General features: G+C 34.6%; 3 protein-coding genes across 7 annotated transcripts; 2 read left to right on the top strand and 1 right to left on the bottom strand.

Annotated features, from left to right (window-relative positions):
* Positions 1 to 5,695: 5,695 nt before the first annotated feature.
* PRKG1_2 (cGMP-dependent protein kinase 1) lies at positions 5,696 to 79,753 on the top strand. 4 transcript variants are annotated; one of them, XM_051217022.1, is made up of 16 exons: positions 14,215 to 14,572; positions 14,822 to 15,222; positions 24,085 to 24,251; positions 30,977 to 31,090; positions 37,716 to 37,821; positions 43,289 to 43,546; positions 43,963 to 44,034; positions 45,116 to 45,190; positions 48,059 to 48,155; positions 49,144 to 49,283; positions 54,020 to 54,109; positions 60,163 to 60,304; positions 61,116 to 61,279; positions 63,881 to 64,003; positions 65,104 to 65,233; positions 67,318 to 67,654. In XM_051217022.1, exons 2-16 carry the CDS (start codon positions 14,849 to 14,851, stop codon positions 67,411 to 67,413), a joined length of 2,148 nt encoding a protein of 715 aa, XP_051065651.1. In that variant the 5' UTR covers positions 14,215 to 14,572; positions 14,822 to 14,848; the 3' UTR covers positions 67,414 to 67,654. The 4 variants fall into 4 exon arrangements, with proteins under 4 accessions (XP_051065650.1, XP_051065651.1, XP_051065652.1 ...); XM_051217021.1 differs by lacking the exons at positions 14,215 to 14,572; positions 49,144 to 49,283; positions 54,020 to 54,109; ... (3 more) ...; positions 65,104 to 65,233; positions 67,318 to 67,654 and adding exons at positions 5,696 to 5,764; positions 8,391 to 8,463; positions 13,923 to 14,015 and having other exon boundaries at positions 43,289 to 43,496; positions 48,059 to 49,000; XM_051217023.1 differs by lacking the exons at positions 14,215 to 14,572; positions 14,822 to 15,222; positions 24,085 to 24,251; ... (8 more) ...; positions 60,163 to 60,304; positions 61,116 to 61,279 and adding an exon at positions 61,501 to 61,779.
* Positions 79,754 to 80,301: 548 nt separating this feature from the next.
* MS3_00008686 (uncharacterized protein) lies at positions 80,302 to 92,020 on the bottom strand (the record flags this gene model as incomplete). Its single annotated transcript, XM_012937608.3, has 4 exons — positions 91,948 to 92,020; positions 90,083 to 90,683; positions 87,575 to 87,742; positions 80,302 to 81,378 (listed from the first exon to the last, which is right to left on the bottom strand). The coding sequence occupies exons 2-4, from the start codon at positions 90,662 to 90,664 to the stop codon at positions 80,302 to 80,304; spliced, it is 1,827 nt and encodes a 608-aa protein (XP_012793062.1). The 5' UTR covers positions 90,665 to 90,683; positions 91,948 to 92,020.
* Positions 92,021 to 112,699: 20,679 nt separating this feature from the next.
* GFM2_3 (G elongation factor, mitochondrial 2) lies at positions 112,700 to 129,837 on the top strand. Of its 2 annotated transcripts, XM_051217024.1 has the most exons (5): positions 112,700 to 113,067; positions 116,967 to 117,121; positions 123,113 to 123,431; positions 127,788 to 127,953; positions 129,651 to 129,837. In XM_051217024.1, the coding sequence occupies exons 2-5, from the start codon at positions 116,975 to 116,977 to the stop codon at positions 129,739 to 129,741; spliced, it is 723 nt and encodes a 240-aa protein (XP_051065654.1). In that variant the 5' UTR covers positions 112,700 to 113,067; positions 116,967 to 116,974; the 3' UTR covers positions 129,742 to 129,837. The 2 variants fall into 2 exon arrangements, with proteins under 2 accessions (XP_051065654.1, XP_051065655.1); XM_051217025.1 differs by lacking the exons at positions 112,700 to 113,067; positions 116,967 to 117,121 and having other exon boundaries at positions 120,341 to 126,067.
* Positions 129,838 to 136,311: the final 6,474 nt, after the last annotated feature.

Genomic DNA, 136,311 nt, shown 5'->3' on the forward strand with positions numbered 1-136,311 from the left:
ACAAGAGAGACGTTTTCTGGAACCATGCTGTTAATATGAAAAAAGGTTTATCGATAGTACTACCACGATTCGATCTGTGCACAATCAATCCTCACGGAGTCCAGCCCGTCGATCTCGAAATTGGACGTTTACCAAATCATTCATCCAATTCAGCAACATCATTGAAAACCTTTAATTGTGCCGATGGTAGTGTGATGCTTCTATAGTTCTCACACTCGCTCAAATCTCCTTTCTTTGGTATCTTGATGAGGTGTCCTTCTTTCCAGGCCATTGTCACCCATTCTTCCTCCCAATCTTCCTGAATAGTGTGTAAATCATGTTTGCAGTTACTTCCATATCTGACTTTAGTGCTTCAGCTGGTATATTGTCAGGTCTTGCTGATTTCTCACTCTTGGTTTGTCTGATGACCATACTGATTCCAAGAGTTCTTCGAAGTAATCTACCTATCTCTTCCTCTCTTTATGAATCTCGGTGATTGTCTTGCCTTTCTTGTTTTGTCTGGTGTCTCTGGTTTACTGTATTTCCTTGGCAGTTTCTTCTTTGTGTCATTTAGCTGTCTCATATTCCCTTCTTTTGCAGACTTTTCCACTGTCGTTGCTAGGTCCTCCACATATTTCTACTTGTCATCTCTAATACTCTTCTTCACTTGCTATTTTGCTTCTGCATGCTCAGCTTGTGCCCAGACTTTCTCTGTACTTGTTCGGCTATTGTTGACTGGTTTCTTCTTGTTCTTCCATTCTTTAATCTTGTGAAGAGTTTCGATAGAGATGCATTCCTTATGATGGTGCTTCTTGTGATCCAGCAGCTCGTGAGACGTTGAACTTAGTGCCTCTTTGGCCCTTTACCAGTCGTCCTCCATAGTAGTTTCTTCTTCTTTAAGTAGATCCTGGAACTCTTGGAACCTGATGTTGTGAGCTATCTTGAATTTGTTTATTTTGTTAGTATCTTGAAGGAAGGCTGTATTGAACCTTTGTGCTGTTGTTTCTCCAGTTGTTTAGTCCTTATTTCTTGGCTTCGGTTTCATCTTAGCGAACACCAGGTGGTGATCTAATCATTTTTCTTCCGTTCTCACAGTCCACGTCGTCCCATGATATCTTCATAACCCTTGTTGTTCATTCCGGCTTTGGCGTTTAGGTCTCCTATCAGGATGGTCAGGTCTTTTCCCAATCACTTCACTATGATTGACTGCAGCCTCTCGCAAAACTGATCTTCATCCTCATCATTTCTGTCATTGGTTGGTGTATAACACTGGATACAATTCATTGCCATTTCCTCCAAATTTGTCTTGAATAGTACTCTAATGATCCTAGATTTATGATATTCGCATCCTATAAGAGCATTTCGTGATTCTTTGGGCAGCATCAGAGCAAGTCCCTAAGTGTGTGGAGCATGTTCGTCTTCGTGACTGGATTACAGCAGCATTTCTGACGTATCTGGCCTCTGCTATCCAGTTTGGGTTCAATGGGTTTCACTGATTCCGAGCACCGTTTGGTTGTATCTCCTCATTTTCATAGCTACTTGACTGGTTCTCCCGGTCTCCTACATTGTCCGAAAATTCCGCGTACGTACATTAATTGTTTCACTGGTTGTTATGGAGGGCATCCGCCTCGTTACTTCTGAATGATCTTGGCTTTCACCATGAAGCGTCATAATTCTTTTTTCAACTCGGAGGGCAGAGTTTAAGTGTTTCAATATGTTTATTCTGGTTAGCGTTTTTTTAGCAAAGTTGTTTTCTACGGGACGGGGTTGTTGACCCCATGCCCAACCCTCCTCCTTTACCTGGGTTCGGGACCTTTAGTAACCCTAGAAGTGCTACAGGCGAAGTTAGTTATAAAATAGTTATTTCTAAATTAAACATGATTTTTATTTTGGATTTATATGACTTAAAGAACCGATGAAGCTAAAGAGATCTATTCACTTGTTTCATTCTTGTTTGAGATACTCACCATCATACAGTCATTAGGTCATACAAGATCAGGATAACTAAAGGTTTCTTGGAAACCATGGTGACTACTAAAGGCTTGCCGATTTTTGGCAATTTATATGTTCAGTTACAATCATAATTTCCTAATCCTAGTTGATTGTTAGTGCTAAAATCTCCATTAAAGTACTTAACTTGGTAAAACGTTTGGTTTCAAATCATGTGGATAGTACGATCTGCATGATGTCTTTGAGTTTGTAGCTGTTTGTATCATAAGATAAACCCTCAGAAAGTCTCATTTTGGTTACTGTTTTTGTAAACAACCACAATATTTTTAGGTTTAATAAACAATCTAAAGGAAGTCTTATTGTTGCCAGTAATCAACTTACTTAACAGACTGTTTTCATAAAGGATCAACGTAATTTGGATGATCGTTGTGAACCAGAAAAGATCGGAGAACTGTTTTTTTCCTAGTCTGGGACTGCGTGAGTTTTCCAAATGATACTAGACTGTGATTATCCAATTGAGCTAATTATCACGAATCAAATGTTTAGACTTTGAATTCAAGTTGTTCAAATTGAAGACGGTGTCCTTTGAAAGCTTAAATCAACTAAAAACCGTTGGAAGAATCGAAACAATCAGCAGTTATTATGTCGTCTGAAATACCTCATCAATAGGTGGGCACTAACCTAGGCATATCCAGGATTACCAACTCTCCGAGCGAGCATGAAAACAAGAAAGCACTGAGAAAAATTCTAATATCTCACGTTAACAACTTGCTAAACGAGCTGACGATTATCTGTTTGACTATAAACTACATTCAGTAATTTAAACTTAATAATATCTTTTACTAAAAACGATATAATAACTCAGTTCAGAAAGAGAACTGATTGTTGTATGAGGCTTCAACAGATCATGTGAATAATTATGATCAATAATTTTTAAAGACACAGATTAGTAAACCAAGTTATAAAAAATCTACTAAACTGATAGTTTCTACTTGAAGTTATTAATCCAGTCAAGGGAACAACGTAATATCATTTAACCTATGGTGAAGCTAAAATCTCTCATCACTTTTGTATGATAGTTACTATAAAACACAGTTATATTCGTACTAAGTTATATTTTAAATACCCTTACTAGCAAACCTAGTAAAAACAATCAACAGGAAAATGGCCTTTCTATGAAATAAAGAAATTTATAACTTAAATATTTAATCTATAAACTTCATTTCAGCTCAACAGACACACAAAATTTACAGACCATTGGTGACAGATTGTTAAAAAATTGATGGTTAGGTACAAAAAATCTAATGTACGTCAGGATGAGTCTAAGCTAAAGCCTGAAAAAATCCATTGCTGATAAATACTAACTGAATAAGATGAAATATGTTTCTTATAATAAGACAGAAGTAAAAACGAGAATTTTCATGATTTATTGTTTACTCGTCAATAGAACTACGAAAGCCATATATTCGTTTTTCTGTTCAGTTCCACACATTCTTTTATTTTGTTTGAAAGCAAATAAAAACTTGCCAAATAAGATTTTGACAGTTTTCCATGTTATAAATGCACAACAATGTCGCTTTCTAGTTAACATACTATTTATTCACCTATTTAAATTTTGTTTGGTTGTAGTTATCGAGATAATACTTAAAAATGTCACAATCGTACGATTTGTCCATAACTTCTTAGTAAAAAAGTGATGACTAGAATAAATACAAATAAACAATAAAAGATTCGGGCTTTGTAATATGATAGTTTTGATCTCCAAAAGTCGATATAGAGCGGTTCCTAAGACGTCAGCCCCCTATTACTTGCTATCAACAAGATAGGAGTAAATTCCAGCCGTTGAAAGGTTGGATTGGGTGTTTGTCGTTTTTATTTATGCTGTTAAAGTTAATGGTAGGTGGCAACAGAATTTAAGATAGGTTCTCCAAATTTCTAGTGAATGACTATGGTCGATGGAGTTAACTCAGTGGCCTTTAGTACCTATCACATAAAAAATGCCTGGGAAATAAATACTAAAGTAAGAAGTCTTGCAAGTTTTCATATGTAGTCGATATGACCAAATAGATTGATATGATTATAAGAATGAAAAATATAAAACAGTGCAAATCTGTAACAAATTCTACTGTTCTTCTCACAGAGTTCATTATAATTACTTAGGACAAAACCTGGCTTATTGTTGTAACAATTTGAGAAATAATTAACGAAATCTTAGTATTTATGTAAATTTTATTATTTTCTGACTAATTTTTGACAAATCCCAAAATCTTACATGCAGTCAATAAAACCATGAAGATCAAAGCTTCTAATTATAATGATCATTCTTCCACATATTACTTACTTTCCTACTTACGCCTGTTACTTCCAATGGAGCATAGGCCGCCATAGACCAGCATTCTCAAATCCACTCTGTCTTGAGCCTCCCTTTCTAGTTCTATCCAATTTTTGTTCATTTTTCTCATGTCTATTTCCATTTCTCAACCTAATGTGTTCTTTGGTCTTCCTCTTTTCCTCTGGCCTTGAGAATTCTATGTGAGGGCTTGTCTTGTGATGCAGTTGGATGCTTTCCTCAATGTGTGTCCTATCCACTTCCAGCGCTTCTTCCTGACCTCTTCCTCCGATAGGATCTGGTTCGTTCTCTCCCACAGTAGGTTGTTGCTGATAGTGTCTGACCAACGGATCTGAAGTATTTTACGTAGACAACTGTTAATAAACACTTGTATCTTCTCGATGATGGCTTTCGTAGTTCTCCAGGTTTCCGCCCCATACAGTAGAACTGTTTTGACATTTGTATTGAAAATTCTGACCTTGGTGTTGGTTGACAATTGTTTTGAGTTCCAGATGTCCTTCAGTTGTAAATATGCTGCTCTTGCTTTGCCGATCCGCGCCTTCACATCTGCATTATATCCACCGTGTTCATTAATGATGCTGCCCAAATATGTAAAGGTTTTTACATCTTCCAAATCTTCTCCGTCAAGTGTGATTCGGTTGTTGTATGATGTACTGTTTCGGCGAATCTTGCTTTTCCCTTTGTGTATGTTGAATTGTTCCCACATATTGTCAGTTGATTTAACATGACCAATTTCACTTATGATCTTTGAAATAAAACATGCCAAAAAAATTTAGAAAATAAAACTTTTTACGAATTTAATAAATGAGAAAAAAATCAATATAAAGATCTCATTTTTTGTCTTCTCCAGAAAATCCTACTTAATGATTATTAAACATGTTGAATATGTTGAATAATAGACTAATTGTAAAATCATTATAATTCTGCCTGGAGACCCTCTGGAGATACTGCCGGTCCCAAGCCCGGATAAAGGAAGAGGGTTGGGCATGAGGTTAACGACCCCATCCTGCAGAAAACTAACTCGGTGAAAAAAACGCTAACCAGAAAAAATTATTCAAACCATTTAAAAATCATTGTATAAACTGTTACATACTAATATTTGGTAAACTATCCTATCAACAATACCAACAATAAATGTTAAAGGAAAAAACATCCTGATAAACAAAGAAAAAAAGATTTATTAGATCACATGAATGTACATTAATAAACATAGAAATTATTAAATGTTTTTTTTCTCTTTTTGATATTATCTTTACACAACTTTATTGAATATTTTCTTTTAATTGATTGGTTATTTTAATCACCTAGTAGGAGGGTTATTATCATTAAATAACCTTGAATATGAGTAAAGAAATACTGATCACATTTATATTAAATAAATTTATAATACTTATGTTTTATACAAATTCTTATAGTACACATTGGTAAACTATTGCATTTTTGGTTATATCATAATAGAAAGCTGAAATCACTGAGATAATTGAGGTAATTTTTGTTCGTCAATGTTACTTAACTTTCATTTGACTGTTTACTTATTTGTTTGTTTTTTCTGATGTCGTAAGACTCAGTTGTTAATTTTATTTCAACTTAATGTATAGGCATAGAAACTAATTTTAAAAAATCGCCTCAATTTTTAAGTTAAATTGTTTTCAATAAAACGAGAATAATTATTATAACGGATTAATATGAATGCGGCTTATTTCTCGTATTGACTTCAACTGTTTACAAATTGTTCATTAATTGATTATATGGATATTAGATAAAACAAAACCGAAAAGTATATGAGAGAACATTTTTCAGGAATTAAAAATCACTGTCATTAGTCACTTATCGACAATAATGAACGGATTGATCAGTGTGGCAAGAATAATAACGTATTAAACAAATTAAAAATAGAGAACATGGAGTAGGATATTAAGTTGCTAATTACTGAAAAAAAATATGGTGACTAGGGAAATGAAAAATTGACAATAGAATCTCAGTGAATTTCTACATCTCGTTTTATGTTTAGGCAGTAATAGTAGATCCTCCGAAGATCAACAGGTATGAACTCATACACTTAGTGATTATTATGGAGGATTCTCAGGTTTTAATGTTGTATCTACCGTCAAGATATAGGCTGAATATTTTTCTAGAACCTTTTGGCTTTCGTGTACACATTGAAATGTCCACGCTGGTAAGGAAAATATAATGAAATCATGAAATCCTACATAATTTTTCAACGACCTGTGCTGTCAGTTTACTCAGCATAAATAAATTTATTTTAAAATACACAAAACTCTCATGAAAATCAGGCTAGACGTTAAGCATTGTTTGCAATAAAGTCATCAAGTTTTTAAAGTAAATTTGACCAACTTTGGCAAGTCGTGATCGAAGGAGTAAATAAATGCTAAGTGTATGTTAGTAAATGATCAGCGATATCAGATTATATTCATTTGAAGTCAGATTGCTCAAAAAAATCGGCTGCCAATTCAGTTTTATGAAAGATTCAACGTTCATCACGAGGTCTGTAGGTTCTGCAGTAGAAAGTGTGCAACGTAATGAATATACATTACTTATGAGGACCTGAAGTAAGAGGACCTAGAGTAAATGACTCGTCGGTTAATTCATGGTTTTCAGCATTTCCTTAACTAATTTTATTTCCCACTACGAGGTTTGAAACCACTGTGAATAATCTGTCATATCATTCATCTATTTTGTACTGATCATCCAACTCACATCAACTCATGAACACAACTATATTGGAACGTATAACAATTTGACTCACAGTCATTTACAAAAAAGTTCATCGGTATTCCATCGAATAGTATTACATACAACAAATGTCACATGACTTCACTAAACATAAAATAATTGTCTGAATATGAATGAACAACGTTTAAGTGTAGTTTTTGAAACCCTATGTTTTCCTTAACAATTCTGATATTAACTATTTTCCTGAAGAAGTACGAATCAGAGAACACGACAAAAAAGACTGATTTTAAACGTTCACAGCAAAGTTTATGAAATACAGTCTTTATTAAACTGAGGGTCGTGACATTTGATGGACTACTACATCTATTCAACGTAGTAACGTTTAATTTGACCAGACGATAACAATGTACCAGTTCTAAAGTGTGCTATCCTTTCAATTTTTGACCAAAATGCACTAACGCATCTTCCGTTCACTACATCTTTAGTCAGGGCGGTTTTATTAATATGAATAAACAAAAATCATCAAACAGTTACAGCCCTAAAACCTTATCACATATTGCCTTTTTTTAAACGATACTTAAGCGTTTCACTATTGTTTATCTGATTATTAATTAGGCTTTCTTTGTTACATCCTGAATTCAAGTACAAATTTTCAATGAATGAATACTGTAGACAAGTCCTTAATTAATCCGTTGTTTATTTAGAATAGTAACAAATTTTAATTGACAAGCGGATCTACATGATTTAAAAAAAAATCTATTGTTTTGGAACACAAACATTAATTTCAATATATTCTCACATGATTTATGGAATGATATGGTTTAGAGAAACATTCACACAGTTTTATTTTAAAAAAAGAGAAATGGTGAGACGACAATTTATGAACGACCTTCGAGTGACCATAAAGTGACCTTCAGAATATCCACCTAATAACTAGGATCAAATAAGGGTGAGAAACCAGTGTGGGAATTAAAATTATGATTTTCAGTTGATGATTAAGGTTAGGCATTAGATTTAGAGTTTTCATTACGAACTGACATGAGCTATAATGCCAAAGTTCTATTTAACCAAAGTGATGAATGAATTTCGCGCCAAAATCTGAGACCTGTTATCCTATACCTGATTGGTTCATCCATTAATTATAGTCTCGCCAGAGAAATATTTTTAACGGTAATTTTACGTTGGTGTTCATTCTCTTTCTAGTTGAATTAGTCATTATAGTGAGAGTATACTGGTATCTGAATCAGAGTATTCATCTTTAGCAGAATTTATCATCACAATTTGACTAGATGCGTGTTTCATATGACACTTGTAAGTACAGTGAAAAAATAAATGAAACATTTTGCATAAACGTTGTAATATGTTCTATTCATAAGTTTTATAGTGCTTGAATATTGGGCTTTATTTTTCATTTCAGAAATTAAACTATAATATTTATATGAATGAAACATTGGTGACAACCCAGTCTATTCATCTAACTATGGTCTAAAGTAAAATATGTCCTATTTCTAAAGAAAGTAGAAATGAATTTTCCAACTGAATACAGTCTGATAATATGAACACAACAAGATCTTTTTCAAATGAGTCCGGTTATTCAACAGTGAACAAATCAGATTTTGAGTTGTTTAACTGAGTAGTTAATTAGTCCATATAAGGGATAGATTTATAAGAAACTTAGAATTGAATAATATGAAATTAATAAAGGATTCAGTTAAATAGGTTTCTTAAAGCTTATATTCACTTTTCAGATAATTTTCACCATGGACGGAAAATCAATAAAGTTCAAGCATCATTGAGCAGCTATTTTATCTTTATTTAGAACTTATTACAAGTGCACTACTGTGTTCCAAGAAGGAATCGAACCCACAATATCAGAGATGCGTAATGAGAATGATATTGTAAAATTGTTAAGTACGATTGTCACCATTGTCATTAGTGAGTTACTGTATCATTTCGGACATGCGTGACTCCATAAATCATGATTTTGAAAAAACTAGCTTGTAAAAGTGGAATGACGTTTATTATTCAGATGTGGTGCTAACGGATACTTGATGAGTTTGAATATGGATTTACACTAAGCTCGAAGTCATTTGGAGAGTCATTCACATATGAACTATATAATTTGAAATTGGTTCCTAGATAGCATTTTGCAGTAGTAATTCTTTAGGTTCCTGGGTTAAACTTCTTGAAGCAAGTATGTTGGGGTAAATAAACTAGGACGAAACATATGTCCAGTTCTTGCGTGTTTACAGAAGTTCTTTCGTCAGGATTTGATGTAGGTAATTTAATCAACATAAACGGTGTTCATTGTCTTCAGTCTCTACTAACCGATGTTTTCTAAGTTTATTATAATAAATAAAAATTTACATTCCTTGGTAATATGACTAAATCCATCTCACGCAGAAAATGTATTGTTAATTAAGTGGAATCCTCGAATATTGATCACCATTAAACATGTAAATTAATCAGTTTTCCTTGACATAATAAAAATGATGTAAAAGTATTACGTTTACAGTATGTACTATTCAAACAAGCAACAACTACCTGTTCAGACCCTAACTTTATACAAACACTGACAGTCTTATCTTAATAAATATCCACAAAAGACAAGTACATTAAAATATATGGATTTCTCATGTACTTTAAAAGTTTTGTTATCAAATTCATCTCAATATTTCACTAACAAACAATATATAATAAGAACTTGGAAATATATTTCTACATTTGCTACACACTCAATTGAAATAATAGAGGTTTCAGGTCAAATGATTATGTGGATGTTGTGTTCTCTAAAATTCATGGTTGAATTGTCGGTTCTGAGCAACATCAAATAAGATTTCAAAAATATAAGTATTAATGTAAAGGTCAGACTTGATAATTCTAGATAAATTAAGTATTAGATAGAATGAAAGTAAAAAAAGTGATATATTTGTGATCTTCCAATGGGTAGAAATCAGAATTTCTGACGTTTCGTGACTAACTCTAAGCCAGTTCTTCAGAGTAAATAAATAACTAAATCATTATGTGTTGATTTAGTTGGATTATTTATTTACTTACTCTGAATAGGTGGTATATGCTTAGTCACGAAAGTTCATACGTTCCCATTTCTACTCATTAATTTATCATAAATATATCATTATTTTATTTGCTAAAATATGTTAGAAAAACGTTGAGTCAATCCATTTTGATGACCTAGTTTTTGATGGATTGCATTCGAAAACTTTGCTGTCTTCAAGTATCTTTCCATTCTGATTGACTGTTTTGTTGGTTTAATCACTGATCATGTTAATAAATAAAAGTTTCCTTATACACCGATAAAATGAATCTTTGTCGATAGGCTTACTGACTGAAGACTAACCTGAATATTGTATGAGATCAAAGTTTTGGGTATGCAGTATTATTTAATAACAAATCTCAAAAATCTCTTCAATGTTTAATCAGTCCATGTCAGTTTGATTTACAGATAATAGTCAAATAACTATCCGTAACAAATAAATTCGGGAGTTTTGTTTGCCTAAATTTCCATACTTAGAAACTTCGCATGATGAACGTTTGCAATAATGTAGTGTTTTAAAAATATGGTAAAACTGATTTCTTAATTCCTTGAGTACTTATTTCCTGTATCGACAAATTAACCTGGAGATCCCCTACTAAAAGTTCTATGTAATGAGTATTAGAAGTAATAGGAAGCTTTTGGTAAAGTTTTTGTTCCTCTGATACACGTCAGAATAACACGTTTGCAACTTTGAAGACATTCAAGAGCATCTATTTTAGCATCAATATAAGCCCATCAAAACAAGGAAAATGCGTAGCGTTGTTAGTTGCATTACAATTAGTATTTGATTCGACACGGAAACAACAACTAAGTTAGTAAATATTATTTTTTGAAATAATAATCCTTGAGATGAATTTTTGTAAGTTGTAGTCAAAATTCAATAAATTCGAAGTTAACCCCGTAGAAAGTAAGATTGCAATTCATTAGTAATACTGATTAAAGATCACACTATTTTATACATAGCCTAAATTTAAAAATGTAAATCACTGGATCTTTAATGAATGACCAAGTAGTATTGTGTTAGCTTCAGGATCTGTAAATCCTAAACACAATCTATTATGAGCTACTACCATGATATTACAATCAACCTGGAAATAAATATAAAAAGCTATCTGTTGTTCAGCATTGATGTAAACTAGCGATTGTTTGTATAACAAACCCTTAAAAAATATTTTTTCAAAAATATATTGTGCTGACGTTAGACATGAACACCGTTAGATGCCGGCTCAGTGGTCTAAAGGTTAAGTGTTCGCTCGCGGAGCGGGATCGTAGATCCGCACTGCTGAGGTGTCCCATACTAGGATGAAATGTCCGTTCAGTACTCCCAGGTTTTCCGTAGTGGTCTAGCTCCAATTGACTCACGATATCAATTATTGAAGTACTAAACATCTCAATGACTTTTTAACACAGGTACATAAATTTTACATGAATAAGTTTTATTTTAACAATCACATGTAAAAATACACTGTATACTCCTCAAGTATCATCAGTGAAATGATGACGTGTAAACAACTTTACTTAATATAGAATTACTGAAAAATTAACATTAAACTGAATTTATTATGTTTAAAACCTCTTAAGTAGATTAGTGTTAAATTAGGTTAATTTATAATATCACTAAACATTAGGTGAGTCAAATGTAAATTAAAGAAAAATTAAAATTTTTGGTGAATAATATATATCAGAAGGGGTTTTGTGGATATTATAGTAATTTCATTAGTTGAGATCATGAGCCAATTGAAGCTAGACCACCACGGAAAACCTGGAAGCACTGGACAGCCGTTTCATCCTAGTATGGGATTCCTCAGCAGCACACATCCACCCCGCGGGGTTTGAACCCAGGAAAAAACAATATGAGTCTTTCATATGTAGTTACATGAATTCATTATATTTCACTTGTTACATTCTGATAATGATAATTTCCATCTTTCCCGAATTAATAGCAATTGGAGAAATATTACCAATGAAACAAATGGATAACAGTTATACATTCTTAATGTGCAACAATATGAAGGACTGACTATTGACTTTGTAATGCTTTTTCTATGGTTTATTATCAAAGATTACGTTTGTCTTCATAAAGCTGTGAATTTAAGAGATTTAGTTTTTATGAAATTCCTATAAATAGTCGCATAATGCATGTACAATTTTTGTTTAAAACTGTCATATTTAAAATGTCATAGAAATAGTTAATCATCTTTCTGTCATAGTCACAAGTGAACAATGATGAACACTGTATGTACGTGTTGAATGGTAAATATATGACCAGTGAATTAACTTGAAATCACCATGAAATGTGATTATTGTACTCTAAATAGTTTGAAAAAAGAGATTTTAAGTGTTAACTGTAAAAGCTGAAGCCTAACGATAGATTCATTAATAAAATGTATACTGATAGTTATTTTCTTCTTGGAATCATCATCTTAGAATTTCATTTATTGTTATTGATAATGCTGCAGTTGTTGTCATTGCCAGTATAATGATATCTAAATTGAATATATTAGAATCTGATGTATGGTAACCAATTCTATACTAATAACTTTTCATAGTAATCAACCGTGATGTTGACCTCTTGCATTAGTTCTTTTTGTTTCTGTCATGTCAGTACTTTTACTATCAGAAGGTTACTATTGACTGAAACTACGTTAACTCTAGGTCATCTTCAGTCGATAGCGAGTAAGTTAGTTAGGTAGGTTAAAAGAAGAGTTATTTCATGATCTTTCAATCATGGATCTCGAAACCTGTATTGTTCAAGAAACTCTGGAAGATGTAGAATCCTTCACATACCTGGGAAGCATCGTCGATGAACAAGGAGGATCAGTTGCATACGTAAAGGCGAGGATTGACAAAGCAACGACAGCATTCCTACAATTGAAGAACATATGGAACTCAAAACAACTCTCAACCAATATCAAAGTGAGTATCTTCAATACTAACATCAAGGCAGTTCTACTGTACGGAGCTGAAACTTGGAAAACTACTACAACCACCATCATGAAGGTACAAGTATTTATAAATAGTTGTCTAAGCAAGATACTCGACATCCATTGGCCGGATACCATCAGCAACAGCCTTCTGTGGAGAGAACAAACCCGCTTCCAGCTGAAGAAATTAGGAAGACTATGGAAATGGATAGGACATACATTACGCAAACCATCAAACTGCATCACGAGGCAAGCCCTAACTTGGAATCCTGAAGGGAAGCGGAAAAGAGGAAGGCCGAAGAACACATTACGTCGGGAAATAGAATCAGATATGAAAAGAATGAATAAAAACTGGAAAGAGCTGGAAAGGATTACCTATGATAGGGTTGGATGGCGAGTGCTGGTGGGCGGCCTACGCTCCTCCACGAGCAGTAAGCGTAAGTAAGTAAGCTATAGGCTAAACCATCAGTCATTTAGTGAGATTTTGAAATAAAATGAAAAGCCATTTTCTTGTAACTCTTGATATTCTTCCTTCATTTAAAATCATGTATAATTCAATGTGATAAATTTGTTTTTGACCCATAACATGACTGTGATTTATGTGACAAATTTTTTCTTATTGGTTGATACAATCTAATTCCCAACACGATCTGTCTATTCACTGATTGTACTGTAATAGAAATGTGCCAATCATACTGTTACAATAAAAGTATGTGGTAAATAATTAGTATTGTGGCTTTAGACAAAAAAGAATCCATGGAAAAGAAAACACACAAGTATTTACGTACATACATAGATATATATTATGTAAATATAACTTTTATTTATTCATTTATTCGTACATATGAATATCTGTACAACAGAAGGTTAAGTGAAGTCCAATCATAGAATGATTGAAATTAAAGCCACGAGTAATTATCAATTCTGTTGTCAGTTTTATTTTTACTTTTTTTTATTTTTTTTACCATAGTGACATCAGGAAAATAATCGGCAAACGTTAGAGGATTTTTATGAAAACATTTTTCTACAAATTGTGCTACAGAATATAAGAATGTGCTCGTACGTACGTGAAAACAATCTATCTATAATATTTATGAATTAATAATGATAGTAATAACAGTAATCATTTAGTGTGATATATAAACGATATTCATTATATAATATTTTCATTCACCTTACTTGATGTAACAAACACCCAATAAACAACGTCTTCATTATATGTTTATGCATATATATATATTTATATGTACATCAACTTGGATAATGAATAATGGAATATTTCACTATTTCATGATTATACAATTACCATGCATTATACCTTTAACTGAAACGAATTCATTCATACATGCGCAAATGCACACATGCATGTACATGAGAGAAACTATTGTTTAACCAATAGTATAATACACTGTGCGTAGAATGATAACTTGTATGGTACATAATTAACAAAGTATATATATATATATATATATATATATATATATATATATATATCCGTGAGAGAGAGAAAACACTAATAATATAATAAAATTACTACCTGTTATTCATACATATAAATTCATCATTGTAATCATCATACAGTCTCTTAAATTGATCTCCGAAAAAATATCTCACCTTGATGTAAGTTACATAATCGTTTTTATTATAGTACAGTACCTAAATGTAAAATGATTGTGTTTACTGAATTTTGTTTTATTTTCTGTTTCTTATTTGTTATTCTTATCCATACGTGAAATGATCTCGGCCCCATTTCGATCTTCTTCATCATTTATTATAAAAAAATTAAATTGTCCATAACTCGTTCAAATCAACACAAACATAAACACACACACACACACGCAAACACATTCACATCACATTGCGTCATAGATTTTAAAGTACTGTGATTGTTTTAAAATGCATACAAAATGTCAAAATGAGATTCAACAACAACAAGCTTTAATAATTCAACTTCAAGAAGATTTAGTTGATAAGAATAAAAGAATATCAGAATTATCAGGTTTATTGGATAAATATCAAAGTGTATTTAATCAGTCACCATCTTTATCGACACCAGTAACAGTGATTAAAGGTCAAATACAACCACAACAATCAAGAGAACGACAATTGGGCTTGAATGATGTTGTGTTTGGATTTGGTGGCAATGATCAATCACATGTACATGATCCAACTGTACAAACGAGAAAACGTGGTATCGGTATATCAGCTGAACCTCAAAATGAAGATGAAATTCAATCGAAAGAACTTAAATCATATCCCAAGTCAGAGGAGTAAGTTTAAAAACTAAATATACAATGTATTTTTTGCAAAACAGTATCCATGTTAGTGATTTGTTTTAGATCAATTTAATTTACTATTAAGCAGTTTGGTATGGATTTTTAACTTGATATGACATAATTTCTTTTTTGATCTTTGGAATGCTTACTGGGACGAAATCTAAAACTAGAGCCAAATGTTCATCTGATAGTTTACAGATAATCTAATATTATGATGACAATTTAATCAGAATATAACTACTTTTATTATCCTATACACACATGCCTATCTACCTCCTATTCTAAAACTAAAAAGTCATACAAGAGTAGACGTAATTTACTGATGTTCCAAATAGAAACGATAACATTTAAAATATTAGAGAAAAATGGACAAATTCAGCTCTTTTATTTTAACAAGCAATTTACCTGGAAATTATGCTGAAAAGATTCAAATAATTTGTTTTCTATTTTGAGGCCATAATAGCACGTTAGTATTACTGACGTAAATTTGTTGATTCATGTCAATTATTATGCAATAATGAAGACGCTAATTAACAGACGAAATTTTACTGTTTAATGGAAGTTGTGTTATTTCAAGAAGGTACATTTGTGGACTGTATGAATGATAGTAATTATACTGTTGAACCTTCAAAGTTCATTCTAATCAAGTCGAATAATCATAAATAATGTTAAACAGGCTTTTACATAACAACCTAATAAATAAAAGTTGAAAATACTGGTCTTATCCTCTTCTAGTTTAAAATACACTACTTTAACAAGGACATGTGAAAAAGTAGAAGTTTAGTTGAAAAATAATCCTATAGAATTAGCCAGATTGAAACATTTATTTTATCGGGAGATTCTTGGTGTTTAGTTGCAAACGATTAACCGGCACAATCTACACACCGTTTCCAACTAGATGGCATTGATGAATATATTTTAGCAGTCTGATAAATACACTTTCATTAAGTTGATAAGAACAAAAGAACACTTTAACCACTGATCAACAACTACCTATCTGAATTACCATCATCAGAAAAACAAACATTGGAAATAGTCACGATGAATTGCCAACTTTTATCAAACACTTTGTGATCCGAATAAATTCCGAAACGTAAGATATTTTTCTAATACATACATTTCAGTAAGAATATCAGTAATCTAACTTAGCAAAGAAATAAACAAATTTTGATGAAAGAGTTTTATTTACGTTACAGTAAACTCATTATCTTTCTTGAGAAATTAGTTGGTAGATACACAAAATTTCTTAGAACTCATTCTGCTATCCTACTGGCAGAGTGAATGTATAGAATACAATAGTTACCGGGCACTTTGATCTATCAAAACAATTTACCTTTACATTCAAATTTTCAATTGATTTCACATTATTTAACGAAGTAGCTTGTTTGAGTTTTCCATTCAAAAAAGAGCTAAAGTAATGCATTTGTTTGAGCAAAAGTTTAATCTTCCAACTAGCTGACTAAGAGGTTTATGATATTACAGATATGATTTTATCATAGACTAATATTTAATGGAGAATATTGAAGGAAATCTACATCAAGAACTGATGTAAGCTAGAAAATCATTCATGGTAATGGATTATAAATAAAAGTTTAAACCTGTGTATGGAGCTCATCAGTAGTTGTAGGCCAAGGCCTTTTCACAAAGAGTCGTCAGGACCTACATATTTTCATACCACTAATCTAACACTCAGTGGTTCACATTTCCGATTTCAGTAGAGTAACGAATGTGTAGAAACGCCATTCGTTACTAGCCATCACAACCGAAAATAGTTTTGTTTGACCTTGATTCGGCTAGCATTGGAGTCGAGGGTGTGCGCGTGATACTATTTAGGAATCGTCAGATGGTTGCTTGTGACTTGATGGCAATATAGAGACAGTCCACTCAGGATGCATATAAGCCAATAAGATATTAATCAATTGCAGTGATAAACACCAGTGAGAAGATTTAAACAACCAGCACAAATTAATCAAACTTCACCTCAGTGAACAAGCTGGTGGCTGTTTGAACTAAGCAACTAAATGAATAACATGATGGCGTTTGAAGCGAATAGTTGTGGGTTAGATTGTCGTAGTGAATATCAAATATGAGATGCAGACAGATCCATCTGACAACTTCTGAATCGGAAGAAACACGCGTCCTGGATTCCACTACCGATTGCCATGCAATTCTGCTTGTAACACATTTTTTAAGATGTATTAAAATGGTCTATTTGTATGAACTGATTCAAATTTTATCTAGTTAGAATTAATTTAGAAAATAGATTCGTTTATCTAACCACTCATTCTTTATATTACCAAAAGATGTGTGTTACGGGCGTTGATAAGATTCTGTGTATTAAGTGTTATCAAGTTACTGAGACGGATGCTTTAAGATAATAACACGTATTGAATTGCCATTTCTTCCATTTGTGAATAAAAACTATCAGACCTTTAGCATCGTTAACACTGTGTTATTATAAAATATCAGAAATAATTGGAAACGCAAAGTAACATATCAGACATTTTTCAATCAGACTGAGGTCATATTGGGTCCAAAAGATCAATATGATTGACATGTCTATATGTGCCATTTATCATAAATGAAAATAAGGTATCAGCTGACTATTGTTAGATTGTAAGATACATTCAAATGAATATCACCATTATCACAAATATGAATACACCATGTAAATGGTTATGTAACAAGAAATAAGGACTAGTTTTATATTTTATTTACTTATCACGTGAATCATTATTCGTAAAGCAATAGAAAAAGTCAATGTTACTAATAATAAATAAACAATATTTTAATTTGACACAATAAATTGACTACCATTCTGATTTGAATGGCTTGTTTATTTATTTATTTATTTGTTTGTTTATTTATTTCTCTCTCTCTCTCTCTCAAAAAAGAGAGAAATTTCAAATAACAGTCAAAACTTAATCGTTAATAGTTTCATTTTAGTTTTAATAAACTTTTGTACACAATCTATAATCAATAAGTAATAAATCACTAAATTATTATTATTATTATTTTGTTGCAAAAACATTAATGATTTCATGAAAACATACACCATTTGTCCAATTTATTGATTTATAATAAAAATAAAATTATAAATAATAATATGAATTAATTTCATTGGTTAATTATTGAAGTTGATTTTTATTATATTTTCATATGGAATAAACTATTAAATTATTAGTATCAGAAAGGGTTTCGTAAAGTCCCATTTTTTAGGATGAAACAGTTGTCCAGTGCTTTCAGGTTTTCTATGGTGATCTAACTTTAATTAACTCATGATCTTAACAATTAAATCATTGAAAATTATGGAATAATAAATAGATGCTCCTTTTTTATGTACTACAAGACTTTTCAGTATATGCACACTTATTATTATAACAAAAATCTATTTACAGATTATATGGCTAGTATGTTAGTTTTAGTTTACATTTTCAAATTTAGTCGATTTATATCATTATTAGTACGATATTAACCAATTTTGTTGTTGAATAATTACGCTACAAAATTAAGCTGAAATAAACTCGAATTTTAACTGAAACTGATAAAAATTATCTCATATATTGTTATTACTAAACACGGGATCATCGTTTGATTGAAAGATTTATGGAATGAACATCAACTCTGAGATGCAGGTGTATCTATCTGACGAGTCTTAAATAGGACGAAACGCGCATCCTGGATTTAATTGCTAGTCACTATTCATGATTGCTTATAATGCTTGTGAATTAAGGTAATATTGAGGCAATACGCGCAGTATGCACATATGCCAATAAGAGACTGACGAATTGCAGTCCTAAAGATCAATGGGAAGATTCAAGTAAACAATACGAGGTGAATTTATGGGGAATAGTTCATATTAAAGTTGGCTTTTATCACAAATTGATAACAATTGAAAATATGGATCATTCTATTTCAACTAGCCTGCTTAAAATTAATCGGCACACTTGCGTTCTATGCTTGATTTATGTAGGTAGTGTGGGTACGAATAGTCTTTTTCTAGTTCAACATGGGTGTTTAATCCACTTAGTTTGTTGGCTGGTGCTAATTTGTAACGAAATAAAATTTTAAAAAATAAATAGTAACTAAGAAATATTACTCTGCTTATCAAGAGTTTATTACAATAACCGCCAATTCACTCAATACAGAGTTCAGTACTTACAGCAAGTCAGTAGTTGGATTTTAAAACTTTTATTCACATGAACGAATGTACAATGAATTGCATGCTAGAAAAATATTAGAAGGTATTAGTAAATGAAATCAATTGGTATTAAAATGCACTCTGATAACTGATAGTCTTCGTGATTAGGGTTCGCAAAACAATAGTAATCTATGATGGAATACTTTAAAAGGAATGGATAGACCTCAATGGTACTGACAAATACTGCTTATTTTTAAAATTTTTAACCATATTGTTTCGTAGTACTCATTTTCCAAGCCTATTCGTTTGAACTGGTCGTATTCCTTCCTACGATTTAATTTTCTATCTTCTACAGGATAATCTTCACCTGTCGTTCATTTATTTTGTTAATTAATGCCACCTAAAGCGATATGAATACGAACAGGTATATAATGTCCCACTTCCAAGATTGTTTATGCCACTTTTTCCAATATAAATATATTCATCATCGAGTGAAACACATTCCACTTCGAAATCATAAGTACATATGTATGATGTATGAGTTAATAAGTGTAAGGTTGAACCACCAAACACAAGAAACTGATTACCGATTGTCGTATATTATTGTCTTTCGTCCTGGTGAAATTCGTTTAATCACCTCAACAACGTGACCATAATAAGATATCTAAGTTTGTGTTGACATTTGCGTGCTGGTAATTAACAGGCAACCCTTATGCATCTGTTTCAGATCATTAGCTGCTGACAGTTCCGATGGTATTAATGAGCCTTCTGAGATTTAGGTCCACACTGCTTAGCACCACAAATGATTAAGCTGCCAGTTGACTTACTTAATCTGAGGTTACATGAATGTTAATTGTTGTTAATTGGTTATATGTGTCAGTTCAATTTACAAAGTGAATGAATTTCTTTATTATTTGGTATCTATCTAAGCTGTTAAAGTCTTTGGACTAATCACCGTGGTAACAAAATTCAGGATGAAAGCACTTTCATCAAAGTTTGCAGTGTGTTCATTTAAACAAAATATGGTATATATATAAATTTTGATGATATCACATACACACGGATTACATATTCAATTTCGATGAAAATGAGACCATTTACTAGTTTTACAATACACACCACATGTTATTTTAATTTACTTAATTATTTGTATCTAACGATATGTATTAATAATATCAGATTACATAACTAAATATTACTCAATAATCAATACTATGAACAATGAACAAAAGATGTCACATTAAATAAGAAAAGAATGTAAAACGTGAATACACATATCTATAAACTTGTTTAATTATCATATGTTTATTGTCTTATGCTGAAAAAAAGAAAGATAAAACAATACACAAATTCTGTCATATTCATCATAATAGTATAAAATATTCAGTTACAAAACATAGGACATAACACTTTTTTATATTCATTAAGGTTTAATATAATGCATACACAGCTATATAAGGGTTTATTCGAGTTGCAGATATCATCTAGAGAATCTATAGTAAGTCAGTGAGTACTTTATGTCCTGGATTTCTTAGATTTTCCATCTAATATCAGTTAACGTTGAAAAACATATACAGTGAAATAAAACATTCATGTATCCTAAATCAAAGGTTTATTTTCGTACTCGTGCTTTTGAATCGAATTTAATGAATAATATCAAAATGTCCCCTAAATTCATTACACTAGTAATAAGCCCTTTTCTTAATACATCGAACCCATACTTGATATTTGCATTGATGTTTGAGGTTTGTGATGCCAGCAACTTAATAAAGTAGTTTGATATTCACAAATAATCCCCTGACAGAATATAATGGTTTAGCTTTTATACCACCATTTAATGTGTGTATTAATCGAAGCAAACAAACAATATGTCACTAGCTATTTGAAAGTGTAATTAATCATGTGATAAATCAAAACGACTATATTGATCAAGAGGTATACATCCCATAGTAAATAATCTTTTGTCATCAAAATTGTCAAGTGATTTTTTTTATTGAGATAAACACAAAGATTTCTGTTTGTAAAGAGGGAAGTATCGATAAACATTTACTTAAATTTAGAAATGTTTTAAGTAACTGCTTTTTCTGATAATAAGAGGTAATTTATTCTCTTCAAAAACTTATAAATATTAGTGTTATAGAAGTTGTGAAATGCTATTCAACAGTGTCATTTAATCAAAGATGGATAGTGGCTAGCAGTGAAATCCAGGACGCGCGTTCCGTCTGCTGGATGTACCTGCATATTAGAGTTGGCGTTCACCCTGGGACTTGAACCTAGTACTGTTCGCTTCAAACACCATCGTGTTATCTATTTGGCTACTTAATCCTAATAGCCACTTGCTTGTCTAATGGAGTGAAGCTTAAATTCACTTAGTATTGTTTACCTGAATCCTCTCACTGATGTTAAATCGTAAGCATCAATGGGAAGATTCAAAGGAACAATACTAAATGAATCCAATTTCATTTAATGTCTGACGCAGCCGACAACAATTTCAATGAACACTCAGTTATTTAACGGATATTTATAGAGAGGTAATTAATATACTTATTGATCGATTTACACAACATTGTTAATTGGATAATATAATTATTGTAATAAAGACTAACATTACTTTTCGAGGATGTTTAAGTAGTAGATTCATTTAACTTGTAAGTATGGGGAGAAATAAAAAACAGATGAGAATATAAGTGAAAATTAATACTTAGATTACATAAAATATGTCCAACCCAATTTACTAAGACAAATTATTTGGTATGCACATCACTAACAGTAGAATAATTTGTACAGTTTTGACCATACAGTTATACAGTTGCTTAAAAGAGCTTTTAACGGCACTATTTTGGTCATGGCGAGATAATTTTTATACTTATTACAAGTGGTTGAAAACAATCCATAAGATACCTTTAGATTCCTGTCAATGGAAATTCTTCAGCGAACTCATACATCCTAACAAATTCAAATTAGTGTGAGTTATCTTCATGGCCAGAGGTGTTTTCAGTCATCTCAATCTTCTTCATAGTTCCTTTGTTGTCTGTTCAAAAATTATAAGATAATCGTTAGTAAACAAAATGTTAAAACTGTTCTTATAACATCTCAGTTCAGATCAAAAGTTTACAATTATCAACAAAGGAATTAGGTTTAGCTTAATCGGTTAGATTATGTAATGAATAAATGTGAAGCATTCAGTTTTCCGTAATTTTCTTCTCCTAAATATACTTGCTTAATTTACCACAATGGAAAAACAAACAATGAGCAGATGATTTTTCTCATTTTTTGTGACTTCATCATATTACATGAAATAGGACCACAAACCTTCAGAACGCAAGGCATTCGCAATACTTTTAGACTAATGAATGGAAACTCAATTGTTCATGCCCTCTACTTTGAGCAATTAGTGATTTAGTATAATCATTATCTGATCACCTTAGTGAAAACTATTTCACTTTTGACATAATTAAACCCTTATTTCTCTGATAAAGGGATACTCATCGTAAAACAACTTCATATTTTGGGTTTTCAGTTGTAAGTATTCAGTTTCATCTATTTATATTTATTTTTCATTAAGATGGTGTACATATCTAGTCTCCTTCATTCATAATAACAACTTGAAACTACTGAAGTAGTTTAAGCTGAACAAGATTATAGTTGTTACCATTCGTAATTAGATAAACCTTACTCTGGTAATGATTAAGTTCAGATCTGAATTGTTAAATTTTTGTAGTCATTAATACCAACATTCTTTAAGTTGTAGATAATTCGACATATATTCACAAAGTCAAATTAAATAATCCTTATACGTTGGGGGAATGACTTATGTTGACGATAATTTAGCACTTGATTTGTCCCAATTCTGAACACCTAACAACACACAAATTGCCCTATTCTGAATTTTTGTAGTGTCATTTCTAAATGAAATATTGATTCAACTTCCATAAGCTACATGAAATTGTAATGAGTATGGACAATTTTTAATTGAAAGTAACCGAAATATTTCGACTTAAATTCAAAAAGGTGAGGCTGAGACCATTTTGATTAACAATAACACTTCAAACTGCAACAAGTCGTGATAGATTCTGAACCATTTTCAATGATCTACATCCCATCACTAACTTTTGTTGTCTCAGAGATCTTAGTCGTGACCTCTACATCCTCATATACACTTTAACATAGTTATTTATGGACCCATATCCTGAAATCTTGCCTTAATATGGGTTCGTTGAGTATTAAATAGGCACAACCGCAATCCATTCAATACTTTGTTTCGGCTAGACTAACGTTAGTTACGGTTTGTCCAAATGTAACCACATTCAGATTAGGTTTCCTAATCTCAACGGTTTTTTTTATCTACACTACTCGAAAATTCTCACTTCTACATTCCACATAAAAAGATTTTCCTTAAAACCCGAAATTCTTGAACTTTGGATATTATGGCTAATTTTGTAAGCACCATCAAAGCTGATAATTATTTTTCGAGTTGATTATTCTTTAAAATACGTTTTTTTGATAATCGGTCTTTATGAAAAAAGAAGCTAACCAGTGTTTTGTAGTTTTCAGTTGTTCTACAACGAATGTCAGTCTGTAACGAAAACTGTCTTCATATTAAATCAATCTGAAAACCGACTTCAATAAGTGAATTAAATATGTTTGTTGAATTTTTAACAACCGGAGTTAAAATAGTTGTATTGTTTGTTTTAAATTCGTTTGTTTTTCTACAGTGTTCGTAAATTAATAAAAGGTGCTATTCTGGAAAATGACTTCATGAATCATATCGCATCAAGTCAATTGAGTCAGTTAGTCGATTGCATGTACAGCATAGAGTTTACTGCGGGTGAAATGATCATTACTGAAGGCGATTATGGCTCGTTAGTGTATGTATTAGGTGGTATGTTAAACGTCTTTTTATGTAATGTACTTGTAATTTGTATAATAATGTTATATTTGCTATATATATTAAGCAGTATATTGTTATGCTGTTCAGTGAAAATTAACCTCTATAGATATTGCGGGTTAAGTTGTAAACAATACGAATGACTATGGTGTCAACAGCTTTTTATTTCGTTGACCTGTATTTCAATGGGCATTTACTTTAAAGACAGATCAATTAAATACAATACTTAAGATTTGACCTACTCATATAGCTAATAGCTTAGAACAAATATAATGATTCACTCAATATGAGAGCTTCATTAAAAATGGTCATTTATCCGTCAGTATGGTATAACATACAATTTATTGGTATTCTAAATAAAATGAGCACCTATATGGCTGTCGATAATCTAGAAAACAATATTCTGAAAAAAGAGAAGTTAAACATTGTGATACTTTCATTAAATCAATTTTAATAAGATAGTTTTTATACATTGGCTTAACAACGAACATATATGTCTTTCCTCTTCCTTCTTTCTAAATTTTATTGCTAAGCAATTTCACTGTCATTAGTTTGCTAAACAATAGATTCACAGTAAATAAAAAAGTATATTTATAATAACCCAGTGAGTAGAAAAAAATTCTTTTTAGATATTCTGACGTTTCTGACGTTTTAAACTCGGAATATTTTTGATTTGGTTATTTATTCTCTGAAGAAGTGACTTACATTGAGTCACGAAACGTTGGAAAATCTAGTTTTCTATTCATTTGGATATTACAAATATTTTATTTTTATTTATAAAAATCTACTCAATGCTGAATTTATTCGAAATTATCAAGTCAAACCTTGGTACGGATACATAGAAGTAGATTTACAGTATTATACTATCTCAGGAAAGAACTATTTGTGAGGTTATATAAATACATAATAATTGTAAATTAGTGAGCAATAGAAATCTGTTTGGACTTTGTTTAGAAATCATCAGAAGTGCGCATCTTTTAATTCCAATGTGATCAAAACACAGGCTATCACAATACCTTTGAATCACGAAGTTGAATTCATGTTTCTCCATCAAATTGAGAACGGACAATGTGTCTCAAATTAAAGTGAAACAACATCCCTGTGTATCGAAGTATCTCATGAGTCTTTAGATGATGTAATTTTAGAATGAATAAAGAGTAGAAATGAAAATTTACTACTTAAATAACTACTTATTTCACCTAGACATTTAAATAAAAAACATTATTCCCTAATTAGTGGAAAAAGATAGATACTTGAAGAAACACTATCTGTCGGTAACATGAATAAACTATTTGGATTTTTATAAAACTTTAGTTCAGATTTAAATAACTTTTGCAGAAATGAATGGGTCCGCGTACTAATGATATTCGATATAAATTGTATTTGTTGAAATCTATGAGTGATATTAAGTGGTTCAAATAATTTCCTTGTCATTTCCTTTCGAAATGCGTCAGGGAAATAAAATTAAAATTTGGCACTCATTATAGATGGTTTATATTTGAAGAAACAAATTAACCCATAATTATATACACACAATCCGTGGTGAATGATTCAATTTATCCTGTCAACATTAACATACTTGTTTCTAATATTTTTCAACAGGTTATTTGGAAAATAATCACCAGTTAATTAATTAAACAAGTTTTTACAAAACTTTAGATTACTATTTTAAGAATTATTCGATACAGTCATGGATTTCATCCATATCAATAATATTTCATATGATTCGACTGATTTTTTTCTGGTTAGCGTTTTTTAGCGAGTTTGTTTTCTACGGGATAGGGACGCTAACCCCATGCCCAACCCTCCTCCTTTATCCGGGCTTCGGACCGGCAGCAGCCCTCGGAGGGACTCCAGGCGGAGTAAGTAAGTAAGTAAGTATGATTCGAATACTGTCAAGTAGTTAGGATAAAACATCATAATATAATTAATCTAATATATGTAGTTTAAGTGAAGATCTACTTATTTCGAAGTTGGTTTTTTTTACATATTGTTATCCTACGGTTAGCTCTGAAACTGCCAATAATTATTATTGTCCTATTTTAAGACCTGACATAAGAAGACAACATGGACCGTTAAGTCTCATAATTCTTAAAATGCCTATAATCCACTAATTCAGATAAATTATGATATAGATCAATTCATACATAATTTATTCTTCAATGAATGTATTGACTGTATAGTTTACAGCCTCATCCGAAATCTATTGTAAAGATGATTACTAGTGAATGCAAAGATATAATCAAGTTAAATGGTTTTACTATCATTATAACAAAATGTTAAATCTGAACAAAAATATTTATTCTTATTGTACATTATTTATCTATTTTTTGTATTATATACATTTCCATAATTATAAAACACATGACTATTCAATGAATTACATAAATGAAATCTATATCTAAAGTTCATCTAAGAATAAATAGCCTTTAAACAACACCAACAACAACAAAATCATTTGTAATTTATATTAAAGCAACATATTTTACATGTTAAAATTTTTTGTGTTTTATTTTCTTCATCATTTTCTAATAACCCAAATGAGAATACACTAGGAAGAGAAAGTTGTTTAATAGAAAAACATCAGTTTAATCTTTATTCTTTTTTATTATTTATAAATAGATTACTTAGAAACTATAAATCAATATTCTAACTGAATTAAGGAATCTTTAAAACCATTAAAATTTTATTAGGATTTTAAAAGAGGGGAGGGTTTCCTTTAATTTTAACTATAAGGTGAACAGATATGATTTAATTGAATGCAAGAATGTTCATTCGATAATCTATAACATTGCACATAACTATTTTTATTGAAAAGAGATAAATGTAAAAGACTAATGAATTCACAGTATATTTGATGAAGTTTTTCTATCTTGTAAACTTTCACTGATCAATGGCATCACTCGTAATCAAATAATATGCATCCATTTATTTTGAACAATCTCTTCAGTTGATTATATTCCTTCCCATTCAAAAAAGTAAAATAATTCATTTATAAGTTCAGGTTTGGATTAAACCTTTAGGTCAAAGGCTCGAAGTGTGGCCCCCTAAGAAAACCACCTACTTTGATTTAAGCACGTAGGCAGTATCCCAGCCCTCATACAAATTAAATGATTTATGTGGAACAGTTTATTTTGTAGATGATGTTCGGTTTTCCTTTTTTTGTCATTGTATCGATTGCTAAAAACACTACATCGGACAAAGCGGATACCCTCTGCATCTTCGCATGCATGAACACTGAGTACCGGTGAAACGCCATGAATTACTTACATCAGTGCATGTGGACAACTGTGAACACACATTCGACTGGAAAAATTTATAGATCTTGGATAGAGGCGATTCTAAAAACACCAGAGAATTTTTAGAATATTGGCACTCAGGTCAATCGGCAATCATCGAGCACATTGAAATCAACCCAATTTATCAACCAATCAGAAAAAAACATGGACAAACATAGGACCAAAAATCAAACCAATGGGAGATACAGCCAACATAAAGAAGTAGACAATGGCAGGTTTAAGGTCGACAAGAACCAATCAACATCGAAGTCTACAGGACAAGCTGTGAGCCATATGTGCAGAAATTCGAATACGTCACTTCTACCTGAAGTTTATGTGGATGTCGTTCAGATGAACGATGAAAGCTCCACGACCAAACCATCCATCTCAGAGAACAAAACTCCATCAAACTAATCCACCTGAGCTACAAATTTTCTCTACCATCACAAAAAACTGACTTCTAATTGAGAGTATGAAATAAAACGTTCTACAAGTAACTGTTGAAAGCTGTGGTCTACAGGGAGACACAAGACAGACAAATGTTTTGATATTAACTACATTAGAAAATGCGATCGGTTTATAAATCTTTTCCCATTGATTGTTGTGAAGTATTTTGAAGTAGCGGCATCCTACCAGCTACAATGGTTAAGACCCACGATCAGGGTATCAAAAATACTCCACTTTTCATTTCGTAAATGTAAATAGAAACCTTTCAAAGAAGGACATTTCATTAATTTGATAGAGTTCCCAAGGTTGTCTCGTTGGGTATAATCTTGGTAGATATCTTTATCATATACAGAAATCAGGTTCACAGGTTTTAGTGGATTTTACGGTTTTGCTTTCCATTTAAAAGCCGATGACGTTCCTGAACTTTACGTCCACTATTCTCCAAGTTTTAATAATGAATTTCATACTGCTTGATCGTCACTATTAAGACAATAAAAGGAGAACATGTACTCGTTGTCAGATTCGAACTATCGTCAAAGACCTTTTAAATGAGCTTTGCAAGGTGCGATCAGTATTTTGTATAAATGATTTATTTGCACACAATTTGATCATTAGGTTGTAGTAATTACTTTGCTAACTATTCATTCTCTTGTTAATATTACTGTATGGTGAACATAAAATACTCCAAACCATTTATAATTGCAATCAAACTATTAAAGGTGTTCATCTCGATAAAAATTAATTCACCATGTACATTGAAATACTAGTAAAACCTTATGACTTTCTCGTTTCCGTAACCAAAAGCTCTGAAGATCTAGTCATGAACTTCACTGGTCGATAACATCATCTTGAAAGTAATGGAATACAATGATAGCCGAAAACGGTAGTATATTACTTAATTAGGCTTTTATCAATGACTAGATTTCTCTAAACATATTTTACACAAAAACTTAATGTTACAGCAGTACTTTACAGCTTTTTAGTCAGACAAAAGTGTTTATTGGTAAGACATATATGTTCTCTCGTCTTTCAATCGATTTCAGTTTATGAAAGATAGACGCATGTATATAGAAAATAAGATTCATATAAAGGATTAGTAGTATTGTGTTTGATCGACTGATGTTTATTATAAGAAAAGTATACTAATCTTTTATTTCATGACCTGAAGAAAATTTTATATTACACTTTAATCTGGTTGTTCCTCTTCACTTTTTATAAACATGAAGTATTCTGTTATTATGCTGTTAAACTACGTAATACATACAGAGATATTTTAATAGGGTTTAGTAATTTACATTTAATATCAAAGTGTTCTTTCCTTATTTGCCCTTAAGACTAAATATGGAATAATCAGTGAATAGAGGTATATTCAAAAGGTCACTATTAATAATTGAATGAAATCAAACTATATATTGTATATAAAATATCTTGTTTCGTATAGAAGTATAGTTTTGTTGTATAGAAATGAACAACAGTTTGAAAAAAATAAATGAATACTGTATGCTATTTAATACTAGTTTAATTTACTTCAGGAAGCTGACAAATGTTCAGATTGAAGAACTAGATTAATTCTTATCTATTGGATACCTTTTGTATTTGGCCAATTATCATTTAGTGCAATTGACTTACCAGTGATCTGTCATTCACAACAAAGTTGACATACAACATAAGATTGACTAAATTGGAAATGTAGATCGCTGGATTTTTGTCCAATGAACGAATTCATACTTCTTAAGTTTTAATATCTTACTTTCAATTTTGTTATAAGTCTTGGTGATGTGATGGATTAGTTAGTATATCTCTTTTAATGTTTCTTAGGATCAATAATTTTTATACATAACTTGTTTTCTAATAAAAATGGAAAAAGATGTCAACCGATTTTAGTTCTAATCTCTGGCTGATTAATACTCTTCAACTTATCTTACATCAACAAGAGATGCCAATTTATATGGTGCATCTTCCTTTTACAAAGAATCGTGCCATAGTAGTTTTAAGACAGTTGTCGATGGTATAACTCTTTGTAATTAAAAAATATAAGATACTTTCATAAATACTATGATGCAATCAAAATGATATTATAGCCAGATATGCATAGAAATCATTTATATATTGAAGCAATATAACCAATTTATAGCTATCGATATAGCTTTTCTCAGGAAGACTGATTTATAAGTAAAGATGGATAGTGGTTAGCAGTGGAGTCCAGGACGCACGTTTGGTCCTATTTGGGACTCGTCGGTTGGATGTACCTTCATCACACAATTGATGTTCACTCTGGGACAGGAACATGTTTCATTAGTTGTTACATCTCCTTTAATGTTTCTTAGGATCAATAGTTTTATTCAATAAATGAACAGATAAATTTATGGAGGTACCTTTACGTGTATTTTCTTAAAAAATTAAGCATTAGAAAAGCCAAAAACCGTGAATTACGATAGACCACTCATGGAAGTTTTGAACAGTGTGAGAATAAATCTGAAGAGAAACTGACAATAACTAAAGAACTTAACAAGAAGCATAAAGTGTGCCGTCTTATTTAGAATTCGTCGCTTGTGAAATTCAATGACTACACATATCTTAAGTTAAACACAACGTAATTCAACTACTGTTATAAACGATCAATAATTATCATTTCAAACAACTCGAGTCATAGACCGACATAACTACATTTTGTGTATAAATGATTGCCCTGATCTCAATGGTTACGAAATGATTTGAAACCACTGTCTGATTTCCAATGATCCTCCATTTGGTCTCATTTCTTGGTGAAAAGTGTTTTCATCAAAGCCTTAAGGTCTAGATGCATTTTGTTACCACGGCTATAAGTTTTAAAAAAACTGATTATATATTTGAAGACACAAATAAACTTTGTCATTGAGTACTTTAACATTTTTTGTTCACTGAACGTGATCTTATTTGAAAATTGTGTCACAAGCATATTTAGTGTTCATTTACTAGTCATTTTGTTGTATATTTTTCATTTTAAATTCTTAGAGGGACAACTAGAAATTTCCAAAGATGGTCGAAAATTAAGAGTGCTAGATCGTCCGACAGTACTAGGGGAATTAGCTGTTTTATATAATTGCACTCGAACTGCCAGTGTTAAGGGTAAGTATGTTGTTTTAATTTTAGTGGAGATGTCGAAAAGATATTAACCTTACCCATAATTTTATCATATTTACATTTTTCGAAGAATCTTAAACATTCTTGTTTTACTGTTGAATGAATAAATTTACTTTACAAGAAAACTTTTTGTGATGGACTAACTGCATCTGTTTGATCAATAAAAACTAGAAATGAGTGGAGCGCTGTTACACCCTACGTTAAAACAACTCAGTTATGTGCACCATATTGAGTTCACAAGTAAATAAGATCAGCGTTCGCGCGAGAGACCGAAGGCCCTGGGTTCGAATCCCGCGAGCGGGATCGTGGATGCGCACTGCTGAGGAGTCCCACGATAGGACGAAACGGCCGTCCAGTCCTTGCAGGTTTCCAAAGGTGGTCTAACATCAATCGGTCCATGATCTCAATCAAAAAAGGAATCCTACTCGTTGAACCAAAGATATTCACACTTAAATAACGATCTGGGAGTCATTTTTGACTGTTATATAACTCAAATCTTAAATAATTTACGAATAACTTGTGCTCTAATAGCTTTAAAATAGTGACAAAGATTCTCTATCTGGAGGATGATAATGGTGAGCTTCCTTTCTCTGGACTAATGGGTCAATTGTGCATCTCTCATCAACTTTCAGGATTACACCATCAACATCTAGGAGATTCAGATTGGCACTGACAAACACTGCGGCTTTATGTGTCTCAGCTAAATGAAAATTTGTGAAAGACACCATATCCTCTCTTCTGATAAAGATATCTCAAGCTTCAATGTTATATTTTAATTTTAACTCATGAAGTAGTGCTGAACAAAATCCTCCTAACTAAATAAAATATATCAACGATTGACGGATACCCTAATATGATCTGTCATATTCGAAAGAATTATTCAAAAAATAAGTTCTGGTCCTGAAATTAGACGAGAAAACATTTTGAACCCTCTAAGTCAGTGATATATTTTTGAGTACTAAAGAAATTAGCCCAAAAACTGACTACGATTTTAATTAGCAACGTCATTGATGTTGCAGAATTAACATCAGAACAAGTTACCTTGCCTTTATGCACTAGTCATCAAAATCAATACAGGATAAACAGTAAAACTGGATTTAGCATAAGCTAGTACTGTAATACATCTAACACACGGATAGATAAAGAAAAATACATTGTAATCATTATATAGAAGGATGTTTAATCAAGCAACTTTATCAAAATGTGTTTATCAGACTCAAAACTAAGCAAATACTCAAATACAGAATTCATAAACAGATTATTCTACAATGTATCAATGACCTAAGAAATTACAACCAGATTTCTTAAATCAACAAGGTTTATGTAGTTTACAAACCAGAAATTGACTATTACTCTTGTAAAGTTTCTAGATGTTTCTTCTTATTTGATATATTATTCTTAAGAGGAAAAACAAAACAATTATGGATCAGGAAGTGTTTTACAACTTATTGATTATTTTTTTAGTTTTGTTATAACTTGTGGCCTGTGTGCCTTGTTAATGTATAAAGCAGTGATACCTCCAATTAGAGAGCAGTGAATTATCGATTGGACCAATGACGCATAAAAACCGTGCGAGCAGTCTAGAGTACTTATCGGTCCTGCTCCCTGCTTAACTCAGCCTGTAAAGTCCAGGACACCAATCTCAGCCTCTGTGATACGAATCACTTATTTCAAACACGCTGGGTTTATATAGCAACTAGGCAGACCACATCATACTATAAAATAGGAAACAACATTTGTACAAGATTAAGCCAAAAGTGGCTGTGAGTGTGGGAGGTAGTAATTAATAGACAGGGCATAATTCAAGAATGGTAAATCGTACAATAATAGTTCACAAGTTAAAATAAAGCTTATAATAAGAGGTACATGTATATGAACAGTTTAGTTATTTAACAATTATATACGATAAATATATACACATAGTATTGGTCCATAAATGGATCCCAAAAATTACCATTCACTATTCTTATCGGGACATAACAAGTCTATTCATTGAAACATGTCATTTTTTTATTATTTTCAATTTCATCTTTAATTTTTTAAAAGAAAACAACATTATACATCCTTCATTTACGTAATAAAGTGTAGCCGAACTAAATAAAAGTTACGTTCAATGATGCATTCCTTAATCCTTAGTTTCATGAATGTAATTTAACTTGCCTTAAATCCCATTTTATTATTTATTATAAGATTGAATTAAATATGTTGCCCTTGATATTACAGTACTTGTCATCATTTATTGTATTTAAATGTGTATAAAATATGTAACTCTTATTGTTCTATTTGTGTATATGTGTATGCATATATAAATATACATGACATGTTTTCCCAATATGGCAATCCAGTTTTATATTCATACTACAAATAAATTGCAATTATAATATTATATATATAGTAACATATAGTATCATGTATATTCAATGTGCCTAAAAGTGATATTTCCATTTATATGATAATCAAATTTATTCTGTCTATACTCAAACGTATTCAGACATAACTTCAACATGCGTTAATAGAAACGAGTGACTCTCGTCTGTAAATTGTCCATATGAATGAAATTGGTGTTAATTAATTATAATAACAGGATTATTTGTTATGCATCAAACGAATATGATAATAAATCGATAGATTAACATTTGATAGAAGAATATTCTTTTTGATAAATTCTCTTCAGGTTCTACAATTCATATATCCAAATTAATAATCCGAAAAATGGCCAGGTTAAGGGCAAAGTACATCAAGGCTAATTAATCAATCGTAATCTTAACTATTGAATAACCTAGTTTGACTATGACCTTTCGTAGTCAATTGTCTCTGTTATCTTTATTCATAAATCTTTCGATTATTATTATTATTATTATTATTATTATTATTACTATTGGTTAAACATCCTTATTAATCTCCCCTAAACATGATTCATTCACTTCGCATTCATCCCTCCGTATTATGTCTAACTTATTTGATCGAATTGTAATCGCACTATTATTTCTCTCTCACCCAATATCACCCATATTTATTCTGATCATGGATCTTAAAATTTCACTTCACATAGACGCAGATTCAAGTTAACATTCTATATGAGTCATATCAACATTAACAATTTTATTGTATTTTGTTTATCACAATCCTAAATTCACATGCTTTGAACGATGTACTTTGCCCTTAACCTGGCCATTTTTCGGATTATTAATTTGGATATATGAATTGTAGAACCTGAAGAGAATCTATCGAAAAGAATATTCTTCGTTCAAATATTAGTCTTTTAATATGACGGGGATCTTTAAAACATTAACATTTTATTATTATTATTATTATTATTATTAGATAAATGTACATTAACTTTTATTTTGACCGGAACAATAAAATAATTATAAACAGAGAGGGGTTTTGTAGATATTATAGTAGTTTTAATAGTTGATGTCATGAATTAATTGAAACTAGATCATCATGGAAAACCTGGAAGCATTGGATGGCCGTTTCGTCTCAGTATGGGACTATACTATACTATAACACACTATACTATATTAATAAAGTATGATGGACTCAATAATAAAGACATTTTCTTCAACAGGATAAATTCACTAAAATGACATGTATATTAATCTTTAATCACATAATGAAAATAAAAATCCTTTTTATTTAATTGTAGCCTTTGATCAGTTATCTGAATGATAATAATTTGAATTATGTGTGTTAGTATTGAGTTATTATTTTATGAGATACTCCTGTAAATCAATATAGTACCCTTTTAGGTTTCATTTATTACTTGTTAGGTACATACTTAATTAGTAGTAACGTTAATATCTGAACAATAGCTGTGACTGACACTACGTAAATATATCAAAAGTTCCCAAATACATTTACTGATATCAATCCATGGTTTTTCTTATATGCTGAAACATTGAAAAATAAGTAACCTCAGGAAATCTAGGCAGTTTTCTCATATAAACTCTAACCTATATGCTAATAATAGAAATGATAAAACCCTTAAAGGTTAGAAATCAGATTCTGTGGAAAACTAATCAAAATAGATAATGATCAGTGACGAAACATGTATTGATGACGACCAGTCGAATTCTTTATCAACGAAACAAACTTAGTTGTCTTTGGAGAAATTCTCATACCCTGCTTCTTTCTGAAATTTGGAAAGATATTATTACTTACAAAGAAAGTAAACATATAACCATCAAAATTCCTGTTGCAATCATGGTATTATTGATTGTAATGTCGGCTTTGGAACAAGCACAGACTATAATAAAATGGAAATTTAGCAAGAAAATGCATTCTTTCATTTACATTTTAGTGATTCTACATTAATATATAGGTTTTAAAATTATATTATAATAAAACCTGCATTACTCAGTTGACGAAGAGATGTTTCACACTATTAACCACGGTTAAGAAAAGCATCATTGCAACCGATTGAGATTTATACAATCACTAAGTTGATAGGCATGGAATATTAAGTGTGCATGGATAAAGCATTTTCAAGTTATCTGTCATATTTAGTCTGCTTTACAGCATAGTTGAACGATGGTTTATTAGCTAGTTTCAAGATTTCAACCACTGGGCCAAACCTTTGAATCCCGTCCCATTTAATTTAACAAGGCCATAGTGATAATCCTTACGCAAAATACATGACTCAAAGATGAGTATTAAAACTGTACTTGATAGAGTGGTTAAATTAAAATAAATCTTGTTTGACACGTGGTTTTCGTATACGTTTACTCCATATTTCATCTCCAGATATCTTACTGAACAGAATCATTATTTTCACAAGAAAACCTCTATCACTTATCTCATCCTCATTCGAAACTATAGTGAATCTATGAAAATGACTGAGGAATGGTCTATTATTCTTCTGTTTCGAATTTTACTCGTCTTTCTTTGTACATAACTACTGTCAGTACAAGATCATATACCATGATTTCTTAATTCTTCCACTAAGTATTATGTAATCTGTCAACCCATCCACTAAGTAAAACTGTTTTTTTCTTTAAACGATGTCATTAGTCATTTATTATTCTAACAAACAATTTGAAATTTCAAAATAACATTCGATAACTCACCGCTAATCACATTAATATTTTTTGTACTATGATTTATGTGTAGCTAACGCTACTGGGTTCGAGTCCCAGAGTGAATATCAACTCTGAGATGTATGTAAATCTAACTGACGAGTCCCGAACAGGATGAAACCCGAGTCCTGGATTCTACTGCTAACCGCTATCTATCTTTGCCTATATTTACCAACTTTGTTTGAAGTTTTCAATGTTATTTCGACTGATTATTTCTTAATAGGAAAAGACGTAATATAGAGTTATAAATTTACTATTCAAATTGTTTTTCGTTTTTACAAAACAACATTTTAAATATCCATGAAAGCTTCTTTTTGATCTTACTTTTAATAAAAGTAGTATTAATTGGTTGTTGTAAAATTTCCATACATCACTTTATTTAGTCTCAATGAACATGAACATGGTAAACCAAAACCCTATCACTTTGAATATTACTCAATAAATATTGCGAACTATGAGGAAAGTAACCAGTAGATATGTATATATTCTGACTGTTAGAAGAACAGATCTTACCAAAAACTGTTAATCATAAGTTCAAATAGAAGAATTTAGATACCGTGGCAACACACAATTTTTGTGTATAAAGCATAACCTCAGTATATATGCATGCAATAAAGCATTTCGAGTGCATAGTTTCATTTAATCACTTCTCCGTTACTTATTTATTTATTTTTCGTTTCATTCTAATGAACTGTTTCCTAGAAAAGTCAATAACCTAGACCCATTTTATATTTATTAATATTACTAATGATAATATTAAGGAATAATTTTTTCAGTATGATTATGCAGAATTACGGAATAATTCTTTGTATTTAAAAAATATAAGATACTTTCATGAATACTATGATGCAATCAAAATGATATTATAGCCAGATATGCATAGAAATCATTTATATATTGAAGCAATATAACCAATTTATAGCTATCGATATAGCTTTTCTCAGGAAGACTGATTTATAAGTAAAGATGGATAGTGGTTAGCAGTGGAGTCCAGGACGCACGTTTGGTCCTATTTGGGACTCGTCGGCTGGATGTACCTTCATCACACAATTGATGTTCACTCTGGGACTCGAACCCAGTACCGTTCGCCTCAAACACCATTGCGTTATTCACTTAGCTACTGAGTACTGACAGCCACGTGTTTGTCAATCAGAGACTGATCAATTGCAGTCCTAAACATCATTAGGTAGATTCAAGTAAACCATGCCAAGTGGATTTAGAATGTCCTATAGTTCTGAAATTTCATAATACGTTGTTATTTTGTCTTGAAAAATAAGGAACTTCTTTCGTTATCAAGTTCATGATTTACTAATAATTGACTATTATCCAAAATGTTTTATAAAGAGATCGGCTATTCGGAAACATAATTTTTTAGTATCAAATAAAACATTGAACAATACAACTGTAAAATATTATATTTCAATGATAATAAACACTACATAGAATTGAAAGGAAAACAATCACTATTATACTTCTAAACTATCAGTTATCTAGAACTTACAATTTAAAAAAATGTCTATTATTATTTCCAGCTTTAACAAATGGAACACTTTGGGCAATTGACAGAACATCATTTCAAACTATATTAATGAGAGATCATTTACAAAAACACAATGATTACATAACATTCCTTAAAAGGTTAGTGATTAGTATGTAATTGTTTTGTATTAAGCATATATAAAAAATTGGAATAATAACATTAGTCCTATTAGAAATTGACAACTCCAATAAACTTTGACTGTTGATTTAGGAGATTTCATTAGAAAATTAATTATAGATGAGCATGTATGGTGTATAAATAGATCAACATTCAAATAGAATCATTAACACTGATGATTAGTACCAGTGGACAGATTACTTTAGAAAACCGACTTTCATTTGTCAAACAATGTAAAACGTGTCGAGTATTTTTATTCATAGAAATACCAGTAATATACACCATTCATTACACCACTGTAAAAATGGGATCTTAAAACTATGAAAAATACACTTTGGAAAGCAGAAATATTTATCAAGAGAGGTATGTGGAATATAAAAAATCTATAGACTAACAAACGGTGGTTTTCACATAACTAACCAACGTTTGAATTCCATAGAGGCCTATTTGTTGGTGTTTACACAAGGCCATTAGTAACGTAGCTCATATTAAGTAAATAAACTAGCATAAGATTTTCATTTGTGTCTATGTCTTATAAACAACTTGAAGAAGGGTTAACTAAGTTACCTAAAAGGATAGCTTAAAGTTACTCGACTATAGTTAGCAAATGTAAGATTAGATTCTGACCCGATTGTTGAATTAAGCCAGGAATTTTGTGGTAACTGATTCTGTACAGATTAGGAAATGAGTTGTATTTAATAGTCTTGTACTAGAACGAAACATTTGTCCAACGCTTTCTGGACTAAGCGGTTTTATATCGGTTATAAGCTCAAAATGAAAGCCTACTTAATGTTTTATGTGTGATTCTAGAACGGCTATTGATATTTGAACATTCAATCCAATTACACTGAAACAACGTTTCTACCTGAAGTTTGGGCTGATGATGTCGTTCAGAAGAACGATAAAAGCCTCATGATCAAACCATCCAACTCACAGAACAAAACTCTATCAAAATCATCCACCTGAGCTACAAATCTTCCTCATTATCTCAAAAGTGTGTCTTATTTTTTTCTCCGTAAATTAATTATTTATTTAAATTATTAAGGACAAATCTTTTACAAAACGTTTTTTACTAAGAAGTCGTTCCAGTTGTAATCAACTAATCCAAATAAAACCATATTAACTCTATTTTGCTAATTTGTTAGTAACACTTTAATACTGAAAGTATCATTAAACATGTTTAAGTGCATCAATGATTTATTCACTAATTGACCTAAATTGTGAAGTATTCTGTTTGTTTTAAAAAGAAAGAAAACAGTATTCAATCATATAAGACATCATACATCCATACTCATTTACTTAGCGAATGATGATAAATTAATTTTAAGGAATATGACGTAGATTTATAGTCATTAATTAATTTACTGGTGTATTCAAATGTGATCTACCACTCAGATAGTAAATATACTGTCTTAGTCTATGAGAACAATCTGCGTTTCAACATATGTTACTTATACTTACTTAATCCTGTTATTTCCAATGGAGCATAGGCCGTCATAGACCAGCATTCTCAAATCCACTCTGTCCTGAGCCTCCCTTTCTAGTTCTATCCAATTTTTATTTATTCTTTTCATGTCTGTCTCCATTTCTCGGTCTAATGTGTTCTTTGGTCTTCCTCTTTTCTTTTGGCCTTGAGAATTCTATGTGAGGGCTTGTCTTGTGATGCAGTTGGATGCTTTCCTCAATGTGTGTCCTATCCACTTCCAGCGCTTCTCCCTGATTTCTTCCTCTGCTTAGATGGAAACTAATTCAACATATGTTAGGGATTCAGAGTTGTATGGTCAGATAGGAATATAAGTATGATCTCTTAATAATCAAAATGAATTTTTTATATTTGATACGGGACTAGTAGTTTAAGTCAAGGGCTTGCATTATCTTAATTTAATAGAAGACACTATCAAAAGAATAAGTTAGATATTTTGATTATGGTTTAGAACCTATTATCTATATGAAAAAATTTGATCCTTTTTATGGGAGCAAGAAAAGCTTTGTTTCCCCTCAAAACGTTTAGTAACAACAGTTTAAGTTCAAAGAGTTATCATGATCATCTTCAAATCGTCTATAGAATGTTTTGTTTTTTAAGATTTCTACTCTGAAATACAAAATAAAGGTTTATTATTCTAGGTGTTGTATGGAACATTCATAAGTCATGTTCCAGAAAGATCAAAGATTTTTGTCTGAATTTATACTATTATCATCCTCAGTTATAAACTTCTTTAGTAGATAATCAAAATTACTTTTGTTTTATTACTGTGTTGTGCTCAGCATATTGTTAATAAGATATAAAGTCCAAGATTTCATAATTTACTGTTCTCGTCAATATATGAACATAATGCTTATCCGATTTTCTATCTGTTGATGAGCATACAGTAGAAACTACCAATGTTACAACAAATGTTTTGGATTTTTTGATTAGCTACTTATAAGTAGGTTATGTTTATCTTGAAACTGTCATGTGAGATTAGATAATTCATCCTCAGGTTATACGGTAACCAGAAGAATATACCTTAATCCTGTTGTATTTAAAAAGGAGAAAATTACTATATGATTATGAATTTCAGCACTCATAATAAAAAGCCGATACTATGGTATGAACAACCCATCAGTATTCAAAAGGCTGGTCAAACTTTTCCAGTTTGGAGAAATCGAATTTCATTCTGTGTCGAGTTGCAGGCTCCATTTTTATCAGCAATGTACTACATCTAAAACTAAGATTAGAATTAACATTAAAGACTATTTTCAGCCAATTTAATGAAAAGTATATATATTAATTTACCAAATTATATTGTACGTTTTGCCAGCTCACACCCTGTTATCCTTAAAACAGAAGTATATTTACTCAACATGTGATACAGTCATACAGTACTGACAACAAAACGGTACTTAATGTGTTCGATGTATGATCACTTGATCCTTTCCATAATATAGTGAAATTTTTTTAACAAAGTATTATGGGATATTTTTAACATATGATGAGTATATCTCCGAATATACTTACGTCTGTTACCCCTCATGGAGGAGCATAGGCCGTTGAACAGCACTCTCTATCCAACTCAGTCCTGGGAAATCCTTTCCCATTCTTTCCATTTGCTATTCACTCTATTCATGTCTGCTTCCGATTCCCGGTGCAGTGAGTTCTTTGGTCTTCCGGTCTTACTTTTCCCTTCAGGATCCCAAGCTAGCGTTTGCCTCATGATGCAGTTTGGTGATTTCCGCAACGTATATCCTATCCACCTCCAACGTCTTTTCCTTATTTCCGCTTCAGTTGGAAGCTGGTCCGTTCTCTCCCACAGTAGGCTGTTGCTGGTCGTATCTGGTCAACGGATATTGAGCATCTTGCATAGATAACTGTTTATAAATACTTGTATCTTTTTGATGATTGTTGTAGTAGTTCTCCACGTTTCAGATCCATACAGTAGGACTGTCTTGACGTTCGTATTAAAGATTGTGACTTTGATGTTGATTGACAGTTGTTCTGAGTTCCATATGTTCTCCAACTGCAGGAATGCTGTCGTTGCTTTGCCAATCCTCACCTTTACGTCTGAATCAGATCTCCACGTTCATTGATGATGTTACTCAGATACGCGAATGTTTGCGCATTTTCCAGAGGTTCTCCACCAAGAGTGATTGGGTTACTATTCTTTGTGTTGTATTTGGGAATCATGGTTTTTCCTTTGTGTATGTTGAAGCCTACTGCCGCTACACTAGCTGTCTTTACATGCATTTGCTCGTGTTATGGGATAGAAGGGCCAGGTCATCTGCGAAGTCGAAATCATCTAGCCACATACAGCCTGTCAATTGTATTCTGTGCTTCCCCTCATATGTCGAGGCTTTCATAATTCAGTCAACCACTAAAAGAAAGAAAAAGTATGAGAGTAGACAGCCTTGTCTGATTCCGGTCCTTACATGGAATGCGTCTGTCAGATGTCTTCCATGAACGACTTTGCAGTGTAATCCGTCGTATGAATTCCGTATGAAATTGGCGATCTTCTCAGGTACATTATAGAGTCGAAGAAGGCTCCACATTGTCAAATGCTTTCTCATAATCAAGGAAGTTGATGTATAATGAAGAGTTTCATTCAAGTGATTGTTCAACGACGATCCGTAGTGTCGCGATTCGGTCTGTGTACGACCGAGTTAAGTCGATAATATTCTACGAGGATTGACGATATGTATATTATCAATAACAATCATTCATGCGATATTACTGAAGTCAGATCCAAGGCCACTAAAGTATCTTGATGAGGTATCATTTTTTCCAGGCCATCGGCACTTGTTCTTCCTCGCAAATCCTCCTGAATAGAGTGTGAAGCATGTTCGCAGTTACTTCTCTGTCTGACTTCATTACATCAGCTGAAATATTGTTAGGTCCTGTTGCCATCCCACTTTTGATTTTTCTGATGGTCATCCTGATTTCTTCGATTATTGGTGGAGTGACATCAATATGGAGGTCTGTAGGTGTTGCTTCGATGTCCAGTGGGTTCAGTTGGGTTGGTCTATTCAAAAGTTCCTCGAAGTATTCTACCCATCTGTTCCTCCGTTCTTGAATCTCTGTGATTGGCTTTCCTCCTTTGCCATGACCGGTCTCTCCGGAGCATTGTCCTATTCGTAACCAGAGTTTATAAGTATCCATTCGAATCTAACTTTTTCTATCCAGCTTGGGTTCAATGAGTTTCACTGGTTCCAAGAACCACCAAGTAGTATCTCCTCATTTCCTCAACTATTTGATTGGTCCTCCCGGTTTCCTACATTTTCCGAACATTCCATCTACCTATATTAACGGTTTCTCTGGTTGTTAGAAGAGGCAACCCCTTCATGACTTTCGAAGAATCTCGGCTTACATCATGAGGTATCATAATTTTTCCTTCAACCTCCAGGTCAAAGTTTACATGGATTAGTATGTTTATTCTTGTTAGCGCATTTTAGCAAGGTTATTTTCTACAGGATGGGGTTGCCTACTTCATGTCCAACCCTCCTCCTTTTACCTGGACTTGGGACCGTTAGTAGCCCGAATATATGTCTTTCGAAAACCATATATTTCAAATGAGAAAAGTGTAATGTATCTATGTAGAATTTTGGTTTTATTTTTTATTACATTTTCATTCATTCAGTTTCGAAATAGTTCATGATTTTTATATTTGAAGTTTATCGATAAAATTTCTAGCACGAATTACATTCTTTGCTATAACTATGGAAATAATACTAAATTTATTCAATGTTGTTATAATGCGGAAACAAATGCTTTTTCTTTAGTTATAAATGTACTTTTGAGTTTTCTTTGATATAAGATACTTGATATTTTTAATGTGAATACATTTTAATAGTAAATTATTCTCCCACTTTTGGAATAGGTCGTATTACTTATAAACTATTTAAGTTCCAGTTTTCCACTACGAAATCAATTTCATTAAATTGACCTTCATTTCTTAACTTTTTCTTTTGTTTTAGTGTACCAACATTTAGTAATTTACCAGATAGTACAATATCCAAATTAGCAGATCAACTGAATGAAGTTACTTATCGTCCAAATGAATATATAATACGTCAAGGTGCAAGAGGTGACAATTTCTACATAATTGCTGATGGTCATGTGAAGGTGACCATTTATCCAACAACAGAGAATGGAGTAATTGATCGTACAAAAGAGCCTCAGTTTGTACGTACACTAGGTAGAGGAGATTGGTTTGGTGAAAAAGCATTAACTGGGTAATTTCATGTTCATGAAGGCAGTGACTAACTTTTTTTCTCTCACAATGAATCGGTTGCTAACTATTACTAATTTGATAAATTGAATATTACCGTTACTGTATACATAGCTACCATTGGTTTGTAGCACAAAAAGCACTGAGTAAAACGAATTCTTTAACATGATAACTCTAGATCATTGTATGTAAGTTTTGTTGATATGAATATAGGTTCCGTTACATTCTCTGAGCTACACGGCTTAAATGTGAACCATTCATTGTTTTCCTGCACAACATTTCGAACAGAAGTTGGTCTCTCATACAATATTCCAACTGAAAACCACACAATACTTCAATATGAAATACTCCTAGTGTTCATTAATTAGCATTTAACTTAATCCATAAAATGATTACTTCCATTTTTATTCTTTAATTTAGTGACAACTTACGAACGGCCAATATTATTGCAACTGGAGATGAAGGGGTAACATGTTTAGCTTTGGATTTAGAGTAAGTCTCATACATTAAATTTTCAAGATAAAATTTGTTCAAACTCTATGTTTAGATTAATATCCATTATATTGAATAACAAATCAGTGGTTTGTCTGTTAAGATAAATTTCTCAGGGTGACTAATTTCTCTATTCGGCAAGTGAACAAATAGATGAGATTTTGAATACTATGAAAAATATAGAATTATTAGAATAAACAATTTTTTAAATGGTTCAGTATACCGTTGTCGTACTCAACACAAAATTTGAGGGTCTTAGGTCCAGTCTTGTGTAGAATCATAGTCGCACGATTCTGAATGGTCAGGAAGAAATGACGAGAAACACATATATAGTGCTATTTGGTTTTAGACAACTCAAAATTCTTTGAAACCTTTTATTTTTAACAGCACTCTTTGTAATTCATCGGTTGTGTCAAAGATTAATTTCTAATAAGAAAAGCTATTCCAAAATGCTTATAAATTACGCTCTTTTCTTTGAAATAGTAATCACTAAGTACTATTCACAACCAGCCAACATCGATTTCAGCAGAGTAGGTGAATTGAAAAAAACTAGGTACAGTCATCTTTTTGATGTTCACAAAAAATTGCGGTTTATTTATTATGAAAATGATTTAACATCTCATGATCTCTGTCGTTGAATCAGAAAGTTAACTTAAATTGTTTACATTAACTCAGTTTGACTAGCTCATTTGTTTTATACAATACAACTACTATGAAGTTTGGAGAAATGGTTTAGTGAAAACAAATAACTCACGAGCGAGACTCATTCTTCTGGTTGCCCCTCTGGCCCACTCTCAGCACTGAATGGTAGAGAAACTTAATAAACACTGAAGAATATATAATATGTTGCTCTTAGACGTCAGTTACAGATTCACATCTCCCAAGGTGCTGAGCTTGAGTTATTGTAGACTGAAAATTCTAAAATAGCAACTAAAATCATTTTCTTCAGCCGACTGTGGTTAACGCTTCGTGAAGAAATGCATTTTGATAGTGAAATATTTGACTACTTTCCATTTTACTGAATAGTATTTTTCTCAAAGTCAATAAAATTAATTGTTTATCAATTCCTTTTTATTCTTAGGTCATATAGCCTTTTGATTGCTGATTTGGCTGCATTAAAAAGGCGATATTCACAAGAAAAACCGCAAGAAACTACGTACGTTTTCTCATAGCTTATGAAATTTTAAACAAAGTTTTAATCATAAAGTTCACAGGATAATAAATGAATTGACTTTTGACAGTTTCTCAGCAACTTAATTAAAGAGATGATATTGTAGAAAGATGTTGAAGCAACACATATGTGTTATACTTGTAATACTGGTTAATGATCTCAGAGCGGTAGTTATTTTACCACATACAACAATATATTTGTAATATATAACATCAACATACATAAATTCACTTGGTATTGTTTACTTGAATCTTATTATTATTATTATTATAAGCTTTATTCAATATTATATTTTCGGTACAATATAGAATTCTCAGCACAAAGTATTTCAACAAGTTTCCGTTTCTTTCTTCTTGGTCGATCCTGACGATAAATATTGAGTGATAGCCAGTTAGATGTTAGAAGTCCAGTAAATAAACATCTGAATAATGTATATTCTTTTCTCTGCATATTGCCAGCGACCACATTATCTCTTACTGAGCTTTTAGTAACTTTGACAACGAAAGGTTGTAAACTTTTCAGAAATGCACTAGGATGGGTTATGCGATTAATATACATAATGATATATTAAAACAAACAAAAATAGATAACTTGTTGAAATATTTAGATGACAGGAACAGGTAGCCCAGATGCTCAAGCAGACCGCCCTATTGGTGTTTAGCACTGCAATTGATCAAACTCTTATTGGCATATGTGCATTTTTGCTTATCAATATACATAGTTCCTTATTGCGAATTTATTTACAAAATACGTACAGTGATTTAGAATAATTTTAAGTTCATTGCATCTATTATTATTCATTAATTAAACGTTTTGTGTTGTTCACAATAATGGTTACGACGAATACTTCTTTTATTTTTCCTGATTTACAGTCAGAATTGAAGAAAACGGTCAGGCTCTAAATTAAATTTTAATTTATAGATAGATTTTATTTATGGGTTGACATAATCTAAAGCACAGAACTGATACTTCTTCTAAGTTAAGGACAACCCAAGAATTCTCACAGGTGTTTGGGTTTCAGAATACTTCCAAGTTCTAATGACAAGTCATGACTAGTTGGAGTTTGAACGAAACAGGTAGAGAACAGTCTCCCACAGATCCAATCGAATTTTAGTCGCTCAATATCGTGACTTGAATAAAGTTACTGGTACAAATGTAGCGAGCTGGCTAAGAGATTTAATATTCTGAGCCCTATTACATATTGGATCATGTCTACGAGCTGTCGAACATTTCCACACTAAGATGAAGTATCTGTTTAGTCCTCAGTGCTTTCCAATAATTCTCTAACTGATATCAGTTGGTTAAGAAAATTATCTGCAATATAGACTAGTCTACATCATCCTCTTACGTTTTAAGGACGAAAACAATTTGATTGCTATAATATTCATAACTAAATATAGGTGACAGGCACTTTAAAATGTTTTCCTTCGTTCAGTTATTAATTTCATTAAATACAACTCTCTTCATACATGTCAATTTATTTTACTCTGTCTAGTGGCTTTTACATATGGTTATAAATTCTTGTACAATCCACTTCAACTTAGTAACCAAGTTCATCTTCGTGCACTTTACCTTAAGCCAGACTTCATTAGAAGAAAGGCAATTATGAAATCCTGTAAGTTAAGTGGAAATAAGCGGATATGGATCCAGACCTACAACTCAGTGGCTGAATGTTTAGTAATCCAACTCACGTAATTCCTCTCTTCTTCCTATCCTTCAGATATGTTTGTAAAAAAACTCTCAAGTTGTGAAGTAACCACGATATACCAGATGTACAAATCAAATCAAGGAATCGTCCTTAATTATTCATGCCGTATACACTGGTAACAAGCTCAAGATATATGTAAGAGGCGGAACAGTTATCAAGACTTGTCCACAAATTGAGGACAGTGATTAGGTTGCCATCAGGCAACATCATAACCAGTTCATTTAAAACAAAAATTTTCCAGTAGTTTTGGCAGTTCGTTTTGATATTAGTAATAAATATATGTATATAACGTACTGGTGAAACAGTTTTCTGAATATATATACTGTTAAATTCACCAACCAACTCAAAACTTTACTCTCATATATCAAATAAATTATATCCCTGTATTGTAATATTTAATCTACTATAACTGCTGTTGAACAATAAGTGAACCTTATAAAATATTCATATTCAAGCTACAAGACTGGAATATTTCAGTATCATTCAGTAGTTTTTCAGAAGGTCGTTGAGTATTTGCGCACATATTACTTGAACATAACAAACTAATAGAGATCATTCGGTTTATATTAAGTAGAGTAGTGAACTTTATGTTAATATCTAAATCCAAATAAAACACAATCTCATCATTATCAAATAGTTAAACTAAACAATTTAAGATAATTTCAATAAGATAACAAACAGTCGATAAGATCGGTTTTCTTCGTATTACAATTAGATACCATTGGCATTCTTAAATGTGATAATTAAGAAAAAATGGTAAATTTCGAAGCAAATCAATTAATACAATCCACTTTTAACTCTTAACTCTCAATCGTTCACAATCTACACGAATTAGTCTCTGTATACTGACCTATACTATCTAATCTAGTTCTTAGTTCGTGCAAAAATCTACCAATTATATTCGATTGCCAGTTCTCCCTGAACAACGTCAATACTTTCCCAACCAATGTCAATTATCATAAAATCTATATCCATAATCGCCAACATAATACTGCCATCAACCCTGAACTCCCAGTTTGTGTTGATGAATCTAAAGATTTAAATAATCATAAATTCCGGTTAATTGTTATTATTATTATTATTATTATTATTATTCAGAGTGAATGAAGGCACTGTCTATTGTGTTGTTTTAACACTTCTTTCAGAATTGAAGAATATAAGCCAGAATTTCAAAACTTACAATTTCAAGATCTAAAAATTATGTCTACTTTGGGTTCTGGAGGTTTTGGTCGTGTTGAGCTCGTAAGTAATATGAAATGTATTTAGAGGATTTATGCAAACTTAATAGACCACTTTTTTATTTGACGTTTTATTTCACATATTTTCCAGTTGCATGTGATTTCTTTCTAATTTAATAGAAATTTGTTTTGATTTAAATAACTCATAAGCGGTTGAACATAATTAGCACAAAGTTCAAGTCCGAAATTGCCTTATAGTTGATACGTTTCAGCAAGATGTATTTACAATCATGGGGAAACTAATAATTGCTTTGTGGTCTGTACCTATTTCAGTCAATATCATAATCAGACATGTTACCACTGAGATATTTGGGTTGTGTCCAGCCTGATGTATAGCTGAGATCCATAAAATCATCATTCTCAGAATACGAACAAATTTTGTCCAAATCTTAAGGTACAATACAGCCATTAGTTAAGTTACTGCATAGTATTTAGTATGAAGATGACAGTTTGCAACACTGTATGAAAAAGACAGAACACAAGTATTCAGTGATAAACCTTTAGTGAACAAGAAAATTATTTTGTTTATTATCATGTAAACAAACTGTTCACCTTTGGAAACATCCATACAATGTACTGAAGTGTCAAAAACTACGATACTTGCACTCATCTAAAATGATCATATGAGTAGTTTAAGATTACTTTGTGTTAGAAAGTTTACAGGCTGAACAGTAAACAAAATTAGTTTTATGGACACCTTTAAACGATTTCAGATGAATAAATCTCTCTTTAATCCTAAATCGATTTATCACGATTTATTATAAACGAAAAAGCTTGGATCAGATTGCCAGGCGAAACGTTCGATTTACTTCAAATTCTTTCGCTAAGATTTTACAAATACGTTTTTCCTCTTTAATGTCTCATATCAAATCGGCGCCCAAATACTGTGAAACTATTCAATCAAATTTAGACGAAAGTTCGAAATAACTTTTGTTCATACTTTTTTTTCATCTGTTAATCTCGTTGATTTATATTTTCTGCATAATCTACAGGTAAGTATAGGAAGTGATAAGACAAAAACATATGCTTTAAAAAAGATGAGAAAACAGCATATTATTGAAACAAAACAAGAGGAACATGTAATAAATGAGCGTAATATCATGTTACATACAGATTGTGATTTTATTGTAAGGTGAGTGTTTCTATAGTAAAATGTGTTTGCCACTTTAAAATTTGATATTTATTAATACAGAATACATTTTTTGTTTGCCTGATACTCGAAACTTTTCATATTTGTGTTAAAATCCTCAGTAAACTGTAATGTCTAGTTAGTATTTCCATCGTATGGTGTTTGAATAAAGGTCTTACGATTTTCTATCATCTTTTCAAAATCTATCGATACAGATGACCAGACATCATGAAATAGGGTACTATTAAGTGTAGATATTTCGATTACTGTAGAAATAACATGTCCGACTGGAATATTTGGTTCCAGTCAAAAGAGGGGTTTACGGTTTCCTCATAATTGCGAATAGATCTTGTTAAAACGTACTAACAACAAATCAATTTTAAACCAAAGCCTTCTGTTAATTGTCATTAACATTGTTGTCGTTTTACGTAATATTTGTGAAATTCTTTGCAAAAGTTTGAAAAATTACAGTTCGGGCATAGTCTGACATAAAGTCTACTATTGAAGAAGAAGAAGAAGGCTAAAGCTTGTTTCAGGGAATTTAAAATAATTTCAAACAAAGGCTTTTTGTTTCGTTCATCCAATTATGTGTGACAATAAATCGATGAAATACTACTGCATCTGTAAAGACTATCATTTTATGTACCAGTTTATTTATGACAGACATTATTTCTCAGTGAATTTTATCATTCTTACTTGAGTTACCATGTATAACGAGAGGAATAAGATCACTTCGACAGTTCTACAACGATCGATATCAAAAGAGCGTTTAAAACTTTGTTTAAAAATATATTAGTTTTGCTTTAAATTATCAATTTCTTGAAGTATGATTTATACTTAGTACTTTATTAGCTGATTCTTACACCTAAACAATTCAACATAAATCTATATGGTTGTCTGTCAAATGAGAAATTATTATTTTTTCGATTGTTGTCAATTGCTGATTTCCAAATATAAGTAAAAAGAGTATAGACTGCCAAAATATTCACATTCCAGTGCTTTAAAACATTATATGATTCTTCAAGATTCCATAAATATGTTTATCAAGTAGATCTTATCTACTGAATGCTGATCACCTTCAACAATACAACGAAAGGCATTGATCAAACCTAAAAATAAAACATACAATTCATAAATATGACTGGAACATTGATGCTGTTCTCAGCCATGTCTCGTTGATTATTACTTATTTTAATGTTTAAATTGCGATTATAAGTGAGGATTTCAAATCATTTTGAGTGGTACTTTGTGAATGATTACTTGATCACAGATGATGTTTCAAATCACACACTGAGCATGTAAAATATGAAAACAATACATTCAATACACTATATGCCTATCTTCCTTGAGTTTTTCCTTTCATCCCTGTTGTTATTTTAATTGCTTTCTGTTTTACTTTTCCTTCTCTTCACTTTTCTCTTCTGTTCGTAAGAATTCTACTTTCGGTTCTCAATACATACTACTTAAATCTGTCCGTACAAGTAGTGCACACGATATTTATGGTCACAACTGCACAAAAAGGTTAATTACGTTTAGGTAGCAAACATTACATTAACTAGCTGAGTAGCCTTATGGTCATTTAAGGTCACATTTTTGGTAGTGACGAATGTGACTGCTATTTTTTTAATTTCAAGATGTTACTGTTAAGCAATAGCTCATCAATCTGTAAACATTGATCCATGTGATATTTTAGCCGCCTAACAACAAAAGCTAACACTATTTACATTGATCTCTTGGAGTTTTAAGTATGTTGTTTAATCATGTAAGCATCAATTTTCGTAATACCAAGTCTAGTTAATGAACATCTTCATGGTCAAATAAACTTGAGATTTAAACTTCAAGCATATTCATTTCCTTTTTTTAATTTAAGTTAAACACTAAAATGGCAACATCCGTCATAAACATATCATTATTTACATAATTTATCAATGAAATACCTTTGTATTCTTTTGTGTGAATCGTAAAACAATAATTGATAATTCATTCTCAAATAAAATTAGTACAAATAAATTGATTTTTAAGCCGTGAAGCATCTTTTCACATGGTGATTATTAATAAGGGATCTCTTACAATTAAATAGTAAAATTGTTGACTTTTTTTATTTTGTGTAACCTTTATATCTTTAATATCAATCTAATTGGACATAGTTTTATACCTTCTTGATACTAATCCTATACGTTTATATTGATCGATTGTTTGTAAATATATTCATCTTGTTCACTTAGTATTGTTTTGCTTGAATCTTCCCATTGAAGTTTAAGACTGCAATTGTTCAGTCTGTTATTGGCATATGTGCATACTGTCCGTATTGCCTCAATACTACCTTAATTCACAAGCTTTATAAACAGAGATGGGTGGTGGTTATCAGTGGAATCCAGGGAGCGAAAACAAGTGGCTATCAGGACTCAGTAGCTGAATGGATAACGCGATGGCGTTTGAAGCGAATGGTACTGAGTTCGAGTCCCAGAGTAAACATCAACTCTGAGATGTAAGTACATTCAACTGACGAGTCCCAAATGGGACGAAACTCGCGTCCTAGATTCCACTGCTAGCCGCTATCCATCTTTGCTTATATTCGTTTTGTGTTTCATTCCTAAAAACATATTTATCTCCATAGTACTGAAACAAGAGGGTTGCTTATATGAAAATAGTTAAGAAACATTAAATATTAAAAAAAGTTTTAATTTTTGACTTAAAATCAATATTCAACCTAAATGAATTTCTGTCATTCATCTAAGCAAAATTATTGGTATTAATGTTAAAAGCTGTAAGAGTTTGTACTGTTCCCTTTAAAGTGAAAACAATAAAATTTAGGGAAAAAAACTGAATGCATATTCTAATCTCTAACTTCTCATTGAAAGTATACAATTAATGGGGTTACTGGTTTATCGACCCCCAAAACACAACGACGATGATGATAAATCTCTATACGGATTGTCAGAAATAATTACACTGATTTTCGTCCAATTACTAGCTGACCTTGGTTCTTTTTTTAACTCCGTCGCCACCGATATGTCTTGTCGATTAAATACAAGAATATCGTATATTATGCAGAATAAAATATCATACGGGAAAACAAAACAAACACTATACTGAATAAGTATCATATTAAATCAAAATGGAAGCAATGCTGAAGTAAAAATCATAATGAGTAAATCAATCGAATTTCGACTTTTCTTCCCATCATATCACCTTCCCTTCTATTTTTGAAGAATCGAAGTTTGGATCCTGATTTTATATTTCTTCCTCCCCCACGAAATAATGTTGGGTCATCATATCCCCAAGTTACAGTCAATGTGACTCTATTTAAAACATATTTCCAGTATTGAATAGAGAGTCGACTAGAAATGACTAGATGATAAGGATCAACGACACTTGATATGGGTTTGATTCTTCTGAAAAATTTTCATCAAATCTATTGAAAATCTCATTAGTATTTAAAGAATCACTAGGATAATCAGCATCTATCAAAATTTCATTGCGTTCTTGATCATCATTTAATACATCCGACATCTCTTTTTTCATTTTTGTAAGAAATTTGATCAAAAACTTGTGAGTCATTAAGTTAACTCATATCTGATAAAACAACTAGAGAATCCCGATAAGTAGATTTATCAGGAACTTTTGTCGCTGCATGATGAGCTTCATTTGGTGCAACTGTATTATGTTGCTTGTTTTATTTTCTGTTTTTTTCGTGGGCGGGTACTGCAACAATTTCATGAGCATTTAATCTGACATCATCCTTATATGAGCTGCAAAAGTCAGTGTTTGTACATTATGTTTCGGAAATAATGGAATTTGAACCCACTGCAGGACATGTTTGTGAAATGGACATTCTAGGACCAATGGGCGGATCATGTATGATTGCTACTGTTTCGTTTACATTACTGCTTGTCGAGGATTCATGGAGGCCTACACTAGCACATGCACTCATTATGCAATCATTTTCCAGATCTGTACGTAATTTAGAAATTAGTTTATTATCTCCCGTCACATCTCCAAAGCATGGATGATTCGGCAGTCGTGTGCGTAAATTGTCTATAAATTCAACTGATTCTTTTTAAAGCGCTGCTGTTGTCGCTGAAATAGCAACTGCAATTGATAGGAAGGGAGAGACATTTTTTGTTTCTGTGTGAATCGGTACGGTAATGAAAAATACTGTACGACTAATTAACAACCACTGTCGTTCAAGGATACCGACAATGAATTACATGACTTGAAAAAAGGTTTAACATACTTTCATTAATGAATCTGTCATGAAAATTCGAGACGAGATAGAAAACCTTAGAAAAATGATAGAGAGTATGTAATTAAACCAAATTACTTCAGACTAAATCACTTTTATTTGTCAAGAATCTATATGAAGTGACGGCAATGTAGTTACAAATAATAATATTGACAGCAATAATAATAGAGTGATTAGATAATTAACCGGTGTAACAGGGATTAAAATTAAGTTTTGAGTATGTCTTAATGAATAAGTAATGGTTCAGTTACGCAATAAGTGAAGTTGCTTTCTTATACATAGTATGACCAGAGTAACAAAATGTTCATAATAATTTTTATTTATATTTAAAGTTCAAGTCAAGAAAAACTTGATGATAAAGGCGTTTGGCTCTCATCTTTCAACTCACTGATTTGACTAGTTTATCATAAAAGATTTCTCAGCTTAAGAAAACAATACTGTTCATTTAGGCTTCTACTTTTTCCTCTCTATTTTGTTGTCGCTTCTTTTTCAGACTATGCAAAACATTCAGAGATAATAAATATGTCTATTTACTGCTTGAAGTATGTCTGGGTGGTGAACTTTGGTCTCTTCTAAAGGACAAGTGAGTTGACAATTAAATCCATCAAGCGACTTCAATTTCTTTTCAGCATACATTAATCTTGTTTTTTTTATATGATACAGTTATTTCCTGATAAACAGTTAGCGCCGATTGCTGTAAAATTACGAGCGTCCATTCTCAGTATTAGAAGTTCAAAATGTGAGTATTACTTATTACTCACCTTTGAAACAGGTGAAAACTGATTCAACATTATGAACTAAACTAATCAGCTTATACTGCTATTGAATTCTCGTTTGACTGAACAAAATGATCTATTTGTGCTTCATCAATTGGATCTAGCTAGATGACAACTATGACTGATGACTATGGTTTCTACTTTCGAATACTATTAAACAATAATAAGCCAAAAGTATTCTCATGGAATATTTTTGTTTAAATTTCTCTTCGAGAATAATTCTGAAGTCCACACTGATATTTCCATTTTACTGAGTCTTTCAGATTATAAATCATTGTGTATGTTAACGTATTTATCTTTAAGTAACTATAGATTTATTCGTATCAAACAAAAGTTTATAAAATCCTTAGTTTCATGACATCATCACAATTAGCCACTGACAAGAAATAATTGAAAATTAAACCATCACTACTAACTCCTACCTTAAAAGTAATGTTCCGTTAGCTAGGTATTTTTTGAGGTAAGTTTAGGATATTTTTCTAAGAAGCTGTGACAGATAAAACTCGATCATATTGGAATTTGAACAAATACCATAAATGGTATTAGATGGCTAGCCTACAATACCGTTGGTTGGTTGAAGGTGAAAAAGTCAACCATCGGGTTCTGACTCATCTACTTGAAGACAACGTGATCCACTTTAAATTCCAAGATCTTTGGTTTAATCACTTGAGTCATTCGTATGAATCACTAAGGTCTATTGGTACAAAAAGGGGCACCCGTCCAGCGCCCAGAGATTATTCAATCTTTTCTCCAGCTTAGATTAAACCGTGATAAAAACTAACTTCGTTGAGACTATAATTTATTGACGACCTTCGAGCGAAGCCAAAGTGACCTTGAGAGTATCTATCTACTTACTATAGCTAAATGAGGGTTATAAACCAGTGTGGGGAATCAAAATTATGATTTACAGTTGATGGTTAAGGTTAAGAATTAGATTTAGAGTTTTCATTACGCACTGACATGAGCTATAATGCCAAAACTCTACTTAACCAAATGGATGAGTGAATTTCGCTCCAAAATCCAAGACCTATTATCTTATATTTGATTGGTTCGCTTATAAATTATAATTTCGACCTAACTTCTAATCAAAACGTCTAAACTAAGTTACTTTATAGAGTTTTTAGTAGCTTTTTTCAGTTAGATTTGAAATGAAGCAAATTTCTGTTATATTCACTGTACTATAATTAGACTTTGAAATAAACTGTTAGATTTAATCCAAATAATCAAGTATAGATACATTAACTACTTTTCTAATGTATACAAAATGAATGTTTCCTTGTTTAAGCATTTTTCTAATGACACTTTCGTGATGAATATTCGGATAATAAGGTGTCATTTAAAAATGACATGAAAAAAGAACTATTTTAATTAAAGGAAGAAAGTTTGTTATCATGCAATAGGCATCCTATGCAGTGAACATACGAGATCTAACTGTAAACCACCGAGTTTAATACCTGAATGGTATTTTCTATTTGTAAAAAAAAAACTGAGATAGTGCAACAACCATATAGTTTCATTATTATCTGTTTATTAACCTTATCATTTTGTATAACTAAAGACATTGTTTATTATTGTACACTAGAACTGATTTAAATTTAAAAATAATTTTCATGGCAAATCATTGGAAACTAACGAACATTCGACAGTTATTTATTGAATATAAATGGACATCAATGAGTCTCATCATAATCAAACTATACCTTCAGGTCTTATAAAGAACAATTTAAACTAAAGTCAACTTCCGAGTGATATAACATGATTTTCATTTACTTTAATAGATGATATAGTCAACTCCTTAGATTACCGAATCTCTTCATCCATTAGGAATTGATTAAAGCTAAAAGCAACTAACATTTAATTTTGTTAATAATAGCTAAATAATATCATCGTTACCTTAAGACCTGGAAAATTATCCTTAAACTAAATAAATTTCTGTCCAATAGTTTTATTTGTGTTACTATATATAGATTACAAATGTATTAGAAGGGGTTTTGTGTAGATTGTAGTAATTTCAGTAGTTAAAATCGAGTCGACTGAAGCTAGATCACCATGGAAAACCTGGAAGCACTGGACGGTCGTTTCGTCCTATTGTGTGACTCCTCAGCAGTGCGCATCCACGACCCCACCTCACAGGATTTGAACCCAGGACCTATCAGTCTCGCGCGCAAGCGCTTAACCTCTAGACCACTGAGATGGCTGGGATCCAACGGTGTTTATGTCTCATTTCAACTAATCCACAAAATTGAGCGACTCATTCATCATTGTCTTCAGTGAGTTACTATATCACAACTGACCCGGTTGGACTCCATTGGTCACTGCTTCTCACTAAAACTCCTGGATATACCTCTTGAACCCAGTCACTAGTGAGCATATGTTGATTCATATCAGAAGAGTTTTTGTGGGGATTGTAGTAATTTCAATAATTGATATCATAAGTCAATTGACAATGTAATAATAATAATAATTTTGTTCTATTGTTTATATCTTTTTAGTAATATTCGAAAAGTTGTACTACATAAATGATTTTATTTATATTAATTACTTTACATATAAAATGCTTTATTCTATATGTATTCATTTCTCTTCTTTATACAAAATATGAAGGAGAACAAAAGGGTTTGTTTGTAAACTATACGTGTGTTTTTTTCTTCTCAATATCTGCATGAGATTAGTTGTTTTGCCGTGATTTCCAATTATCGATTTATTTGATTATCCAATTTCGAATTTTACTAAACAAAAATAAAAACATTTTTCACACTTTTTATTTCTATTGATAAATTGGAATAAAGGAAGGAGGTTCTTGTCTGTTGTGAACAATATTTAACTAATTATATTACTGGTGAGAATATAATTTATGGACGACCTTCGAGCGACGCCGAAATGACATTCATAATGTCCACCTAATTACTAGGACCAAATGAGGTTTAGAAACCACTATGGATAATTAAAATTATGATTTACAGTTGATGGTTAAGGTTAGGAATTAGATAAAGGGTTTTCATCACAAACTGGCATAAGCTATAATGCCAAACCCTTATTTAACCGAATGGCTGAGTGAATTTAAGACTTGATATCTTATACCTGATTGATTCGTCCATTAATTATAATCTCACCGTATCACTTTTTATAACTTTATTCTGAATGCAGCTGTTAAGAAACTTTCAAATGGAATGAATCCACGGGATTCAGTTAATTTTGTTGTTGTGCATTCCTTTGAATGGTCTAATAAATGAAAAAAGCATCTACTAACTCATTATTTATTTTACCATGAGGTTCATGATTGTGATTGTTTATGTTATTTTCTGATTTCCGTTTCATACATTTTGGTTACTACTAAAGTTAAAAAAACAGACAGCCTCATTCACGCCAAGCTTAAGATTTCCTGCTATAAGAAGTTTGAAGAGTAACATTTTCGAGAGTTTCCACTAGAATATGAAAAGATATGACATCAACAATAAGAATTTGGATAAGATTAAGAAGGGAGCTAAAAAGCCCATCTATTCATACTTTTAATAAAATGAAAACGAGTAAGTTAAATAATCTAACAACTGAGGTTTATGATAAATGCAGACTTAGACAAAGAATTTCGTTAATTAATACTGCATACCTGGTCAAATTGATTTCCATTGAGTAAATGGGTATCACGTAACTTTATATGATGCATAGAGCATAGCAAACTCCATGAATTTAATGATTTTCTGTTTTATAACACAGTACGATTCAATGCTTTTGACATTTTTATTGAGGCTTTCTTCACGAATTTCACTAGCTTCATATCTTCATAGACTTTAAATTGAAAATGATTTGTCATGCAGAAGTAAAATATCATGTTGAACTGATAATTTGTCTAAAGCAACAAATTGAAATATGGGTTTGCAATTGTACACAAGATTACATACAGGACATAATAACCATGTACTTAACACTGCATTAAAGAATAGTAAATGTCAAAAAAATTTGAGCAAACGTTGAACATAACAATTTATTAGCAGCTACAATAGTATACTCTGAATCACCCTCCTGAGATGCAGCTTAGATTACTGAAAGACAAATTTCTAGAGAAAAAGATACATCATTTAAGATATAAGATTGTTACAAAAAATTCATTACATATTTGTTAATTCACCTGTTCTTATAGATGGTGCTCATTGTGTCTAAATAGTTCAAGAGCATTAGTTTGTGCAGTTGAAAAGAGGCAGTGGCAGATGCATAATATGTGAAATAATAAGCATTTTGTTAATATATGTGGGTCAATTACAATAGACTAATATTTCAGTTATCTAAAAATTAAAAAGAAACTTACCACAGATAGTACATCTTCACCTCCTGTGTATTATTGAAATTTTCTTATACCCACAGTAAGTCTCAAAATGAATGAACTAAAGATGAACTCGAACAACTCACTCCACTATGGTCTTACTTTCTAACATGAGAATTCTACTACCACTCTTCTTTAATCCGTTAATCTTTTCTTACATGTACATTGATACTGTTTCATTAGTTTATTTTTCGCATAGTAAAGTAACATACTTTAAGACGTCTTTAAATATAATAAGATTTGTGGGTTGGTTAAAGTTAGACATTAACACCATGTGATGCCGACTCAGTGGTCTAGAGGTTAAGTGTTCGTGCGCGAGACCGGAGGTGGATGCGTACTAGTGAAGAGTCCCATACTAGGACGAAATTGCCGTTCAGTGCTTTCAGGCTTTCCATGGTGGTCTAGCTTTAATTGGCTCATGAATTCAATTATAAAATAAATAATTCTCATTTAAAATGGAATCATTAGTAAGATATAATGTAAATAATATAATGTAAAAATAAAAAATTGCATGATCATCTCACACATTTATTGTTCATGAACCGTTTAACTAAAATAAGTACTGAAAACTTTTATATTTATTAAGCAATTAACCAAATCTGATTACATTATGACTTTGTGATTGATAAAAACGGTGAGACTATAATTTATGGACGACCTTCGAGCGACGCCGAAATGACATTCATAATGTCCACCTAATTACTAGGACCAAATGAGGTTTAGAAACCACTATGGATAATTAAAATTATGATTTACAGTTGATGGTTAAGGTTAGGAATTAGATAAAGGGTTTTCATCACAAACTGGCATGAGCTATAATGCCAAACCCTTATTTAACCGAATGGTTGAGTGAATTTAAGACTTGATATCTTATACCTGATTGATTCGTCCATTAATTATAGTCTCGCAAACTAGTTCTTTAGAAAATGACCAACTACGCTACCAAACATAATTAATTACATTATAATTACGCAATAATTTTCACAATTACTATAATTATTAAAATATCATTTAATTAAACAAATATCATTGTTGTTAATTTGATGTATTTATATAGTCTAGTATTATTAAAAGATAGCATTTATCAGAGATTGGAATAAGATATAAAGCCATTGAAATCCAAAGTGATATTAAACAACAATTTCGTCTTAATTTAGAACTGTTCAATAGTAATTTTCAGTTATGAATTCAAACAAGATTCAATCAAAGAATTATGCGTTACTGTTAAATAATTCACCAGATCATTAAGTTGTAATTTCATAAATTATAAACCTTCACTTTAAATATATCCTGCTTAAAATTAATACACATACTTATAACATTACTGTCTAGGCATGTTCGGTCTACAGTATCATATTTATCATAAACATCAATTTCATCTTACATAACAGTATTACAACAATTTAACAATAAGTTTAGTTCTTTCAATTATTGAACGATTTATTTTCATTCATCCTATTCATTATTCTGTATTTCATTTCCATTTAATACTTTAATAATTGAGTGTTGATTTCCCTATATGTTTCTATATTGTATAAATAGATATTTTTTCACGGAACAAGCTACACAGTTCTATGTGGCATGTGTAGTTGAAGCATTGGATTACTTACATAGGAAAAATATTGTGTATCGTGATTTAAAACCGGAAAATATTATGCTGGATACACAAGGATATTGTAAACTAGTAAGTATGAATATAGATTTTGATCTGCCCCTATAGATTAAGTGATTAATCACTATATTATTAAGATTAATGGATAGATATTTTGCTTAGACTTGAAACTTTTAACTACCATTTAGAGACGTAAACATAGTTTGTAAGTCAGAAAATTCGTGGAGATCGTTTAGCAACAATTTACCTTTTACTTTAAACTGATATAATCTAGGAAGATATAAAAAATTATGGATTAGTGGATGGCTTGTTTAAGATTTTGTCTTAGACCCTTTAGTGATGTGCACTAATTGCCCAATATGTGGTGAAAACCAGTATTTAGTGCTTAGTACGACTTTTTAGTAAATCTATCGGAAATTTGATGGTTTGTATTTTCTGTGTGTAGGCAAGTCAGAAAATAAAAGTGGATCTAAACTAGTCGAATCAACAGAACTTGATTATACTGGACAATATATCATCAACGGCATAAGATGGTCGTCTTTTATTATTGATTGCTCAAAGTTGGAGATGTGGATCATTAGATTGCTGCTTAGTTGTCTAAGTATGACGCACTCGAATTGTAACTAGAAGATTCTTGGAATCATTCAATCGGTGTTCGTATGTGTGCATCACAAAGTAGTCCTAAGCCTAGATGAGACAGTTATTCATTTGTTTCGTCTTAAAAATTAACCAGTGGAAAATTTTCCGAACTAGATACTCCTATGTTCATTACTGAATAACCGACTCTAATAAAGGTTAACTTGTTATATTTTGTGTTTCCTACTCCTACAATGGTTTCTTTATTTTTCTAACTTTGCTGTACTAACCACATAAACACATACAGACAGATCTTGGATTTGCTAAACAGTTACCATATGGAGCTAAAACATGGACATTCTGTGGTACACCAGAGTATATGGCACCCGAAGTAATATTAAATAAAGGTCATGATATTGCTGTTGATCATTGGTCATTAGGTGTATTGTTATTTGAACTACTGACAGGCTTGTAAGTGTTCTTGAATATTATTATTATTATCAATGTTATTAAAACACGAATTCTTTACTTTTGTTTTGAAATAAATTTTACTACAATATATTTACAGTCTAATCGATAAATGATCGGATCTTCCACCGTTAACTTCGATTGTTTAAAACTGTCATTTTTGTTAAAATGATAGCCAACCAAATAAAACTAAGCTGTGGAACTCTCTACATATTGTTATAAAATGACGTCAACAATTAATAGATGATATCAGAAGTTACCAAAGTCCTACTGTTTCAACAACTACTTATAATATCGATAATTATGTTATGATTCTGATATAACAGATTGTTTCAGATATTTCTCTCTCTCTCTCTCTCTCTCCGGTACACTACGATAATACGTCAATACGATAATGAGACTGGTCATGTTATTATCAGATATACGATTCACAACCAAGAACAGAGAACCAGATTAACACTAGATAATACTTTATTCAACGCAGTTACAAGCAGTCACCTTCAGTGAGTCTAGAGTATAAATCAATAACACTAAAGGAAATTTTATAATTAATAGTTACTAGGCCAAGTGTCTGTTTGTCCAATCATATTTTTCTCTCACTAACACATATCAGATTCTCAATAAAATATAATTAAAGGCGATTGAACTCAGAACGAAATGGAACAAACAATCTTTGATGCCTGACCTCATATATGAATGACAAATAAATTCATCAAGTTATTTATTTACATTCTTCTTGGATTCAAGAATTTAGTTTCTAGTATTCTGGTCATACAATGTAACACCTAGGATCCTCATTATAAGTTCATATAATTTTGTTATGAATCCTCTCTATTATTGTATAAATATCTATCTATAACTACTTTAAAGTAACTCAACACACTGAAATCTCAAAACTATTCATTCTTTACATAATGACCTACTATAAATAAGTTATTTTAAAAAATATTCCAAGAAACCACTTTGTGAAACCTCTCAAAGTTCACATTAAATCCACTATAATGGTCCATTTCGCTATCATAATACCTTACAGATTAACCCTTTTAGTTATTATGTGGTGGATGGAGGTGTGTATTGCATCAGCTTAAACTTCATATCACTTAAAACTTCATATAAAGACATAACAGTCTAGTAATAATGTTTGTATCAGTGGCCTTAGGAGATACTACCTCAAAACCGTAAACGGAAGCTTTATTTTTGTCATGCTGGAAGAAATTTCAAATCGAAAACCAACATAAATGTTCTGCCGAGTTACATTTTATTTACATTCGTCAACAGCTTAACATCAGACAAAATGACCTATGATGTCGAGCGACTCATCCGAGTGGTCCTATTACAAAGCCGATAGACAGGGTTTAATTATTATTTGAGAACAAACAAAATTACATTAGTTGTGATAATGGACAGGTAGAAGTTACAATGCATTGATAAATAGGATGTTCTCGTTAGTTTGAAAACCCGCCCCATTGAACCTCAGGTTACTGAAAACGAAGCTCAACATATTATTGTATAATTAATTTCAAAATGAACTGAGCAATAAATCACTTCACCGGTTAATAAATGGCAACTTTGTCAATTATTTGACGGTCGTCGACAAGAAACCCTAGACCTAACTTTCGTGCCACTTAGCAATCATCAGTAAGATGTGTGTGTAACCCTGAGGGATTTAATGCTCCCCGGAGGACTCAACAATATGTCACTCAAATTTAAAGTCAGCGAAGTTACCATGAGTTATTCATGCAGTGACTGACCTCTTGTAGGACTAATATACTTGTGATTGATTGGTCAATACTCAGTGGCCAAGCAGTTATAAATAGTAGTTTATTGAATATAATCAGGAAAGTCAAAGTGATGACAGTTTTCAAAGAGAGTAAATATGGTTTTCATCACACACTGATATTAGTTACAGAACCACTGTAAACCATTAAGCAGTGAACAGTTACTTGGTTCCAGTTTGAGACTATTCAAGAGTCTATATTCTCGACTCAATGTCGGCCTGATATTTTTGAATGGTTCAGAACATTTGAAATGGTGAAAGATAGAGTTTATTTCTTTCTGAAGCTGCTTCTGAGATTGTGTTTCAAGACTTAAAACTAACCAATATATTTAATAAAACGCAACACCATTTCTTTTCAGAGTTATGTATATAAAAAGGTAGAATTTTTCCCAGGTTGAAGAATGATTTGTTCACAAAAATCGTTCAGTTTTTCTCACACCGAATAACCATCATCAGGTGATTGCGGTTTCATTTGACTTACCTATTGAATCTGGTAGCTAATATTAGGCATGTAAGGGTTTTTGTGTATTACTACACGTCTATACAATAAACCAAATATATTTTAAGAACAGATAATTATTTTAATAAACTATATGAGTGGTAATTGTTAAGCTGTACTATTAATTATTAATCAATTTCATAGTCGATATAACTTTTCCAATAATATTGATATAAAGTACTGTGAATGGAGTTATATAAATGGATCATAGGAAATATATAAATGTGACTCATTTTACAAATGCAGATTTATGCGCTTTACTTACAGTATCAATTTACTTTTTATTCAACATCGATTCCTTTATTTCAATAACAATTTTCCAACACAGACCACCATTTGAATCACCAGATACAATGCGCACATATGGAATTATATTAAAAGGAATAGATGCTGTTAATTTTCCAACAAGAATGTCAAAAAATGCTCAATCTTTAGTTAAAAAACTTTGTCGGTAAGTTCATTTATTTATTTTTAATAAATTACTCGATGTTATTAGTTCTTTATACGTGCAAATAAACAATGTAAAAACATCCAGTAAATTCTGCTTTAAAACGTTTTTCGAAAGACACTTCATATTGTTTAGTTTTGATGTAGTATCACCAATAAAATACCTAGCTCTTGAGACTTATTTCATAATCTGCTTTTTAACCATTAAACATCATTTCAGTTTTCGATCACACACGCCTTTGACTGTTGATGTTGAACCTGTGGAAACCTCTCATTGAATCTATTGATAGATATATGTTTCAAAAAGTTTGTAAGGAAATGTTTTATTTCTCCTAACTTGATTAGGTACGTATATATTGGTTTGTAGATCCAGTTAGAGATTTTATAAGCTGATCATAGTGCATAATGATATCATACACACTAATGAAATAGTTATTTTACTGCTTGTGTGATCCTTTTTACAAATGACACAAATAATTCAATCCTAATTGGATAAGCGTAAGTAGATATGTTTGCTTATTGTCAGCTGTTTTACATTCGACTCCTCATCCTGTCAGTCGTCTCTAAAATACAATAACTGCTGTGCTGTTCTGATAAAAACAGGATGTTTTACTAACATGGGTCATAGAAATATGGTGCCACTTAGGGCATTGCTGAGTTGTTACTGAATGGCTGCTATGCGTTTGAACAACAAAGAGTTCCTCCAGCAAGGTTTCGTTTCGATTTCTAGTTGAAAGCATAGTCGCACAAAAAAGACTGTAAAAATATATTAGTTCTGATAGTGAAACGAACAGTATAAACAAAAATCACATTTTGGGCTGTCAAACAATTAAACATAAATTTTTCTACTACTCATAGTAACGATACTGGACTGTGTTTTGTGACTTCATTCATCGAACGTTTTTACACTCAACTATACCTGGGTCAAATAAAGTATGAAGGAATGAATCTTGTTCTTAGGTCAAAGGTTCTACTTAGGCGTACTACCTCTTCTATTCACTAGAATTTCTCTATTCAACTAGTAATTTATATAAGCTTATTTTAATGTCCTCATGAACAATATTATTCATCTCATTTATTCGTCGTCATCTTTAATTTTCACAGTGAAAATCCGACTGAACGATATGGCATAGGAAAAGAAGGACTACGTGAAATCGAAAGGCATGTATGGTTTGAGGGATTCGATTGGGTTGGATTACGTAAACGAGTATTAAAAGCACCATATGAAAGACAAGTGATTCAACATATTTTTTTAATTAGTAGAATCAGTTCTTAACATATTTAAATGCCAGCTTAAACACTGCATACGTTAATTATATTTCAAAATATTTTTAAATTGCCATTTTGTTCATTATGAATAGCTGACATTTTATTTATTTATTTATGTGAACACATAAATATCGGTACAAAGGGGCACGCATGTGTTAGTTCATTTGTGTGTTAGCTGTGATACTGCCCGTGTGTCCAGACCGAAACAGGTGGTTTCCTTAGGGGGCCACACACAGAGCCTTCGACCAAAAAGTCTGATCCACAAGCCAGTGGGGCAACTTTAGGAGATGCACTCTCATGGTAACCGGTGACCAACATTTGGTTCGTACGCAATTCGTTCCTTCAGGATCCTGGAGCTCATGTGCACCATCGATTTGGAATCAGGGTTTCCAAACTCTCCTAGGTGGACCCTCCGTATCCACCAACCCGGGTAAAGTACCGAACATTTGCGTTTCGTTCTTTTAATTTCGTAAACAACACCCCTGCCACGAGAAGGACCTCCCTGGCAGTGGCTGTATACGCGTGGCCATGTGAGTGCATTTCGAGATGGAGAGCTAACTCTCCTCGCCCCCGGCCATACCAAGAAATTCGGGGGCCTAGCTGACATGATTTGTAAAAACTTTACAAACCTTAATCTGCTCAATATTATTCTCAAATCTCATTTCTAACGACTGAAGATCAGAATGTGAATGTCGACTTGACTCTTTGTTCATTTGAAAGATGATATTTGAGTGTGTAACACTCTTGTACCACTAGCTCCAGAAACTTTAAGTGACCCCGTCCAATCCTCATTATGTGTAGATCTGAACAACAAATTTGAATATTTCGGTAAGGAAGTTTTAAAGAATTAAATGACGAATAAATAACATGACGTTATTTGTTACTCGGTGACAAACTGGCATGAAAACCACATTCCTACAGGATGTCAGACGCAGCCCTAACAGATTAGTATAAAGTTACCAAACACAGCAGTGAGCGAAGCGGGTTCAATTTACATGAATATCATTTTTTTCTCTCTGAACTGCATACACACCTTGACTATGAGTTTTGAGCAGCACGAGTCCCAGGTCGAGATTAAGATCTGTCTCAAAATTTGGAGCACTTGAGTTTCTAACATATAGTGATAAGTTTCAGGTCTGTTTCATGCACTTACGTCTGAGCAGACAGCTAGTATTGTAGCGTATGTGAACTGATGGGCGTAAAACCAACTCATTTTTTAATTCAAAACTGCATAGTACTTTTGTAAAACATGAAAACCATGCAGTCAATACATTATTTGCACATCTTTGCTCTGTTCTTTGTATACTCCACTATTCCTCTAATTCTATTGCTATTTTGATTTCTCTCCGATTTCCTTTCAGTTCTCTTTAATTCAATCTCCTGATGACAGGTATTTCACTTCCAAATGCGGTTAGATATTACTTATATCTCTCAGAATAAGTAACATAGACCACGGTATCATTGTTTAGGAGAAAGAAATATATTTCTTAGTTCCAACACGTGATCTATTAAAATATTTTTGACTTAGAAATTAGATCCTAGAGGGATCAAGTGAATATGTTTTACCTTTTACATAAAAATACTAATAAGTATTCATATGACATGAGGTTTTGACTGAAGTTATTTTTCTATTACCTAGTTCACTGCGGTAAATAATTGTTTATATTATTTATTTTGATAATAAGATTACCTAGTTAACATATATTTCACTTTTTTAGAGTTTCACTTCATTAAGACACATAATCGAGGATATTATTTCAGTTTTAAACGGCTTCGCGTGGAAACTTATCAAAAAACCAAGTAGCATGGAAAATTTATTTCTTTCTGAATTGAAGTTTATCAGCAATATTTAAATACGTCCACATCTATGAATAAATCTAGAAACTTCAGTTCTTACTTGCATTATCGTACTTAGTCAGAATTAATTTGAGTCTACAGCTGATTTGTTCAAAGGATGGTAACATCTAAATAATCTTGTTTATATTTGTTTAATATAACATTATGTTAAGATTTTGCCCATTTCTCCACTTTTTCTCTCCTTTAAACAAGGTAACGTCACAAAGTGATCTCAGACACTTCGATGAATATCCAGAAGAAACAGAAGAACCAGAAGATGAAACATCGGGTTGGGACGAATCATTTTAATAAAAAATGGCGAATAAACAGTGGATGAATGAAAATGAGATGGAAATTGTTGTTCTTGATACTTATATCACCCATCTAACTAAATTCAATTTATGCAAGAAATATATTGAAATGTATCTGCTAACGTAATTTGGAAAAATGCGAAATGTCAAACTCATTGGAAAGTCAATAAAAAGTCGGTTATCATAATTAAGTAATTAATTGGTGATTCAAAGGAATAAGAAAACAGTCAGAAAAATTCCTTTTCTCTCTTTTTCCAGTCTTGATTTTACAATATCTGTGAGATATCGTGTTCAAGATGGTGACGTTGAGTAGAACTCGACTATCGAGGTTAGGATAACAATTTATGAGTGAATTAGTCTGATTTAAGATATCATGTGTTGAACCGTGACATGACAGAAACGGTAATCCTCATTCTTAATTTTAACTTCTAAGGTTAACTATTATTTACTTGAACACATAAACATTGGTACAAGGGGGCACTAAATACATATGCGCCACACAATAATAATGAGGCCAGTAGCACTTATCATTGATATGTGTGAGGGCTGTAATATTGCCTGGATGCCCAAACCGAAACAAGTTAACTCTTAATTCTAACTCCTCACTCTGGTTCATATATTTGCATAGTTGAGTGACAATTTAAAGCCTGGAGAACAATCTGTTGACTAACGTTACCTCCCTCATATTTTCACTTGACTTAGTGAAGAATCTTTATACTTCCTCTGACTGCTTTTCAAACCCAATCTGGTATCCTTAGTGTGTCAAAATGAAATTTATGTGATGTTCGCCTTGACTCCTACATTTCATGATAATGTATGAAACACAGTTGTGCTATATTCTCATAATCCACAGTAACTTCATCTTTATTGCTCTTGTTCTGAAACCTGGATATATAATTACTAAACTTCAAATGACCTAGTTACGATATCGAAAGACGGTTATCTGTAAAAGGTGTGTTTTAGACCTACAAGATATGCTAACTACTATTTTACATTGTTATCTTCACGCACTGTACAAATCTGCATACAATGACGTGCTGTTATAATGCGGTGTCATCACCAGATTACAAGCCATACTTGTTCAGATGAATTATTATGATTACAGATAAGATAGAATTGCATTTTTGTACCCACCACCTATTTACCTGACCTACCTAACAACTCTTAACAGTTTTCAGTCCGTTATTTATTAACTGATATGTATGCAGTATCTTCCTTGCCCAAACCGCACCGATTGAGATTCAAAAACTGAAGGATAGCAAACTACGGCTACAGGTGGTTCGACCAACCCCTAAACATTTTAATTATGTGTGGAACCTAAAAAAAAGACAGAGATGAGTAAACTAGATATCGTGAATACAGGATTTCAGCGCTAAAAGCTACACCAAAAATCTGACTTCTGGGTTTTACTCATTAATTAGTGGCTCTGTGTGATGATTAGATGTATTTGAACCATTATACGAACAAGGAATCCCAGAAACAACGCAATTATGACCAAATAGAACTAAGTGGGTACTAACGGCCGTATTGTATTTAGAATTCAAAAACAGTCAGACATCAAGTACAAGGGAATCATTAGTTCATACAAACATTACACTATACCAACAGGTTCGACAGCATTTGTGAAATGTTTCAATCATTTCATCCGTACTAAGAAAGGTACTGTAGATCTGTTGAACTTTCACAAATGCTGTGTCTCGAGCTAATGATTTAATGCATGCATCTGTAGACGACTGATTGATAGATCTATATTAATATAATATATTGGAGTGACTAATGGCTCAAAAAGTACTGTAAAGATCGATAAGTATAAGACAAGCATCAACAACCTGAACTTCTCCAGGTATACGACTGATCTTGAATTTCAGTTTGTGATTGTTTCAACGTTATGTTTAGATGCACATCCATTACTACAATTAATTTTTCAAAAATTATGGTTTCTGACAATTTTGTAAGCTTACTTATTAATCGGCTGCTAAGAAATGTTTAAAACTATTTAGAGTGTGTAGAAGTCCACTGTATATACCATACTCGTAAGGGTGGGATGCTTTCTGCTGATACTACTACATCACTCGTACTAGTTCCCACTAACTTGTTAGGGAATCTTTTACCTCATTAGAAGCCTATTATCACCTCTCTTGATAAGTGAAAACTATTGCTCACTGATCATTTCCGTTTTTACTCCTTGAGGAAAGTGAAAGTTTAGGGTTCAACGAATAAATACTTGCCAAAAATCAGAACATTTGTATTCCCAAGCTCCCAAGTTTGAAGGAATTTCGGGGAAATCTCCAAAATGTGCGTTGTGCATTATTGCAGATTGACATTTCATCAAAATTGCATTATTGGACCTTTAAATATTAAATTACAATGAAGAAATATTAATTCTAATGAAATAATGACTTCTGGTCACGAATATTCTATCGAAGTTGAAGTTTTGTTTTAGTGCATCAAAAAGACACGAGACAATGATTCGTCGGCTTTAAGCTGCTTTTTCAAATTCTCTCGCCATGTAGGTGGGTTATTTGTACTGTCCAGAACTTCGATTACTGCTTTTGTTCAGTCTAACTTAAGTCAATTGTCTCTTTCAGAATAATAATTTACAGCTTGATAAGATTGCTAAAAGGCGGGCTAAAGCCGCCAGAGACTTGAGGTTGGTGAGCTGTCCCAAATCAACTTTTTACAGAAGGTTGAGGAAGTTAAAAGCTGAATTCATCAAAAAGTATCAATTAACGAGCAGTGACGATGAGAACGGCAATTCAGTTGCCACAGAAGTAGGGACCACCGCAGTTACAGAGCAGTGTGACAATATTGTCTCACAAACACCCACTGCTTCGTGTAGTTACATCCAGTGTTCCGCCAGCACAGCCGACGGTAGTCTAGCTGTATTTATTGACAAGTTATAGATGGTGTAATTTCAGAAGTGTCTTCACCCATTCATCTTTCAATTAAAAAACAACTAGACAGAATTGTCAATGAGATGATGAAAGGAGGTGACATAACCGTGAAAATGGCTGACGACATTCTAGACCTTTTTTAAATGCACATTCCAGAACTCCCCACATCCATCAAAAGTGTTCTACGTCGCTGCAACAACGTGGAGCTCAAAATTCTGGGAACGGGAGTCTACTACCATCTAGGATTGAAATCGAGTTTGATGAGGACTTCAGAAAATTGGCTGCGCAAGACAACTTTCACCAAAATGAAAGTCCGACTGAACGACGACGGCCTATCTTTGTTTGAAAGCTCAAATCAACAGTTGTGTCCACTCCTAGATCGCTTAGTAGCTCCTTACTTAGTAAACCAAAGTCCCAATAGTTAGTAAAACTGCAAACCTTTCAACTGAATAACTAGGAGTCAATGATTGGAATCTTTATGAGGAAAAACTTCTCTACCTGACAATTCTTTTACTCTTTTCTTCCAATCCCGAGCTCCAAATTTTAGGGAAGCCGCCACAGTAAACTTTGGGGAAATGGCACCAAAACCCCAAAATTTACTCAGATCTGGAGAAATTCCCCAAGAGTTCCCCGAAATACCCCTAAGTTTGGAGTTTTTCCCCGGAATTTCCCTAAACTTTTGTGAAAGTCATTTCACTCTGGATGTTTCCCCAAAATTTCCTCAAGCTTGGGAGATTGGGATATGATTATCTCAAATAATCATGACGTAATAGTGACTTCCCATGAGTTTTGCTGACAACCGTCTTTCACCCACTTTATATAAACTCGTAACGTTAGTACTATCGAGAAAATCATCGCAGAATGAGCATATACTGCTATGTTTGTAGCGGTTACGAATCGATTAAGACTGCGAACGGAACAAAGACTTCAAATAGTTCAAATAGTTGTAGACGGAATAGAAAAAGCTTTGGCTTAACGGGCTTCTGTGTCTAGTAGCAGGTGATCACCAATACCTCCAGGCAGGAACCTGGGTATGTTCACAATGAAAGAGGAAAAGGAAATTAGTAAATCGTAGTGTGATACTATCCTTAATCCTTAAGAATAGATCAAGTTGCCTCTTAAAGGACCCCTGGTAAGTCACTTGGACTAGCTCGGCCGGCAGTGAATTCCAGCATCTGACAACTCTTAAGGAGTAGAAATTGTGTCAACAGTCCGTTCTGCTATGTTGTGTCTCCAATTCCTGAGTGCTACCCTTTAGGTTAGTATTGGAACTAAGCTTAAGTAGATGTTTGAGAGGATGTCCAGAGGTGTTAAGGATACTGTAAGCCATCAGAAGGTCACCTCTAAGACGTCTATACTCTAATGGGTAAAGGTTAAGTGATTGGAGGCGCTCTTCATAAGGTTTAAATTTGAGTCCTCGAACTGATCTCGTGGCTCGCCGTTGGATACGCTCCAAGGTGTCCTTATCCTTTTGGAGTGAGGGAGGAAATACTATGTTTCGGTACTCTAAATGGAGACGGATAAAACTATTGAAGATTATATGGAAAGTTCTTCCGTCAAACTGGCCAAAAATGCGCTTCAATGGTACGAGTGCACGGTTTGCTCGGAAGGCATTTTTGTCACAGTAAGCATTAGATTTTAAATCGTAGGGCACCAGGACTCCTAAATCTTCTTCGACTTGGGATACTACTAGAGAAGAGTTGCCTAAGTTATAACTGTAGTTTGAGACGTGTCGCAGATGGACTACTTTACACTTTGAAGTGTTAAAGGTAAGTCCGTTGTCATCTGCCCAACTTTGAAGCCTAGTCAGATCCTCCTGAAGTGCCTGTATATCGTCTTGGTTGCATATTTCTCTCCAAAGTTTCACGTCGTTCGCGAAAAGTAATAAGTCTGACGTTACCTGTTGAGGAAGATCATTTATGTAGATCAGGAAGAGAAGAGGCCCTAGTACTGAGCGCTGGGGGACCACACCAGGACATTCCATAGCCTGAGATAAAGTGAAACTAACCCTGACCTTAAAATGTCGATTTTTCAGGTATGAAGTGAGCCAATCGATTAGAGGTGGTCTGATACCCAATCGTTTGAGCTTATTGATAAGACATGTATGGTTAACCTTATCAAAAGCTTTTGAGAAATCTAGGTAGATGATATCAACCTTCCCCTCGTGATCGAGGATGCTTGTCCATCTGTCCACCGCAGTCAGCAGGTTGGTTATACAAGAGTAACACTTCCTGAAATCATGTTGTTTGGGGTGAGAAGAAATTTAGGGACAGTAAATGGTCATTTATGCCATCGCATATCAGGGACTCCATGATTTTTGAAGGTATTGAGAGAAGAGCCACCGGTCGGTAACTTGAAGTTTCGCTGCGTCGACCTCCTTTAAAAATTGGTTTGATGTGAGCCAGCTTCCAATTTTCCGGTAGTTTTCCTCGGCTTAGCGAGTGTGAGAACATCACGCTAAGCGGCATTGTCAGTATTGAGGCTGCTTCCCTCAGTATGGCGGAATGAACCATATCCGGGCCAGGAGAAGTGTCAATTCTCAAGTGCAGTTTCCGGAACACCAAATCAGCGCTCAGGTTCACTTCGGAAAGTCTTTCGGAGTTGCAGATGAAGCTTTCGTCACTATAGTTTATGTGGGTCGGTTGAAATGTCCGAGAATATTGTTCGGCTAAAAGGTTAGCGGCGTCGCCGTCGTCGTTGGTCGGGCCGTTGAGACCTAGCAGTTGGGAAACTCCAGTTTTGGCTTGACAAAGAGAGGCTGCATAACGGAATAAGCTTTACGGATTAGAGACAAATGTGTCCATAGGCTTTGTCTGGTACTGAGCCTGTCTACTCTTATAGCCTTTGTGCTTATGTTCCTTTTATGCTTGTATTGCCTGTACTTTCCGTTGTTATCAGTTCGCTTGTACTCTGCTCAACAGTGCCTTTTGCAGCTTAGCAGGAGAAGAATGCGGTTCTTGATGATTGTGAGTTGCTGATAGATATGAGGGTCCGTTTGAGGAACTGAATGATTTGTAGCATATATGAGCATGTGTAGTAAGAAGTCCCAATGAGCATCCACATCGAGTTGAGGGTGAACATCCCCATCCACCAGTTGTAGATAGTCCTGTAAAGCTGACACGTCCAACCATCTGAAATTCCAGCGCAAGTTGTTGGTGTGATATCTTAGCTCAGTTTTGCTGACGAAACTGAAAGCTATAACGGCGTGATCACCTTTTCCTAGGGGAGCCAGGATTGAGAGGTTGTCAACTAGGAATTCTTCGTTTGTAAATACACAGTCTAAGCGCGATGGTGTCTGACTGTTTATCCAACGAGTTGCCGACTTTACATTTTCGTATAATCCCAAGTCCTCAATGAGGTTGAAGAACCGAGCTTCAGTTACATTTTCACCTCCAATGTACGTATGTTCCACGAAGTTGCCTCTAGGGAGATTGAAATCCCCTAGAATCAGGATGTGAGTGAAAATGAGACGAGTAGAGCGAGATAGCCCTTCCATCATACGACTGTCATACTCGGTGTCGGCGGTAGGCTTCCTATATATGACTCCGACTAGACACCTCAAAGTAGCAGACAATCTTACAGAGCACCATATGGATTCCTCAAGACTGTTAAATTCGAGGTTACGAACTTGTTGTAACTCAAAGCAAGATCGTATGAACATGTCTACTCCACCCCAATTCCTGATTTTCTGTCGTTGCGAAACAAAGAGATCCCAGGTACTGCTAACTCCTGGTCCGAGAACTGGGATGTCCAGGTTTCAGTTATTCCTACCAGATGAGCCTTATGAGTGTTGCCAAGTTCATGTAGCTCATCTATTTTGTTTCGTAGACTCGCGGCGTTCACGTATAAGCAGTTTATGCTTTCAATTTGAAACGCGTGAGCTACCTGTTTGTCTGTATGAGCCTTACGTGAATGGACAGGTAGCCTACCTATATAATGTTTGCCGAGTTGGTAGGCCCTGTACTTAAAAAATAATTGTTTTCATAACACCAATCGCGTTCTCTTGATTGGAGTAGATCACTACAAAGTAATCAATCTATTTATTTTGGTTCACGACAAGTTTTCTTAATTACTGGGAATATATTACTAGATAATGAATGTTGTTTTTACGGACCGCGTTCATTGAATGTGTGCGTAATGTCACATGTTTTTTGGCTTCAGTATATTGCACATTAATGTAGTAAAATGAGTTACTGTTTATGACATATTTTTAACGACGCGTAGGTTTACCTAAAACTTGCTTACGACCTGTTCGGCGTACTTTCGGGAGGAGTGTACAATAATATGTATATTATAGTATAGTTTATAAACTATGCCAAGCGATATGTTATGTAAGGATGATCTATACGGCTAAATAGCATTTCGGCGTTATAGCTGATGTTGGTTCTTGATGAAAACTCCAACCTTAATTCCCGAAATCACTGACTGACTGGTCGTCAGTCTAGTTTACTTTTACTTGAGAAGCTGTTTCTCAGTGGTTTTTTAGATTATTGCTGGAACAGTGGACTTTATTCACACTTTATCGACCCAGTTACACTTTTCTCATTGATTTGTTCGAAATTCTGAATGTTACTATTCTTCATGCCACTCTCTAGGTGCCACGTCGTTCTGAAGTAATACAGTAATGAATGTAGAAAATTCGCAATTTGTGAAATGTGCTTCAGTCAGTGACAATCGGTTATGCGCTATGTGCTCAGAAAATGAGTTTAAATACAAATGTCCGAAATGTGAAGTAAAAACTTGTAGTCTTTCATGCTGTAATGACCATAAAGCACAGTTTGATTGTACGGGCATATGTGATACTATTACCTATTGTCGGAAAGAGAATTATTCAATGTTCTTCTTTCAGAAAGACTATAGATTACTAGAGGAAATAGACAGGGAAAATGCTTGTAGGGAGAAACAACTTTTATCGGTAAGTGAACACTGCTATATCTTATCGCTTTCTAGTTAATATTTTCATCTAAGCTTATATATCACGCCCATCTTTTTCCGATTGGTGTCAAAGTTCTGTTGCTACCTGGATCTTGTGTTTACATGGATGTATTCTATCCCCTCGAAGCTAGTGTATGCCAGTCATCGAGTCGTTGCAAAGCTAGCTTTCAAATTTATCCGTAGAATCAGTCAGTCACAACGCAGAACATGGTACGTATGTGCATCAGTTCAATTTGCCATAACCACTTTGCATAGCAAGATGAAATTGTCAACCCAGGTCACTAAATAGTAGCGGTAGTGATAGTATGAGTGGTAACAGAAAAGATTAGGGATCAGATACGATTCAAGGGAATATAAAGCAATTAAATAAAAACACAAAACAAGTTACGAAGAATTCAGAAGCCCAGAATCTGGAGGGAACTAAGACTGGACCCACCTGCACCATTGAAGACGATTTTGAGCCATATAATTCCAATTATGTAACCACTGTTTACTATAATCATGTGGACTGAAACCAGTTATTCTACATCTATTAGCATAGCCCAGTCCAATTGTCAATGACTCATCGGACTGATGCTAAGTCTTGTTTAAGCCACTTTATCTTTCTTCCAACGCACTCCTACTACATATAACATACCCGTCAAGGTAGACAGCGGTTGGGCATACGTAACACATCCCAACTGTCTCAGTTGATTAAAATATGCTAGTCCAATCAATTTGTCATCCTTACCTATTACCCTATTCCTAATTCAGGCATTACTTACTCGGTAGTCCTTAAATACAAGGGCAGCGCTTTAAAGACATCTATGATTGAGATTCCATCAGACACCAGAATATCAGGATTAATGAGTCTCCCAATATAAATGGAGTGGTCGATGCGTTCAACTAATCCACGCCCTATAATTAACTCAGGCTCTGATGTAAGCCAGTCCTGAATAATCATTTTATATTTGAAGGGAGATAACCGCCTCTCAAACGTGCTTTCATTGTTGCTTAGGGCAACTAGAACACTGTTTTGTCAACGTTTTCACTAAACAGAACTATATCATCTTCGTATTCTACATCAACGAGTGAATCTCCCGGCAGAAAATATAACCCTAAAAGTTAGATAAAAGTGTTGCCTCTGAAAGCATGTCTACGACAAAGTTAAAAGTGAAAAGGCAGACAACCTAACGAACACTAAATGAAGTATTCAATTCCGATGAAAGTTTGCCATAAGCTATAACTCGACTAGTAGTGTTTTAATAAACAGCCTGTAAAGGATTAACGTACTTCTTTGGCACACCTTTCAGTGATAGTTACCGTCATAAAACCACACAATCGACGGATTCAAACGCCACCTCAGGGTTAAGGAATACAACTATTGTCGGACGTCGAAAAGTATATCTGTTCCAGAACTTTCTGAAGGGTAAATATTTGATCTTTACATCCACATCCAAGTCTGAAACTAGCCTGGTTTTCTCGGATTCGCTCTCCACTAGCTCTAATTAGACATCGAAGTATTATTGGGGCCAATATTTTAGACACTTAATTAGACTGATTCCCCTGTGATTATTACAAGAGAATGTTTGTCCTTCCTTGTAGACTGGGACGGTCGACGATTGAAATCAGTCAGACAGAACTACAGTCAGGTCTCGGAATTCTCGCTAAGATCTCGGCTGATCTAATTGCTAAAACTGGACCACTATCCTTAAAATCCTCGGGAGTTGGTCGACAAGGCCCTAGTACTACCTCTTGCCTTTTCAACCTCACTAAAAGTTGGAGGAATTAACTCAATTTCCTATTCACATTGCTTAGAAATGGTGTGTAGCTGAAGTGCGGTTGGAGGCCAGTTCAACTGTCCCCTAAGGTGTTCCACCCATCGATTCAATTTCTTCTATTAAGAGTGAAATATAGTCACGTCTTTTCCCGAAATAGTCTCACTAACAGCCAGATTTTGAAGACTTGTTTTCATGCCGCAGCTTTTTTACGTCTATTTAGATGCTGACAAAAATACGCTGGAACTAGAGCGTAATCTCAGTCTAAACATATGCTCTAGAATGAGCGATAGTTTTTTATCAAGCCCCCTCAGCGATGGCTAACGGCAATGTTATCTTTTCGTGTCCATCGTTGAGTCGATTCAGTAGGTCTCCACGTTAGACAATGCTTTTCCGTGTATTTAAAGTTGCTGCTTGCCAAAAATAGACGGTTACCTGAGCATATTGACATCCTACGGCCATCACCGTCTGTTTGCTGAGACGCGACACCGTAAGACCCACCCCAAATCCCTTTAGGTTTGGTTTAGTTTACCTACTTGGGCATAAAATCACCCGCCACAATTCCTAAAGTCCCAGCTAAAAAAACTGTCCTCTTATCTGACACAAAGTTTAGACATTAAAAGTTTAGAATGTCGTTTGGGAAGACCAACAATAACATTTCATGAACTCAAATCATTAGCATCAGTAGCGTGTGTTGATAAAGATATGCCACAAAGGTTAGTCACGGCGACATGAGAATTATTGAAAAGTGCGGGAGGGATTTGATCGGAAACACGATGATCTCGGTTGCTGTTATTAGAGGTATAAGGGCGGTTGTTAAGTTTCTGTTGCCTAAACCTTGGGACGATGTCGTTCAGAAGAACGACGAGAGCTCCACGACTAAACCATCCAGCTCAGAGAACAAAACTCCATTAGAAAAAGCTTGATTAACGTTGGTCTTAGCGACCTAGGAGCGTATCCGCAAAAAACCAAGAGACAACTGCTTGAGGCCGAACACGCACGTACGTTTTATGAGGTCCTGACTTGTTAGCTCCGCACTTCGAAAGGCCTTACCACCGGAGACAGAAATCCGTGGGGTAGGGTGAGTTTTGATATTTCTACTCCCGATCTTTTTAAACCCCTTCCTTCAGTTGTGAGAAGACAATATCATTGCAGATGCTGGTTTCCGAGTTGAACACCTTAGCGTCGTCGCACCCCTCAACAGTCGACAATACGACTTCGTCTTCGGACCTTGCTGCTTTCAGTCGTACTGTTCTCCGACTGACCCGTCTGGAATAGTAGGACTTATGTTCCAGCCATGCCCGACCGCCATGTCAAAGTAGTAGCTATAGTCGTATCAGTGAAAAATCGTTAGACTTGTTCTGTGCTGCAGAACTGCGGTAACCATAAGAAGACTCATAAATGAACCCACACTCTGTATAAATAAGTCCATGGAGCCTAAGACTTCACTCCTGGTCTCCTAAACCCTAAAGTTACACCGAAGTTCCCCTAGATTTTATATTCGTAACGAATGTTCTGCCCGTGAGTTTCATTCTTATAATTACATATTCATTTTTAACTACGTAATTTTCCAATGTTTTTTGCATCTGATTTAGTTACTCGCTATTAGTTTGGTCGGTGACACTCAACATATATGCAGATATTTAATTCCTAACATACTCGTACATTTCTCGACTTTCATCCCTACTCTCACGTAGTCACTTACAAGCGTTGTCAGTATCATAGATTCTTCACGAACAATGTTCGTCACAAAATTACGTGTAGTCTATCTTTTGAGCAGGGTTGTGTGCCAAAGTCAGTAGGTTAAGGTCGAAAGCTCATACAACGAAATATATCACTGACATATTATTCATGATCTTAGCAGGACAAATTAAATGTTAATCTCGTCAAGTACTGCCAACCTCTCTATTAGTACTAATGTCGCCATGCTAACCTATCGCTCAAACAAAAAGATGGTCTCTTGAGACTAACATCTTTCTTATCACAAACTTCCAACTTTTCCAGTGGTTACGGTGTATTTGGGAGATTCCTTACTGTACTGTTTTTTTTTATAAGTAATAGACACAGTGCTACGAGTTTTATCATTTCCAGCTATTTTTTCCTTAGCTATCTCATCGAAATACTGGGAGGATACGTAGAAGGAATCAACTAGTAAAGTTGGCCAATGAATATGGTGTAACACTTCGACTCGCACCAACACTCATGTTGTCACGTACAAAAGTCAACAAAACCCGTGTCCATATACAGAAAGACGAACCTAAAATTATTTTATGGAGCATAGAATTTAGTCTTATGTCTTCGGAAGAAGCTTCAGATGTAACTTGTATTACCAGCCATTCGAAATCAATACGTCTGGTCGTACATGACCAAGAGCAACTGACACGTTTATGTACTATATGGAGCAATCACATACTTAATGTATCATCTGAACGGCAAGATGCGCTGATTACGTATTATCCCTCTGGTTCACCGCCTTTTGGAAAAATTTCATCATGGTTACATTCCAAAACAAGTCGACCTTCTGATTCCACTGCCAAGTTTTATTTCTATGTAAATGTCCAAGAAAATGGTGTTGAACAAGTAAGCAAAGATATCAAAACAACAACAACTCTTCAGAATAATTATGTGAAAGTATTCTCAACGAGAAGATTGATTGATATACTGACAATCCCTGGCTTTATCATCCATGAGATGCCAACAATTTATGTCTCAAAGAAAGACTTGACAAACAAAAATACAAACCAATAGGTTATTATTTATTTCTATCTCATGTGATACGGGGTATCTATGCCTCACAGTGTGCACATTCTCATCGTTATTAGATTACAAATGAAGTTTTTTTACTGGTTTCAAAATCCCTAAATACTAACAAGTTCGTAGGCGCTTCGTCGCTTAAAGTTGGTTCTGTCCGAAGAAAGAACAAAGCTCAGTTGATAAAAAAGATGGCGCGGCATCTTCATAAATGTCAGTAATGTTTACGAAAAATACGTGGTCAAATAACTACGTTGGCGGCATTAAATCATTCAGCATCGCCTACCCTTATTCATAGGACACTTTAGTTACCATGACATGCAAATGTTGTTTCACCAACTTCATTCTTTTTTGTACTAGAATAGTTTATGCTTTACAGAAATAGTAAAATGTTACAAGTTAATTAAACCCAGAAAATCGCTGTACAAACACCAAATTAAATACGCTGCACAGCTTATAGTACGCAAAAGTGCCAAATACATAGTGAGTGGAGCAATGTGACTAAAGTAATGAAATAGGGGTTTGTTGTGTTCTTTACAGTTTTATTATTTACAACCCTGGGGGTGGCGGTGTTGAACTACGATGATCAGTTTCTGTATTGTCATCTGTATAAGGAACAAGAGGTTTAGACGACAAAATCTCAGTACCACTGTTAGTATTGCCTGTGTTCCATGCTTTTAGTGATGCTTCTATATTATTTGCAGCGGCTGTTGTATTTTGATAAGCGATACAAAATCTACCACTGTCTGTAGAAATTTCTTTGTAATCTGGGTCGCTTGGTTCTTGTTGAGGTAATACACATGTTGCATACGCATAAGCAGCATAATCGTCTTTACCCGCACGTATCTCCGCCAATTGCGCGGCTACACACATGGCCGCCTTCTTAGCAGCTTCTCGCTCAGCCATAGCTTTGTCTGCGGCAGCTTGGGCTGCTACTGCTTGAGCTACATGCGCAGCAGCAAGTTCAGCTTGAATCAAAGTATTGGCTAAGATATATCGTCCTTCAGATTGAGACCAATAGTAGTACATTTGATTCGTTGAATCATAGAAATAACCTCTTAGTGGGTCATAATATAAAGCAGTTTCTGGGTCATAATATAAACCGGTAGTTGCTTCGTACTGTAATCGAGCTGATTCAGGTGGTGTACAAAACCTGCGATCTCTTCTAATTTTATCCATGACATCGCTTTCTGTAGTATTGTGTGTACGAGCATAACACGTTAAAGCAGCTTGATATATCGAACCTGATGGCATGAGATCCGAAATACGAGTACTTAGGTGCAATGCACAAACTTTGACCTGTTTTGAACTCATCGCTTCTTTATCACGAAGGGCCTCTCTAATTGATACTTTAAGTGATTCTGAGTGCAAGTCTTCTTCATTGGATCTATCTTCTTCATCACTTTCATGAGTATTGCGCTTATGTTTTACACCTGTTTGCGTTGCTACATATATGTTAGATTTCATTGTCTTTTGTGGGTTCCATAAGACAGGCTGAGATAAAACTAATTCGCCACCGATTTGTTTCCATTCTGACCAGTTGAGATTAGTTGGCGGTGAATTTATCGGACGATGATGCATTGAACGTTGACAACCAAGGAAATCCAGATTTTCAGCGGCCCATACCTATATCCAATAAGTAACGGAACAATAAGATTTAATTAATGCTTTTATATATGATAAAAACTTATTAAGACCTTGGTAAATTTACACAACGTAATATGGTGAAATCATTGGGTAACATTCATTTTGGTCTCATCAAAACAGTAAAGTATACGCGAAAAATATCACGGCTAAGATTTTCCTAAGAGGACAGTTCGATGTAAATCCTCTCTGTGGTATGTCTAAAAGTACTGTTCTAAGACATGGTTCTTATGAGTGAGTTGTGTGAAGATACATCACTAATACGTTTGTAATCATTTTCAGAGGCATATCTCATCCCTATAGCAAGTTTGTGCTTTGTAAAAAAAATTTAAAGGCAAGGGAAAATAACCCTCACTCCTAATTGAGGAACACTGCATAGTAGAACACTAATGTCACTGTTAAAACAAGAGTGATATTATCACTAGAATTTCTATCCTACACTCCAATGAGTTATTAGGGGATAAAAATCTAATGCACAAACACCCTGTAAATCTTAGTAGCATAAACATAATTGGGCTGGGCGACCAAAATTTTTTTAGATATCTTGATATATGCATAGTCTAGGTGGTAAACGTTTCCAAATATCTGACAGCTTGTAATAAATATACAATAAAAGCTAAAATTCACTATGGGCGTACATTATAATGGTGAGTCTGTCAAGTGCATACAACCAAACTACGAAGTGTTTATGTAAAAATACTACCTATAAAACTCCGCCTGTAGCTCTTCTAGAGTTACTGCCGGTCCCAAGCCCGGGTAAAGGAGGAGGGTTGGGCATGGGGTTAGCGTCCCCATCCCGTAGAAAACTAACTCGCTAAAAAAACGCTTACCAGAAAAAATAATTCAAACCATTTTAACTCTGCCCTGAGAGTTAGAAGGTCTTCATTTAGAAGAATTATGACGCTTCATGGTGAAAGCCGAATTCCTTCGGAAGCCACGAGGCCGATGCCCCTTCTAACAACCAGAGCAAAAATTTTTATAGGTACATGGAACGTTAGAACAATGTGGGAAACCGGGAAGACCAGCCAAATAGCAACGGAAATGAGGAGATACAACTTGGCAGTACTGGGAATCAGCGAAACCCACTGGACCCAAGCTGGACAGAAAAGGCTAGCTACGGGAGAGATGCTGCTATACTCCGGTCACGAAGAGGAAAATGCTCCACACACACAGGGAGTTGCTCTAATGCTGTCCAAAGTAGCACGAAATGCACTTGTAGGATGGGAATCCCACGGATCCAGAATCATCAAAGCATCATTCAAAACAAAGAAGGAGGGGATCTTAATGAATATTATCCAATGTTATGCACCCACCAATGATAGCAACGACGACATTAAAGATCAATTCTACGAGCGGCTGCAGTCAATCATAGAGAAATGCTCAAGAAAGGACCTCACCATTCTGATGGGAGATCTAAATGCCAAGGTCGGAATAGACAACACTGGATATGAAGATATTATGGGACGACATGGACTGGGAGAGAGGAACGAAAATGGAGAAAGATTTGCAAATTTGTGTGCATTCAACAAATTAGTCATAGGAGGCACAATATTTCCACACAAACGTATACACAAGGCTACATGGATCTCACCGGACCACACTACAGAGAACCAGATAGACCATATTTGCATCAAAAAAATTCCGAAGGACAATGGAAGATGTGAGAACCAGGAGAGGAGCTGACGTAGCTTCAGATCACCACCTAGTTGTAGCCAATTTAAAACTGAAGCTAAAAAAGAACTGGACAAGTGGACAAACAGCAATACAAAGGTTCAATACAGCCTTCCTTCGAGATACTGACAAACTCAATGAATTCAAGATAGCTCTCAACAACAGATTCCAAGCCTTTCAAGATCTACTGAAGGAAGAAGAAACTACCATGGAGGACAACTGGAAAGGCATCAAAGAAACATTGACTTCAACGTGTCAAGAGGTTCTGGGCCTAAAGAAACACCATCATAAGGAATGGATCTCTATAGAAACACTGGACAAGATCAAAGAAAGGAAGAACAAGAAGACAGCAATTAACAACAGCCGAACACGAGCAGAGAAAGTCCAAGCACAAGCTGAATACATAGAAGCAAACAAGCAAGTGAAGAGGAGCATTAGAGCCGACAGGAAGAAATACGTGGAAGAATTAGCAACGACGGCAGAAAAAGCTGCTAGAGAAGGAAATATGAAACAGCTCTACGATACAACGAAGAAACTATCAGGGAAATACAGTAAACCAGAGAGGCCGGTCAAAGACAAAGAAGGCAAGCCAATCACTGAAATTCAACAACAGCGAAACAGATGGGTAGAATACTTCGAGGAACTCCTGAATGGGCCGGCTCCAATGAATCCACCGAACATCGAAGCAGCACACACAGATCTTCCTATAGATGTCAACCCACCAACGACGGAAGAAATTAGAATGGCCGTCAGACAAATCAAGAACGGGAAAGCAGCAGGACCCGACAACATACCAGCTGAAGCACTGAAATCAGACATCGAAGCAACCACAAGCATGCTTTATCTTCTATTCAAAAAGATTTGGGAGGAGGAACAAGTGCCGATGGACTGGAAAGAAGGACACCTTGTCAAGATTCCAAAGAAAGGAGATCTAAGCAAATGTGAAAACTACAGAGGCATTACACTACTGTCAATACCAGGGAAAGTCTTCAACAGAGTTTTGCTGAACCGGATGAAGGATACAGTAGACGCCCAACTTCGAGATCAACAAGCTGGATTCCGTAAGGATCGGTCGTGCACAGACCAAATTGCAACACTACGGATCATCGTCGGACAATCAGTTGAGTGGAACTCGTCACTATACATCAACTTCATTGATTATGAAAAGGCATTCGACAGTGTAGATAGGAGGACATTATGGAAACTTCTTCGACACTACGGAGTTCCTGAGAAGATTGTCAATATTATCCGGAACTCATACGACGGACTACAGTGCAAAGTAGTGCATGGAGGACAGCTGACAGATGCATTCCAAGTAAGGACCGGAGTCAGACAAGGCTGTTTACTCTCTCCCTTCCTCTTTCTTCTGGTGGTCGACTGGATTATGAAGACCTCGACATCTGAAGGAAAACACGGAATACAATGGACAGCTCAGAACCAATTAGACGATCTGGACTTCGCAGATGACCTAGCCCTCCTATCACGTACACGTGAACAGATTCAGATAAAGACAGCCAATGTAGCAGCAGTCTCTGCATCAGTAGGCCTCAGCATACACAAAGGGAAAACCAAGGTCCTCAAAGCGGAGAACAGCAATCCAATCACCCTTGATGGCGAAACTCTGGAAGATGTAGAATCCTTCACATATCTGGGAAGCATCGTCGATAGACATGGAGGTTCAGATGCAGACGTAAAGGCGAGGATTGGCAAAGCAAGGGCAGCATTCCTACAATTGAAGAACATATGGAACTCAAAACAACTTTCAACCAATATCAAAGTGAGAATCTTCAATACGAACGTCAAGGCAATTCTACTGTATGGAGTTGAAACTTGGAGAACTACAACAACCACAATCAAGAAAGTACAAGTATTTATAAATAGCTGTCTACGCAAGATACTCAACATCCATTGGCCGGATACCATCAGCAACAGCCTTCTCTAGGAGAGAACAAACCAACTTCCAGCTGAAGCGGAAATTAGGAAAAGACGATGGAAATGGATAGGACTTACACTACGCAAATCATCAAACTGCATCACGAGGCAAGCTCTAACTTGGAATCCTGAAGGGAAGCGGAAAAGAGGAAGGCCAAAGAACACATTACGTCGGATAATAGAAGCAGATATGAAAAGGATGAATTACAACTGGAAGGAGCTGGAAAGGATTGCCCAGGACAGGGTTGGATGGAGAATGCTGGTGAGCGACCTATGCTCCTTCACGAGGAGTAACAGGTGTAAGTAAGTAAAGTACTACCTATAAAGAAGATTCGATAAAATAAGACATCAAGATGTGCATGAAACAGCAAGATGCCAGGGTTAGGGAGAAAGGGGAGAACATGTATTAAACAAAGCACTGAGTAAAAACACAACCCAGGGCCCTTTTAATGTTTGCGAAAAACAATATATATTCAAAATACATTGTTACTAACTCTTATTTCAAATCTTTTCTGGTGATGTCTTAGTTGCCTCATCTAAAGGTACTTGAGTGAAAAGTGGATGTAAACTCAACTCCATTATCCTTTATGTCAGGATGACACGTCAAAAATTAGAACATTGTTTTCAATTAAATCCTTATCAGGCTTTACTCTAATATACAATAATATTTATATGCATTTATAAAATTATTATATCAATCAAGGAAGTCAGTGATAACAGTGGAAAAGATTACATAAATAAACATAATAAGTAAACAGCACGAATCGATAGCGTGATTACAGATGTATTAGTTATGGCAATCAATGTATCATCAGAAAGTAGGTTAAGGACCTGAAAAAAACAGATGGAATAATGTTCCTCAAAAATTACGTAAGAAGAAGTATCCAACCAATTACGCAGTGAAGCGCATGTTTGGAAAAAGGGGTAAAGAAAATTAATGGGACGAGGAATATGGAAAATAATAATAAGTAAAATCGTTTACTAAGGCTAATCCGGCCAAGGGTGGAATAAGTCACGAATTCCTTACGAACCCAAAGAATTGGATTGTCAGCTGTAATCCCTACAGCTTCTGCAATGTATAAGCGACGAGATTGAACCTCATAAGGAAGACTAGTAGGCATACCAAAGATCACTTTAAATGACTTATTTCCTACTCCTACATGAACACTCGATCAAGTGTTATAAAACAGCTGTGTATTGTTTTCATGAAGCCCTTTTCCAACTGCGAAGAGAGGTCCTCATTAACTCGTCGGCTCAGTGGTCTAGTTGTGCGCACAATATAGCGCTCTCCACAGGAGTAGCTGGATTCGTGTTGAAATGCATTCAGATCCCTATGTGACTTTAAAATCATCACATCAATTTTTACTTAACGTTTATCTATGTTATCTATCCCACTGTTATCAATGACCCGTAAAATGCCTTGATTGGTTTAATAATTTCATACATGCATATTAAGCATCCTTATATACTAGAATAAAGCCTGAGAAGGATCGAATTGCAAACCTTATTGTTCACCTATATATGTTGTTTTAATTCACAATGTTGGGGATTTTCGGAGTCAAGAATTGTCTATTATCTAGTTTTTTATATAATCACACTAACAACAAATGATGTGCGGTGTGGAGCCTCTAGGACAACATAAAACGTGCCCAAGCCATTAATATTAGTAATACCTATATAATTGTTCACCATTAACTTAGAGCTTTCCCAGAGGTGAAGTTGGCTATAACTTCCCTTTTGCTCACACTATGAAAGAAAACTTTCTCGGGTACCTAAAAGTGAGACTGGGTTAAAGGCAGTTTTTGCTAACCCGAAATCGTAAGTTCACTACCTAACGGACAACTGCATAAGGCTGGTTACACATTACCCTTTTGTGAATAGTTTTAGGAAAACTAGCTACTTACTTCTAAGACCTTGTCGCTAAAGGCAGAAATCCATATAGCAAGGTGAGGTATACAGTTTTCAAGGTCGACCTTATCTAACTTCCTCCTTTCGTTGTGGGGAGGCAGTACCGCTGTAGATGTTAAGTGTCTGAAGAAAAAAACCCTTAATGCCATCATACTCCTATACAGCCAGCAGTACAACTTTGGATCATGAGTTTGCTGCTTTTGGTCTTACTGCTCTTTGAACAGCTTGCCAGGCATGGTAGCACCTAAGAGAATGAGTATTCCAACCAAAACAGTCCGATCGGGTCATCACAATATTCAAGTTCAAGCACCACGTCAAGGTGACAGTCATGGTTGGGTTTTTCCAAAGCACATAATATTGGATATCAGAATAGGATGTGAGCGATTGTCGGGAGACGACGATGATCAGATTGAGAGAGTAAACATCCTCAGCTCAAAACGTCAAGTTCTACAAGTATGTGGTAAGATTGCTCACGCTAATACGTAAACTTGACTCGCAAAGACAGTAATATCTTCCAAGAGTGTGAAACTATTGTTTTTGAAAAATACATAGACATGACCATGGTACTAACCAGTTAATGCACTTCATATTGCATGATATTGAAATGCAATAATGAAAACTGATTTTATGAAAAGTATGGGCTAAAAAGAGGATTTTGTAGACTAACACGTTGTAAACCTGATTTAAATCCAATTTTAGCTCGAAAATCGCCTGATTTATCCCATAAAACCGGCCATTTTGTAATTCGGTTAACTTGTTTACACCAACTCCGCACTTCATCTGCTGGGCCCCATGTAACAACTGCGTATCCAACGTTGAACTGGGATAGATCACACTTTAAAAAAGTTTGAAATTACATAAACGTAAAATCAATTTCATAACACAAAGAGGAAAAAATTGTACAGAATATAATTAATTTAAATAAACTATCTAAAATAGATAGAAAAAATAGTATGTTACATCTAAAAACTATGAATTTATGACTTACCGTGACGTCTAAACTGATATGGTTGAGGCATAAATGCCTCCATTTCGACGTCAATGTTAGTATACTACTAGATCATAACTTCTTGGAACGAATTAATGGAGAAATATATTACTATATTAGTCTGAACTATCACCGAATTCAACTAATTTCCGCAAACCACTCAACCAAATGAAAAAGGTACCATTTGAAGATCAACTGAGAATAAGGTTTACCACATACAATTTTATCATACTTTGAAAATTTTGAGTCAGTACTATCAATATCCCTTCGCATTGAATACAAATATTGAAAACTAGTGAGAAATATGTGTCTTTATTAGTTGATATCAGTTGGCGGGATTTCTAATTAGAACGTTTCGAATTACACTGAAAACGTAATGAACAGTAAAATATCTGCCTGACAGACAGCTTCTTGAGAATTACGTAGTAAGAATCCTATTTTGTGAAATCATATTCTTCGAAGTACTAAAATCAATGGTAGAGGATAAACACTACTGAAAGTAAAACTGTCGTGGCATAGATACATAAAGTCACTGATCACTTATTTATCTGAACACACAAATATTGGTACAAGAGGGAATCAATTACATATGCACCACATAATAACAATGAGGCCAGTAGTACTTATCATTGATGTGAGGGCTGTAATACTGCCCAGGTGCCCAAACCGAAACAGGTGGTTTTCCTAGGGGGCCACATCTGGAACCTTTGATCCGGAAGTCTAATTCATAAGACAGTGGAGCAACTTTAGGAGATGCACTCTCATGGTAACCGGTGACCAACATCTGGTTCGTACGCAATTTGTTCCTTCAGGATCCTGGAGCTCATGTGCACCATCGATTTGGAATCAGGGTCTCCCAACTCTCCTAGGTGGACCCTCCGTATCCACCAACCCGGGTAAAGTACCGAACATTTGCGTTTCGTTCTTTTAATTTCGTAAACAACACCCCTGCCACGAGAAGGACCTCCCTGGCAGTGGCTGTATACGCGTGGCCATGTGAGTGCATTTCGAGATGGAGAGCTAACTCTCCTCGCTCCGGTCGTACCACAGCATTTGGGGCCATTGATTGCTAGTTGGAGTCATATGAGCAAGTTCATATTTCTTGTTTGGATTCAGGGTGATGACCGTACCCAATGCTAAGAGACTGCAGGTGACAGGTGGAAATCGGTTACTGATGTGAATTGTCTTAATTTGGGCCTGTGTCTGTTGATGCCACGTCTCAAATCGATTGTCTGCCTCATTTTCAGTCTGATATAGATAAGAAATGAAGATAATGGTCAAACTAAATATTAATACTCAAAAGGAAGTCAGTTTACCATAACAAATTTTCGTGAATATGAACAGTAGCTCAACGCATCGTATTAACGATAATGATAATCGCATTGCTCTGTTGTGTTTTTAGTACAATTCTCAAGATGTTCAAACAAAATCATTTTATACTATTTAGACATACATCTACAGGAGAAATAAAATTAAATAAAATCTTTAGAAAATAAGAATCATTACAGTGGTGAGTCATCTGTATGTTTTTGGTTAGGTCAGCTCCTACAAGTCGCACAATATAAGTACTAGGTGTAGTATTGCATGGCATGTTATTTCACGTGGATGAATTTTAGTGTACTACATCTCGTTATGCTAGTGAATATACAACGGGAACCACATGGACGGAGTGGATGGTGTATATATGACAGAATTCTGAATTTCGATAAACAACTATGTTCATAATGAAGTTGAAAGATAAACTACTCACTAAACTAGTTGTTTTTGGTGATCTATGAAACACAGAAATCCTTCGAAAGTTCAGGAACAAGAAATGGGTAGCAAAACAAGGTAATAGGTGATATATGGGAAACCGCCGATCGTAAGATCAAGTAATGGCAAAAACATGTAGCCTCTACATAATAAAAAATAGCAATAGCCTAACTTGACGTCAGTTTTATGAACGCACTATTAAATCGACAGTGTGATCCAGATGGCCATAGATACAAATATATCAAGGAATATGAAGTTCCTAGTCAGTTAGTGATATGAAATGTAGGACCTGGCACATGTGCACATAGGTAGTAGTAAGTATATGTGGTTACTGAAATATACTAATGGTAAATTTGATAGCGAAACGTTTTCTGTAGCGTTACTCTAAAAATATTGTTAATCATAAAATCATTAATTTTGGAGTGGGAAATTTACCTGGGCTTTTGATACCTCTGAATAACGCCAACGAACAGCAGTATCTGGCCAGTATGCAGGCTGACAGATGACTACAAGGCACATGTATTTTTGGACATAATCTTGCAAGTTAACCTCACGGCTGGTTTGCCAGTCAATAAGTGGTAGTGATGGTAAGAATAAATAATCACATTCCACATCAGAAAGGTTCTCGAGTTTAGATACTGAATTAACTCTACTATTTTCATGCTCATCATGTGCAACCTCCTTATCAAGATTAACTAGAAAATTTCTCCAGTTTCCTTCAGTTTCTTCGATTGCATCTTGAGTATCCTGAATTTCTTCACAGTCAGAAAATTTAGAAAATAATCTTTCTAATCCATCTCTTGACTTCACACCCAATTTTTCATACATATCCGCATAAGAGTCAACACCTCTAAACATGACACTAATTCCTGTCTCCGTAAATACTTTGGGATTCGACTGGGCTTTTCTACGTGCACCCTGTAAGACATCGTCCAATTCTCGCGCACAATGACGTACTGATATCACGATATTACGCTCTTCATCTGTCAGTTCTCTTTCTTGTTTTGCCCGTTTCATGGAATAAGAGAGTAAAATCCTAAAAAAATCACGCGAAATCTATAGTCCTTTTGAATGATACAGAACGCATCTGAACAAAAAGTATGTTTGTATGTATAAAATCTTCTGCAATTCATTTGATATTTGGTATATTACCTTCTAAGTAGTTAATATGATTGACACTCATATGATGGCAGGTTAACATATTAAAATGACGAAACTAGTTCTTCTTTACTGAAGAATAATATATTATGGACTAGGGTGATAGCGCCTCTGGTAAGGCTCGAGATTACAGGAGGTATGTTTTAAAAAAAATACTGAATATCTCGAGTAAGACAAGGAGTGAATACATCTGGAGGCACTGCAACTGATTACGAGCCTTGACCCGTCTCCAATTACGCGTTACAGTTATCGAACGGATCCCAACCAGTTAGTCTTCACTTGTCGATATGAGTCAACTAACAGTTATTGACTTCATGAAAAGGTGCCACAGTTGAATCGAAAGCTCTTGGCTTTATTCCAACTTACTCCTACTCCAACAGACATTGACCGTCGAGTCCCGTAGTGGTTGGTCATGAATGATATCTCCCAATTACCTGTTTGCAAAGACCCACAGCCTTATCAACGGGCTCGCCTTGTCTGCTTAGTTCACCGTATTTAGCACCAAGACACCTTACTCTGCTGTTCTATGATAAGTGATCAATGCTCCGAAGACACCTGCGATTAAAATCCTGTAGCCTATGCATATCTGATGCCTCAGAAGACCCTGTTTCACGGCAATATATTATTACAGAGAGGGCTACTGAGCTGCGAAAACGTAACTTGGTTGGTAAACGGATATCCCACTTGCACAATAAGTTCCTGCGCTCCCAATATCGGTGAAAATTTGGCATATTTTGGGGAAATTCCCCAATATTTCCCTTTTAACCCTGGTCAAGGTCATTTGAATTCGAGAGCTTCCCCAAAATTTCCTTAAAGTTGGGAGCTCGGGCTATAACACCCTGTATACAAGGTGTCGATAATGCTATATCTAATTAGAACAATCATAGGTATATTGAACCTGGAATATTGACAGCGTATCACAAAAGTTGTATGGGGACCCACAGATTTCAAAGTGTTTCATATGTGATGGACAAAGAACCATGAAAAGTTGTTATCTCTATAATTATAGAGATCTTCTTACTTATTAATGAGTAAGAAAATCTCCTCTATCAGCGTTAACGGTGGACGGCTCAGACATAGGTGGAATACTCATTTTTTAACAAGATTTACACATTAAAAGCTAACATCGCACAAGAACTTGCCGACTTGTCTTTGTAAGTTATGTAAATCAAACATAAGGTCAATAATCAAATAGAGCGGAATATATTATTCATTGTCCAATGATGTTACTCAATACAGAGCAGATGATAAATTTAATCACTAGTTCATATAAAGTTATCGAACAACATATAAAATAGAATTTTCTCTAAAAGAAAAGATAACTTTTGATTCAATTGAAAGTTATCTCTTCATAAGCCTAGTTAGTAGGTTTGTTATAAGTTCAAAAAGTTATTTTAGGAAGAAAGCTTCAGTTATCCAAACAACCACCCCTGGGTATGTTTACACAGTATAACAGTTTTAAGGACAAATTCTGATGTCTTACGGGTACAAGGGCACTACCGCGAGAATTCGACAGGTACGTAACACCTAGTATGTCTTTCAGTGATGTTTCTGAACCCTACGAAACACTTAAACGATCTATCCTTAAACGCGGAGACCTAACCGATCGACAAAGGTTGGACCAACTACTAAATAACATCGGTCTGCAACACGGTTTTGCGACAGACATGTTGCAAAGCATGAGAGAGGTTGTCAGCCAGAGAATTCTATATTGTACCAAAATATAATATTGAATAAAGCCATTAATAATAATAGCAATAATAATAATAAACCTTCGATGATGGCCTATTAAAGCGACTCTTCTTATCCAAACTTCCTCAACAGGTGCAAGCTGTGCTGGTCTCATTTCAAAACAACGCCGTAGACGAGCTAGATGCATCTGCCGATCGCATCTTAGAAATCACGGAATCTTCAATTGCCGAGGTTCTTTCAGTCAACGAAAACCTCAAACGACCCGGAATGACATAACAGAGCTATGTCATACACTTACACGTTATCTTAAATTTTGTAAAGACCGTAGATTGTCACACACCCTGAGAAGAAGCACTTCACGTAAGCGATCCGCCACTAGACTACGAGAGACTGATAACCCCGAATGGTACTGGTATCATAACCAGTATGGAAAGTCCTTCAGAACTTTTAGGAAACCCTGCAATTTTCCCAACTCAAAATCGACCGACACGAAAAATAATTCGGGAAACTTCCGAGCCGACACGTGTTAACTGCAACCATAGCCGGCGATCATAGCCGTCTGTTATACATCATCGATGTGATAACGAGAGTTCGTTACCTCGTCGATAGTGGCGCAGAAGTCAGCGTTCTTCCTGAAAATTCTAACGACAGGCTTCATGAATCAGTTTTAAACTTACATTCTCCACAATTAAGGAAGTTATCGCTCAAGCAACAATGCTTGCACATCAGGACACTCAAGCACTCATTAGTATCGCAGTAGACGCATCCGACTCAGCAATGGGAGGAGTCTTACAACAATGGGTTAACCACTCCTGGCAACCTTTGGCATTTTTATCTAGACGGTTGCCAGACACTGAATCGAGGTACAACACATTCGGTAGGGAACTCCTAGCTATGTATTGTGCTGTGCGGCATTTTCAACACTCTATCGAAAGCCATGAATTTACCCTTTTCACTGACCATAAACCTCTTACTTTCTCCTTAAGCTCCTCTTCAGACAAGTACTCACCACGTGAGTCTCGACAACTGGACTACATTTCGCAGTTTACTGCAGATATTCAACACATTTCTGGAGCAAACAATGTAGTCGCAGACGGCTTGTGTCGAATAAATTCCTTGAACAGTTTCCAAGGAATCGACCTACTGAAACTCACCCAGCTTCAGAAAGAAGACACTGATCTTCAGCACGAGTTATCGTCTACAACCTTCAAACTACGCATCAAGCAGATGGGAACAGGTAAGGAAACCATACTTCGTGACACATCTACAGGTGGGGATCACCCAATCGTGCCGAGACGTTATCGACGCAATGCCTTCAATACGTTGCACAAACTTTCTCATCCAGGTGTTCGTTCAACCATCAAGCTCATAGCAGAACGGTTTTGCTGGCCTGGCATGAATAAGGACGTGAGGGAGTGGGCACGCTCCTGTGTGGGCAGTCAAAAATCTAATGTTATCAGACAAAACAATTGTCCCTTAGGCTCTTTCAAAACTCCGGACGTTCGTTTCCACAATGTTCATCTGGATTTGGTAGGACGTTTACCAGATTCAAATGGATACTCTTATCTCTTAACCTGCGTAGACAGTTTCACTCGATGGCCAGAACCAGTACCTCTCAGGGACATCACTACTGAAACAGTGGCCCACGCCTTCGTCAAACGATGGGCAGTTTGAATTTGAATTTTTCCGTCGTCTGACCACACTTTTAGGAATCACTCGCTTCCGAACGACCGCATACCACCCGCAAGCAAACGAGTCGGTAGAACATTTTCACTGACAACTAAAAGCTTCACTATCAGCTGCAAACGTTTCACAGTGGACCGACACTTTCACTCGTCTTACTAGGTATTCGCAATGCAGTGAAAGCTGACATCGGATACACTGCAGCTCAACTCGTTTATGGAGCAACACTTCGACTTCCGGAATTCGTGGATCATTCGTCCTCTTCAGTGAACATGGATCTAAAATCCTACACTAACAGGCTTACAAACGCAATGCGTTCAGTTAAACCTGCATCCACTCGACCACAATCAACCGATGTTTTCGTTCAACTTGACTTACGATATAGTACACACGTTTTCGATCGTCGAGACTCGCATCGACGACTATTCGAATCAGCATACGAAGGACCTTTCAAAGTTCTTCAACGTGAATCTAAGTACTATATGGTCGATAAGAACGGAACAAACGATAGCATCAGCATCGATCGATTAGAAGCAGCGTATTTAGAAGGAAATCCTATTCATGTCAATTTCCCTTTGGTATAATCGCACAACACGACTCTTACGCTTATAATATCCCAACCGACAGGAAACACACCCGATGATACTTCAATAGAACCAGAAAATAAACTTAAGACGACGCGTTCTGGAAGAAGGGTAAGATTTCCAGAACATTTAAATGATTATTGCACGCAAGGCACTACATGACATTTTATATAATCTCGATTTTTTTACCATAAGTAATATTTTATAAAAAGACAATTTTAATATGCTTATATGTTTTTACTTCGAAAAAACAAAAAAAACTTTGTAAAAATCCTTTTAAACGATATCACGTGTATATGAGTTTATATTCCATTTTTTTCGCGAGCATTGTGTTTTTACGCGCATACGAGTGTATTTCGGTATGCACTTACATTTTCTTCTTTCTTTTCCAGGACGGCTGGAAAAGAACGATGACGTTTACGAGGAGCCGAAATTTTCACTGTACTTTTTCTTTTTTTTACTATACTGTACTTCATGCCGACTATATATCGAGAAAATGGAACTTGTTTTCTTTTTCATGTTCCGTTCAGCAACATGTCTGTGCAAGTGGAACGATAATTATGACATTTTGATAATGCAATTAGAAGACGTAGTTTACCAGGATTATGTGATATATTTGCGCAATACATTTCGAACAATCTGATTACACATATACTTGTTAAGAACATTTATATATGAAAATTAAGAGGTCAACTAGACAGGCTAAGGGTAAGTCATAACAAATGAAAAATATTAAAGTACACAAAAACAAATGTGATTACCACTCTGGATAGTAAATCAGTACTACCAGGGTAGGGTAAGTGTAAGCACAAATTGTTTTTGAACACATAATGAGGGTTTCAATTTTCGTATAGCCAAGGCTTCTATAAACCTTAGTATACGTCCTTGAAGGCTTTCGTACAACACAACAAATGCTGATTTGATATCAAACTTACGACCCGTCTCAATCAAATGTTTCGCAATGGATGATGACGTCTGTCTATCCTGTGATCTTATGACTCTTGCTTAATTTAGTATTCTTGAGTGCCGTATAGTTCAGTTTAGTCGAAATAATTATGGTATACTTAAGTATAGTTCTTGAAGCCTGTAACGAAACAGATCAGTTTAGTAAGTAGAGCTGCCTGTTCCTAAAGTGTATACTGATTCAAACCAGTCTGATTGAAAATAGGAAAGAAATGCCATTGGTACTGTTGCTGTAATACATTATAAGATAGCTTTAAGAATGTTTGATGTTTATTTCTAGACTGTACATCTATCACTGACCGTATTCTAAGATCACTGTCATTAAACAATTTCCCCATCAATAACATCGGTAGCAGGATAGCTAAGTGTCTGAGCTTTTATTTGCCTGCAGAAGAGCAGTATACAGTCTTGGAAGATGAGGGTTCTGTGTCTCAATTAAATGCAGCTGGCTGTGGACAAATGTTAAGAATCTTTTTGACAACTGGGACTTTTAGTTTATCAGACACTAACTCTGCTTGTATGTCTCCCTGTTAAACTAGACGCAGATGCATGGGAATACTTAAATGAGAGCAAAATAATAAAAGCATTGCGATACGGTACTAAGTCCATGTTATGCTTTGCACAAGTAATAGTAGCTGACCTGATCTAATATTCATGAACTCAAGGTAAGTCACAACTGCATAAATTCTTTCCTAAAAAACATGTAATTTGGTTATTTATCTATTCCACATTTCTGACTAAATTCACTACTATTTTCTCATTTAGAATGCAACAGGAGTGAGCCTTCACAGATCCTAAGAACCGTTTCGCCCCTAGAACTATGGCCCTATGAAACTGTTTACGGGAGACCCAACTAACAGCAGATTATAAAAAGGATGCTGGACTTCCATTTTAGTTTCACAACCACTTCCAGTACTTTTTGAGTTACTTCTTTTACCCTTTCGTTTGGAAAAAACAACCAAGACTGCAGCTTAACATTACCAGTGCAACTTTTAAACAGGGACTTCGTTTAAACCTTTGTTTGATATTCGATTCTTAATGAAAGTTCCTGAATAAATTCTTAAATATAATGCTACTTTGTTTTATCTACTTAATCGTTGTAAGAAACTTGTGATATACGAGCCTCGCGGCACCTAGTCCATATGTAGTAAATTTAAGTGTGTTAGTACATATCTTCGTCATTTTCTTGGGAAAAATACAGACTCGGGTCCTCTCATAACTTATTCTAACCACCATGAGTTGTCACAGCAGCTGATGGATGGACACGCGTTACACATCCTGCTCGTACCTGCATCTAATCCCATAGCTCATTATTCAAATGCCATATGATAAGCATGCAATGCCCCTACACGCACTTATGGAATACTAGTAACTCAAAGGCACCCTGTATGGTGCCTTATATTGATCTACGCACTCGCTTAGCTCTTTAGTGAGAATATTACCACAGTTCTGCTAAAAATCTCATGAACCCCCCTATCTCCATCAAAACAAATAAGTCTGTATTTGCTGCATATAGCAATTTTGTTTTTCAGAACTAAGATATAACAGTAAGAATTGGAGTAAAATGGCAGTATACAGCAGATGCACGTGGTACATGTCTTCATTGATTAACTGAAATGGAGAATACGGATATGAGCTTAACAGGCTTATTTAGAAAGACTGTTGTCTACTTTGAACTTACTGAGTGAGAAATTTATACTGGAACTACGAATTATGTAGGAATCTAGACTCCCAGGGCGTACGAAGCACTCAAACTGGAAGACAGTTGTCCAAAAATAACTCGAATATGAAGGTGAGAATTTGCAGCTACCTTTCATCGTAAGGGTGAATATGTGGAGATAGACCTGACAAGCTTATTTTGTAAATAGTTTTTACTATTTGTATTTATTTTGTCAACCATTCACTGTATGTATATTTATCACTAAACGACTGTACCTGTTGTTTTAGTCAATGACCTTTAACACAGTTTCCGTTGTGATACTGACATAGCGTGAAATACTGTTGCTGGCTAACAAATACACTGTTTCTCACACATTCCTCGTTCTATCTTCGTTTGTGATTGAGTTAACTGAAGTCCAAACCAAATACTATCTACCTTTATAGACTGTAATTGGAGTATATCACATCCTACGTCGGATTATATCACTGGAGAGTTTTTCGTGTCTATAGGTAACCCTCGTGCTATTGATAGAAGAAACCAGACAAGTAGTGAATAGGTCTTTATTTCGATCTTAGCGCAGTCACAGTGGAGCGTGGAATTATCTGTTCAGACAAACAAAGGCTCTCAACGTTCAATATAAGATAATAGGGAATATAACGCTTATACAAAACAAGGAAGTGAATGAATACTTGAACAATACTGTTTTGGCATATACTTGGTTGTTTGGGGTCAACTCTTAACCAACCAACCTAAGCTGTTACATTAGCTTCCCCCTAGAATCGACTTCCGTAGGAACGTCGGTTCGATTAACCTATCTATCGAAAACACCTTAGTTCTATTTCTCATCCAAAGGGAAAATTATCAACTCCCTCACTGTTTGACTTACAATCAGTGACGACTGACGCTGTCAACGATAGTCCATGGATGTCTCTTCTTTACTAGCTTGTCATCTTATTTTGTAGCATGTGATTTCTTCTACAACTATCGACGACGGTCTGCTGCGTGCTTTCAAGAGAAAGTGTGAGAATGTGGAATAAGAATATCTGAGGAAGTGCCGCGAGCGGGCTACCCAACACCATGTTGGTGAGGTACGATTTTTCCGTGCTCAGACCGGCTATCAGGTGTTTACTCACCTGCCTCTTGAGTCGCCCTCAAGTAAAAAGTAAAGAAGAATCTACTTCAAAGGTAATGGTGAAAATCAAGCAAACCTGAAGAACTGCTCCACTGCCTGCATAAAATAATAAGATACAAAGTGGAAATACATAAATGTAATTGATAGTTGTTCGGTTCCATGTAAGTGCTTGTCTCCAGAACGGATTGGTATTCTGGAAGAGAATAGACATAGTGTAGATATCTTGTGCACGAAAAACCATGAAAACAAATAAAATACTCTTTTGTAATGCATATATGTAAAAGGGTAAACTTGCTAGAAGTTGGACTCTTTAACAAAATCGATCAAACGCGTGACCTTGAGCCTGTGACGACCGCGTTTTACAACTAGGTGCGTAACCAAGGGTGCATCAGAATACTCCACGAAAAGGAAAGGAATATACGGTTAAGAAGCAAAAAAAATTGTGTAGAGTATGCGGATCAAGTACAGTTGTGTCAAATACCCTTTTCTTGTTTGATTTAGGTATGCATGATATATTGAAGCAATATATCGTCAATTCATCCAAGTAACGAATTGGTTTGCACCTCAGAAGTGTGTAAGTCCTATTACTCATTAGTATTATGAGTGATTAATTGGTGTAAGGAAATATTGAAGTCACTTTCTCCGTGGTCTGATGTGGCTTAACGGCTAAGCACGCGGTCTAGCATTCAGGAGGGCAGAGGTTCGAGTGCGTGTGGAGCCTGCGTTTTTGTTCACCAGGCCCACCTTCAATACGATGTTTGTTGCCCGTAAGTCGCGCACATATGAGAGAAAAATGACAAGAGGACAGATTGATATATCAAAGTGCCATATTGGAAAAGTATAAGTTCTTTGTTTACATGAATATTATCACTATAGAAAAAAACTACAAGTTTAGTAAATTTCCATTTTACGTTGTATTTAAACTAACGAATATATATATATATATATCAGTTATTGACATAAAATGTCTTTTTTATAACGCTAATGTTAAGTTCCAGGACTTTGTATGGGCCACTAATAATAATTGGTTTAACGTTGGCATAGTCGTGATATTCATATTGTCAGTTCAATGTTATAATTACTAACCAGTTCCCTTATAAGTTGTTTAAAATTAGGTATGTGGAATCAATGCGGCTGACATAGTAACCTTACAGTAACGCACTGTACTATATCTCCACGGTTATTGATTCTTAAATGTCAGAAATTTAAAAAAACCTGAATATTGCCAATAAAGATGGGTTATATGCTCACACTAAAAAGCATGCTGCAGGGAAACTGGTTAAGTCATTACGTAAGTTTCCTAAACATGAAAAAAATGATGAGAACTTTAATAAGTACTTGACTATGGTTTAATCCAAAATGTTTTGTCTAGAAAACTACTTATTAATGGTAGTATTAATCGTATCAAGCTACTAAACATATCCTCAACCGAAAACTTTTAGAAGTAGTTCATATGGTATATATGTATAGCCAGTCTACGTGAAAATGTATATAAATATATAAGAAGTACAGCCAACATAGTTAATTAACCAGAAAAAGAAATTATAAAACTCGCCTGGGTTGCTTTTTGAATTCGTTGTATTTGCCAGTGTTAGTTGTATGAGTTTGATTAAAATCCTCAGCCATCGTTGCGGAATACCTAGCTTATGTGTCCAGTATTTTAAAAAATATTTAACATAACACGTATATATCAAAGGTAAAAGGTCTGGGGAGTTGTCGGTGAGATGGAATGAGGAAAAAAATTATTTTTAAGTAGATGCAGGGTGTGATTAGCTGCGTGGTTAGATTTTATCCTGCAGCCGAAACTGTCAACATCCTTGACTGACTAATTGGATGTGCCCAGCGAACCGTTTTAGTCATTTGTAAAGATTTATTATCTTTACATTTCGATTCCGTAATGGATTTGTCAGTTAAACGATCTAACAACACGTATGGTGGTTCATGATCTAGATAAGCCGGCTTTAGCCTATCAATACTTACTGTGTCGATGTTTCCATGTTTTTCTATCACGAAATATTTAGATTTTCTTGAGACGACTTTGAAAGGACCTTCAAATGGAGGACTGAGTGGTGCTTTTATTTTGTCACATCTTATCCAGACGTGCGTGAAATTGCTTAGGTCTTTAGGTATATATACGGCGCGCGATTGTTCACGAGTATTAATCGGCTTAGTTTTAGACATGTGGTCCCGTAGTTGATCTACATAATTTTCTAAATTAAGTTTTTGACTGTTAGTATTAGGGTTAATAAATTCACCTGGTAGTCTCAGAGTTGTTCCGAAAACCAGTTCCGCAGCTGAACACTGTGCGTCAGTTTTGACAGATGTTCGTATTCCCAACATAACTAACGGTAGGAATTCTGTCCACTGATTGGGGTTTGAGTGAGATATAAGGGCGGTTTTTAGCTGACGGTGAAAACGTTCTACCATCCCATTAGCCTGAGGATGATATGCAGTGCAGCGTATCCTATTGGAGCCTAGAAGTTTAGCCAAGTTATTAAATAGTTCGGATTCGAATTGCGCTCCTCTATCCGTCGTTATTGTTATGGGTGTACCAAAAATGGTTACCCAGTTCTGCATGAAAACTTTGGCTACTGTTTCCGCTGTGATGTCCGCTATCGGGATGGCTATAGGGAATCTGGTAAATCGATCTATGCATGTAAAAAGATAATTGAAACCGTTTGAACGTGGTAAAGGACCTACCAAGTTGATATGCACATGGGCAAAACGTGCATCTGGTTGCGAGAAAACACCTATGGGTGAATTTGTGTGACGATTAATCTTTGATTGTTGACATGCTGAACACTCTCTAACCCATTTGTGTACATCCTTCTGTAAATTCGGCCATATATATCTGGCATTGATTAGTTTTGTTGAAGCTTTTGCGCCAGGATGAGACAAAGAATGAAAGTTATTATATATCAGCTTTCGCATATTTTTGGGAACGAAAGGTCGCGGCATTGTCTTGGTCGTGTCACAATAAACTAGAATACCATCGATAGGTGATGGGATTTGTTTTAAATTAAGACTTGAATTGTTTGTTTTAAGTAGGTTTTGTAATTCTAGGTCCTGCTCTTGTTCGTGTCTCAACGTTTCGAAGTTTACTGTAGACTGCTGTAGCACGTTCATTTCTAGTCTGGATAAAGCATCTGCCGTCTGATTGTCCTGACCTTTGACATGTCGGATATCGCTTGTGAACTGTGATATATAGTCAAGGTGTCGGACTTCTCGAGGTGAGTATTTATCGGCTCTCGCTTTTAATGCATTCGTTAATGGTTTGTGATCCGTAAAGACTATAAATTCCCTACCTTCTAACATGTGTCGGAAGTGTTTAATGGTCAGGTAGATTGCAAGAAGTTCTCGCCCGAAGGTAGAATACCTTGTTTCGGCTGGAGCGAGTCTTTTCGAGAAGAAAGCAATTGGTTTCTAGGCGTTTTTAACCAGTTGGTTAAGAGTACCGCCTACTGCTTTATCTGAAGCATCCACCATCAAAGCAAGTGGGGAAAGAGAATTCGGATATATCAACGTAGTTGCTTGAGCCAGTTTATCTTTAAGCTGTTTAATAGCTTCGATGGCGTCAGAAGACAGTTTGAATTCTTTTGGTTTTCCTTTAAGTGAATCTGTCAAAGGTTGCATTAATTGTGCACAACCTGGTATGAATCTGCGATAAAAGTTAATTAGACCTAGAAAACTTCTCAGTTGTGTTAGAGAACTAGGTATGGGGTATTGTTTGATAGTATCCACTTCTTTTTTGATAGGTTTAATCCCTTCTGGGCTTATTGTGTGACCGAGAAATTCCAAAGTTTGAACACCGAAAACACACTTACTTTGATGTATGTTTATTCCATGTTCATCTAGTCTTTTCAACACTGCTTGTACATGCTGTTCGTGTGATTGCAAATCGGGGCTGGCAATTAACAAGTCGTCTATATACCCCTGCGCAAATGGCATATCTCGAAGTAGGTTATCTATGAATCTTTGAAATGTCTGTGCCGCATTTCTCAGGCCGAATGGCATGCGTACAAACTCGAATAAGCCAAAGGGTGTAGTAATAGCTGTCTTGGGAATATCTTCATCAGCCACCGGGATATTGTGATATGCCCTGACTAAATCAATTTTAGTGAATATGTTCATACCCTGTAAACCGTTTGTGAAATCTTGGATATGAGGTATTGGGTACCTATCTGGTACGGTTTGACGGTTTAGGGCTCTGTAATCCCCGCACGGTCGCCAGTCACCTTCATTCTTCTTTGGGACCATATGCAAAGGGGATGCCCATTGACTATCAGAGGGACGGATAATACCCAATTGTAGCATATAATCAAACTCGGCCCTAGCGATTTTGAGTTTATCTGGTGCTAGTCTCCTGGGTTTTGCAAAAACCGGTGCACCTTCGGTTTTGATAGTGTGACTTACTTTTAGTTTGTCTTTAGAAGGCTGTGGGTTTGGTTTAGTTAAGTTTGGAAATTCCGCGAGTATATCTTGGAATTTCGCTGTTGTTACTGGAGGGGTTTGAATCAAGTTAAGAGAGCTGATGTGACTTTCTTTGCCTTTTGTGTAATACGAAGTTTCTTTTAGTGTTAATCGCCGTTTCTTGGTGTCAACTAGAAATTCGTATCTCTCTAGAAAGTCCATCCCCAGTATTGCCAGATCTAAGTCGGCTACCGTGAAAACCCAAGGGAATTGCCTCCTGAACCCCAAATCTAGGGTTAAAGTTTTCTGCCCAAATGTCGCGATTTTAGTTTTATTTGCAGCTTGAAGTGTAATTGATGATGTTTCTCGACTAATCTCAGTTTTATTTTGAGGGATGATGCTAAGAGCAGCGCCAGTATCCACCAAGAAATTCAAGCCAGAGTTTCTGTCTCTAACATAAAACAAGCGACTGTTTTGGCGCCCCTCCTCAGCCGTCGCGACCTGGGGAGGGGTTACTCGTTTCCCGCTGCCTTAGGATTATGCTTAGGCCAGGCGCATGGTTGCATGCACTTGGTTGAGTTGACACCAAACTTCCAGTGGTACCAACAAAACTGCCTAGATTGTCTGGACATTTGTGACCTGTTTTGTGACTTGGATCGTGGTCGTTGTGGTGACCTGCTCCTGTTTCTATGACCCATTTGCATTCTGGTGACAGCCTCAGTGAGACTCTTAACACTCGCAATGAGTCCTTCTATTACGGGGTCTTTTGCTGATTCTACTTTTTGTGTGTGATTTATTGTGCCTGATCCAGTTGGAGGACCTCTTTCCATTATTCTGTCGGCTATACGCGCTAAATGAGATAATGAGGTTACAGGATCTTGTGCATCCAAACAGTGTTGGACGTAGCATGGGAGAGCTTGTATCCATCCTTGTTTTAGGACTGCTTCACCCACTGAGACTTGGAGGTGACGTAAAAACTGTGACGGCGACCGATCACCTAGTGTTTCACCTTGAAAAAGTCTTTGGATTCTTTGACTATCTGATAATGATAAACGGTTCATTATCTCTCGTCTTAAGATGGTGTATGGTTGTGGTGATGGTGGATCTAAAATCAAGTCACGGACTTCTTTGGCGACTGAAGGAGGAAGGATAGAACACAAATCTCTATAGCGAATCCCTTCAGATTTGATATTGTGTCTCGTGAAATAATGCTCTAGTTGAGCAAACCACAACTCAGGATCACTACGATCAAATTCTGGAAGTCGGGATTTCGTAGTCATAACAGTGTCTATCTCCACTGGTGACAAATCATCCAGATTATGGGTTTCTATTGAGTCTGACATGAGGTATGTGACAAATATAGCAATAAAGTTAGCACGAAAAAATGGTTTCTATAACACGAATAACTTAAGGTAATTAAAAAAAAGAAAAAAAACTATTTATATATCCAACTTAGTTTACGGATAATCAGGTCTACTTTTACGATTGAGTACAAAAAATATAATATTAATAACAAAAATGTGGTTAAATTTGTGTCCAAAAGGGCTCACCAATTTCGTGTCTATAGGTAACCCTCGTGCTATTGATAGAAGAAACCAGACAAGTAGTGAATAGGTCTTTATTTCGATCTTAGCGCAGTCACAGTGGAGCGTGGAATTATCTGTTCAGACAAACAAAGGCTCTCAACGTTCAATATAAGATAATAGGGAATATAACGCTTATACAAAACAAGGAAGTGAATGAATACTTGAACAATACTGTTTTGGCATATACTTGGTTGTTTGGGGTCAACTCTTAACCAACCAACCTAAGCTGTTACAAGTTCGTCAAACCGATTAGAACAACCAAGCATTTATAATTGTGGATTTACTGTACTAGACTAAAGCTGAACACGAATCAATTTGGTGAACTTAAATAAAGTCCCAACTTTCTATTGTATTTGTAATAATTAACTTATATATATTAACATTACTATTGATCTTTATTAACTTTGTTGATACTTTTTGCGTTTATTCATCGTCTGGTCCACCACAAACACATTAGGTACCGGTTGACATCATACCGTAAAGAAAATCACAAATTTGCGAGTGGTGACATATGATATTTAAAAAAAGTCAGCTTAATAACAGTTAATTACCTTTTTACTCCCTGATCATGACCTTTCGGGTTCCTTTTATGGCCAAAACAGCAAACATACACTACACACTGATAGCAGATTTCCGGCTTTTCAATGTTAGGCTTGCTTTAACGCACTACGTAATGGGTACAATACCTCAATTACTGCTATTTGGCATATTTTTTATAACAAACCCTCTGCAATAGATTGGTAGCATCTGTGACTTTGTCTATGGTTGTCGGAAGTCTGGGTCCTTTCGAAAACAATACTGATATCCCCTACTGCTGGGCATTCAGTATTAGGTTGACTCGTTGGTGGGATGGTGTTGTCCATAATAATGAAGAAAATTAAAAACCGGAGATTGTTTACTTTCATTTTGCCGATAACATCATAAAGGACAGTTAAGAAAGAACATGCGGACAACTAGTCACAGGCGGCAGCAACAATTATTTTAGCTAAAAAACGAGCTTCGGCTTTGGATATCTTGAAAACAGGTCAAAACAAAACCGATTACCATTTTAAAACATAAGACTAGCCAGCTTGGCTGAAGAAATGCATTGACTTCAGTAGCAGCAGCAAAAAGCCAGAAAACAAAGCAAAATGAGGAAAACGTTTGCTCCAACATTCAGAGTATTACATTAGCTCCTGCATTTTAGCACACTGAAACATTAAATTCTGTAGCTACACAAAAGAAATAGCTGAAAAAAGCACAGAATGAAGAAAGCCGACCGCCATTGCCTACAAAGATGGCGGACATAATAAATCCCGCCTCATTCAGATTGGTTGCCAAGCTGAAGGCCACATTTACGAAACTGAGTTGCGTTTAATAGCAGCCGCCTGTCACCCATTAATACCAGCGAGTCTTTATTTCAATATTGTTGTCGCTGTGATGATTAATTGCGTTTATGTTTCTGTGAATTTGTCCATGATTCTGTTACATTTACCGACCGCGGAAAATATAACGCGATGGAACTAATAAAGGAGAGTATAAGAACTTGTTTGAAGCAAGAGTGTCAATTTTTTCCAGTATATCCAAATCGTCAAGCACAGGCTAAACTATACACGCGATCATGAGAGCGACTCGGAGTTCTCACACGAAAAAAACCACAGTCCGTTGCAAAAGCCGCGGTATTTGTTAACAGTACAGAGCAGTGGATGAACATTGGAAAGGGAAAAGGCCAAATAATAGCTCACAAAACACTAAAATGAGAGGACAATGACGCAATACCGAATTTTTTGATTTTATTTAATGTTCAACCGTCATGGAGTAGCTTGTTAGGAAGCACAACAGGTGTATCCTACTTATTTCGAAAGATATAAGTGGTATATCATAGCAATCAGAAGTAGAATGCCTGATGGTAGAAGATTGATATGATCGAATTGAAGAGAACTGAAATGGAAACAGAAGGTAGTTGTAATCAAAACAGAACTGCAAGAACAACTGAAGGATGATGTGCAAATAGTGTATTTAATGCATGGTTTTCATATTTTACGAAGGCACTCTGTAATTTTGCATTAATTAATAAATTGGCCTTCTCCACCTGAGTTCTTCGATCACTACGGCAGCCGTAAATTTGCATTAGGGAACAGATACAGTGCCAACGTCCGAAGCGGCAGGGAATATTTTTCAGCCAAGGCAACGGCGAAAATACGAGCATGTAGTGGTATTGGTCCGTAACCACACGGTCTTCGAAACTTTTCAACGTGTAACAATGAAAGCAGGTTAATGATGATGAACAATGTGTAAGATCCGTTTTGAATATCTGGTGTGTGTGAAAATCCCTCCATGTATACACTTGCACTTTGTTCCTATTGATCCCCTTAGTTGTACATCGTTAGTTTTTTTATTGCATTTGAATTGTTAATATTTGTATTTTTTATTGTGGTTTTTGTTTTTCTTACGCCTTCACTAAGTTTTGTGTTTCTTCCCGAAATGCATCTGTGTTGTTTTACTTTATACTTGTTCTTGGCGGCAGCCATATTGATTTGCTCCTCCCTTTCTGCGTGTTCTATCCAGTCAGGATAGAATAGCGTTCATTTGTTGTGACTGGTAATTTCCCTCCATCTTTTATCAACTTATTTATTTATTTAATTTAGATTTGATTGATTGAACAATTATTGGTTGAATAGCCGGGTGGTAATATTTGTTCAGGTAACGATTTACATTTGAATTTATGATGAATTATAGAACGGCTATTTACCCGAATACTTGTTTTGATTTTGACGGGCAAGTGCGCGTGTCTAACCTACCTGACCGGCTAGTCTTCAGTCCAAATTGTAGTTTGGATTCTACACAAGGGGAGACTCGTCCACTCAATTCGATAACATGACCCGGCCTTGTAGGTGTGGTCATTCTTGTGTAACCTATACCTTTCGTTCATATTAAACAGCCTTATTGTGTCCTTTATATACGCTGAAGATTACGCTGCTGACTATTACGATACGACGAATCAGAATAAACAATGATGTGACATCCGCCTAAGATTTCACACAGTAGGTAGTCACATCATGGCAAATCTACAATTTTAGAATTAGGTCTAATATTAAGGTACCTTGGAATTATTTGCAACACTGTGTTTAATCTGTGTCCTTTTCGATCTACACTATGTCATAATGGGTTTTATATAAGTAGAAGTTATTGGATGATCTAAATTTCAAGAATAGTTCAAGCGATATTTACCAGTTTTCTGGACAATTTACTGCTTTTAGTTCCCCTTAAAATTTATAGAATTTTGTTTAGACTGGCCGTATATGCTTTATATGAACCACTTCTGAAGCTAATTTTGCTACAAGATGTACTTAGTAGCCTTAAATGGCAACATACTACTATGGGTGTATCGTTTTCAGGAAAACTATATTATATTGAACAGCATTTTGACGCTATATAGTTCTTATAGGCGTTACAGTCATGGGGTTACAAGGTTATCTACAGCAACGACTTGTAGGAATCCTATGTAATACCTGTCGTCCTTAACTGTAGTTCCATAGGTGGTTTCAGCATTCGGAATTCACTTTTGGCCAAGTTAATTTTTTTTTAACAGTTATGTTCTACACCAAATTACACGTCAACCTGCCCTATACGTACTTCGCATTATATCATCTCGATGCCATCTGAATTTAACATTTGTTCAAACCGTCTTTAACATTTTCCATTAATCCAATCATAGTTGTAATTGGGTTTATGAATATCTCTACTATATTATTTCAGATAATAAAGTCACTGCATTAAGATAATATCGTACTACACTGATATAATGACTAAAGTATCACGTAATTGCTAGTCAAATAAGCATTCAAAACAATTTCTGAAGTCTACTATTAAAATTAAATCTAAGTAGACGAATATTTCTGGGTGGTAATTTGTAATGTAATGAGGCAGCTCGGATCTGTTAGTGCCACGGACTTATAGTGTTGCTGAACTACCTGTTCCTGCCATCTGGATATTTATTATTATTATTATTCACAAACATCTTATGGGTACATAAGTGTTGTGAAGAAACCATTTCGGGTTTCTTCAAAAAATGCAATAATACACAATTTTCAATAATGTTAGCATTATACTTGCCATATTTAAAAAAAATTAGAGTAATAGTAGAATATTAGTAATAATAAATCGGGTCTTTGTAAGTGAGAAGAATATTGAATTGAGTTTAAAGAAGGAAATGGAGAAAATAACGGAATAGAAATAAAGGAGACGTGAAATACGCAAACAGTCTAATAGGCGTGTTTATGAACACAGAACAAGAATAAACGACTATGTGTGTATCGTTAAATTAGTAACAAAAAATAATTAAGAAAAAATAACTTCTTATTGCAGTAAGATATGACGTTAGAATGAATGTTTGTGCAGTTATAGTTTGGAGTGATGCGATGAAAGTCACAATTGAGTGAAAAGGATAATAAAATATCACTATGTATGAGTCATATATGCATAGTGAAGATAAAACGAATCTGAGAAGTTAATTTAAGTGTAACACAAGTTATTGTTTTAATTACAAACTTCGTAATCTTAAGAATAATATTTATATAGAAGGAAAAAAGAGAGACAAGAGAAGTGAACACTTAGTGAAAAGTTTTGATCCATGATAAGAATAATAATTGTGTAATGAATATCAACCTCACAAGGAAACCAGCAATTGAAAAAATAAAATAAAAATCCTTTAATGCACTCGGATGAATACATTTAGATTTATGTTATAGTATACAGAGTGAAACCGGATATTAGTATAAATATTCGTGCAATAATAATTAAGATTGATGCTATGAAAGTCAAAATTGATTTTAAAGGACAATCTGGAGTTAAATATGTTTAGAAGGATAAGAAGATACAAAAAGAATATCTAATGTGTCGGGGAACTAATAATGATATTAATAACGGTAATAATGATAAACATGAACATAGGCAGATTTCATGTATTAAGATAAAGAGAAATAAAACAAGATAGACGTGAAAAGATTTAAAGGTTTTATTTTGCTTTTCACGCAATTAAATGGATGACAGACCTTGTTTGTATAAATAATTATTGAATACATTGATATTCAATAGGTAACATAATCCACTTTCGGAAAGAAAATCATCAAGGAGACTTTTGAACCGGGTTGTAGTTTCACTGCAACGGAGGTTCACTGGCAGTCTGTTCCACATGGTCGAGTAGCGAATAAGGAAAAAATCCTGACGTAAGTTTGTGTGGGTTCTTGGAATCGCTCTAACATTCTCCTTATTGCGTAGATTGTGGGATGATATCATAAGGTATGAAGGAGTGGATACCGAGGAGTAGGAAATACCGCTAATAAGCCGGTAGATAAAGGCAAGATTTAATTTGATACGTCTGATCCAAAGAGGTTCTAAGTTGAGTTGTTGACATCTTTGGTGATAGTCTTTGTTATCGGAATACCCCAGAACAGCTTTGGTGAACTTTCTTTGAACACCTTCAATTCTAATCAGGTCATTGTTTCTGCAATTACTGTAAACTAAAATACCATATTCAAGAATGGGTAAGATACATTTTCTGTATAATAACAATCTCGATTCGATATTATTGAAGTTTATCATTATCAATCCGATGAGCTTTCTAGCTTTGGATACTTGAGATATAATGTGTTCAGAAAAGTTCAGACTATTGCTATATCTTAAACCCAGGTCACGAACAGTGTTGAGAGGTTTGAGTGTATGTGTGTGTACAGTCAGATTTAAGTTAAGACAGCGACCAATGTGAATAAATCCACTTTTGTCAGCATTAAGTGGCATATCCCACGAAACAGTCTATTCGTACAACTTGTTTATTTCCTCTTCGATTACCGCTGAAATATAGCTTTCTTTCGTGGGAGAAGAGAATGAATAAACTACTTTCAGGTCATCAGCAAAACGGAAAGGCTTACCATACTGAAAGAGGGAACACACATCATTGATAAAAAGGAGAAAGAGTAATGGACCAACCACACTTCCTTGTATAACCCCACTGGTTACATTCACATGTTTAGAGTAGCAAGATCCAAAGCCAACGATTTGGCTACGTTCTTCTAAAAAAGATTTGAGCCAAGATAAAAGGGGGTTCTGTATGCCAAATGAAGAGAGCTTTAAAGGAAGAAGTTTGTGTGAGGCACTGTCGAAAGCCTTACTAAAATCGAAGTAAAGAATTATCACCGACTGACCAACATCTCTTTGGGTAATTTGATCAAAACACTCCAGGTGCGATGTGAAACATGCGCGTTTAGTCATAAACCCGTGTTGGGATGGGCTGATCAGACTAGCCGAAAGTAAAAATCATAACAGCTGTGGTGGTAATTTGTAATGTAATGAGGCAACTCGGATCTGTTAGTGCCACGGACTTATAGTGTTGCTGAATCGACGCTCCAAATATTTATTCATTATGGTTTCTGGATATCGTCATAAATCAATGTCATGATTTGACTATTACGTAATATGATCGATAAAATTGATGAACACATTAACAATTCTAGGCGGCCTGTTTGAATATCTGAACTACCTATTCCTGCCATCTGGATATTTCAACAAGTCTGTTTTTTGTTTGCTTAAGACATTCGTCGCATAGCCTATCAGGAGCGTTTGTGACGAGTTTACTACATTTCGCTGTACAAATTACAAAAGGAGCCCAACCGGAGACATCGTGGTTGCTGGTAACATGCATCGAAAAGGATGAACATTAGTTAAATGTCGATTTCTGAACTGCCAATATCTAACTGGCGACCACTCAATATGTATCACAAGGATCGATCAGGAAATAAGAAAAGTAAATTTGCTGAAATACATTGTGCCGAGAATTCTACATTGCACCAGAAGTATAATATTAAATAAAGCCACTGGTAATAATATCGGTCGACAAACTGACTTGTAATTATCATTAAATAGTGTTGTTTTCTGGTGGTTATTTTCAACAATGATCAATATGTTTCTCTATCACTTGCTTATTCAGTAAACATCTTAAAACCTTGTCAGTCTAGATGGAGGTTTAGCGACACAATCATGTATCCGACCAAGTAATACATTCAGCCGAGCAAATCTCCTGCAAACTGAAAAAACTGTCGAATTTACCCCAACACTGACAAACGTTCATACCATTTTCACTGACATGAGTTAGAAGTTGTACTCCCCTTGGTTACAACCTATTTCCTCCTTAATAATCACACGAGCAGCACTCACTGTTTATCATCTTGTAAAAATTTATTTGGTCAAAAACACCGTACACAACCATGTTACTTATATTTGTGACACATAGGCTTCATCGATTTCACCAATGTTTAATCACTTTATTTCAAATAAGTCGTTTTCTGCCTTATTTTAAACTGAATATATCTGTCTTGGACCCATTAATATATGATGAACTACCGTCAGCTAACTATCCTAACTTCACATGATTATCAGTATATTCTTGTGCTAAATAGATTCGTAATAAAAAATTCATTTTTTTAGTAGTTTTATTGAATCTTATCACGGTAAAATAATAATGAGGTTTAGAAAATTTCCCCGCAATTGGACAAACCGTACTAAATTCGGCAAACTAACTGGAACAGTAGTTGGAATTCTTCCTCTCCACGGTTACACTTTTGTTCCTTCAGTTATCATATTAATGCAAAGGCAAGTGGAAATCAACTCATACGGACAGTATATCGGCATAAATGTCAACTAACTCTCAAATTCAAACTAAAAATAATATTGAAATCAGTACTGATAAAATATTGATTTTCTTATATGCCTAAACACAAGATACTTGAACTACTTAAATAATTAAACAAAGGCTATTACTATACATCTTACTGCGATTAATTGAAATATCTCTACAAGAAATCATCATTAAAATCCCATTATGTGATATAGTCGTCACGCAGATTTACATTTCGCGTATGTCGACAATGAGACTAAATATATTGAAAACAATACATGAATTTCCTGATCAGCTGCTGCAATATCGTTTCATATAATCCTTATTCACCTGTTATTTTTAATATCATGTCCGTTTAAATCGCTCCACAATGAAGTAAAAAATTTCTCTGTTCTTCGTTGGCGGTTATCTCCAACTTGATTTTCTGGGACCTAATGTTTTACTCTTATTATCCTCCACATAACAACCAAATATATAATTTTCACATTGCAATAAATTAACCTTCTACCTGATAACAAGATGGCTGTTGGTATCTAGAAACCCTAATGGTTCGAGACGAATGCACAAGATAAAAGAATTCACAAATATCCACCGGACAGACTGGAATCAGTGCAATTAAGTGGCTAATCTAATAATCATTGGACAGTAGCAAATACTTGGAACTGTACCGAAACAAAAAGAAGCTAGTGCAAAGAAATAAATAGATTTATGCAAGCCAGTGACGGAATTACTGAACACTGGTGTGTTTTCAGAATACACTAAAATACTTTTCATATGAGTTTTATAACTGTTTATTAATTTGTATTTCGTTGGTTCTGGAACGAAACAGTATATTAAATGTTGAGTTTAATTGTTTTAATGTATGAAGAACTAAGTGAATAACGCGCAAACAATCAATTTCGTACGTCGATTTTCAGGTTATTATTTTCAAATCTGTGTTACTTCCACATTGTATATGATCTACTTTCTGTCTTTGATCTTAACATTGTAGTCGTTGGAATCAGTATCTGCCTACAATACGGGTTAGTGCGTATATGAAGAATGTGAAAGAGCTTATATAAGCTCTTGATATATACCAAGAATTCTTGATACGTACTATGATAATGTGATCGTTTAATGACGTGCCAGTCATAAATGATAATGGAAGTGAAATTTTGGCGGTAATATTTACGTCTTATAAGCAACTAGATCTGAATAATAGTACTTACTAATGCATACATACATTTCAAAATAATTCTACATATGTATGAAAACTGGAATCAATTTTACTGAATTTGCAGTGTTTAAAATGATGCGACCTCTTCTTAAATACAGAATTATGGCTTCTCTTTCTTTTTAAAAATTAACCTCATCAACTGTCGTCTCAACTTCCCATTTACTTATAGCTGCTCTCGTCATTGTAAAACATTAAATCAGTTAACCATTTCCATGCGCTGATGCGTGCATGTATTTTGTCTTTCCCTTTAAAAATATTTGTTGGCAATCACTGATAAGTTACCAAGAGATCTGCTATAAAATTTCGGGTGGTCTAGAAAAAAAAACGTAATTTTTGTTCAAATGCATGAGAATTTTATGGACTCAAGTCCTTCGAGGATTAGGAGCGAAAATGTAGTTGTGACCGCCTACAAATTTAAGGGCTAAGTAGGTTCTCCGTAATAGTTAGGGTTTAATCATCTTGCTGGATATGATCTATGTATATGAGTTGTTAATGTGACCACAATTTATGGACGAATTTGGAGTAATACTTAAGCGATATTGAAAAATTTCACTTACTTGTAAGAGTGACATTAGGTTCGCAAATTAGTATAAGGAATTAGGATTGGGATTTTTCGTTGGATGTAAGGGTTAGGAACTGGAGTCACAGTATTCATTACGAACTGACTTAAGTTGTAATGTCAAAACGCGACCTGATATGTGGGTGGATGAATTTCACGCCGAAATCTTTCAATCATAGATCTCATTGGTTCGTCCGTATATTATCATCTCGCCGAATTGTTTACTTATTCAGTATTTACAGAAGTAAGTTCGAGTAGATTGTTTCTTGTTAAGAATGTGTGTGTCACTGGTATTTCGTTTTTGGCCTTCAAGGCCATTTTCTAAATTAATCAACCTATTCTGACCTGGATGAAAGAAAAGCAAAGGATATATCTGATCTAAAATTAACGCTTAGTGACCTAACTGTCAATGTTGGATGGTTTTTCTTTTTGTAGTGAAGCAGAGTAGAAAGATATAAATTCTTAAGACACAGTGTGTATAGTAATCAACAAAACTCCAAAACTGAACATTAAGCTGTCCTCTATACTTCATCAAGACATCTGAGTCACTTACTGAACATGAGTTTGCTGTTCAAACGTATATTTTGCTTTAGAATCTCACCAGGGTTTCGTTTCTCATGGTGAACACACTTCTCTCCAACTTGGTAAACGACTCTTACCCACATAGAAGTCGGAGCTCTTTAGCTAGGACCACGCGACAGTTAATCTTGGTCTAAACATTGTGACTCACTTTTACACCTAGATTCCTGCGAGACAGGCAATAAAATTTACTGCATTTCTCTATTTACTATAATCTAATCCCCTGTTTTAGTTTCAAGACTGGACAATATGGGTTTGCTATTTAACAATCTTACGGTAGTACTACCTTGCTAATCCAGTTAAGTCAAAATAGTTGGGTTGAGTGAGATCTAGGACGGACATCATAAAATAAATAAGAGTACGCTTAAGATCATCAGTACAAGAAGTTACTCAAACTAAGTCACTTGGAAAGCTCACTCTAAACCTAAAAAATGATAATGTTAGTGATAATAGCACCTATGTCTAATTTTGGTCAATTTCATGCAATTGGTTCCCTTTATGAATTTAAATAAAGCAAGAACAAATATTGGTGCAGAACAGTATGAATTCATATTATTTCGAGGTTTCTCGTCAGCTGCTTACAAACCAAAAAATATGATAGAATTTTTACATTGAGATAGAGTGAAAACAAATGACATAGATGAGTGTAAATAACTGGGTTACAATAATAACTATATATATATATATATATATGCTAGAACAGGTCAGAGGTCAAAAGGAATTAATTCGGGTTGGGTGGTGTAATAGTGGAATTGAATAATCATAAGATAGGTTACGTAATAATAATTAAATAGAATTTGAAAAGTTAAGATAATTTAGGAGGATCAGGTGGTGGAAATGCGTAAATAATAATGTGGTTTAAGAATTATGTAATAGGAGAGGAATATAAATATTTTAAAATAAATAAATAAAAATAAAATAATAATAAAGGGTTACCAGGGTAGTGATAAGTTAATTAAAGTCTCTTTTGAATGCATAAGTCAGGTTTAAGTTTTTGATCATAATAGCTTCAGCAAAACGGAGGGTGGTCGTACTTCTTTGTCTATTGATAACTTTGAAAGCATGAGGAATGTTGATGGTGTGCCCGGTATCAAGTAGATGTCGAGCTATTGCACTGTTGAAAGCCCTGGTCCCACGCAGCCTCAAGTTTTTGGAACATGCTCAGAAATGCGGACATGCACTCTTCTCTTGCTGCTCACTTCAACAAACCAAAATCGACAAGCCCTCTTTTCTTAGTAGCTCCAACTGCATCTACCAATTTACATGTACGTGCCAAAGCACATACATTGGAAGAACTGAGAGAAGAGTGCATGTCCGCATTTCTGAGCATGTTCCAAAAACTTGAGGCTGAGTGGGACCAGGGCTTTCAACAGTGCAATAGCTCGACATCTACTTGATACCGGGCACACCATCAACATTCCTCATGCTTTCAAAGTTATCAATAGACAAAGAAGTACGACCACCCTCCGTTTTGCTGAAGCTATTATGATCAAAAAACTTAAACCTGACTTATGCATTCAAAAAGAGACTTTAATTAACTTATCACTACCCTGGTAACCCTTTATTATTATTTTATTTTTATTTATTTATTTTAAAATATTTATATTCCTCTCCTATTACATAATTCTTAAACCACATTATTATTTACGCATTTCCACCACCTGATCCTCCTAAATTATCTTAACTTTTCAAATTCTATTTAATTATTATTACGTAACCTATCTTATGATTATTCAATTCCACTATTACACCACCCAACCCGAATTAATTCCTTTTGACCTCTGACCTGTTCTAGCATATATATATATATATATATAGTTATTATTGTAACCCAGTTATTTACACTCATCTATGTCATTTGTTTTCACTCTATCTCAATGTAAAAATTCTATCATATTTTTTGGTTTGTAAGCAGCTGACGAGAAACCTCGAAATAATATGAATTCATACTATTCTGCACCAATATTTGGTCAATTTGCTATATTATGTGACCATCATTTATTACCTGTGGGCAACGGATGAGCTCTACTGAAGAGTCCCGCACTGGGACGAAACATTCGATCAGTGCTTTCTATTTTCAGATGTTAATGTAACTAAGGTTAATCCGTGATGTATACTACGAAAATTCAACAATCTCCGTCGAACAGCTATATTAATCTCGTGTTCATATACAATAAATAAATTCTACGTCCATCTGAAAAATACGTTAGTTGACTATTTTTGGATGAAAACATTTCACATATTTCGGAGGAAAATCTCTCAGACACGCAAAACAACCGACTAAGCAGTTATCTAAAATATAAAGAAAGCCTCCGTGGTGACTTCTGTGGCGAATAACATTCAAACAGCTAATTAAAACCAATAGACTGTAGATTTGCTTACAGCAATACTTTATAGAAAATGACATTTACATTACTGCTATTATTAATTCTGTTTGGCAATTTAGAAGTTGTCATGAATGACCTAGATAATGTCGAATACTTGTCAAGGATTCTAGATAATTGGTCTGCTTCTTCTGGGCAACTACGTCCAACAAAAAGTGACAGGAGTAACACTCTACAAGAAATTTATTATCCCGTCACTTTGGGTAATATGACAGAAGTAAGTATACTAATGTTTAACTACGCGTCACTTGAAACAAAGTTGTAAATGTTATTTCTACCTGGACATTTTGGAATAGTGCTTGAGAGACAAAAGTAACGATTGAATCGTGATTTTCTTCCGTATTGTTTGATATTTTATGAGTACATCATTTTTAGAGGTCAATTGTTCAAAACATACAGAAGGTTTTAAAGTTCGGGTTCATTATTTATTTATTTATTTGAACACATAAATATTGGTATAATAGAGCGCCAATATATATGCGCCACACAAAACAATGAGAATTCAAAGAGAAAGAAAAAAAGGTTGGCATAAGCCGCTCTGGCTTTCACTATACGTGCATTGATCTCATCACTCACGCCACCACCAGCACTTATATAGCTACCTAGATACACGGACTTCTCGACTATTTTTATCTGCTTACTACCCAGGTTGAGTGCAGGTTCAGGGTCCTGTCAGTCTTGTAAAAGTACTTTGCACTTCGAAGGTGCAAATCATATACCATGCCTACGAACACTAATTGCCAACCGACTTAGTGAGGGTTGTATGTCTCGAGTATCATTGCACAGTAAGACAATATCATCTGCATACTCAAGGTCGAGAAGTCTTTCTCCAGGCAACAAACCCACACTACCATTACTTACATCCATCAGAGCTGTTTCCAGAATTTCATCGATGGCAAAGTTCGAGAGGAATGATGAGATTGGGAAACCTTGTCCAACTCCAATACTTGAATGGAACAATGGAGAGAGGTGGTCGTATGCCCTCACTTTGCCTGAGGTGTTTGTATATAGGGCCTTTAGGATGTTAATAAACTTCTCAGGCACACCCTTCTTCAATAGACAATCAGAGAGAACAGTCCTGTCCAACGAATCGAAGGCAGCCCTGATGCCAAGAAACACTACGATTGTTGGCCTCTGATAAGTATGACGGTGTTCTAACATTTGGCGGAGGGTGAAGATATGATCAATACATCCTCGACCAGGGCGAAAACCAGCCTGCTCCTTGCGAACCAATCTTTCTCGGGTTTTGAACAACCTACGAAGTATGACGGAAGCCAATAGCTTGGACGCAATCGGAAGTAGACTTATCCCTCGATAGTTGTTACAAGAACGACGTGAACCCTTTTTAAAGATAGGGACAACTATCGACTCATTCCATGACGTTGGTACACTCTCTAGTTCCCAGACCTTTGTAGACAACGTTGTCAGTTCCTTAGCCAGAAAGTCACCACCATGTTTAAAAAGAGCCGGAGGTAAGTCATCTGGGCCCAGTGATTTGTTACGCTTCAAGAGTTGGAGTTCCTTGCGGACTTTCCACTCATTTGGTGGATCAGCCGTCACCGGCCATGAAGGGCAGGACAGTCTGACCGATGTTGCCGGAGCAGCAGGCCAGTTGAACTACTCTTCGAAGAATTCTGCCCATCGTCCAAGACGTCAAGGGATGTTATTGACTGGCATCCCGTCATCCTCACAGATTGTTTCACTCACATCAGACTTCTTACTGCCAGTGACTCGGATGAGTTGGAAGAGCTTCCGGCATTTACCAGATGCAGCTGCTGTTTCCAGCTCATTAGCACACTCCAACCACCAGGCTTCTCGATCCTTACGCAAGCTTTGCCCGATTTCATTACGTAATATCTTTCGTTTGTGGTCAAACTCACGGTCACCCGGAGTAGACCAACGAGCTTCGATGAGTTGTAAGAAGCCTGAAGAAACCCAGTGCTTATAAGCGGGACGTTTCACGAAGCCGCAAGCAGCTTTACCCGCCATTTTCATGGCGTCATACAGTTGCAACCAATGCTCATCTATGCTTTTCGGTGGAATGGTAGCTAGCCTAGAATCTAGCTCGATTCGATACTTAGTTACAACAGAAGTTGCAACCAACTTGCTGGCATCAATCCTTTGGTGAAGATCACCTCGTTGGCCACTGAAAAGTAGAGTAAGATTGGCGCAGACCAGGACATGATCAGAGTCCAAATAGGTACTCCAAAAGGAGCGGCAGTCTTGTACACAACCACACCAGCGGTAGCTAATCGCGATGTGATCAATCTGAGTCCAGGCTTGAGATGAAGAGGGAGGACGCCAGGTGGCACATCGGCGATGATTGTGCCAGAAGTCAGTGCTAGCCAGAAACAGGTTGTTGTCTGTGCACAGTTTCAGTAGACGGTTCCCGTTATCTGATCTGCGACCAATGAGTCCCCATCGACCACCTAAACAACTCTCTTCTGTGCCTAGACGCCCGCCCTGAGCATTCAAGTCTCCAGCTAGTACTACAATATCTGTCGAACGCACCTTCTGGAGAAGAACAGTTAACTGGTGGTAAAATTCATCCTTGATTGCATTCGGGCTGCAATCTGTCGGGGTATAGGCGGAGATAACGAAAAGACATCGTTTCTCACACCGATTTCTTCTCACTTTGATGGAACTTTCTAATCTAACAGCACATAACCGACTGTTAATGAAAATCCTATCGATTAGTGCTGCCTCAGCTCTAGTGCTTAGTGCAACACCAACGCAGGCATGACCAGACAAAGATGCCACAGGGTCCTCGGATAAGCGCACGTAAAACAAGCTTTTCGAAGCGACAGATGAAGAGCGAATTCGTAATACCTCACCAGAGTCTTGGATACGGGTTTCGGATAGACAGCAGACATCGATATTAAGACTTTGCAAAGACATAGCCAGCCCTATCTGTTGTCCAACCCGCATAAGTGTGCGAACGTTGAAGGCAGCCAGTTTGAATGATGCACGTGGTTTCAGAAAAACTGCTTCAGTACTCATATCCAGTGGTAACATACAATTTTCAACCGGACAGTGATTCGAGAACAATTAGATACAGTTGAATTTCTACCAAAGACGAGCCGCTGTATAAGTATAAAAGAGGGTGAATCATGTGGTAAATAATAATAATAACAATAATAATAATAATAATAATTTGAATCATTTGATTGGTATTCGAAGCCAGAAAAGTAGTTTCCATAATTATGGGCAGTTCATCATATTTTTGTGTGGGCTGTTATACTACCCGGGTGCCCAGAACGAAGCAGGTGGTTTACTTAGGAGGCCACACCACGAGCCTTTGACCTGAAGGTCCAACCCACAAGGCAGTGGAGCATCGTAAGGAGATGCAGTCCCATGGTAGCCGGTGACCGAAAATCGGTTCATACATCATTTGTTCCCGCAGGATACTGGAGCTCATATGCACTATTGGTTTGGGATCCGGTTGAAGCGCCCGACATTCGCTTTTCGTCCTCTCATTTTCGTAAACAACACCGCTGCCATGAGAAGGCAATGAGTAGGACTTCTCTGGCAGAGGCTGTATACGCGTGGCCGCGTGAGAGTATTTCGAGAGGGGAGCGGACTCTCCCCACTCTCGGCCGTACCAGGGCATTTTGGGGCTTCATGTGAGTTCGGAAGCCATAATACGGGAGTGTTCTAAAGTTTCCAGTTCTCAGCACTCTTTGAAATGATCCGGGTTCATAGGAATTGTCCATTTGGTACAAGGGATTTTACATCAAAATTTTGATTGCTTAGTTTTTCTAACAAATATTTCAATGTTATAAGACCTACTAATATAATATAATTGTTCATCGCTTTTTTAATGTAATTTCAATATTCACCTAACGTACTTAAACCTTAGAACGTTTTGACTGAATATCTTCTTACGATGCACCAGATCGAAACTAATGATTAATGTAGCTGAACTGCTGAAACAATAAGATGGAGAATGTAAATGAGGGTTTGTTAGAATATTATGTGGTCTTAGCTGGACGCAAATTTTAAAAAAACCCAGGGGAAGCATAAAGTTTCATTAAAAATAATCACCCGCACATTAAGTGAGCCACTAAGTGTCCTGCTATTATCGAGTAACTAAATTTTTAAATTTATCCGTTATTTCTATGTCACTAAAGTGTAGTGCAAACTTATTTTCTCATTTAACTACGTACACAACTGAGTAATGTTGACCATATGATTGATATGAAACTTTATATCGAGAGCTCAAGGCGTGATATAATGCCTTGGGGGAAACAGTGACTCCATCAACATCACAAGCCTCTTTCCAAAATATATTAAAGAGCATGGAAAATAGTTATAGAACTTATTACTGACTATTATAAAATATTGAAAGTTGAATGAAGTATAACTCAGTTTACTGTGTTCCAAAATCCAACATCTTTTTACAACTAGAAATGGAAGTTTAGTCAGTAAAACATCAAACCTTTTGCACCTTAATTTTTGTAAAGTTTGTTAAGAAGGTAGCTTGTTATCAGAGCACTCGAATTTCAACTGCCAGAGTAGTGTGTTAGCATCAACAGTCTTGGTATAATAAAGCCTGACTGAAATCTGGGCACTAAAGTTTGGATCTGGTCACAGAATTGTGCTAACAAATTAATCATAAGTGACAGTTCAAGAATTACTTTTTATTTTCAAGAATTTTCACTATTGAAGATGATATTTAACAAGCCATAGGATAAATTATAGAAAATTAATAAAATGTTTGTATATGTGAATTATCAGTTTTATCTAAAAAAGTATTTTCTTGTTTTTTGAATAAATTTAGCATACGCAGGTTTTGTTGTTTCCTTTTTATTACTGTTTGTACAGAATATTTGAATACCATTCATTGTGATAATTTATCAAGGTTGTAGTATGATTCGGAGTCCATTTTTTCCTCAATAAACTAGACTTTTCCTACGTACATTAACGGCAATTATCGAATTCATAGAACCAATTAGGCGAACTAAGTTCAGATGTGTATTCATAATACTATAAGTCAAGAATGAAATTATCCTAACTTATCTATAACATATCCCCCTTTCGCCAATACATTATTGTAAATGATTTTTAACCTAAATTTAGTGTGTCAAGTACGGTTAATTTTTACAGTTCTTCCTTAAATATTTTGAAGTTCGATATTCGAAAGAAAGAAACATAGCGCGACAAAGTAACTTACTCTTAAATTTAAATGTTTACTACTCGGATCAAAATTTAGAATATTTGTCAGAAATTTGAGTGGTTGGTTATAATCGGAGAGAAAATCTGCAACCAGGTTTACATATAGTTTGTACTTTTTTAACGAGATATGGATCCAATCTTGGGAGTAAATGGTGGTCCTCATGAGATTCCGGATGACACAGGTAAGTCAATCACTTATACTCAACGTCCAACCTCTCCTCATTATCACAGCTAAGTGAAGTCGTTAAGGTGAACGCCAGAGCAATATCTGTAGTCTCAGTAATGGTAGTAGAGACGGTTCGTTATATGAAAATAGGTGTAAGTAGATTTTGAAACTCAGGATCTAAGAGAAAATGATAAATGAATACATCAAACATAAAATCACAAAATACAAATATATAATTAAGGTGGCCAATTTTCGTTACTGATTTCAGCAGAAAAACTATTGAAGGCCAGAAGGCGCTGATTGTTAAGACTGTTTTTACCTTAGACAACCTCGAAACATGTTGTGTCCTACTAACTTATGTGTGCTCACTAGTGAATAACTTTGAAGAGAATTTCTAAAGTTCTAGTGAAAAAAAATAATCATTTTAAAAGTGGAACAAATATCACCGGTGGATTTTGATGTTCTCTACATTTCATATAAACCAGAATTGTGAATGAGAGTCTCTGAAATCAAAATCAGTGATGTTCAAAACAGAGTTACTTAAATTTAAGAATTTTACCAAGTGGTTTGAATGTTGCCTTGCTTTGTTTTTGGTTCGGACTTTCAGTTCTAACTATAAATGGGTTAGAAATTTGCGACAACTGCGGTTCCTAATGCTAGATAGGTAGGTATTCAGCTAACAAGGAATATTTTGAATTTTATAAGTAAAGATCTTTAAACACGACACAACTGCGTGAGATTTTGTATGGGATGATAGACATAAGCATCTTAAGATCTGGTTTTTGTTAATAAACGTATAAAGATAATACTCGAATTCCCATACGAAGTTTACAGTATTTCTGTATTGTTTTCAATTATCTGAATGAGGATACTATGAATATGGTGAATATGTTGATCAGCAAACGATTTTATACATTTTCACCACCTGCTTTCGGCAGTATTAAACGGCCCGGTGATGATTTTTATCCATGGCAATGTGTACTGGCTGAAGAAGCACCAGTACTTGCAACAACTGTTTATCGTCAAGCCGTTGATAAAGCTGATTTTGAATGTGTAATAGATGAAAGTGGTGAACTATACCAACCTAGAACGACAACTTCAGTCAGGCGTTATCATCCAAAAGATAACCCACCAACAAGTTTAGGATATTTAAAGACATCAGTCGAACAATTATTAGAAAATCTAAGTAAGTTAAATGTACGATTTAAATAAAACTACTCAGTAATTATACAAGCAGTAAGAATTTTATACAAAATTATCTCTGTTTATTTAAATTGGATTTGAGATAACGCACCGATGACATTCGATGTGAATGGCATCATATTGCATATTGAATGAAGAACAAATCTAAACCGTTGAATTCTAACTCATTAGTTTGTAAGTATGGTCTCATCAAGTGACCTGAATCCCTAGGTTTCGACCCTGAGTAGATGTCATGAGGTGACGAGCCATACACTAGGACGAAATGTCCATGTCGTGTACTTTGGTATTCAAAGCTTCTCTAACTGACATGACTTGACGACAAAGAATAAGAACTTCATTATTATCAGCATAAAATATAAAACTGAATATAATCAGTAGTTTTAAGAAAACAGTGACTTGAATTCGCAGAATTCTTCCAACAAATCAGTGATTTTAACAACAGATTGTCACTTTACACCTTTTATTTAACAACTAACAGTGATGAATTCATTGGAAATAGCCGACTGTAGCCCACCTAGTCCTATATTTTCACCATTAACAGTATTCTTTTCTATAGGTGCGATCCCAACCACTTGAATGCAACTCGTCAAGTGTGGATAATTAGAACTTACAAAAAACTTAAAAATACTTTACCATTTCTAGCTGACGTTTATGCTGATGATGTTGTTCAGACGAACAATGAAAGCCCTGCAACTAAATCACCCAGCTCAAAGAACAAATCCCCACCAAAAGCTTTAACACTGTAAAATATCTTTATAAATTCTATATTCCATTTTTCTCCTTCGTTCTTTCTCCCCCTGGTAATCCGTGGATTTCACTAGCTAATATTTAAACTCTGTCTTATTACTACCTATTTTGTAGGATTATGATAAATGATAAATTGTAGTCCAACTTTATGAAATTTCGAGTATCATAGGTATCACGCATTTTCTACATAAATTGGGTACTAATGGACATGGATTTCAAGCATATATGAATAAGACATAACGTTTGTAACATGAATGGATATTACAATAAGTTGCATTATGTTTTTTTCAGAGTGGTCTCCAATTCGTAAATGCACTTATCTTCAGATTTTATAAATCATCGATTGCTTTTATATACATTAATTAAACCTATCCCGTTGTGCAACACACTCATTCGATAATACATTAGAAGTTGGGTAATAAATGTTTTTTTCCTAGCAAACGTGTTCACCAGACAAACTATCAATGAAGGAAGAGAACGAATGCATAGTGAGAAGTATGCGGATTCAACTCATCAGTCAAACCAATGAGTAAATTTTTGCATGAATTTATATTATAGCTCAAGGATAATATACTCATACAGGTATAAACAGTCACATATATATAAAAATATGATATAATGGGATAAGTTAAGGATTATTCATAAAAATAATCACATGGATTACAAATCTTTTTTGTGTCAAAGAAAAATAGATTTGTTTAACGTGTACAATCTCCGTCTGGAGCCCATGTAGGGTTACTACCGGTCCCGAGCCCATATAAAGAAGGACGATTAAGCATGGGGTTAGAAACCTCATCCCATAGAAACACAACTTCGCTGAAAAGACGCTAACCAGGAAAAACATCACTTGAATCGTTCGAACTTTGTCCTGAGAGTTGGGGGGTGTTCATTTAGAAAAGTTATGACGCCTCATGTTGAAACCCGGGATTCCTCAAAGATCATGAAACTGATCTCTCTATTAACAACCACAGCAACAATCAAAATAAGTACTTGGAATGCCCGCAAAATATGAGAGACCAGGAGGACCAACAAAATATCTACGAAAACGAAAAAATAAAACCTGTCAGTGCTCGCGATAAGTGAAACTCACTAGACGCCGGCTGGACAGAAAAGACTAGGTTCAGGAGAGTTACCGTTGTACTCATGAAGAAGAAAATGCTTCTCACACACAAGGAGTTGCACCGATCCTGTCCGACGAAGCAAGAGAAGCACTTATATGGTGGGGGTCTCATGGATCCAGAATCACCAAAGCATTCTTCAAGACAAAGAGGTAGGGGATTACAATGGGTGTTATCCAGTGCTATGCACCCACTAATGATGGCAACGAAGACTATGAAGATCCATCTTATGAGAGGCTTCGGTCAGTCGTATAGAGGTGCCCAGGAAAGGACCTGATCATCCTGATGCGAGGCCTAGATGTTATAGTCGGAATGGAAAACACCAGGTATGAATATATTATGGGAATGGTGAGAGATTTGTAAATCTATATGCCCTGAAAAGATGGTTGTAAGCGACACAATATTCATCCACAAACGCATACACAAGTTATATGGGTCTCACCGGATCATATCACAGAGAACCACATTAATCACAACTGCATCAATAAAAGGTTTGAAAGGTCAATGGAAGGCATGAAGGAAAAAGAGGGGGAGCTAACATAGCTTTAGATCACGATCTGGTGGTGGCCAAAATGACTGTGAGAAAGCATTTGATAGCGTGGATAGGAGAACCATATGGAACCTTCTTCGATACCAAGGTATGCCTGAGAAGACTGTCACCACTATACGAAAGTTTTTACGGTGGACTACACTGCAACGTCGCTGTTGGAGGGTAGCTCACAGATATGGGTTATGAAATAAAACGCAGTACAAGGTGTGTTGAATAACAACTACTCACAAAGGTGATCTATTTACGCCTTATACACATTTATTTCTTGCTATTTCTTAGCCTAGATCTATCCTAGAAATATCAGTGTCAATTATCTAACAAAAGGATTGCACATGCTTTATACCACCTTCACATAAAGAATAAGTCGAGACTAGAAGTGGCATAGTAGTAGATTAATAAAATGTAGTAGACGTGGAACAATTTTAACAATCATTCATGGGATCGCTTATTATATTTGGATAAACTGAAAAAGCTGTGAATATAAGATCTTTCAGGAAATGGAGAAGTTATTGTCATAATTTGTGTAGTTCCAAGTACTTAGAAAACCCGCTGTCAGAATAAAATGAGCAGAGCCCATATAGGGAGCTAAGAAAAAAGAAATCTTCTATTGAGCTGAGAGAATATGATATTTCGTAACCAAATCTTAAAAACTAAAGTCACCAAAGCAATACAAAATTGATAGAACTTTAATTCATTTTTGTATTGTTTGTTTGGATCCTCTCATTGATTTTTGGGAATCCGATTGACCAGTCTCTTATTGGCATATGTGCATCCTGCACGGATTGCATCGACATCTCCATTAGGTGAAAAGCGTTATAAGCAGGGCTGGATGGTGTCTAGCAGTGGAATACAGGACGCGCATCCCGTCATGTTTAGAATTCGTCAGTCGCATGCACCTGCATCCCAGAGTTGACGTTCACTCTGGGATTCGAACCCAGTGACATTCGCTTTAAACGCCCTCGCGTTATCCCTTTTACCACATTGAGCAAGCTAGTGGCCATCTGAACACAGTAGCTAAGTGGATAACGCAATGGTGTTTGAAGCGAACGTTGATGGGTTCGAATCCCAGAGTGAACATCAACTCTGAGATTCAGGTACGTTTGACTGACGAGTCTCAAATAGGACGAGACGTGTGTCCTGGATTCCACTGCTAGACACCATCCATCTTTGTTTAGAATGATAGGACTTTAGTTTATAAACAGAAATCCGACTTAACCTTTCGTATGCTAAAATGAACTAACATAAAAAAACTGGAAATTAGCCATTAAAAGTTATTTCGCTCATGCAAAACAATACATTTATAAACAAAATATTTAACAAATTTTGGTATATTTTATATGTGGCTAGGAATAGAATTCAGGAAGCATATTTCATTCTATTGAGGGAACCGTCAGGCAGACATCCCTGTATTTTATTGTTGATGTTTACACTGAGACTCGAACCCAGTACCCTTTCCTACCAACACCTGACAAATCTAAACAGGAACAAATAGATTCCTGAACTCTACTGCTAGCAACCAAACATAATAAAAACGTGTTACACAACTCGCTGTCAGTGAAACCCTCTCAGGACCCACATATAACGACAGAAACTGATCATTTGCATTCCTGAATATCAACAATAAAGAGTTACAGAAATTTCAAAAACGGTAAATATAATTCAAATCAATTCAAAACGTAATTGACTACAGTCGACATGTTTTGTACTTCACTCACCAGTCAATAAAACGCAGACATGATCGTTATGTTTAACTCTTAATCTTCATATCACTTTCGAGTCCAGTCACTTCTGTATTCTCTAACTATAAAATCTAATTATGAATTTCGAAAACTAAGTGACCTTCAACCGTACTACTAACTTGGATAAAAAGTAGTATTCCTGCTTTTTTTTATTTTTTATAAATTCCTTTTTGTCGAATTTTCAGATCCCAGTTCGAAATCTTCGTTGAATTATCATAGTTTATTTATTTCCCCAGTACATCAAAATCTATTGGAAGCGCGCTTGAAACGTCTAAAATTAGAAGAGAAAATGCTAATGAAAGCAGAGAAACTAGACATGTTGGAAAGAATAAGAAAACCACTACCTAGATGGTATGTATCCTAAATAAGGGAAATTATTTTATTGCCAATTAATGTTCAGTAATAAACTGGCTGACTAGATCCGTACAGTAAACTAGAGTGCTTTGCGAGTCACTATAAAACCAACTTGAGACTTTCATTTACCCACCCTAGATGAAGATAATGTTAGAAACCAAGGCAGACACAGTGAAAAATTCAACCGTCAATTCGTTTTTTCGACTAAGTAATTTGTTGAACCAGGATGAATTTGAGAGTTCTTGGTATATTTTTTACTGGAATAGGCAACTGTTTATGCAAGTACTCAATCATTTACTGTCATGTTCAAACCTTCCGCATATTTTTTGTGAACAATCACTTGTCTTAAAATTTAAAGGTTTATCAATGAATGTCATTTTATTTTCTCTGATTTACTGTCTAGAGAAATTGCTGTTATTTTGACGGTGATATTCGCAACTTTTTATGTGACTGACTTGTCTTGCAAAGCACAAAGTTACTATCAAACATAAATTACTCATTACCAGGTTTTCAACAATTTATCAGAGTAATAATTTCATTCAAATTGTCCAGAGAGTTAAGAATATTTTGCATCTAACCTCAAAAATGAGACTACTGAAAATTCGATGAGCAAATTACGTAAACATTTAAGGACCACCGATTACAACAATCAAATACTTTTGTACATTTAATACACTAAGTTGTTAACATCCAATCGTTAACAAGTTCACACCTAACCTTCAGGTTCATTGTTACTAGAAGAGAGTACATATACGTTTGTGTGTTTATATGGTCATGACAAATCAGTTAGGAGGCACAAAAATGAAAAAAAAAACATTAAATCTAGCACATAGGGATGCGGTTATTGGATTGCTATGTTTTAATCGATTACAAGTTTACCTAGTCTGCAACGGAACAAAGACTCTAGGACCAACGACCAGTAAGCTAGTTATTCAGATGCTTCCCAGCCCTGGTAACTGGAGATATAACACCACCAACATGGGTGAATACAGAAACACACGAAAGTTAGTTTAAACCATATCAATTAATAATGTTAAACTGTAAATCAGAATTGGAAATCTTACCTGTCTAGTGATTTTCATGTCTTACTCCACAAAATTTCCGTACATTTTTTCATCACTCAATCAATCAGTTATTTTGTTAACCAAAATGTTACAAGGTTCTGCAAATCCTAACACGTATAAGAACGAAATGTTTTGAAAGATAAAAAGACAGATCAAATAAAATAATAAAGTCGCTGTTATTAAACTTTTATCTTTACAATAATGCTTAATTAAATAGGCTATAACTGATAATTAAGATATTGGTTAAGTAAGCGGTTTTTTATTCATTTAAAGAGGACTACAAAATGGAGATTATATCAAACAAATGTTAGAAAATTCATTATAACTCCTGTCAGCTATTTTTTAAATTCAACACTCAGTCATGGACAACGTAGGATCTGATACGTATGTACGTTGATCCAGATTGTTGACAACAGGTTTAACACCTGACTTGATTGATATTGATTTTATCACCAAATCCTTAGCCATTATCATATTAATGTAAGCAGAACGATGATGGTGAACTAATTGGGAATAAAGATTTCGCTGCTCAAATACAGACTTTTTAATGTTGAAATAGTAATATATAATTGATATTTTAACTTGATGCCCTTTTTTTATAGACATTTGTGTCGTTTTTTTTTTCTCAAGGTACACAATTAGAACTCCACAATTTTTCTATGAAGCTCGTAAGCATAATGAATTATTGAAAAGACATCAGTACTCAGATTATTTATATTAAAATTAATCTAACTTTGTATGGTAGTATCATGTTTCATGTTTTTGTACTTGATAAATGTATTTGATATGTGTGAAATACTTGGTAATTGTTTAAAAATGATTATTTGTTATTTTATGGTAAACAGTTTAATTTTAAAATGGGACGATACTAGACCTTCATAGAGTTTTAATAAAAAACCAAGGTTTTTATAATGGGATGCAAAAGTTGATGTCAACCAGTGGCAGTAGTATGAGGAACCAATGAAAGGATAGGTTATGTTTAGGACCTCACTGGAGTTAAATATTCTGGTTAATGAATTTGAATGAAGAAACATGAAGGCTGTTAACTAGTTGGTTGTCGAATCTGAAAGAAAAATAAAGTCATAACGAGTAGGTTCACATCAAAACTGTAGGAGGATAATGCGGAAAATTCATGGAGCATAATGAGAGTAAATGTTTGTTACTCTTTATTTCAAAACTTTGAAATCAACATGTGATAATGAGTAACGAAACCTTGAAATATATATTTACTGTACAAAACATTTGAAAGCAGAAATGTACAATACCGTCTACTATTACAGTTGAGCTGAAACTAGGTTATACATATATTCACCAGTCTAATCTTAATAAGTTATTTTAAATCAATAGGTAATTGGTAGGGATAATAATTACTTTAAGTTATTCTCATATATCTAAAGATGATAATTTTTCAAATTATTTTCATATATCTGGACAATCATTAAAGGCCAGAGATAACTGAAGAATTGATTCATCGTGGTTTCAAGCAACTTACAAGTAACTAACTCTCTGGTTAAAAAGAAAGGAACTAATTATGACTGAAGTTTTAGCCCAAACACAACAAAGTTGACATTTGCAGGTTGTGTTTGATTCGGCAAACAGTTTGACTATCACCTGGTGGTTTCATTGAGAACCTATACTTAATTCCAATTTAAATTATTCCGGAATTTCGCGTATCTCTGTTGAGCATTGGATTAGTGGAATTATTCCTCAGTAGCTCAATCGCCACTTGTAACTATTAAACAGTAAAATTCTGATTTTAAATACACATACGATCAAAGTTGCGTAACATGTCCTGACAACTAGTCATAGGCATATTTCAAAATGAGACTAGTTTACAAGAAACCCTATAAGGAATGAATTTGTAACAATATGCTGTGAGGATACCTGTTGAAAATATCTATATATATTTTTAAGTACCCCAGTGTAATAATCTTCCCTGAATAGTATTCTTTACCACTACGCTTCACTTGACAAAAATGAGCTGAAAAAAACGAATTCACCTTTTGTAGAATTTAGATTAGAGGCTTCCGGATCCGTTGTCAAGAGCTCATTCGTTTAAAAGGAACCTAACAGATTCGAACTTGCACTGAGCACATCTGGATTTTATCCTGCTAATGAGAGAGCAGTAGGAACATAACACAATACCTATAATCAAGTCATTCAGCAAATTTTCAGCCAAATCTAGAACCAAAACCATTAATATCTTTTTCTAATCTAACTGTTCAAACACCTAGAATACAACTAATTAGGCATTGTTCTTACAAACTTTCAAAATAACGGTGTTATTGATAACCAAATACGTATTTCATGAGTTTTGTAACCAAAGTAACTCTGAAACTGAAGTCTCTCTCGTCTTTCCTTTTAAGATTTATGTCTGCGGTTCAAAAGTTGCATATTAGCGAGTCTGCAAACTGTTTACAAACTCAGTACAAATAATTAACGTTACTGATAAGGACACTGAAAATTTAAAAAAATAACGAGCAATATGAAGAATGAATTTCAACTATTACTAAAAATTGGTCGGTTCATTTAAGTCAAATTTATAAACTTTAGAAGATAATATTTCGAATGAAAAACAAATAAGTTGCGTGATGCTATACTGTTTACGCTCGATATTTCTCAACCCTTTTCACATTACTCTGAACACTAAATATATTTAATAAGAAAGTGGAGAATTTGTGGAGCTTGACTGAGTGGGATTTGGTCTTCATAGCGAACTGGTATTAGCTACAGATCTACTGAAAACGACGGAGCATTGAATAACTATTTTGGTCTAAACTTTAGTTAGCATCCACAACACCTTAGTAGGATTGAACCAAGGAATTCGAGATTTACCAATAAGAAGAGTAACTTGGGATTCTGATTTAATGGTTTGAAGATTTACCGCTTGTAGCGAGGCCCAAAACTCATGTGTTAAATCCAGTGTGGGGGGAATGAGTAAACACTTGAAATGTTCCAAACATGGAAGAAATAGTTGTTTATTATCTAACAGTTCTCAATCAGTGTTACACCTCACCGAATATTAGTCAGTAATATAAAACCTAGAACCTGACAAAGCATCGGTTCAAGTTGTCACATCACACTAGCACTTACACCTGTTACTCTTCATAGGAGCATAGGCCGCCGACCGAAATTCTCTAACCTAACACAGCAAGGTAGTATAGTCGAAACGAATCCTATAGCACTTGAAGTAGTAACAAAACTGTTAGTCGCAGAAAAGGCTAGGTGTAGATAAAAAGAAACCTAAAGAATGGGCAAAAACAAACAGTGAACGCATCTCTGCTATTTTCGATGATTTTGAGCAAATTTTGGAAACTTCAAATATTTTTAGTATGTGAAATATTCTCAGCTATATTGCCCAAATTTGAATTACAACTTGATTATATGTTCTAATTTGAGAAACAAGTGAAATAAACAAAGATATTAGTAAACCGGATTCAAACTACATAAAACTTGAAGATCAGCGTTGAACACAGTCAAGTTTACGAATGTGAAACATTTCCATTTTAAGAAAATGCAGCCCGAATTTCATGAAATAAAAGAAGAAAACTCATTGATAGTAATATATTTTGTTTATCAAACTTTATAAAAAAAATCAATAATTAGACCTACCTGTAGAAAATAAACAGTGATTGAAGTCGATATACGCTATTTTCGCTTTTCAATAATAATCAATCAAAATATGTAAATAAATAGTGGGTGGCCTTTGATAAATAGAATTAATCGCTATCGATTAATTGATTAAGTGTACGCCAATAAAATGATATCGATCCATCTGAATATATATATAGTGGGTGCTACCGATGTCGATAGACATAAGTAGTATGCATCATCAATCGAAAGTGAAATACCTGGCAGCAGAAGTTTAAGAAGATCGAAGAAAAGAGAACGAGAAAAAAGAATAATTGCTGTGGAAATGAAGGCACAGTGAAATCTGAGAAGATTGATCGACAGTTTGTATGGTTCTTAGATTTTACTAAGAGATTCTGTAATTTTGTGTTCAAATATATTCGATTGTCTCCACTAGTGTTCTCATTCACTACAAAACGACTATTTATACAATATAATTTTTAATAACAACAGTAAAGCTATTTTGCACTATCCTCTGATAAATACTGCGATTATTTGGACAGTCACAAAATAAAAAATGTTTAACAACAGTATTACTTAACTCTTACAAATACTGCTGCTTACCGGTAGATTCTAGTAGTAGTATCTTACACTGCGTTATTTCTCGGATAATCCTTAGATGATACAGTTTGGTAGCAAATGATGTTGAGCAATTACTATAACTATTCTTAAAATCCCAAAAAGATGAAAAGTAACCTTAAATCCCTTTAAACCGGTCAGTTTCTTTGAGAAAATCCCTAGATATCAAGATAGTGACATATTTATGTCTTTCTCTAACTTGACTGGTGGGATATCCAAGTTTTTTTCTATCATTTTTAAACTTCTCAAAATAGTTCTATAACCACATAAACACTACTTAATTTCTGCAGTAAAATAGGTTTTAGTAATTAACCTTTCCTTTATTAAACACAGAGAACAGTTACATCATCAATAGTCAAAACAACAACAAATTAGAAAGTTTCAGAAAATTCTCAAATACACATTACAGCACGGGAGACAAATTTAACACATCGGATAATAACAGATTGATCGTTGATTTATCAAATAGAAAGCTTAATATCCACGAAATTTCTTATATTAAAAAAGGGTCTTAATTTCCACGATTATCACCTTTCGATATTATACCTGCAATTAAACCAGCATTGAATTGCCTTCCTAATAAGAAAGCGGATGACGCGTGAAATGAAATTGTGGACACTTGATTACATCAAAAACCACACATATCTAACCTAGCTAAAAATGAATTATATGCATGAAAACAGTTAAGAAATGATAGAACATTTATTATCACGAGAGCAGATAAGAAGAACACGACTGTCATTATGAAAAATCAGACAATAAGAGAAAAGCTAGGGAACATCTTCAAAATGTCCCGTATGATTCCACTAACAACCGACTATACCTAATAAACTTGAGGCTGAAATAAGCAAAATCTTACAGTCCATTAGAATAAGACTATGACCATCAGAAAGTTGTAATCCTTGTAGATCCTACGGACTACCAAATGTTCACAAGAATAATGAACCACTTAGACTAGAGGTTGATTTTACAAATTCACTGACACATAAACTAGCGAAATGCATAGTGATGTGAACATAGAAACAAGAAGCCCTGACAAACTACGAAAGATATTTTCCGGGACGTTATTTCATTTTATTCAAAGCTTGTAGAACACTAACATTTATTTTTGTCCCTAATCTATTCTACAGAACACAAGCTTTCGTTTGATGTATGATTCACTGTCATACGCTTTTTTCTTCCGAAGCTATTGTAATTTAAGCAGATTATTTTGTACTCTAATTCCCAGCTTTGGACATAATTGTATTTTCCTAATTATTGTACGTTGTGATCAGGTTAATCATCTATTTATTCACAAAAAAACTCGGGAATAGATCGAGTTGTCTTGTCTTCTCTCACTCGCGTGCTTTCCAACCAATCAAGTGATAGAATAGTTTTCTTCTCTCTACCCCACTTCGAACTCACGCGTACTAACCTCAAGGTTAAGCGGGCGCGTCAAGGTCATAATCTAGATTAGAAAAGTTAGCTTCAGCAACAAAAAGTGGGTAACAGACCAAGGACGTAACACATAGCCAGGATACTCAAATAATAAAACGAATTGGTTAATCGTGGACTCAAAAAATCTACTGAATTCAACAATAATATTGAAACCATTCTCATGGAAGAGGATAAATTGATGGCAAGTTTCGATGTTTCTTCCTTATTTCTTAATGTATCGATCAACAGAACATTGGATGAGTGTTTAGAATCCGACACACCTGAAATTACGATGCCCGCGAGATCCTCCCGAGGTTATTAAGTGTTTAGAATCTTGTTTACGATCCACCCTATTCTTATTTCGAGGGTATCTATAGAGACAGAAAGGTGTGGCAATGGGTTAACCAGTCTCTCTGATTGTAGAGAATTTATTCATGCATCCCTTAGAAACCAGTGCGACCACAAAACGTGTAAATCGACCCAAAGTTTGGTTGATGCATGTAGATGACTCTTTTTTTCATCATTAAACGAAATGTTGTAAAAGAAACATTTGAAAACGCAAATAACATATCAGACAGCATTGAGTTAAGTAAGGAGGTACAGTCCACTAACCACAAACTAGCGTTTCTTGATTTTTAGTTGAAAGAAGACATAACAGTAAGTTAAAACTTGATGTATTCATAAAATCAGCACATTCTGAGAGACACTTAGATTATAGTTCAGCTCATGCTTGTTGTGCGAAGGTCACAGTGGTGAAAAATTTCATTAATAGTTATAATCTCACTGTGGTGAAAGATCAACAAACTGAACTGAATATATTATTGTCTACGTTTAGGGCAAACAATTACCCTAAAGAGCTTTTAAAGAAGATCGTTCGAAATAAGGTAAAAACAAAGAATGGAAGAACACAGTGGTCACCCCATCCGGTAAAGAGATATCGGAAGAAATTAAGATTCTAAACGAACACAATATAAGTGTATTTTTGGACTAGTGAAACCATAAGATCCCCGCAAAGTTAAGGATAGGGTTTCCAAAGGAAGAACAACAGAATGTTGATTATGAGATCAACTGTCAAGATTGTAATGCAGCTTACGTGGGAGAAACATCTAGACGATTGAATGCAGGGATGAGGGAACAAAAACAGTGTTTGGAACATGTTCCCAAATCCCCAGTGAATCTAAAGAAACATGAGAATAGGTCGGCGATATCGTTCCATGAGTTACGAACAGGAAACAAGATCAAATTCGAAGGGACCAAAATACTTCAGAAAGAGTTTGGCACACATAAAGAAAGATTGACAACAGAGGCGTTGTATTTATGGGCTAATAAGATCCTAAACATAAAAGATAGTATTCAACTACCTAACCCTTGGAAGACGACAATTAACAAGTAATTAGATCCTATATCTATGCAACCAGTTTATTCTACATGCTCTGTAGTTCTGGGGGAAATTAATTTGAATATTTTATCACAACTATGTGTTTGATGATTCTCGTTTAGTGTACACATTGACGTTTCAAAAGATATTTTCAATCTGCATTTTTATTCTTACTTTAACAAAAATAAATTAACACTTAAAATCAACTATTAATAACTCAAACACATATACACACACACTATCAATCAGTCATCTACATTTATTTATTTTCAGTGTGAAATATTAGTG

The sequence above is a fragment of the Schistosoma haematobium genome, chromosome 6 (genome assembly GCF_000699445.3).
Source record: "Schistosoma haematobium chromosome 6, whole genome shotgun sequence".
Lineage (NCBI taxonomy): Eukaryota > Metazoa > Platyhelminthes > Trematoda > Strigeidida > Schistosomatidae > Schistosoma > Schistosoma haematobium.

Coding starts and splice junctions, on each gene's coding strand:
- PRKG1_2 (XM_051217022.1), top strand. CDS start 14,849: ATGCATACAAAATGTCAAAATGAGATTCAACAACAACAAGCTTTAATA. Junction 24,252..30,976: donor GTTAGTGTATGTATTAGGTG/GTATGTTAAACG, acceptor TTAAATTCTTAG/AGGGACAACTAGAAATTTCC. Junction 61,280..63,880: donor TTTGAACTACTGACAGGCTT/GTAAGTGTTCTT, acceptor TTTCCAACACAG/ACCACCATTTGAATCACCAG.
- GFM2_3 (XM_051217024.1), top strand. CDS start 116,975: ATGAATGACCTAGATAATGTCGAATACTTGTCAAGGATTCTAGATAAT. Junction 117,122..123,112: donor CTTTGGGTAATATGACAGAA/GTAAGTATACTA, acceptor TATCTGAATGAG/GATACTATGAATATGGTGAA. Junction 127,954..129,650: donor AGAAAACCACTACCTAGATG/GTATGTATCCTA, acceptor TTTTTTCTCAAG/GTACACAATTAGAACTCCAC.